The sequence below is a fragment of the Pinus tabuliformis genome, chromosome Q (genome assembly GCF_031772625.1).
Source record: "Pinus tabuliformis cultivar Carrire ecotype Pingquan chromosome Q, CPIR1, whole genome shotgun sequence".
Classification (NCBI taxonomy): domain Eukaryota; kingdom Viridiplantae; phylum Streptophyta; class Pinopsida; order Pinales; family Pinaceae; genus Pinus; species Pinus tabuliformis.
Genome location: NC_142296.1, coordinates 263,688,797 through 263,832,975, shown reverse-complemented (window position 1 = coordinate 263,832,975; position 144,179 = coordinate 263,688,797). Strand labels below are relative to the sequence as shown.

At 37.8% G+C, this 144,179-nt stretch overlaps 1 protein-coding gene and 1 pseudogene across 1 annotated transcript; both read right to left on the bottom strand.

The window, feature by feature from the left end:
* Window positions 1–18,106: 18,106 nt before the first annotated feature.
* LOC149219188 (uncharacterized) lies at window positions 18,107–19,144 on the bottom strand. Its single transcript, XM_089382541.1, has one exon. The coding sequence runs from the start codon at window positions 18,982–18,984 to the stop codon at window positions 18,124–18,126; it is 861 nt and encodes a 286-aa protein (XP_089238667.1). The 5' UTR covers window positions 18,985–19,144; the 3' UTR covers window positions 18,107–18,123.
* Window positions 19,145–27,933: 8,789 nt separating this feature from the next.
* LOC149219187 (uncharacterized) lies at window positions 27,934–129,669 on the bottom strand (annotated as a pseudogene).
* Between the last annotated feature and the right edge of the window lie 14,510 nt (window positions 129,670–144,179).

Below are 144,179 nucleotides of genomic sequence, written 5' to 3'. Positions count from 1 at the left end.
CTTGTACTTCATCATCCATTCTTGCATGTTGTCAACAAAAGCATGTATGTTCTTCAAGATGCATGCTCTTCTCGCACATTGATGCTGCCATCCGTGAATATGAACGACTGCTTGGTGCACGGTACCAAACCTGGAGTACAATGCTCGCATGATTGTGTCCAAGGACAATACTTCATCTAGTATTTCCTTCTTTAGTTCAGCTCGGGTGGACATTGTCACCAAGTCTCCTCCCTGCTTGGCCACCTATAGTTCCTTCACCATTCACTCATTCTCAACTATGAGGAAATGAACACTAGAGCTAGTGGCTTCGACATACACTCTAGTTGCATCAGCCAAAGTAGCTGGGTCCTGGTGCACATCAGTCATGATCACTTATTCTTCAACTTGCACAGGGGATGTTTGGTCCTCCGGAGTCGGCACCCTATGTGACTTCCCAACTCTATGTTGAAATTCGTCAAAGGAGATGTTTCACATCTCTACTTCATTCTGACCACCAAGGATCTTAGTGCCTCCTTGATCATTCAAGACTTGCTCATCGTCTTGATGCATTGAAGCAGGTGAGTCGACCTCTCTGTAGTGAGGCACGAGGTCAATGTCCTGTACCAACTCCTGCTGCTCCATGTCTGCATCTAATTGTTCAAGATCTTGTTCTATCTCATGAGAAAAGTCTTGCCCCTACAAGGGTTCACTCTGTTCACCTAATAGCAGATATTCAGAAGAATCAACTACTTGTATGGGTGTTGCTTTGTCTATCTACACGTGATGCATGCCCTACTGAATCTGCTGCTGTTGTGCTTCCTTCCCCTGTTGGCGCAACTCTTGTTCTTTCTGGAGTTGCTCCCTCAACTCACGGAACTCCTTCTCCACTTCTTCCATTCTCTTCTTATCCCTCTTCCTTCACGCAATTCGCTTGTCATGTTGTTGCCTCTTTTGTTGAATGGCCATAACTGCTTGTTCTATAAGTGGGTCTACTCAAAACTTGCAGCTTTTCTCCTCCTCCATGCGGTCGAAAATCTTCCTCTTCCCTTTGTCGTGCACAAGTATGCTTGGCTCTACTGCCTCTACTGTTGTTGTTACTGTTGGTGTTCTCCGTGGTGCTGCTTCATCCTATTGTGCTAACCACTCTATGGCGAAACCAATCTGTTCATTGGATGTGGAGGAATTGTAGCAATACCTCCATGAGTCCTCCTCGGCCCAATGACATGCCCATGGATCCAATTGAACTGAACTCTCATGCAGTGATCCTTCACAATGTAATGTGGGTCATACGGATTGAAGCTTCGGAGGCTGAACGAGTACTTCTTCATCTGTTTAGCTTCGACATCCACTTTCTTGATGCTCTGGATCTCATATAACCCAATCCGCAATGGAAGAGTGGGCCAAGGTTCCTTCTTCTTCCGCTGTAGTTGAGCTATCAATCCTATTGAGATATGATAAGCTACTTCTTGCATGAGAAGCACATCCAAAGAAAACTTTGGCAGAACATGCGGAGGCTTATCAGCACTGAACACTCAAATGAATGTGCCGGACGGTGAGGCATACCAATCTATAATGCCTAACAATGCCTTCATCACTTCCTCTAACATGCTAGGTGGATCCTGTTCGAATATCAGCCTGTACACTGGGGTGACAAGATGGTTAGACAATTGTATGATCACTCCTCTGAAGCTGCACTTGGACAATAACTTGAAATACGTGTTCACAATAGTCTCTGTCAGTGACCATGGCCACTCTAAGCTCGGGAACTCATGTCGAGCACAAAATACATCTAGAATGTAGGCGGACATGTAAATCTCTGCATGCATGCCTTCGGGTGACTGTCGAGCCTTCATGACTTGCTCCTTCAGCTGATGAGCCAGTATGTCAGACTAGTTGCATGGTCTTCCTTCTCTAGCCAGTTGGTCCAGCGCGACCACCCAACTCTGAGGGAAAGTCTCAATGCTTGCTTGGCCACTCAGTCGACATGAGAATATGACCAAGTATTGGTATGCCTTCCTCAATATCTTCGTCTTATTGATATGATTGGGTGTCATCCTGAAATGAGCTGGCTCCTTTACCCAATCCTTCAGAATGTCTTTGGCATGGCCTCTACTGTTAGGCAAGCTGAAGGGAGGGGTCATGATAGTCATGAGCTCATTCATCTAATACATCTCATCGTAATCTCGTGCCCAGAAAGTTGCAAGCTTCTTCCCACTGACACTGCTCAAGGTCATCGTCTCGAAGTCAATGTGACAGATGATCCAGTGAATCATGTCCATGCATGGGAACGTGGGTTATCTGCATGCAATCCGGTACAAACCGGACGTATTAATTTCACGTACACCTGACGGTATTCAAAGTCATCCCCAAAAGTACCTGCGAATGTTTCATTCACCTCTTGCCACATTAGTTTGATGTGATTTTCTAGATACAGGTTCGTATCTTCATAGATCAGCAAACCAGAGGACACCTGCTCAGCTGCTACTCTAGTTGCCATACCATGAATGTTCTGAGATCCTGTTCTCTTGGAAGCCATTGAGACATATGAACACCTGAAAGATCTGGAAACAAGTAGCATGCATGGCAAGAAACATGTGAGTGAAAACAAAGAAAATCCAGGGAAGGACACAACACATATCTGGGAAAATGATGAGAAAGATTACACAAATTTCACTAGGAGGCTGAGTGACTAGCTGCTAGAACTGCGCAAAAGGAATTCTGGAATATCTAGGAGGCTGGACTGGATACTGGATCTGCGAAATTCACAACCCAGTTGAGCAGCTGACTGTTCATATTGCGCAATGTGCAATCCCAGCTGGGAAGGACTGCTAGCCCAGGGACATATTTGTGCAATTTCTTGGGCCAAGAAGCCATTGTCCTCCAGGAATGCGTAAAACAGTCCAGGAGGCCAGTGCTGGGCCAGAATACACAAATCTGGAGAGGAAGGTAAGCCTTCCTTCCCCATATTATGCAATGCAGCCTTGGTGAAGGCAGAGCCCGGGACAACATTGGCCTGACTCTCCGATGGGCAATTGAAAGCAAGTAAGTCGATGAAATGCATGGTGACACTAAGTGATAGCAGAAGTGATAAACAGTGCATGCAAAACATGAATGGAATATTCAACAAACAGATCAACATGCATGTGGGTGAGGTCATTCGCCGATTGAGCGAACGTCCGTGCAAAACAGTTTCATGCATTTGACAGCAATGAGATAGTGATGAAAACTAAAACAGAGCTAGAACAAGATAGAATACATGTAAAATATAGCAGGTGTTCAAAGAAATCAAGAAAACAACACTCATACAAGCAAACACACAAAAATCAACAGAAATGTTGAAAAAGAAAAGTTGAGGCCACTTACCCGTGAATATCTGAGCCAGATGTGTCGAAGAGTCTTGGATGTGCTGTGGAATGTTAGAGCTCCAAGATCCATGTGAATGAATGAGCTCTAATGCGTCGAATAAATAAGTTTGGTCTTATGACGCGCATGCCACAAATCTAGGAAAAAGCGAGACTTAGAGGGAAACTTCTAAAACAACTTTGCATGTAACCCCCGACTGCTAAAAATAGCTCCCTGAATCATGGGATACCTTTTTCATGTTGTCTCTTGCTATTCTAGGAAGATCAAGTCATGCATGCATGCAAGTCAAGTTTCCTTGGTCTTGAGTGGAACTAATCAACTAGACTGTCCATGCATGCTAGTGCTCAACTGCTTGAGAAAAATGTGCATTCCTGACTGTGAGCTGGGCTGACTACCCAAGGGGATTGCGCAATTTCTGGGCAGGGCAACTGACTACTGCCCACATTTGCACAAATCCTGGGTTGAACAACTTGCTGCTGGGAAAATTTGCGCAAATCCTATTGGGAGGGTTGGCTGGAAGGATTGTGCAATCCTGGAGCCCAGCAGGCTGTTAGAGAGGACTGCGCAATTCTTATAGGGAAGGTTGGTTTCCCTATATGAATGCACAATTTTCAATTGGAAGTTGCTCAACCTACAGTTGGACCAAGTCCAAGTGAGCATCCTGTGAGGGGAATGGATCAACTATGATTGACAGACTGCCTTTGTGCGAGGAAAGCACTGAAGCTTGAGTACTTGACAAAGCAAGGCAAAGTGCTGTGTAAGGTTGGTAAGGAGGTTCCAAAATAGGCTAAGGCAAAATTTTGTAGGGTGGTTGTAGCCGCTACAACAAGTGTATATAGTTAAGTCTGGGTATGTGAAGCTCCAAGTAGATCTTGGTTTGCAAATTTTTCCTCATTGGAAATTTGTCTGGAAAATTGAAATCTTACCAAAAATCAACTACTTTATGTGGACAATTCTCAAAGGCATGATACTTACAACGGACAATCTCAAGAAAAAATAAATTCACGGGCCTTCTAGATGCTCATTGTGCTATAAAAATGAAGAAACAATACATCATATTTTTTTAAATTGCAATTTTAGTGAAGATTGTTGGTTGAAGCTTATTCATCCATTAGAGGTCAACATTAATTTCAATTTACCCCTCTCAGACTTCTATGGTAATTGGAAAGCATTCTATCCTTATTCTGTCAAGAATACAAACCTGATAAAAATATTTTGGAGTTGTCTCCCCTCCTTTCTTTGATGGAAAATATGACTTGCTCGTAATAAGAAAATATTCCGAGATAAAAAGCCTGAAATTAGGAAAATTATTTCCATAGCTTGGGGGCTCACTTCAGAATTTATACATGATAAAGGAGCAAAGGATTTGGATCCAAGCAATCTCCAGCAAGAAGAAAAAGCATGGATCAATTTGATCCTGGATAAACCACAAGTTAGGAACTATCCTCCTCCTATTCTAAGCAAGCCAAAAGATTGGAAAATTAGATTGAAAGAAAAGGACTTTCTATTGTGGATAAATTCTTTGAAGAGTCCATGTCTTTTCTTTGATGGAACTTCAAAATCTAATCTAGGAAAAGAAGGAGCATGTGGCCACATTATTGAACAAAGAAATGCAAGTTCAATCTCTTTTGAATCGGGATTGGGTATAGAATCAAACAATAAAGTTAAAGCATATGAGTTTCCCCTGAGATCCGAAATTATAAATAAAAGAAACTATATGAATTCGGTCATTATATGGGATTCTTCATTATTAATCCAACAAATGGTTTCTAAAACAAATCCAAAAAATATTGAACACAATCAAATTGTTTCTTGCATCTGACATCAACTAAAAATTCTGGGAATGTCTCTTATTTTCATATTTCAAGAGAGCATAACAAGGTCACTGACAAACATGCAAACAACACGTGTTTATGTCCTCAGGGAGAAGTCAAAATAATTGATGAAATACACTACAAAGATATTCCATAAATCTACAAATTCTCTTCCTCGCGGGCACCACTTTCATGTGAGAAGAAATGAAGTGCTTATCTGCCTGAAGATCCATTTTTCGAGTCTACCAGTCCTTATAAATCTTTTGAGAAATATCATCCTTTTTATGAAGTCGAAACCATCACTCCGGTGATCATGTCGTGGGCATGGGAAGTCTCATATATCCTAGCTCATTATCCTCCCTATCAAAAGTGAAATCCCAATGAAATCCTCTACGCCCCCTTGGCTTTGCCCCAAGTCAATTTTTTGGATCTCTGCCTCTCATTCTACTCGTGAAGCTTCCCTCCCTACTCCTTGATTCTCTAAATCTACCTCCCCTCCTCCTTTTATATCTCCTCTCATATCTCAAAGCCTCACATCCCTATTTCGATCTCCTCTTGTTGCGCTTCCTAGTGTACTCTTGTTCATCCTCTCTGCTCTCTCTTCTAGTTGGGACTAGGAATCGACCCAAGTGTTATGTTTTATTGTGTCTTGTAGACTCTCTGCATCTCTATGCGATCCTCAGTCCTATCTATTAGGACTTCACGGACTGATTGTAAGCCTTCCTCCTCTACTATCTGTTGTTTTGCGGTAAATGTTCTTCTCTGGCCCCTAGCAAAAATGGATCCCCTAGAGTGCTCTTCCAACAATGAATCATGTGTTCGCTACAGAGCTCATAAATTTATAATCAATTAGTTAAGGGAGATCGTTAAGCAGTTTCGTTGCCAGGCCAAAATAGAGAATGCATATCTTATGAAATGCCTCACGGATCAGAGTTCTAAAATCGAGGCTCTGAGCAATAGATGTGCACGCCTGGAAAAATCTGTACATTTTCTCAAAGAGATCACCACCAATAAAACTAGAGAAAACACAGTTTCGGTGGATCGAAGTAGTAGAAATAAAGACAAAGAGGAGACTACAGTGAATCAGAAGTAGTTGGTTCCATATTTTTACAGAACATTCTTGTTGCTCGCAGTTTGTTTGAGAACTCCCTTGTTGTTGTTCAGTTGTCTCAGCACCAGCCTAATCTGTCCCTTATCTACGTAGCATTTTTTATTATTAAATGTAAACTGTTATTACAACAGTTCATTAGATTGTATAAGAATGATGTAGTAGGGAGGCTAGGAATCTATCATAATAGGATAGCAATTGATTTTGGTAGAGCAAGTCCCTCGCTCTCTTCCTCTTCCGGGATAGTTCCAGAATTTTGTAACGAGAGCTTGCTCCCTCATTCTATTTTTCAAAAGTAATACCAATATCCGATCTTGTTAAAAAAAAGTACACAACCCCAACACAAAGCCATGAGTAAACTTAGGGGCTTTGAACATGGAACCTCTTAGAACATAATACTTCATTTTCATGCCAATTAGCAATTGAACTACCCAAAAAATTATTACAAATTATTTTTATTATTATAACAACATCTTTTTCTTTTATTAACATTAATATTAATATCTTAACCAAAAATTGTAAAAATACAAACCAATAATGAAATCCTTTCATAATCAACTTTAAAAAAAAATATACACATAATAAACCCTTTCATAATCAAGGTAAAAATAGACGGATAATGAAACTCTTTCATAATCATTGAATATTAATGTAATGCCAAATTAAACACCAAATTAAACCACATAATTAACTTAAATTGACCATTCCATACTTAACCTCAACTCTATACTCAACCTCAACCCTATGTATGTAATTCCTAACCCTAAAAAAATAAAATCCATATGAATTTGCAACCTAAACTAAGAATATATTGCTACCTACGTTGCCTTAAGATTCTCCACACAAATATTTCCATAATCAACTTCAACTCTTTGCATGCAATTCCTAACCTTATGATAATAAATTAATAATAATAAAAAGAAAAACAAAACAAAACTCATCGCCAGATGAATATGCAGCTTAAGAATATATTCTACATACGTTGTCTTAAGATTCTGCAGATAAACATGGCAACTTTTTTTGTTTGCTTAAGTCAAAGTTCTCAGAATTGGTTGAAGGACCATTCTCTTAGCAATTGATGACATAAATTATTCCTCTTATTGATCCCAAGATCGCAAGCTCCTCACTGTTAGGGTAACCATTGCTTCTCCTCGTTTGAATACCACTAGTGTGGGATTTATGTCTAATTAATTATGCCCATGTCTCCGTGATGATGGCATCTATAAATGTTGAATCAAGTTTTTTTACAAAATTGATGAAGAAGGCCAATTGCAAAATTCTGTATGGTACAATCTGAGTTTGAGGGTTTGTGTTTTAACATGGCCTAAAAATTCCCAAAGTTCTTTTAAGTCAACGAGAGATACCACTCCAAAATCATTAAGGTAGTAGAAATTGTCAGGACAAGCAGTAACTCTCCAAGGGCAGAAAAACTGATTGGTGTTTATTCCATAGGTATGTTATTGTTTTATACATTAGGAGTGATTGTTCAGTTCATCTTCCGATGACTGTTCACATTCCTGATTTATTTATTTTACAAATTCCCCAATCATGAAGATTAGGTGTCAACATTCCCCCCCTTAATCTGAAGGGATGTTGGTGAGTCCAAGCATCATTCTGAATCGTTCAAGCTTTTCCTTTCCAAGTGCTTTGGTGAAAATGTCTGCAATTTGCTCATTTGTGGAACAATGATGGAGATGGATTGTTTTGGCCTCAACATGATGTCGAATCAGATGATATTTAGTATTGATATGCTTTGTTCGATCATGGAACTTTGGATTCTTGGCCAACTTTATTGCAGAGGTGTTATCAATCATGAGTGGAGTTGATTGTACTTGTTTTACCTGCAAATCTTCAAGAATTTTCCTGAGCCACACAATTTCTTTCGTTGCTTGAGCTGCTGCCATGTATTCTGCTTCAGTTGTGGAATCTGCTGGAACTGATTGTTTGCGTGATCTCTAGGAGACAGCTCCTGATCCAAGACTCATAGCATATCCTGAAGTAGATACCCTAGTTTCTTTGTCTCCATCGAAGTCTGAATCAGAGTATCCAATCAAGCTGAAGTCGTCCACCTGTGTATACTTGATTCCAAGGTCTTGAGTTCCCTTCAAGTACCTTAGAACTCTTTTTGCAGCAGACCAATGTCCCTCACAAGGCTTTTGCATGAACCTGGAGAGGATTCCAACAGTAAATGAAATGTCTGGTCTAGTAGTAGTGAGGTAGATGAGACTTCCTACAAGCTGTCTATACTTTGTTGCATCCTCAAATTCCTTTCCTTCAATAGATGTGAGTTTTAAGTTTTGTTCCATTGGAGTAGAAAGAGGATTGCACTCTGTCATGCCAAATCTGTTTAACAAATCTCTAATGTATTTCTTTTGAGAAAGAAATATGGATTTTGGATGTTGGGTTACTTCAATGCCAAGATGGTAATGAACATAGCCCAAATCAGTCATTTCAAAACTTTTCCCTAATTCCTTCTTTATGGATGCAATGTAGCTTTCATTGTTCCCTGTCATTAAAAGATCATCTACATATACCACAAGATACACAACTGTTTTGCCAACTTTCTTGACAATTAAAGTTGCATGATCAAGATCAAAATGATTGAAGTTGAGTTTCAGAAGATGCTCAGTTAGTTTTTCATACCAGGCTCGCGGTGCTTGTTTGAGGCCATACAAGGACTTCACAAGTTTGCATACTTTATGTTCATATCCTTTCACAGCAAATCCTTCAGGCTGGGACATAAAAACATTCTCTTTTAGATCTCCATTCAAGAATGCAGTTTTTACATCCATTTGATGGACTTTCCAACCGTTCTGAGCAGCTAGTGCAAAGAGTGTCCGGATGGTGGCCCATTTTGCTGTGGGGGCAAAAGTTTCCTCATAATCGACCCCTTCCTTCTGTGCAAAGCCTTTTTCCACAAGCCTAGCTTTGTGCTTGTCAAGTGAGCCATCAGCTTTGTATTTGTTCTTGTAGACCCACTTGCAGCCAATTGGTTTGATTCCAAATGGAGGATCAACCAGCTTCCAAGTGCCATTCTTTATGAGGGCATCATACTCCTTTTTCATTGCTTCTTTCCATTCATCATGAGAAGTAGCTTCTTTTAAGGAAGTTGGTTCAAAATCTATAGACAAGTTCAATTCACAATCATAAGTAACATCCATATCAATAGGTGAATTAGAGTCATCTACGTCACCTCCATTTTGTCGGTTTGAATTTATGGTTCCTGTTTTTCCAATTTCATCAGGATGAACACTTTCAATTGTTTTTGTCAGCCACTTTGGGGGACCTTTCTGAGATGGTCCAGGCCGCTCTGTTGATTGAGTTGGGACTGAATCAAGATTGAGTCTCCCAATTCTATCAATTACATCACTTAAAGCATCATCCGTTGTTGGAGTTTCATGCAGGGGAGATTGTTCTTCAGAAGAAGATTCCACATGTTGATCTAGTATAGGAATCCCCCCTTCAAGATGTGGAATCTGATTATCAAATTCTTGAAATGATTTCGTTTTTGCGAATCTATCCAAGCGATCAAGTTGCCGCTCAACAACATTGTCAGATTTGGATGATTCAAGAAAAATTACATCTCTAGATACAACAAACTTTTTATTTACTTCATCATAGAGACGGTATGCTTTGGAGGTGTTTGAATACCCCAGGGAGATACACTTACGACTTCTAGCACCAAGTTTGTTTCTATGTACCTTTGGTATCAAATCATAACAGGTGGAACCAAAGATCCTGAGATGTTTTACCGAAGGAACATGTCCATACCACAATTCATAAGGAGTCTTGTTTCTTATAGCATTAGATGGACATCTATTCTTTATATATGCAACACATAGAATAGCATCAGCCCAAAACATTATCTTTACATTTTTGAAGAAAAGCATGGATCGTACCATATTCAAGATTGTTCTATTCATTCTTTCAGCTACACCATTTTGTTGGGGATTATAAGGCACAGTTGTTCGCTGTTTGATCCCATGTTGGCGAAGATAGTTTTCAAATTCATTTGATGTATATTCTTTTCCATTATCAGTGCAAATAGACCCAATATGAGATTGTGCATCATTTTCAATCCATTTATGAAAATTCTTGAATGTTTGAAAAGCATCAGATTTGTTCTTCAATAAATAAACCCAACACATTCTGGTGTAATCATCAATAAATGTCATGATATATTTATTTCCATTTGCAGAAGGAACAGGCATTGGACCACATAAATCTGAATAAATGAGTTCAAGCTTCCTATGTGCTCTTGAATGTGAATAATGAAAACACTATTTGCTATGCTTTCCTAGAATGCAAGCATCACATTGCTTATGTTTCCTAGGAATTGTAGGCAAACCAGCAACACCATTTTTCTTCAATAAGCGGAGACTGTCATAGTTTAAATGTCCAAATCTAGCATGCCATAATAAACTTGATGGAAGTGTACCTTCTTCATGATGAGAAATATATGAGAAATGTTGTGCATGAGCAGAGGTTCCTTGCAGTTTGAGAAGTCTTTCTTCTTCTATTCCCCTCATGACAAGTGAGTGGTCAGATGCTTTTCTTACCTCAAGCTTGCCATCAAACATATGAATGGAGTGACCTTGCTCGCGGATGTGGACCAAGGATAGCAATTTTCTATTGAGCTGTGGGAGATATAGAACATGATTCAGAAGAAAGTCTGGAAGACCAGGCAGTTTAAGCCTGATTGTGCCAAGCCCTGATGGCTTGATTTTTGACTGATCTGCAAAGTATACTGCTCCATCAACATTGTCAGTGAAATCTTCAAAAAAATATTTCCTATGAGTCATATGACAGGTTGCTCCTGAATCAAGCAACCAATCATTTTTCGAAGAAGCAAGTGAAGCATTAAACAAATCTTCATTTACTCCAATGTTACATTGTGCCTCAATATATTGAGCAGATTCAGGTGCTTTACCTTTGTCTGTATCATCAGTTTTACCTTTCTGCTGGTTTCTTTTCTGCTCAATTTTGTCCCATGGTAGCTTGCATGTAGAAGCATCATGTGATCCATTTCGTTTGCAGCAAATGCAATGCAGATCTTCTTTTTCTCCTTGAGAATGTCTGCCCCCCTGCCTCTGAAGTATCTTCCTCTTCCTCTTCGTCCACCTCTTCCTCTTGTAGAATCTTGAGCAGGATGCTTTTCTTTATGAGCAAGGCAAACAGTCTCTTCAAAAGATTCAAGGACTGTCTTCTTTCCAAAGGCTTTCTCTCTTTCAGCAAACTTTTTCACAAGAGAGTCAAAGGTTATATCTTTAAGATTTCTATTTGCTTGTAAAGACTCAAGATAATTGGAGTAGGTAGGATAGAGTGCCTTGAGAAAAACAATAAGAGGGATATCCAGCTCAACCTTAGTGGATTTGATATCATGCATTATGGATTTTACTTCAGATGCAAGAGCAAGAGGATCATTATTTTTCAGTTCAAGAGTGAAGAGTTTAATCATGAGCTGAACAACTTCAAGTGCAGAATGTGAGTCATAGAGTTCTTTGAGCTTTTGTAAAGCTTCAAAGGCAGTTGAATATGATGAAATATGGCGACTTACTTCTTCATTTACAGATGGTGCGATTAATGCATATGCTTTGATGTTCTTGTTATCCCAAATGACGAGCTCTTTGTCTGATGTAGGCTGTACTGGGTCATTGTCTCCTTCTCCGACACACACTCCCTTCCACAACTCATTGAAGATGAAGGTGTGTTTTATCATCCGGGACCATTCAGGATAGTTCTCCTTGCCAGTGAGAACTTTTCCTACCATAGAGATGATTGAATGCATTCTATAAAAAAAAATACTTCTGCTGATATACAGTGAAATTGTACTCAAAAGGGCATTCTCAAAAGATTTCAAATCTCTTCCTCATATACCAATATGTATATCAATACTTCAAGCTACAACTTTATGCAACATATTTTCTTCAAATCCCTCCAATGTTTGATAGAAAAAGCATCCAGCATTTCAAATATTACGTATTACATATCACTTCAACCTTTTAAATGTAATATATGTCCATTACAAAATATTACATATTACTTCAACGCTTTTACATATTACTTCAACCCTTTAAATGTAATATATGCCCATTACATTTCACATGTAATATACGCCCATTACAAAATATTACATATTACATTACCAAACAATGAAGCATGCAGGCGTGATGATTTCTTTGAGGAGCAGCGGTGCGTGATCTCTTAATATTGTGCAGTGGCAGTGCTTCTTCCTTCGGGAGCTCGGCCTCTTTGGATGCGCCTTATCTCGTTTAGCCACACAACAATGGCGTTCCCACAATATGCAGAGGTACAAATCAGTCTCGACCTTTATATTGATGCGATCATGATACGCACTGGTTCCATGAACCTGCTCTGTGAAAAGCACGAGTCTTCAAGGATTTCATACAAAGATTGAGCGTGGACACCAACAGCGACAACCTTCCCTTCGCCTATATCTCAATACTCACTGATTTGGATGAATCAAACCTATTGAATAATCTCTGTCAATTCAGTTCAGCCATTGAAGGCAAAACCACCATCATAAATTCGAAATTGGCATTTTCAATGCTGCTTAGGCTCGTAGCAGGTTTCCCTGTGTCTTCTCATCATAATGTGTCTGAATGGGTGCAAATCTCTGTGGGCATGCTAGCTAAAGCCGACAACATCCGAAAGGGAGGCCGGCTGGCGTGCAACAGGTCTGGCAATGGAGCGCTAATACAACAATGTGGTGACAATTATGGGAAGAGCAGCAACATAGGTTTTTTTTTTTTTGGTTTGGTGATCAGCGTGGAAAGAGCAGCAGTGTATGAAGGGAGGCCAGCTAGCGATATTTACCAAGCATAACGGTTGGAGGGCGGTTTATTGAGAGAAAATGTCAGGCAACTGACACCAACGAATATATGGGCAGCGTACTGTATGGAGCAGGGCGCAGGTAATGGAATATGGAGCAGAGCGCAGGTATTTAGTGAGACAAGGGAGTTACAAGGCACAAGAGCTAAAGAAAGGAGTTGGCTCTGATACCATGTGCAGTAACTCTCCAAGGGCAGAAAAACTGATTGGTGTTTATTCCATAGATATGTTATTGTTTTATACATTAGGACTGATTGTTCAGTTCATCTTCCGATGACTGTTCACATTCCTGATTTATTTATTTTACAAATTCCCCAATCATGAAGATTAGGTGTCAACAGAAATTTCACCAAAAATACTACCAAAATAAACCCAATGTAATCATACAAAACATCCATAGATCCGTCCTTCTCAAGGAGGGAAGGACTCGAACCGAAGCTAGCCATATTATTTGTATCACTGGACCCTGCTGCAAGAACATTCTTGATGGATACGCAGAGGATTATGTTGAGCCCGGAGGTGTTATAGGAGCAACAATAAGAATGCCATTTAGAGTATCAGAAAAAGAGTGGCAGATACACATTCAAAATTAAAAGTAGAAACCTTTTACCGTGCACTCACTGAGGCAGACTGGTGCCCTGGTTAAATGCCTGCTCATTTCGTGCTTGTCTTAAGCAGGCTATTACGGGCCAGCTCAAGCATGAAAAACCAGCAGGAATGCTGATGTCAGGGTATTCATGAAAGCCGGCGCTTTGAAACTTGAAAAATTGAAATGTCTAAGCAGATTGTTAGGGGCTAGGTCAAACATGAGCAAACAGCATGAATGTGGACCGGCGTTGAGCATCGAGTAACCAACATTCATTTTCCTGTGCGAGTCAGCAAGTTGAGTGCAGTTTAGTAGGAGCCTAGAATTGAATTAAGAGTTGTACAAAAGCCATGTTGAAGCGTTATCTGTTAAGTGAGATTATTGAGAAGCGTTATATGTTAAGTAATCCACATTGTTGGAACTGTGAATGAGGAGCCATGTGGGTCTGAATTTAATTTCTCCATGGGTTGTGTTGTGCTACTAAGTGTAATACAAAGGAACTGTGAGTTGTAAGCCCGGTTTGGGGTTGTGCGAGCGGAAGTCAGTCCATATTGAAGCAGGAGCGAGAGGCGTGTGGGTATGAGTTGCAGTGTGTGTGGAAATATTGTAAAGTGTTGTGTGTGAAGGGGTCGTGCACAAATAATTGATCTATGCAAACTTGCAAAGAGAACCCTCAGCTCGTTCAAAGAGATTTTGAGGATAAGTGTTTGAAAAAGCATTGTCAAGCAAGTGTTGTAGCACAACTGTTGAACATTTTTGGCAAGAGTGATATGCTATATGTGGAACTAAGTTGGAATGTTTCCAGGGGTTAGGTTCGGAGTGTGTGCAAGGATAGTAATCAAGATAAATTGCTTTTCTTGCAATGTGAAATTGTGTAGAGTGGGAGCAACCAAGAAAATTTTCAGAAACAACTGCATCAAAATTTTGCTAGCATAGCAGCTGGAGCGCAGAGGTGTATGTAACCTTGCGTGAAACAGATTCCCTGTGGAGCAGTCAACGAGCAGATTTCTTGTGGTGTAAGGATAATGAAGACAAAAAGGGTTCATGAAGGCACCAACAATGTGCAAAAATTATAAAGGAGGAGGTAAAAGTTCACTAGAAAGTAATGCAATGTGATGAAGTTTAAATGAACTTATATATTTGGGCAGATAATTGTCACATATGAATATTATTAACCTTTGTGTTTGGTATATCTAAATTGATATTGTTGTAAGGAGACATTTGTGTTGTAAGGAGTGTATGATCGATTGTATTTTAAAGTTGATTTAGCAGTTTGAGATGTAAGCTTTGTTGAGTCAGAAAAGTAGCACATTTATCCATTTTAGGTAGGAAAAGGTGTGACATCAATTTGTGGAATTAACCATGAGGTAAATATGAGGATGTGACATCAATTTGTGGAATTAACCAGTGGGTAGATATGAGGGTGTACTCCTAGTGTTTATTCCTTTTTGGTATAGAAAAAATGTGGCATCAAGTTGTGGAATTATCCACTAGGTACATATGATGGTCATATACTCATATCTAAGCTTGATATGTAATCGAGGAAGTTGAAATGTAAAATGGATTTGAAATGTAAGAGACCAAGTTGATGAACCATGTAGGTGAAAAAGATTACTAGAGTACTAGCCAGTGCAACAAATGGTACTCATGTACCTGGGTAGATGGAATTATTTTTATATGGACATCAATAGTAATTGTATACAGGTACAAAAGAGAAAATAAAAATACCCATTGTAAAATATATTTACAAAACCATCAATATTTTTTTTGGGGAAATAATTAAAAGAGAATAGATTAGAAATAATTGTTTCATCACGTTTAAAAATTACTAACACAATTAGCACAACCTTAACTTGTTTAGATTCGAACAATCAACATTGCCTCTGCACACTGCCTTAGCTTATTCAAAATTAAAGGGGCAGCACGGCCTAGAAGATTCAATATTTTAATTGATGTAACCATCTCAATTTTTTTTTATAAAATATGGATGCGCAGCTAGAGTCGGACATCCCACTCTCCGTTTTGAGGTTTGTTAGTTTAATGTGGCAGTTGTAGCTGCGTTTTGGTCTGTGTCGTGTTGCTGGGTTACTTTTATATCAATTTTTATGGTTATGAGAAAATTATATATATATATAGATTTTATGTAAAATTTAAAGAAATATTTTAAAATAATAAATGTTAGTTTTGTAATTTCTACAATTCAAGTGTTTGAATTTATTTATACATTCAAAAATATAATTTAAACTTTAAAAATTCACAATTTTCATCAGATAAAACCAATAAATTATTTGAACATATTTATAAAAACACAAAGTTACCAATATTTTCATTGGCTTTTATGTGGTTGACTCCTTGCCCTAGTTCCTCAATTTGTGGGATTTGTTGGTTGAGCGGAATCTGGAAATCGAAATAACTAAAGGCATGTGTCCACCTGTGAAGTACTCCATTCAAATTGTTGGCACGTCTGTTTTGGCATATTCACTTTTCTTAACATTTTATACTTTGGTATTGAAGGTTTAGCTTTCTCTAGTGTGGGATTTGTGTTAGTATAGTTTAAAAAGCTTATAAATTAGTTTCAAAAATAATGGAAATTTTCACAATATTATGAGAAAATTTAGCATTTTTTTTTTGAAAATCTAGGTTTTTTTTTCAGAAGAAAAAATCAAAATAGATTATATTAAGTTTATATAATGATCAGTATTACAGGTGTCTCAGTGGAGACATTTTCCAGATAGACAGGAGAATTTTAAAAAACATTTGTATCCCCATGAGGAGGACCGAGAAAATTGCATATGAAGGACCCCGGAGGCCGCAGCATGAACCTGGGTCATCATTGATCATATCAGAGTGGTGATACTGCCAGATCGATAAACCATATATGAGTCCAGATTAGTGTAAAGAATATACATGAGTTGGACCCTGAAGGCCGCATAAAAACAGGAAAAAAAGATCATCTAGGTTCAAATTTCAGAATTTTAAGTGTGCTGAGAGTCTTGAGAGTTTTTGATAGGGTTGAATTTATTCCACAATACACAAAAGATTCAAACACTCCAGCGGTTCTGATTTTTTTGAAGAAAAGAAATTACAGACAAAAAAAATCGTCTACCCAGGGGAATTTATGGGATTGGTAGACAACATTGTATTTGTTTATTTATGGGATTGGTAGACAACATTGTATTTGTTTTCACTTGTTTAAAAAGTTATATTTTTTAAAATATTCATATAAATTTTTTTAAATTATATTATTTATTTAATAATTTTACCGTAATTTGAATAAATAAAATTCTGTGTTATTTCATTTATTTTAATATACAGGCCATATATAAAAAATTATAAATTATGATAACAAATTTCGAAAATAAATTATATTTAAATAAAATATAAATAAATAAATTCTTTTATGGGGTTCACGAAAAAGCATCAAAAGTAAATTGAGTAGAATATTCTTAACTTTAGATTTATTATTACAGTTCAATATTAATATTAATTTATTTTAAAGTCGAAAACGTAAACGAAATGGACACAGTGAACCGGACTTCCAATGACTTCTGAGTTCAGATTTGAAATCGATTGGGTTTCACTCTCTAGGCAAAAATTTCAGTAAACATGACTTATTCGCATTGACGACTGTTGTGAAAAAACTGCTTTTAATTGCCAAACACACAGAAAACAACCTGCATTCTGGAGGACCGGGCCTGAATCTCAGTTTTGCAGAGAGATAATATTTATTTAATTTATTTTTCTTCATTAGTTTGTTGATTGTTTTTTCATTAGTTGATTAGTTGATATTTCAAATTTTTTTCTAAAGTTTTTATTGCTTAATTAAAAACCAACTCGCATCAATTTTGGTGTGAAATAGAGCGGTGAAAAAGGCTTAGAAAAGCTTGGGAAGAAAGGGTATGTACATTTTGCATATCTAGGCAGTGGAATTGGAAAAGCATTTTATTTTGGAATGTGATGCATTCAAAGACATCAGAGAAAGTTATGAGAATATGTTAGCATAGTGTGTTGACATTGTCTTTTCAGTGAGGGGATTGTCGGAAAGTTAGGCCAACTCATCATCAATTTGAATAATAAAAAGATTGAATTGCAAAAAGTTAAAAATAAGAACTGATGATCTTATAGACTATTTTTAGTAACGTGAACTTCAAAATATCATTTCATATTCTAAAATAAAATATTGTTCTTTATTTTTATAACTAAAGATATCTCTTATTTGGAGCAGTTCTCATAACATACATAATCGTGTATGAGTAAATTTTTTTATTCAACTGAAAATATTGTACCTGGAGTAACCCTCAGGTATATAATCTTGTCCAGAATGATATCCATAATCCGTAAAAACTAAGCCTTCCAATCTAATTATTGGACCACAACCTCAAAACTATTTATTTAAAATACCAATACCATTTCCCTACCAACTACAGCCCGGTCTGTATCACCAAACCCCAAAACATAACCAAGCACAGCAACCCACCAAGGAATGTCGCACGCACCGCCCTCGTCACTATCCACGCGCCCCCGAGACTCTCTAGTTCGGTGGCTGCATACCAAAAAAGTCCAGCGCATTGGCTAGATACGAAGTAAAGCATAAAGAGCGACAAGGCAGTTCTCCGTTTTTCCTTGATGATGCGTCTCCTCTTCCGCAGGGCAGCTGGGCTGTAATATTTCTCCTGCAACACAGATGTAACGCCGCCCAGGTACGCAATCATGTTTATATACACAAGGACAAAGAAGAAGAAGGCGAGTACTGGAAATGAACTGAAAAGAAACTCTCTTGAATTCACATATTTATCGAATCCCACGCTGCACATAACCAGGATGAAGGCCAATATGTAGACCGTGGTATGGGCCAAGACGACTATAAAAAACCAGAGGAGAGTTGCTGCCAGGGGCTTCCAAAACCTGGTAACGACGGTCAAAGTGTCCGCAAAGGAAACTTCGTTGGCCGTGTGGATGGAGGCCGCCGTGTACATGACCGCCGCAGTGGACATCATCCAAAATTCATAAACTCCGTTCGCCATCGGGAGCCGTTGAGAGCCCCTCGATTCCAGGGTTACCGACTCGACCGGTTTAGTGATCATATAGAAGAATTCGTGATTGGATTTATAAAGCACCAGAGGGCCGGGCATCAGGCACAGCACCAGAGTTGCAAAAGCCAGAGGGAGAAGCAGAGTGAAAACGAGAGCGCCCACCAGGTCACGGCGGGAGGAGCAGAAAAGGGTATTGAAGGCCTCTTCCTCGACGGCCAGCAACTGGAGCTCCTCTTCCGCTCTCTCCATGGCTTTTGCTTTGACGGCGGATATCTATCCGAAATCCTGAACCCTCAAAAAATTGTTGCCCTGCCTGCCCCTGATTTTGCTAAATCAACTTCCCTGGTGACCTGATGGATTATTTTATGGGTGATTAAATGATCAAGCAACGGGGTAGGCTTGGTCAACCTTTCGTCCGTGTGGATGGGATGACTGTACATCTTCACTTTTTGGCATTTTTAACTTGTCCCAGCAGCACTAAAGGTAGAACCATTCATTGTTTATGGAAATTCCAATTTTCATTGACCTTACCCACCATTATTTGTCTGCACTTATTTGTCTATGTTAGGGTGTGAATTTTTTACGGAGTAGGTGGGCTTAATCTAATATAGTTTGTGAAATCTCAAATCTACATAACACCTATTTTGTATTATTCTTTCAGTTTTTGGAATTTTTGGGTGGTTTGCATAATTCTAAAATATTCGACATTAAAATATTTGACATTAAAATATTTGACATGAAAAGGTGTTGTGTTTAATTTAAGAGTTGTTTTTAGTAGGATTTTTTTGGAAGTTTTTCTTGTGATTTTTTTTAGTCTAATTTTTCTAAAATTCGACAAGAATTTATTGAAATTACAAGCTTGATGGGTAACCAGCAGAATCGAAGTGCCCTAATCCATATTTATAGTCAAAAAACCAGTTTAAATAACACACTCAGTTACTTTATTTATGTAGATCTCTTGATTCTAGATCTAGAAAATATTTTGGAATCTGATAAAATAGCAAATAATTAACTTCTTTGTTGTTTATTGGATTATATATTATATTTATGGAATTGCAATTAGAAAAAAATAGTAGATAATTTAAATAATTATTAATTTAAATAATTAAATAATTAAGAGGTGTTTATTTTGGAATAGGACTTTTGAAATTTTTAATTTAGTTTAATTTAATTATTAATAATTATTAAGTGAATTTGAATTTCATTCAATATCAATAAGAATTGGATTATATATTATATTTATGGAATTGCAATTAGAAAAAAATAGTAGATAATTTAAATAATTAAATAATAGATAATTAAATAATTAAGAGGTGTTTATTTTGGAATAGGATTTTTGAAATTTTTAATTTAGTTTAATTTAATTATTAATAATTATTAAGTGAATTTGAATTTCATTGAATATCAATAAGAAAGAATTAATAATAGTAAAGATAGAAAAGTAAGATCTACTTTTCTTGTAGCTTTTTAATTTAATTAAAAAATTGTCATATTCAAGTGTGTCAAATTGTATTGACAATTGCTTTTAATATATCTTTGGATAGTAAAATAATAATAAGTTAATAATAAGAATCCAAAGGTATATTAAAAACAAATAGAAATCAAATTTAAATTGTATTGACATTTGCTTTTAATATTTCTTTGGATAGTAAAATAATAATAAGTTAATAATAAGAATCCAAAGTTATATTAAAAACAAATAGAAATCAAATTTAGCACGCTTGTACGTAACAATTTTTTAATTAAATTAAAAAGCAAGAAGGGAGATAAACCTTTATATTGCACAAACCTGTAATTAAATTAAAAAGCAAAAAGGGAAATAAACTTTTATATTGCACAAACCTGTAATTAGCAACAAGTAACAACAATATAAAAAACTTCAAGTTTGATTTTATATAGTTGAATTAACATTAGAACTTATTTTTTTAATATGTATATGTTTAACTCATATATTATCTATTTTTATAATTAATATTATTATTAATAATAATAATAATAAAATTATAAATTAAATATTTTTTAATATAAATTATATCCCGAAATAAATATTTCTATATTTTATCAACTATATAATTTATATAACCTAATTAATTTCCTCCTAAATTCGATCTATTAAATCTATTTTATTATTTTAATTACTCTTTAAAACTCTTTTATAATTATAAATGTACCCCTATCTATAGTCTATATTTATTTCCAATACATTTTATTAATTCTTTAAAAATTACCCTCTCTATAATTCATAGTTTTTATTTTTGTTTCTTATTATTTATAAAAGGTACACTTCTCCGTTACCCACTACAAACCACAAACCGACACTTCTGTCTTTGTCTTCTGCTCATGTAGTCATTGCCAATAGCACAATAGTTGGGTTACGGAATTCAAATTTTTCACTATATTCCCAAAAAGGAACAACCAAACATTATTTTTAATATGATAACTAATAATTAAAGGGTTACATCTTTTTGTTTATTAGTTTATGATTGGAAAACCAAATCAGTGATAATGGGGTATAATTTTTGTCCATATTACTAAAGAGTCAAAAATAATGTTGTAAAATAAGTTATACATTTTTTTTATTAAGAGAATTGTTATTATGCCTATATTTATGTCCAGTTTAATGGGTAGATTTATTAATGGAAATAAAACAAAAGAATTTAAATATGAACATATTAACCTAAGGGGCAATTCATTGAATTTTTTTTTTAATTTTTCATTTTTTTTCAAAATCTTGAAAATACATGTTTGCAATTTTTTAGCTAGTAAAGACATCTTGTTGTTTACTTTTTAATTGTAGTTAGAGGGCATCAATGCAAAGTAGAATTTTTTTTGTTGAATTTTATTTCTCTTCATCAATGCTCTTCCCATAAATGCCTTTACTTGCTAGTAAAGATAAATTATGTGGAGATATTTGTTGTATCGGCTTTGATTGGTACTAGTATCAAGCACCCAGTGTCTCATGTTGTCCTCAAACTCCTCATTTTGAGAGAATTGTTTTTCCACTTTGGCTTTTGTTTCAATGATATTTATTTCATCCTTGCAAGTCTATTCCCAATAGATTTCTGTTAACTTCTTTGCATTCAATTGCGCCTGAATTCATGAATGACTCGATGTGCATGTCAACCACAATGACCCTTACCATTTCTAATACAAGGCATGGGTGGAAGCAGACACATAGCAAGAATCAAGAGGCAGTGCAACCAAGGGGGAAGAACCACCAAGGATTGACAAAGAAACTATACTTTCATAGATATAGGTGCAAGGTGAACACAAGAAGCCAATAAAGACAACTGACCTCTAAATCATCGGGAGGGAAGACACTAGGATGATAAGCTAATGCTCCTAAGGGGAAGGGGTTATAGAAGTACAAGAAATAGACCAACTTTTCATAGACATGGATAGAAAGTAAATTCGAGGAGTCGACCAAGAATATTGACCTGTTAAAGGAGTAGGAAGGAAGAGACTAGGAAGGTAGGATGATTGTCTTAGACTAGAGATAAAGAGACCAAGAAGAAAGCCAAAACAAGAAAATATACCAGAGTGGGTCAATGATTTTTGTTTACCCAAAATACCAAGGGCAATGGAGGGTGAGCCAAGGGATCATGTTCCTTTATGCAAGTGAAACTAGCAACCATGTTGAGCACCATTATGGATGAGTGAGGAAATGAGGGAAGCTTATAATCATAAGACAATTTGGGAGGAAATGATGATCACAAAGGCATTAAAACATGTATATCCCTTGTTAAAACCTATGTGTACTCCATGTAGATTATAGTGTAATTAAATACTACCTACCCAAGCTTCGAGGTGTGTGTATAGGACCAATGTAACTACCATTTTTGCTACACCCCGTAATTATAAATGTCCATGTGTGAATTTTTGGGATGTATGTAAAATTGATTAAAAACCAATATACAATTGATTGAAAGAAGGGACATGAATCCAGAGTTATGGCAAGAAGGTTGTAGAGATTTTTGGTACTATTGGTGGTGTGTCATGAGCATCCCACACCCACCTCATTTAGTTCTATTACATATCATGTTGGCTATGGTGTTGCCTATGCAAACAAACATTGGAGTTTCGTGATGAGCACCATGGGTGCAGGATAATGCCCGTCTATATTCTCTCCTCATGGACCAAGATAGGCAGAAGTCGTCTCAAGAGGAAAAAATTATAAGGGTCAATGGTTGCAATGGAAGATGACAGAATAGACAAGATACAAGAGAGAAGGGAGCACATGGATATGAACAGAAGATGCAAATGAGTTTATGCAATGGACAACAAAAAAGAAAAGTGTGTGGGAGAGGAGAGAGTTCTAGGAGTAGTGAAGAAGACTGGATTGGATTGTCCTTCAGCTAGTGTTTGATGATTTGGGGTGTCATTCTCTATCTTGTGATGAAGAAGACCCTGGACAGTGTGCATGAGCCTGAATGGCTAGTGGGAGGCTCAATGGAGAATTGTACCACATAGTGTTTTTTGAACAAGATGATAAAATATTAAGTGATTGTTAAGCAAGCTAATAAACCACTTAGTTCTTGCTAAATAAGCTAATAAAACCACTCAATTTCTTTCCATATGGTTGATAAACCACTTAAAAGGATAAAATGGGCCATTATGGTGCTTGTTATAAGAGTTGATCAACCACCAAGACAGTGGAATGCAAGCCCCTACAGTGCTTTCCATGAAAACAAGGCTAATAAACCACCTAGATAGCTGATTCAATCTCCTATAACTGAGAAATACTCTAGTTGGTCCTTCGGTGAATCCCTATGATTGATATTAAAGAGAATTAGAGAGACACTATGGTGCTTACTTCTAGAGAGTAGTTGATAAACCACTTAGACAATGGGATTCCATCTCCTGAGTGTTTGACTAAGCCTTCATGTGAAATTTCCCTTGAGCAAGAATCCCCTTAAAATCTGGATCTGGCTTGGTGGTGGTCATCTAAAGAGATATTGCATTGTAGCTTTCCTATTGTTGGGTGGAGAGTTCAAGTCACTCCTTCAATCGCCAATCATTTCAACATATTCAGATGATTATAAAGTTGTACATGTTTGGATTGTTGCTTGTGAGAGCCTTTTTCTATGAATGAATGTTACAATGATTATGCATATTTATGTGTGGGTGTTTGAAATTTGTTATTGCATTCACTGCTAGCTATCTTGGATATTGTGGATTTACTAACTAGTAGCGCCAAGGAGCTGCTACTTGTTCATTATTTATAAGTTATCTGTATGCTTGGGGTGAAGTGTCCACATGGTTGTATTTTTAGGTTCAAATCTTGTGAAATTCATGTAAACTATAGATTTATTCGAGTTACTTGTTACTATTGCTTGGATTGAAATTGCACTTGTTTACTCTAAATTCGCCATAACAAGAATTTCTCTATAAACTCCATAAGAGTTATGTGAAGACTTGTTTCACCTGTCAGAGGCCAATGATCAGGCCTCTGTCGTCTCCTACAAGAAATTTGGCATGTGGACTATTACCCCCATGCTTTAAGAAATCCTTAAAATTTCCATAAATTCCTTATTTCTATTGCACTAGAGTAGTCCATATATTAGGGTTCCAAAGCTAGCCTAGAGTGCTCACTTACACATCAGCGCAAATATCATTGAGGCTTGAATATCCCACCTTAGTCATTTTTTTATCTGGTGATCCAGGTATTTAGGTGGACAAAACATAGTTCCTTTGCATTTGGGCCAAATTTCATCTTGGTTGGATCTTTTCATTGAGTGTATTTTCATATATAGTTATTTTGGGTGGGCCGGCCATGGGGTGGTTCTTTTGCATGAGGATCAAATCTCATTTGGACCAAACTTCTCCATCTAGATGTTGTTGCATCCAAGATCTCGTGGATCCATAGGTGAATGAGGTTAAGGATATACAAGACTACTTGAATGCATCTGAGGTTGGATTACATTATAGAAAAGTTGGAGATCTAAGGATCTACGGATTCGGGTGTGGCAAGGGCACACACCTCTTCGATATCCCAGATACACCATAGCTTGAATACCATGTGGTGGGTCATATTTCGTTCAAGAGTCATGTTACATTCCATTGGATCTAGGGATTCAAAGGTCTTGGAGTGATGAAGATTGAAACAATGTTGGAATGCCAAAATGGGCACAAGATAAACCTAGTGGTGAAGTGTCACAAAATACAATAGAGAAGGACCTGGTGGTTCTTACACCCTATGTTGATGTGGCATTTCCATGTGGACCTAAAAGGGGCCACGTGTTTGCACACTAATTACATGGAAACAAGCCAAGCTGGTGCGGCAGTGCAACGTGGTTGCCACATGGAAACCCAATGTGTATGTGTTTGACTAAGCCTTCATGTGAAATTTCCCTTGAGCAAGAATCCCTTTAAACTCTGGATTTGGCTCAAGGGTGTTTAGCTACAAGAGAGGTTGCAGTATAGATGGCCTATGGTTGGGTGGAGAGTTGAGATCCCTCCTTCAATTGCCAACCATTTCAGTAAATTTAGATAAATATAAAGTCATACATATTTGGATTGCAGGTTGTGAGAGCCTTTTTCTATGAATGAATGTTACAATTATTATGCATATTTATGTGTGGGTGCTTGAAAGTTTTTATTAAATTCACTACTAGCTATCTTGAATATTGTGGATTCACTCACTAATAGCACCATGGAGCTACTACCTTGTTCATGATTTATAAGTTATTTATATGCTTGGGGTTGAGTGTCCACATTGTTGTACTTTTAGGTTCAAATCTTGTGAAATTCATGTAAAGTATAGATTTATTCAAGTTGCTTGTTACTATTGCTTGGATTGTAATTCCACTTATTTACTCAAAATTCACCATAATAGGAATTTCTTGATAAACTCCATAAGATTTATGTGAAGACTTGTTTCACCTATTAGAGGCCAATGATTAGGCCTGTATCATCTCCTACAGGAAATTTGGCATTTGTACTATTACTCCCATGCCTTAAGAAATCCCTGAAATTTCCATAAATTCCTTGTTTTTATCAATGTGCTAGAGTAGTCCAAAAATTTGGAATCTAGAGTTAGCTCGGAGTGCTCACTTTCACATTGGCCCAAATATCATCTAGCATTGAATATCCCATCATAGTCATTTTTGTTTCCAGTGATCTAGCCATTCGAGTGGAAAAAGTGCAATTCCTTTACATATGGGCCATATTTCATCTTGGTTGGATCTCTTGATCGAGTGTATTTTCATATCTAGTGATTCTAAGTGTGCCTGACATGGGATGGTTCTTTTGTATGAGGATCGAATCTCATTTGGACCAGATTTCCCCATCTAAATGTTGTCGCATCCGGGGTCTAGGGGATCCAGAGGTGAATGAGGTTAAGGATATATAGGACTACCCGAATACATATGATATTGGATTACAATGTAGAAAAGTTGGAGATTCGAGGATCTAGGGATTTGGGTGTGGTAAGGGAACACACGTCTTTAGAGGCCCAAATACATCATAGCCTGAATACTATACGATGGGTCAGATTTTGTTCAAGGGTCGTGTTACATTCCAACAAGTATTGGATCTGGTGATTCGAAGGTCTTGGAGTGATGAATATTGAAACAACATTGGAATGCCAAAATGGGAAAATCCAAACATAGTGGCGAAGTTTCACAAAAGATATTAGAGAAGGAATCAATGTTTCTTACACCCTATATTGATGTGACATTTCCACGTGGCCCTAAAAGGGGCAACATGGAGTCCATGTGGCTAAACATTGAAGACATGGACATGAGCCATGTTGGCGTGGTAGTGCGCTAGCTTAACGTGGATGTGACCTAATATGATTGGCTAAACTTCAGAAGGGAATAACTTTGAATCTAGGAGTTTGATTAACATGAAATTTATATTGTTGGAAATCTCTTGATAGGCTAAATGCATTGTTGGAATTTGTTTTGAGGTCTGAAGGCCTTTAAAAATTAGGATTTATGTAACCCCATCTCCATAATAAATCTTGGGGGTCGGGTTATATTAATAAGTAACACTTCCCATAGCCTAAGTCATTAGAGAACTTTTGAGGTCTAAAATGGTCCTCCTAAGAAAAATGTACAACCAAAATAAACTTTATAACAACCAATAAGATTCAAGATAATGATGTCAACCATTGGGGACGATTCACCATTTTTGGGATAAAAAGTAAAAAGATTAAAAAATAATAAAATAATAAAACTATTTTCAACTTATTTCCCTAAGGTTTTACTCAAATATCGAGCAGGAGCACTCATTGGATGAAAAATTTAATTCCTCATCTAAGGAATACCCATGTTGCATACTTTTGATCGACCCTACTACACGAAAAATGAGAAATACATGAAAAACCATTATTTCAATCATGTTTTTCATGTATTTCTTATTTTTCGTGTAGTAGGGTCCACTGAAAGTATGCAACATGGGTACTCCTTGGATGAGGAATCAAATTCTGCAGCCATCAAGTGTTCCCGCTCGAAATTTGAGTAAACTCATAGGGAGATAAGTTGAAAATACGAGTTGAAAAAGTATTTTTTCTTTTTCCCCTCTAAAATTTGATGATATAATCTAATCTTATTTTATTATTTCCACTACTATTTTATAATTTCCTTAGGGGGGCCATTCTAGACCTCAAAATTTCCCTAATGTGGGAGAAGGGGGCGGGAGGGAGTGTTACATAGTGATATCAAAGAAAAATTTCATTGTTGGACCTTTGAGACAAGGTTTATATTTTGTTACAGAAGTGGAAATAAAGCCCAACTTCAACACTCAGACTTAATGTTCCCTAAAGAAGAAAATTAGGGCTTTGTAACAGAGTGATATTTAAAACAAGGAATTCAATATTAGACCCTTGGAAATAAAATTAGGGTTGGATAAATGGATAAAATTGAAATTTTTATTTTAATTAATAAATATGCGTTGAATATGTAGATTTACAACTGATGTGGATACTAACCTTGATGAAATTTTAAAGTGATAATTTTTATCAATTGAAGATATTTGGAGCATCTCTCAAGGTATACATGGTCTTGTATGATTATTTGTTTCCAATTAAAGATATCGTACTTGGAGCAGCTCTCACATATACATAGCCTTGTCCCAGATTAGACCACATAATCTATAGAGACTAAACCTCCCCACCTAACCATTGTTGGACCACATCGTCAAGACTATACTCCGAAAAAATATTTATTCAGAGTGCTAGTACAATTTCCCCACAAATTACAACTCGGTCTACATCACCAGGCCCCAAAACATAAGCAAGCAGAGAAACCCACCAAGGAATGTCCCGCACACCACCCTCGTCACTATCCACGCCCCCCACCCGAGACTCTCTAGCTTGGCCACTGCATACCAAAAATTCCAGTGCTTTGGCTAAATATGAAGTAAATCATAGAGAGCGACAAGACGGTTGTCTTCTTTCACTTGATGATGCACCTCTTCTTCCACATAACATCTTTTGCATAGCAGCTGGGCTATAATAATGCTCTTGCAACACAGATGTAACGTGCAATAGGTACGCAATCATGTTTATATACACAAGGACACAGAAGAAGAAGGTAAGTATTGGAATTGAATTGAAAAGAAACTCTCTTGAATTCACATATTTATCGAATCCCATGCTGCACATAACCAAGATGAAGGCCAATATGCAGATCATGGTATGGGCCGAGACAATTGTAAAAAACCATAGGAGAGTTGTTGCCAGGCGCTTCCAAAACCTGGTAACAGCTGTCAAAGTGTTCGCAAAGGAATCTTTGTTGGTCATGTGGATGAGGTCGTCGTGTACATCACCGCCACAGTGGAAAACATCCAAAATTCATAAACTTCGTTCGCCATATAGAGTCATTGTGAGCCCCTCGATTGCAAGTTTACTGACTCGACTGGTTTAGTGATCTATAGAAGAAGTTGTGATTGGATTTATAAAGCACAAGAGGGTTGGGCATTAGGCATAGCACCAAAGTTTCAAAAGCCAGAGGGAGAAGCAGAGTGAAAGCGAGAGTGCGCACTAGGTCATGGCAGGAGCATAAGAGAAGGGTATCAAAGGCCTCTTCCTCAACGCCAAGTAACTGGAGCTCCTCTTCCCCTCTCTCCATGGCTTTTTCTTTGACAACAAATATCTACTGGAAACCCTAAACCCTCAAAAAATTGTTGCCCTACCTACTGCTAATTTGCTAAATCAACTTCCCTAGTGACCTAATGGATTATTTTATGGATGATTAAATGATCTAGCAATGGGTTAGGCTTGGTCAACCTTTCTTCTATGTGGATGGGATGACTATACGTCTTCAGTGTTTCACATTTTTAACTTGTTGCAAGAGAGCTTAACGTAGAATCATTTATTTTTTATGGAAATTTCACTTTTCATTGACCATTGTTTGTCTGCACTTATTTGTCTGTGTTAGGGTGTCACTTTTTAATGTCGTATATGGGTTTAGTCTAAAATAGTTTGTGAAATCTCAAATCTACATAACACCTATCTTTTATTATTTCAGTTTTTGAACTTTCCGAGTGGTTTGCATAATTCCAAAAATTTTGACATGAAAAGGTGTTTAGTTTATTTATCTATTTATCTTGATCTCTTGATTGTAGATCTAGGAAATATTTTAGAATCTGATAGAACAACAAATACTTCACTTCTTTGTTGTTTATTGGATTATATATGATATTCATGGAATTGCAATTAGAAAAAATTATAGATAATTTAAATAATTAAGAGGCGCTTATTTTGGAATAGGATTTTTGAAAATTTTAATTTAGATAATTTAAATAATTAAGACAGGTTTATTTTGGAATAAGACTTTTGAAAATTTTAATTTAGTTTAATTTAATTATTAATAATTATTAATTGAATTTGAGTTTCACTACATATGAATGAGAAAAAATTAATAATAAAAAAATTAAGGTCTACCTTCTTTGTTGCTTTTTAATTTAATTAAAAATTTGTCTTATTCAAGTGTGTCAACTTTTATTTCCATTTGGTTTTAATATACCTTTGGATAGTAAAATAATAATAAGAGTCAAGTCCAAAGGTATATTAAAACCAAATGGAAATCAAATTTAAAACACTTAGAACATAACAATTTTTTAATTTATTTTTAATTAAATTAAAAAACAAGAAGGAAGGTAAACACACACACACACATATAGTTTGGAATGAAAGCACGGAAACCATGAGTACTTTAGTACTCCTCGTATTTCATGTCCCTGGATAGTAAATCATCAATATTAATTATGGGAAAACCCGTGATTAGCAACAAGTAACAACAACAACAAAGAACTTCAAATTTGATTCTATATAGTTGAACTAACCAGTGAGACTATTTATATATATATGTTTAACTCATATATTATATCTTTTTTATAATTAATAATAATAATAATAATAATAATAATAATTTAAAATAAATTTATGATTTAGATAAAATTTTAATATAAATTTTATCAAATAAATATTTCCATATTTAATATGGATTAATATCTATCAACATTTATCAATCATTTAATTTATATAACTATTTTAATTTTGATCCATTATAATTTAATCAAAACTATTTTATCTTTTTAACTACTCTTTAAAATTCTTTTATAATTATAAATAATATATTTATGTTTATAATTTATATTTATTTCCCATACATTTTATTATTTCCTTAAAAAAATAACCTCTATATAATTCATAGTTTTTATTTTTGTTTCTTATTATTTATAAAAAGTACACTTCTCCGTTAACCAATACAAACCACAAACCAAAACTTCTAGTCTTTGTCTTATGCTCATGTATTTTATGATTGGAAAACCAAATAAGTGATAATGGGGTATAAGTTTTGTCCATATTATTAAATTGTCAAAAATAATGCAGTAAAATAAGTTTATAAATTTTTTTTATTAGGAGGAAAACTATTAATAAGGTTATATTTATATCTAGTTTAATTGGTAAATTTATTATTCAATGGAAATAAAACAAAAGAACTTAAATATGAACCTATTAAGTTAAGGAAAATCTATTGAATTGTTTTTGAATTCTTTGTTTCTTCCTCAAAGTCTTCAAAGTACATGTTTGCATTTTTTGAGCCAGCAAAGACACCTTGTTGTTCGCTCTTTTAATTATAGTTGGAGGGCATCAATGCAAAGTAGAATCTTTAGTTGAGCTTCACTTGTCTTCACCAACACCTTTCTCATAAATGTCTTTACTTGCTAGTAAAGATCAATTATTTGGAGATATTTGTTCTACCGACCTTGATTAGTACTAGTATCAAGCACCCATTGTCCAATGTTTTGCTCGATCTCCTCATCCTTAAAGAATTATTTGCCCAGTTTGGATTTTGTTTCGATGATATTTCTTTCATCCTTGCAAGTCTATTCCCAGTAGATTTCTATTGAATTATTTGCATTCAATTGCGTCGAAATTCATGAATGACTTGATGCACATGTCAACCACAGTTACCCTTACCATTTCTAATACAAGGCATGGTTGGAAGAAAACACATAGCAAGAATCAAGAGGTAGTGCAACCAAAGGGGAATAAGCACCAAGGATTGACGAAGAAACTAGACTTTCATAGATATAGGTGCAAGGTGAACACAAGAATCCAATAAAGACAATTGACCTCTAAATCACCAGGATGGAAGACACTAGGATGACAAGTAAATGCTCTTAAGTGTAAGGGGATATATAAGTACAAGAAATAGGCCATCTTTTCATAGAAATGGATGGAAAGTAAATGTGAGGAGTTGACCAAGACTATCGACCCATTGAAGGAATAGGAAGGAAGAGACTAAGAAGGTAGGATGATTGTCTTAGACTAGAGAAAAAGAGACCAAGAAGAAAGCCAAAACAAGAAAATATACCAGAGTGGGCTGATGATTTTTGTTTACCCATAATACCAAGGGAAGTGGAGGGTGAGTCAAGGGATCATGCTCCTTTATGCAAGTGAACCTACCAACCATGTTGAGCACCATTATGGATGAGTGAGGAAATGAGGGAAGCTTATAATCATAAGACAATTTGGGAGGAAATGGTGATCACAAAGGCATTAAACCATGTATATCTTTTGTTAAAACCTACGTGTACTCCATGTAGATTATAGTGTAATTAAATTCCACCTACCCAAGCTTCAATGTGTGTGTAGAGGGCCAATATAGCTACCATTTTCGCTACACACTGTAAATATAGATTTCCTTATGTGAATTTTTGGGACGTATGTAAAACTGATTAAAAACCAATATACAATCGATGGAAGGAAAGGACATGAATCCAAAATTCTGATAAGAAGGTTATAGAGATTGTTGGCACTATTGGTGGAGTGTTATGAGCAACCCACACCCACCTCATTTATTTCTATTACATATCACCCTTATTACATGGTGTTGCTTGCACAAACAAGCATTGAAGTTTCGTGATGACCATTATGGGTGTAGGACGATTCTTGTTTATATTCACTCCTCATGGACCGAGATAGTGAGAATCTGTCTCAAGAGGAAAAAGTTAGAAGGGTCAATGGTGGTAATGGAAGACGACAAAATAGACAAGAGACAATAGAGAAGGGAGCACATGGATGTGAATAGAAGATGTAGACAAGATCATATAGTGGAAAACAAAAAGGAAAAGTGTGTGGGAGAGGAGAAAGACCTAGAAGCAGCAAAGAAGATTGATTTGAACTATCTTTGAGCTAGTTCTCAATGATTTGGGGTGTCATTCTCTATCTTGTGACGAAGAAGGCCCTAGACAATGTGTGTGAGCCTAAATGTCTAGCGGGAGGATGAATGGAGAATTGTACCACTTAGTGCTTGTTGAACAAGATGATAAAATAGTAAGTTCTTGTTAAGAAAGATAGTAAACCACTTAGTTCTTGCTAAATAAGATAATAAAACCGCTCAATTCCTTGCCATATGGTTGATAAACCACTTGATAGGATAATATGAGCCACTTTGGTGTTTGATATAAGAGTTTAACCGCCTAGATAGTGGAATATAGGCCCCTACAATGTATTCTATGAAAATACGACTAATAAACCACCTAGATAGTTGATTTAGTCTTTTAGAACTGAGCAATACTCTAGTTGGGCCTTGGGTGAATCCCTATGATTGAAATTAAAGAGAATAAGAGAGTCACTATGGTGCTTACTTCCAGAGAGTAGTTGATAAACCACCTGGACAATGGAATCCATCCCTTGAGTGTTTGACTAAGCCTTCACGTGAAATTTCCATTGAGCAAGAATCTCCTTAAACTCTAGATATGGCTTTGGGGTGGTCATCTACAAGAGAGATTGCAATGTAGCTGGACTATTGTTGGGTGGAGAGTTGAAGTCCCTCCTTCAATCACTAGTCATTTCAATATATTCATATAGTTATAATGTTGTACATATTTGGATTGTAAGTTGTGAGAGCCTTGTTCTATGAATGAATGCTACAATGATTATGCATATTTATGTATGGGTGCTTGAAAGTTGTTATTACATTCATTGCTAGTTATCTTGAATATTGTGGATTCACTAACTAGTAGCACCAAGGAGCTACTACCTTGTTCATTATTTATAAGTTATTGGTATGCTTGGGGTTGAGTGTCAACATGGTTGTACTTTTAGGTTCAAATCTTGTGAAAGTCGTGTAAGATACAGATTTCTTCAAGTTACTTTTTCCTATTGCTTGGATTGTAATTCCACTTTTCTACTCTAAATTCACCATAACAGGAATTTCATGTTAAACTCCATAAGAGTTATGTGAATAATTGTTTCACCTGTTAGAGGCCAATGATCATGCATGTGTCATCTCCTACAGGAAATTTGGCATTTGGACTGTTACCCCCATGCCTTAAGAAATCCCTGAAATTTCCAAAAATTCTTTATTTCTATTGCATTATAGTAGCCCATAAAATTAGAGTCTAGAGCTAACCTGGAGTGCTCACTTGCACATCAACCCAAATATCATAGAGGGTTGAATATCCCACCTTAGTCATTTTTTTATTTGGTGTTCCAAGAATTTAGGTGGAGAAAGAGCAATTCCTTTGCATATGGGCCAGATTCCATCTCGGTTGGATCTTTTGATCAAGTGTATTTTCATATCTAGTGATTCTAGGTGGGCCTAACATGGGGTGGTTCTTTTGTATGAGGATCTAATCTCATTTGGACCAAACTTCTCTATCTAGAGGTTGTCGCATCTAGGATCTTGGGGATCCATAGGTGAATGGGGTTATTGATATACAAGACTAATCGAATGCATATGAGGTTGGATTACATTATAGAAAATCTGGAGATCTGAGGATCTAGGGACTCAGGTGTGGCAAGGGCACACACCTCTTCGAAGACCGAGATACACCATAGCTTAAATAGCATGTGGTGGATCAAATTTCATTCAAGTTTTGTGTTACATTCCAACAAGTATTTGATCTATGGATTCGAAGGTCTTCGAGTGATGAAGATTGAAATAACGTTGGAATGCCAAAATGGGCACAAGCCAAACATAGTGGTGAAGTGTCACAAAACATAGTAGAGAAGGATTTGGTGGTCCTTACACCCTATGTTGATGTGGCATTTTCATCTGGCCCTAAAAGGGGCCATGTGGTTGAACACTAATGACATGGACACAAGCCATGCAGGTGTGGAAGTGCCACGTGGTTGCCACATCGAAACTCAATGTAGATGTTTTTAACTGAGCATTCATGTGAAATTTCCCTTGATCGTGAATATCCTCAAAATTTTGGATCTGGCTCAGGGGTGGTCAGCTACAAGAGAGATTGCAGTATAGATGGCCTATGGTTGGGTGGAGAGTTGAAGTCCCTCCTTCAATTTCCAACCATTTCAATATATTTAGATAATTATAAAATCGTACACATTTGGATTTCAGGTTGTGAAAGCCTAGTTCTATGAATGAATGTTACAATAATTATGCATATTTATGTATGGGTGCTTGAAAGTTTTTATTACATTCACTACTAGCTATCTTGAATATTGTGGATTCACTAACTAGTAGCACCATGGGGTTTCTACCTTGTTCATGATTTATAAGTTATTTGTATGCTTGGGGCTGAGTGTCCACATGGCTATATTTTTAGGCTCCAATCTTGTGAAAGTCATGTAAACTATAGATTTCTTCAAGTTACTTGTTACTATTTCTTGGATTGTAATTCCACTTGTTTACTCAAAATTCACCATAATAGGAATTTCTTGATAAAATCCATAAGAGTTATGTGAAGATTTGTTTCACTTGTTAGAGGCCAATGATAAGGCATGTATTGTCTCCTATAGGAAATTTGGCATTTGGACTATTACTCACATGCCTTAAGAAATCCCTAAAATTTCCATAAATTCCTTGTTTTTATTGTGCTAGAGTAATCCATAAATTTGGGATCTAGAGTTAGTTCAAAGTGCTCACTTGCACATCAGCCTAAATATAACCTAGTGTTTAATATCCCATCTTAGTCATTTTTGTATCCAGTGATCTCGGCATTCAGGTGGACAAAATGTAGGTTGTTTCTGTATGGGCCATATTTCATCTCATTTGGATATTTTGATCGAGTTTATTTTCATATCAAGTGATTCTAAGTGGGCATGACATGGGGTGGTTCTTTTGTATGAGGATTGAATCTCATCTAGACCAAATTTTCCCATCTAGATGTTTTCTCATCTGGGATTTGGGGGATCCAGAGGTGAATGAGGTTATGGATATACATGACTACTTGAATACATCTAATATTGGATTACATTGTAGCAAAGTTGGAGATCTGAGGATCTAGGGATTCAGGTGTGGCAAGGGCACACACCTTTTCAGATACCCAGATACATTATAACCCAATCTGGGGATTCGAGGGTATTGGAGTGATGAATATTGAAACAACATTGGAATGCCAGAATGGGAAAAGCCAAACGTAGCGGTGAAGTGTCACAAAACATAATAGAGAAGGAATCGGTGGTCCTTACACCCTACCCTATGTTGATGTGACATTGCCACGTGGCCCTAAAAGATTCCACGTTGCTACACATTGAAGACATGGACATGATCCATGTTATAGTGGCAGTGCCACGTGGTTTCCACATGGCAGCTTAATGTGGATGTGGCCTAATATGATTGGCTAAACTTCAGAAGAGAATAACTTTAAATATGGGAGTCAAATTAACATGAAATTTATATTTTTGGAAAGCTCTTGATAAGATAAATGCATTGGTGGCATTTGTTTTGAAGTCTCAGGGCCTTGAAAAATGAGGACTTTTGTAACTCCATCTCCATAATAGACCTTGGGGGTCGGGTTATATTAATAAGTAACACTTCCCATAGCCCAAGTTGGGACAAGGGGATGGGAGGGAGTGTTACATAGTGATATCAGAGAAAAAGTTCAATGTTGGACCTTTGGGACAAGGTTTATATTTTGTTACAGAAGTGGAAATACAACCTATGTTCAACACTCAAACTGAATGTGCCCTAAAGAAGAAAAGTAGGGCTATGTAAGAGAGTGATAATTAAAACAAGGAATTCAATATTAGACCTTTGGAAATAAAATTGGGGTTGGAGAAATGGATAAATATAAATTTCTATTTTAATTACTAAATGTGTGTTGAATATGTAGATTTACAACTGATGTGGATACTAACCTTGATGAAATGTTAATGTGATAACTTTCTTTTTCAATCGACATACTTACATGGGATTTGATTTTGTGACCAAATTCAAAGTTGCAAGCTTAAGTGCAGATATTCTAGGTTATGAGTGAGTATGTTTATTTAACTATGCTTGATTTAGCTAACAATTGTGTGGGTGTAAAAACACATAAGAAGACACAAAGTTAAAGCCAAGAAATAAAGGAATTAACAAAAGAATGGTACAATACAACACAAATAGATCTCAACATAATTAGGAAGAGGAATGAGTTGGTGTTGTCATTGTGATAAAAACCATCCAAAATTTTTCCTTTGCTTCAATTTTGGAACCTCCTTGTGATCGATTGATCTTATGATCTGTCATTTCATGTTGATCATAATTTATTCATGATTGGTTGATATTTTAAGCCTTCTTCCGAGATTTTAATTGTCAAATCCACTTGCTTACACATGCTTAGCTTTTCATGCATTTGCAAGTGCACTTAGTTCTTGCAAGCTTAGTAGTTAATGTTTCCCTCTGTAGATAAGCTAGTGTGCAATCCTTGAGAACAATGCTTGTGCAGGCTTTGGAAATAGAGTATGTGCAGGTACTAGTAATAATGATTATGCAGTCCTTGGTAATAGGCATTGAGAAACTCCTCGACCCTGCACAACCGCTACTGACAATTCTTGTGCAGTTGATAGGGATAGTGCGCCACGTAATCCATGCCAACAATTAGTGCACAACATTATTTGACAGTCTCTCTCACTCTTAATGGTTTCTTGTATTAGCATTCCAGTCAATTTTCTCAATTGTCACTTTTGCGCACCTTTTGCTTTCACAAATATCACTTTCACTTTCGTGATTGTCATTTTTTTTCTTTCACTTTAACAAATGTCACTTTTTCTTTCTCTTCACTTTAACATGTGTCACTTTCACTTTCTTTGGCTTTTGCAAGTGTCATTTTAACTTTTTCTTATTGTCGCAAGTGTCCTTTTTAACTTCTTTCACTCTTACACGTGTTGCATCTTAGCACACCACTAGAGGTATATCTAGTGCACTTTTCTACATTAGTTGATCATGTATATCCTAAGAATATGTGCTAGAAACATTCTCATAGCTTAGCACACTTTCTGGTTGCAATTGACACTTTTGTCGTAACTTGTATTCCAAGTGTTGCAAAGCTACATTTGAATTGTCGCACTTAGAAACAAGTGTCGCTTTGATGTCATTTCAAAGTATGCATGTTAATCACGAGTCCTATGCATTCCCTAGGTTTTTTTTATGGCATTCATGTGTGAGATACTATTTTGGATCATGTTTGTATGTTGTGTTCTCACTTGTTCCGCTAGTCCAACACTTAGCCAATTTTGGAGTTCATCCCTGTCCTCACATCTTGTGCAAACTCATGAGAATATTTAATATTCCAGATAAGTGATGAGTACTCTACACACTCCTAAGTCTCAATGATGAAATCCTTACCTCTCGAACCTGTGCACTCTACTCATCTTAAGGACAACCTCCTCTACCTGCACATTAAGCAACCTTGGAGTCTAAATCATCCATCCGGTGGCTTATCCATGCCAATTGCGTAGTTCATGGTATCTCATGCCCTAGATTGTTCATTTTATAGTTTTAGTGGATATTGGAGCCTCCTTGTGTCACTTTCATGCCCAACTGTGTAATCCTATAAGCCTCCTCTTTAGTGTATGCACAACTACAGTATTCTAATCGGCCTCCCTCTAAAATTTGATGATGTAATCTAAATTATTTTATCATTTCCACTATTATTTTATAATTTCCTTAGGAAGCCAATTTTAGACCTCAAAATTCCCCTAATGGGGTCCCTATATTCCTCAACTATGCAATTCTCAACTTCTTTCTTTCAAAACCCTTGCCCATTACCTCACCACAATCAACATCTTCCATGAGCAAGCAAAGGTAGAATGGGTGGTTTTCAGACTGATGTTGGCTTGTCATGAGTGGAATTTCTTTGCATGTGTTATCATTTCAACATGGCAAGTTTATCCTCAAGGGAATTCATCAAGGAGATGCTACAAGAGAGCACTTGTGAAGAACGAGTAGAAGAAAGAACCATCATGAAGGACATGAAGGAATCTTGGACCATGACAAAGACATGGAAACTCATGCTTACTTGGAAGGTTCATGAAGATACAAATATGGTAGCAAGGAGAAGAGCCTGGCATTGATGAAATGAAGTTTTGTATCACCGTCATTAAGGCATGGCTTCACAAAGTGCCATTTCAAAGACATATGACTCAATGTACTTTTCCTGTGTCATTTTTGGAATGTAATTATTGTATTTCAAATATGAGGAAATGTAAAATGTGTGGAAGCCCAAGGGTCCTACTTGAAATGTGAAAAGTCACTAGAATGTTCTAAAGGTATGTAGAAGCTCAAAGGTCACATGGGAATTAGAAAAGTCACATGGGAGCTCAAGAGTCATGAGAGAAAGTCAAGAGTCACATGGGAAGTGAAGAGTCACCTCATTTGTTATAAACACACCATCATAGCTCAAGATAGAGGAATTTTGACTTTTCACCTTGGGTTCTATATCTTGGTATAGGAGAGAAGATATTTCTTTGGAGGAGCAAGTGGTGACTTACTGTTCCACTATTAGGGCTAGTGTGGTAACATTGTAATTGTTTATCTTGGGTTTTTCCCTTAATATATGAAGCTATCAGAGTCGACGCACTTTCTTGCATAGGTCGTGAATGATCGTGAGACTATTATTTCATTATTTGCAATGTATGTTTATGTTAACACATACTAATGAAAATGAAATATTTGGTTGGCTTTGGTATGCATCTTATTGAGTGTCCATTGTTACTTGATTTTTATCATCATTGTTATCTTGTGAACTAATTTGCAGGTTAATTAACAATTATTTCATGCTCTTGTGTGTTTTTTTTAGGAGAGTACTATTTATTTTCTTCTAGAAGCCCACTCTTTCTTTTCCCTTACGTGAAAGTAACACATATTCATTGCAATTGTATGCCTCACAGTGTCAACTTACTTTCTTGTTTCAAAGATTGTTTGTATAATATTTTATGTTGATAATTGCAGCCAAGGAAAATTCCTAAGAATAATGGAAACCAGCCTTATTTCTCGGTTGGGGCTCCTACTCCAAGTGGTGTGAGGTCTAGTTCAGACTTCATACTAGGGATACCCCCTTGGTTGACATATTTCCAACACCATCACAGTTGATGCTAGGAGGAGGGCCAGATGACAAGATGTGCCTGTTGAGTCTATTTTGATTCTCTTATCTTGAATGGCTTATTCCCAAATCATACTCCAAGGATTTTTTTCTAATGGATCAAATATTAGAATTTCAATCCCCGTGAAATTTTTTTACAACTTGTCTCAATTAAAGTTTGATGGTGAGGGTGAAATATCCACAACCGGGTATACATTTCATTTTCTCAAACTTTGTGAATCTCATGAAACCAATTGTGAAGGTGTTGTTTGTAAATTGTTCACCCTCACACTTGAAGGTTGAGTTAAACTATGGTGTCATACCTTACCAGTTGCTTCAATTCATTCATTTGAATAACTTTTCAAGGAGCTTCACCAAGCCTTTGAAAATTATGATTATCGAAATGTGTATAAGGGCATTAATCATCTTAGAATGAAACCTAATGAATCAATAGAACATTTTTTCGATAGATTTCTTCACTTATATTATGAATTTCATAAAGAAGATGTGGATTGGGATTTCTTCTATGAAAAGTTTCAATATTTAGTTTTAATTTATTTAGAAACACCTGATTATTAGTATTTTAGGAGTCTCCCAACTTATCTTAGTCCCAGGACACTTAAAATTTCAAAGGAGGAACCTACACTCCCTTTTGTTTCCTCTCATCCTTTGTTTTCATTACTAAATAAAGTGGTCTCGTGTGCTAATGTTGGAGTTGGGAAATCTAAAGATTGAATTGATGATCCATTTACCCACCTACATTTTATCTTCATGGTCAACATTTTATAGGGGAAAACTTGGAATGTTCTAATCCATCAAGAAACCTAAGGTGAAGACTAATGCTTTTATTCCTCAGGATGACATTGATATGCATAATTTAAATCTTGAATCCAATCTGATTGAAAGTGTTTCTTATTTGAGGGATACATCCCATCCTCCATCATCTAAATTTCATGGCCCTTTGTACCTTGATTCACTTAATTAATCTGCTTCACCATCTAGTTCTTCAAATACTCTTGATTTTCAATCTACTGGTCCAAATGGTGATCAGGTGCACAGTGGTCACATTCCACAAATAGGGAGCAAGAGTGTGTAGATTATTTTAATATATCTCTTCTCTTTCAAAATCCTCCATTTCAAGATGATGTTTCTTCATTTTTGGCTGATTTATAATTGTGTGATCTCAACAATTGGCCAAACAAAATCAAGATGTTAATCAATCTAAAGCCTTGGGAAACCATCATCCTTATAACAATGATCTATCTAATGTACATGGTGATGGATGCCTAGGTACAACGACTGATTTATTGATTTCTCAAGAAGGCTCTAATTTGGAAGATTTAAATCTAGAATCCGTTATACTCAAAGAATATTATTTTGTGGACACCTCTTCTTCGACTCACTGTCCCTTGTGTCCTACTGCTTGTAATGAAATTATGCCATGATCTTTGAATTCACAATCTGATGAGTTGAATTTTGAATTGAAACAAGATAGTGAGGTCATCCATGATGAAAAGGAAAAGGCAATCAAATCATCAATCATCCATCCCATGCTTTGCAAATTCCAATCTTGCATCAATATAATTCTTTGGTTCAGGTTGCTCATGAAATTCCTCTGATCTATACATCCTTAGATGTGCAATCAAAATAATCTTATGTCCTAAGTAATCTGTTTTTTTAGGTTCTAAAATATATCAAACTAAAAATTTAGACGGATGTCATCTGGATAATGGTGATATTGTTATAATTGATAGTAGTTATCCATATGCAGTTCATGACCTGGCCAACCTCGCACAATGTAATTACTCAACATTTAAAAGTTTTGAGGCTTCTTATGGAATCAAGGAACTTAAAATTTCATTCATGGTTATGCCAAGTCCTTGCCATCTTAATGAGGTCCCTGCACTAAGTCAAATTTAGATTTTCTCATAGAATTCTTTCCTCTATATTATTTCACTAAATGAAAACTCGTTCTTGAAGTATTTTTGGTATTTCCAAGACATTTTTCCTAACTTTCAAGATTTGGTTTCTGATCGGATAGGTAATTTTTCTTCAGTTAATTCATATTCATATAAATCTCCAGCATAAAACCCAATATTGGAATGTATACCTTTCATGGATGCACAAATCTATCATGACAAACATGTTAATTATTATGAAAAATATTATCATCGATCAAAATAGTCACATCTGTCAAATGCTTGTCAAAATAATCAGCTCATGGTCTTTCTTGTGAACATTATGATGATAATCATTTTCATTATGGCACAAGCTATCCTATTGAGTGTTGATGAATGCTTAAGTTATTTAATGATTCAAACCCCTTTGTTGGCATTATGATACAAGTGTTGCCCTTGATGGCAACTCACTCAGAGGTTGATACAGGTGATGACAACTTAATCAGAGGACAGATCTTAGTACAGAAGGTAAAGAAAGAGATATACGCTGGTTCATTGTGACAAATCAGCGTATACACGCGAGTTGGACGTGCCGAAGACGCGTATGCATATACACGCACTTTCACGCAAGGAGAAGTGCGTACAGGTGGGAAAACTTATGTCTTGGTCCATGGTAGTTAGTCCTCGGTATTTGAACCTATGGTTTTGGACCATGATATCTCGACAAGTGTGTTGAACCCAAGTATTGGGCTCTTGGTATTGATTTATTATGGTTTTGGACCGTGGTATTGAGCAAGGCCTAAGACTATAAAAGGAGGAGAAGATCATTAGGCAATGTAGAGGAGCAAGGAATGGATGTCTGATGAAGTGAGAAGATCTAGTATTGCTGGTTATCTGTTTGTGACGCTTGGCTAAGGTTGGATCTGACAGCGAAGGTATAAGTAATTATATTTAGATCTGTATGCGGGTTGTCTCTGGTGAAAGCGTGTACACACGCGGTTTTGATATAGTCAAGTAGCGTATGCATTATGAGATTTGGTGTTTCAGGTTGATGTTGATTCTAGTGGTTGTTGCAGAGTTATGGGCTCTGGTTTGGGTTCTGTGTTTTTGGTGACAGGGTTTCAGTGATTCAGAATTGGGTGATTTAGAGATTTATGATGCAAGTATAAGTTGATGATTGTATTGCAGCAGTGATTGTTTTGTACTCATGGATCCAGTCTAAAAATTAATGAAACGTGGTCCCTGAAGAAAAGAAGGTTGTAGCCTTCTGTAGGTCAGCACCTACGTACTAGTATATTAGCTAGTACAAGAGCTAAGAGGGTTGTAGCCCTCTGCAGGTTGAAGCCTGTGTGGTGGTAAAGGACTGCACCAGTACATTGTAAAAGAAGTTTCTTATTAAAGGAAGAAAGAGACGAATTGCAGCAGGTGGTTTTCACCCACATTGGGTTTCCACCTTATATCTTGTGTTCACGTGTGCTTCTTATGTGTGATGATCTGTTCTGTTTTACTGCACCTAATTACTGTTATTATGGTTAATAATGTTCTGATGAAATTACTGAAGATAAGCTAACTGATTCATAAGATTACTGCATATACGCTAGTTACATTTAACACAGTCGTGTATATACGCTGATATACTGAACTGAAGCCGCGTATATGAATCTGAGTATGAAATTGAAAAGTATCTGAGTTGATAATACTGATTCACCGCCCCCCTCTCTCAGTATTATTTCCAACATTTGGTATCAGAGCAGGTCCTTCAGAGGTAGCTTGATCGCTTGAAGGAAAAGATCCATCAGAATGTCTAATCCAGAAAGAGAGGCACGCATCAGGCCACCAATATTTGACGGGAACAATTTTACCCACTGGAAGATAAGAACCACTGCATATCTACAATCACTTGGAGCAGAAGTTTGGGGAATCGTAGAAGGAGGATACAAATTCCCATCAGCAACTCCTACAGATGCAGCAGAGAGAAAGCAATATGAGCTCAATGCCAAAGCTGTTACTGTCTTATTGGGAAGTTTGACACAATCAGAATTTATGAAGGTCATGCGTTTCAAATCAGCTAAGGAAATATGGGACAAAATCATTCTGAGCTATGAAGGAGATGATCAGGTAAAAAGAGAAAAGCTTCAAACTCTCAGAATCCGGTATGAAAATCTTAAGATGCATAGTAATGAAAGCATAGCTAATTATTTCCTGCATATGGATGAAATTGTAAATTGTATGAGGGATTTGGGTGAAGAATTTAAGGAAGTTGTCTTAGTTGAAAAGGTTTTGAGATCTCTGTCTGCTAAATTTGATTCCAAAGTGTCTGCCATAGAAGAAAAGGAGAATCTGCAGACAATCACCATGTCACAGCTTCACGGAATCTTAACTGCTTTTGAAATGCGAAAAGAGGGACCATCAGAAGCCGCATTCGAAGCGTTAGGATACATGTCAGAGGAAGAAGATGAGGTAAATTTTGTCAAGAATCTTGAACGGGGAACTGGACGATTCAAAGGTAAGCTACCTTTCAAATGTTTTTCATGTGGTAGAGTTGGTCACTATGCTGCTAGATGCCCTCATAACAAAGGAAAGATGTCTGAAGAAGGTAATAGAAGCTATTATACCTATGTTAAAAGTAATGACTCATTCAATGGTAGTGAAGACATTAGAAGTCTCATGTCATATGAAAAGAAGAATGCAGAAACTGAGGAAGTTACCAAATTAAACGAACAATTGGAGACAGTAACCAGGGTAAGGGAGAAATTGCAGGATATAGTAAATGATCAGAGCATAACAATTCAGAGACTTGAATCAGAGATCCTCTCTCTAAAAGAAGATCTTGGAAAATCAAGAGAGCAGAACAGAGAAGCTCTTGAAGATCAAGGACATGAAGTGATCAATTTAAAGCAACAAGTGGAAGAAGGAAGAAAAGCTGAAGAAGACCTAAGGAATCAGTATCTGGAAAAGGAAGAACAACATCAGGTTGAGGTAAATATCTTAAAAGGTAAATTAGAAGAAAAGGATAAATTGTTGCGATTTCAAGATAGTACTAAGATTTTGGATGACATTCTTGGTAGTCAAAGCTCCCCTATTATCAAAACTGGCCTTGGTTTTTATGAATCCGTTGAAGGTGAATCTAGCTCACAAGGTGAGGCAAGAAACTCTAATGAGAAATCTGAAATGCTCAACAAGGAACAACCAAGGAAAGAAATTCCTAAAGGAAAATCCTTTACTCCTAACTATGGAAGTGATAGACGATTATTTCCTCCACTGAATAATGTTGAATGTTATGTATGTCATAATCTTGGACATGTTGCAGCCAGATGTAGAAGTAGAATGGTTCAAGACCATAACAAAAGATCATCGCATCCTAGGTATTTCAGAGGATATTGCTTTGCCTGCAATGCATATGGACACAAAGCAATAGATTGCAATAGAAGGAACATGAAATATGTAAGATGTTATACATGCAACAAACTTGGACATAAAGCAAGGGAATGCAGGAGCAAATTTCAAAATTCAAATCAAGAGGACCATACATCATCACAGTTCCAGGAATTGAAGAAGACAGAGACAGAAAGGTGTGACATAACTCAGTTAGCTGACATAACAGACACAGGGGAATCTGAAAGTGAAGAAATTCAGTATTCCATCTTGCATACGCTGATATAATGAAGATAAGTCGCGTATATACGTGAGTTACATGCTGCAGAGTCGCGTATATAGAGATCAGAAGAAAGGGCAGCAGAACAGACCCAGGAAATGGTTCGGTCATGGTTGGCTCAGGCTCAGGGGGAGCATATACTTCAAATAATGCATTGTTGGCATTATGGTTAGAATTTGTTGCTAAAGTCTATGAAGCTAAATGATACATCTTGTTGTTTGATCAAAGGAATGGTATTGCAGGCTTGGATGCTGATGCTTATGGTGCAGATCATATATGATGAATGATAGTCATGGTCTTGAATGAATTGTTGGTCTTAGAACTTGCATCTACTCAGGGGGAGCATGGATGGATTGATACAACTTGGCATATACAAAGGGGAGCTCAATCAGAAATTTCATCATGTACTCAGGGGGGAGTATGGATAGCAAAAGGTATACCAAGGAAGAGAATATCTTGGTCCGCCCTTTGCCCTTGATGTCAAAGGGGGAGAGTGACTTGGTGTGGTGGTTGCCATAAAGTCCAAAGGGGGAGATTGTTGGCATTATGATACAAGTGTTGTCCTTGATGGCAACTCACTCAGAGGTTGATACAGGTGATGGCAACTTCATCAGAGGACAGATCTTAGTACAGCAGGTCAAGAAAGAGATATACGCTGGTTCATTGTGACAAATCAGCGTATACACGCGGGTTGGACATGCCGAAGACGCATATGCGTATACACGCACTTTCACCCAAGGAGAAGCGCGTACAGGTGGGAAAACTTATGTCTTGGTCCATGGTAGTTAGTCCTCGGTATTTGAACCTATGGTTCTAGACCATGGTATCTCGACAAGTGTGTTGAACCCAAGTATTGGGCTCTTGGTATTGATTTATTATGGTTTTGGACCGTGGTATTGAGCAAGGCCTAAGACTATAAAAGGAGGAGAAGATCATTAGGCAATGTAGAGGAGCAAGGAATGGATGTCTGACGAAGTGAGAAGATCTAGTATTGCTGGTTATCTGTTTGTGACGCTTGGCTAAGGTTGGATCTGACAGCGAAGGTATAAGTAATTATCTTTAGATCTGTACGTGGGTTGTCTCTGGTGAAAGCGCGTACACACACGGTTTTGATATAGTCAAGTAGCGTATGCATTATGAGATTTGGTGTTTCAGGTTGCTGTTGATTCTAGTGGTTGTTGCAGAGTTCTGGGCTCTGGTTTGGGTTCTGTGTTTTTGATGACAGGGTTTCAGTGATTCAGAATTGGGTGATTTAGAGATTTATGATGCAAGTATAAGTTGATGATTGTATTGCAGCAGTGATTGTTTTGTACTCATGGATCCAGTCTGAAAATTAATGAAACGTGGTCCCTGAAGAAAAGAAGGTTGTAGCCTTCTGTAGGTCAGCACCTATGTACTAGTATATTAGCTAGTACAAGAGCTAAGAGGGTTGTATCCCTCTGCAGGTTGAAGCCTGCGTGCTGGTAAAGGACTGCACCAGTACATTGTAAAAGAAGTTTCTTATTAAAGGAAGAAAGAGACGAATTGCAGCAGGTGGTTTTCACCCACATTGGGTTTCCACCTTATATCTTGTGTTCATGTGTGCTTCTTATGTGTGATGATCTGTTCTGTTTTACTGCACCTGATTACTGTTATTATGGTTAATAATGTTCTGATGAAATTACTGAAGATAAGCTAACTGATTCATAAGATTACTGCATATACGCTAGTTGCATTTAACACAGTCATGTATATACGCTGATATACTGAACTGAAGCCGCGTATATGAATCTGAGTATGAAATTGAAAAGTATCTGAGTTGATAATACTGATTCACCCCCCCCCTCTCTCAGTATTATTTCCAACACCCTTATCTCGATAGATTAATTTCCCAAGATAATATTCATCCATTGTACCCTGATTTCCTTCCTGCTTTTCTATACTAGCATTCATTTTCAATTCTTTTAATTTTTGTGTTGTTGGTCTAGTGTGTAATTAGATACAAAGGGAACCAAACAAGAATCGAGAATCGTATGCTCTAATTGATCCATCTGATCATAACATTGGTTCTAACAACCAATGTTCAATTAATCATTTTTCTACTAGTAGATCTGATGATAGTTGTTCCATATCAATTGATTTGATTGAACCAATAGATATTCAAAGTTTATCATCTCAATGTTTGAATATTTATCAAGCATTTGAGGCACTTCAACATTTTCTAATGTTGGTGTTATGTACTCATGATCTTGAAAATGTTTATGAACATGTTCATATCAATTTTCCCTCACAAGATTCTTTATTTAATCCAATTAGGTTGCTGAAAAGTTCATCTTCTCAGGAATGTCAGGGTTTTCAAGAGGATTGTTTTGGGTACCATGATTGAATCTGTGATTGGCTCGAGACATCCTACTTATTTTTGTCACTAATAATAAGTTTTGATCTTTTTTGATGTTTGTTAATAATGAGAACACATATGAAGGTACATTCACAAGAAGATTTCAAGGTTTGTATCATTCTTAGGGAAAAGGTATTATTGCAAGAGTATTACCTGCACTACAACAAATTTCCTACAAACAATATTGTGCATACAAAACATATGCTATTGAAATCTTGATGGCACATTTCTGATAGACCATTGAAACATAGTTCTACATATACATTGACAGGTTTCTTTATTTACATTGTTAATCAATTATGCAACGACACGGTGATCGCCCATTGCATTAACATGCATCCTAATAGCTCTTTCGTTTTACTAGACATTTGCTATCTAATTTTGCAACAAGACAATTTTTTCTACCAAACCAAATTTACTAAGACATTGTACATAAAAAAAATCCAATGAACTAATTTTTTTGTTCCGGCTCTATGTTTTGTATTATGCTATGTGGCTTTTTGTTTGTTTTTTCCCCATTGTTGTTTTTTGCAGTGTTTTCTTCATTTATCCAATTTTCAAGTTCTATAACTACTCAAGCAATATAAGTTCGTTATGATGCAATTTTTGGTGACATTACTTTACAATAGCGTTTTTTTTACAAATTCATTATTTTTTTACTATTTGAACAACTATCCCATCCAAGATTTAAAAAAATATCTAAATAACTCGTTGTCATACAAAGCTCAAATGAGTTTCTGAACCGATAAGCTTTCTTTATTAATTAACCATTGTTTCTAGAAATTAATGATTATACTGATTATGTTATCGGAATCAAGAATTGATTCATTTATTCATGATTTGCAATAGCTCTTATGATAACATTCTTACGATGTCTAGTTCATCTTCGAGATGGTTAAGCATTTGTTGGTGTTATAGTATTTTATGTATTAGCATTAAAATATCTTTGCTAAGCATTAATATATCTTGGTTGAGCATTAAAATATCTTTGCTCCCTACATGTACGTCTTTCTCTGTGCCCCTGCCATTGTTTCTTTGAACCATTTCTTCGATATTAGTAACAAATGCAAAAAACAATAGACAAATTATAAAGAAATACCTTAAAACACTAAACAATTTTATAACAAATTGAAGACTAATAAATTTCTTTTACAAGAAATAGGCATATATATTATGTGTAAGAGGCAATAAGCCATGTAATTCACAAATTGACATTTAAGTTCTAAAACAACATTTAACTACTATCGATTTCAATGATATCCACTAACCAATAATCATTATCAAGGTGGATAGTACTAATTTGCCTAATCTTTCATCATAAAAGGCTATTGTAAAATTTGTTACATTAAATCATATATGATTTACTTACATTTCAATTTGACATAGTGCAATTGACATGATTATGTTTCATGATTAATCTGCCTTACATGCTTTGGAAATCAGTGTTGACCTACTATTTATTAAAATCGTAAATTTCATTCTATTTTCATTAACTAAAGGTCTTAAATTGCCAATAAATAAGGGTCTTTTCCGTAATTATTCAATGAACTAACACTTATCCAATAGATTTACTATGTAGACTTTCCTCGCTACCATCCAACTTTTACTTTACAAAAGTAATTTTCGAACCTAGATGTTAATTCGCCACTTGAACGTTATTTTTCCTTTATCACATTATGCAAATATTAAATGAGCTATGTTCACTGAAATAAGTAAATTAGATAGCAAGGCATGGGATTCCAACAATTGTGTCTCATTGATGTCTCATTATCACTTCCAACTATTTAGACATAATCTACATTAATCACGTAATAAAATATGTTATAAACACTAATGACATACAACACAAATAATGCTTATAATATATGATATCAAATTTGATAAATGAAAATTAATACTGCACATTAGCGTTGAACATTTTTGCAACCAAACTCAACACTTAAGCATCAATTCCTAGGAAAGAAAGCCTATAAAATCCTTTAATGTGAAATGCAAGTGTTCATAAAATCAAAGCTTGAAAGCTTCCTCTACACAATAGACTACCTTCGTACTTCCACACATCTACTTCATTTGAGAAACATAACCATAAATAAATCTTGTGTTCAATGATTCAATTTTCTTCGAGTTGTGCATAACCTTTACTGAATTAATTGTTGATATTTGACAATATAGAGATACACATTATTTATAATTAAAATATTGCAAAAGAAAATATAGAATATTTAATACTAAAATATTAGCAATAAAAAGCATTATTTATAATTAAAATATTAGCAATAATATTGTATCGGTCCACCACTTGTCTTGGTGTTATTGTGAATAACAAATATCGATTATTTAATACTAAAATATTACCAATAAAAGCCTTCAATGTGAATTTCAGAGATGCACAGATCCACACAATTAAAGCTTGTAAACTTTATCATTACAAATAACCATAAACAAATGTTTTTCTCAATGTTCTTGTTATGCAACCAGCTCACAAATAGATAGATCAACAACTTAAAATTTATCCTCTTCGAGGGGGAAACCTCCTTTACATTACATAAATGAACTATTCTTGGATGATTCAAATGACAAAACCTCCTTTCTATATATAGGAGTCTAAGAGGTCACAATATAATCAGAGCCTACATAACAATAATAATATAAGGGCACAATAATCACAATAGTGGGCTTCTATGGGGCATAATAATAAAAATATCGGGACTACATTGGCACAACAATAACAATAATGGGGCTACACTAAAAATAACAATAAGGGGCTACACTAGTATTATAGGGACCTAACATGCCCATCTCCTTCAAAAAAGTGTTGTCCTCAATGCTTCAGTAGTTATGTATGATTTTGTATGAAATGATCATTCTCCCACGTGGAACCTTTAGTGGGTAAGTTATTCCACTTGATGAGATACTCTTAAATTGATCGATTTCGTAGTTGTCGATTTCTTTCTTCCATGACTACTTCAGGTTGCAATATGATTTTTCATTCCTTGTCAAGTTTTGGAAATATTATTTTAACTGGGAACTTGTCATCTATAACCTTCTTTAAGCATGAAACATGGAAAACTGGGCGCACTCGGGAAGATGCAGGAAGCTCAATTTGTATGTCATAGTACCAATATTTTGCAACACCTTGTAAGGACCGTAGTACTTTGGTGATAATTTATTATCCTTCTTAGCTTTCTTGAGGGGAATTTGTTTGTATGGTTGTAATCGTAAAAATACCCAGTCACTTACATAAAAAATTCTTTCATTGTGATGCTTATATGCCTGTTATTTCATTCAATTCTCTGCCAAAGTGAGGTTATCCTTTAAGAGTTGGAGAACTTGTTGTTGATGCTTAATGTGATCTTCCACTGCTTAAAATTTAGAATTTTCTCTTAAGGATGATGTGATGGATGGTGGATGATATCCATAAAGTGTCATAAATGGGGTTAATTTTTGTCCAGTATAGAAGAAGTGTTATATCACCATTCAACCAGAGGTAACCACTTGACCCATTGTGTTTGTTTCTCAGATACAATGCAACAACAATATCCTTCCAAACATTTGTTCACTATCTCAGTTTTCCCATTAGATTTAGGATGATAAGATGAGCTATGAGCTAATTGAGTACTGAGAAAAGAAAATAATTTCGTCCAAAAATTTCTAGTGAAAATGGAATCTCTTTCGCTTACAATAATCTTTGGGTTTCCATGTAGCTTTTGAATTGTTTCCATATATGTAGTAGAAATTCTATTGGCTTTAAATGGATGAGATAATGCATAAAAGTGTGCATACCTGGTAATTCTATAAAATACTGCCATGATGAAACTCTTTCCTTTGGACATGGGTAAACCTATGATAAAATCCATTGAAACCTCCTCCCAATGTTGACTTGGAATGGATAAAGGTTTTAACAGACCCGGGATCTTAATTTTCTCAGCTTTATTTTGTTGAAAAACCAAACATTCCACCACAAACTTTTGAATATCGTATTTAAGTCCATCCCAAAAAAATTGCTTCTTGACCTTGAAGTAATTTTTTAAAAATCCCGAGTGCCCTCCTAAGGGAGAGGTTTGCAATTCCAAAAGAATCTTTTGTTTGAGTTGGGAATTCTTGCAAAGATATAAGTGATATTTGTACCATAATGAATCATTTTTCCAGCTAAATGTATCATATGTACTGGGATCTTGTTGCAACTTTTGAAAGAGTGTCCACACTTCTTCGTCATTCTTCCATTCATCCCTTGCTCTGGTTATCCAATCTAGTTTGATAATAGAAATGGCACAAAGCAATGCTTCCACATCCTCATACTTTCTTGAGAGTGCATCTGCAACAAAATTTTGCTTCCCTTTTTTGTAGATGATTTCAAAGTCATAACCCAACATCTTTGTGACCCATTTTCGTTGCTCTTCTGAAGATAATCTTTGTTCCAAAAAGTATTTAAGACTATCATTATCTATTTTTACCTTAAGTGTCTTCCCATTAGGTAAGGTTTCCATTGCTTTAGTGCATGTAGTATTTCAAACATTTCCTTCTCATAAATAGGTCTGTGTAAATACTTTCCTTTGATTGGACAACTTTCAAAAGTAATGGGTCTTCCTTCTTGCATTAAAACAACACCAATTCCATTTACTGAGGAATCACATTCCACAATAAAGGTTTTTTTGAATGTTGGCGTAGCTAAGACTGGTGCTTGGCACATTTCCTCTTTAATATGTTCAAAGGCCTTAGTTGCTTCTGGAGTCCAAGAAAATGCATCTTTCTTCAGTAATGTTATTAGAGGTGCTTCTATTCTCCCATAATTCTTAACAAACTTGTGATAATACCCTGTCAACCCAATAAATCCTCGAAGATGCTTTATGGTTATGGGGATTTTCCATTCCTTAATGGATTTAACTTTATTACAGTCTACCTTAATGCCCTCATGAGATGCATTATTGATTAGTGCCAGTATTACAGCAAGGATGTTACAACTCCTAGGCTACCAGCTTTACTTATTAGCCCAAGGTTCGTACAAACTTGGAGGTGAAAGTGCAATATGTACAGGTAAAAGTGATGGTTTTGCCTGTTATCACTGTTCAGCTGGAGAGAGACCACTGGGGTTCCAAGACAGACTTCTATAGAGTCAGAAGAAGCTTGATTCTTTGATGGAATAATGGAAACTATACTTTAAGAGAGCTACTCTACTGTAGTAATGAAAAAAAACAACATGCAATGCTAAATCACACCATACCCTAATTAACCATTTAAGCAACTATGCTAAGCAGAATTTCTAAATCAACAATAAAAAAATGCTACTATCTAAGTTGCAGAAGTAAAAAGCATCAAATATTACTAATGTGTAGGCAAAGAAACTAAACTAAATCTATTTTCACTTTTTTGGGTTTTTTAAGGCAAAATCAAGTATGCAAACTAATTGTTCTTGTGGATGTGACAGGTGGATGGAAGGTGTTTAAGGATGGCTAGAAGGTTTATGAAGTGGTTGGATGGTGTGGAGGGGTCCTAGGAGGATTTTTGTGACTTCCTAGGGGTTTCCCATATATTCGACCTCAAAACAAGCCGTTTCAGGAAAACCTACAGGATGACCCTGTAGGAATTACAAGAGACCTACATGATACAACCGAGATCTAATTGTGAGGTGTTGGAGGTGTTGGGAAGCTTAGAAAAGGTGTGTGATGGGTGGAATGGGGTGTTAGGAGGTCTAGCAGCACTTAGGAATCAATATCCAAGATAAGAGATGGCTAGATTCACTCAATGTATCTAGGCGAATTTCAATGAAAAATGACGAAAAACTAGTTAGGATGATGGTGAAACAATGGATGGCTAAGGTGGATGAAGTGAAAGGTGGATGTTGGTGATGAATTCTTGGTTCCCTCTTGAAGTACCTGCTATGCTTAAAACATGTGTGTCCTCCAAGAACTATGCAACTAGATACGTTATCATAAACTAGAAATGCATGAATCAATACCTATATTATGCATGAAGGAAGTTGTTGAAAGGAATGAAAGCATGAGTGAGATCCTATTGCAGAAATGGAGATGGAAAAAGATGACAATGAAATCTGTCTTGCAACATTAACCAAGTACTAAATCAAGGACAACGAACTCCAAAGCTCATACAAGAACTAGAAATCTATGCTTTTGGGGCTGTTGAAGGGTCCCTTCCTCAAGTCATGGTCCCAGAGGGAGAAAGTGAGGCTGAGACACCTGCTAACAACCTTGTGGTGATCCTTTTTCTCCTTGCTAACCTACTACTTGAAAGAAGGCACAAATGGAAGAAAAATATCACACAACCAATCTCACCTACAATTCTGTAATGGAAATGCAGCTACCAAAAAAATGAACAATTAAGCTATGGATCTACACTAGCATACATGTACAATAAATAGGAGCCTTGGATGCTAGGGTTGGGACCTAACCCAAGAGCTTCAGACCTCTGAGTTAACTCAATGATGGCTCAAAACAAAACTCATTCTTATTACCAAAACAATGGATTACATCAAAAACTGTCACAAGTCTTGCAGCTCGAAAATAGAGTAGAGTTTCACAATCAAAAATCCCCATCCTACTGATGTCCTAGGCCTCTCTACTTATACATCTAAAGTCTCCAACGACTTACTTAAAATTAGGGAGGCTCGGCTGTTTGCACTCCTAGCTGATGGAGGAATATTCGAATGGAGGGGTAGTAAATGAGGAGGATTTACCTCCTATGATCCCTCTCCCTTGTCCCATTCGAGTTTTGACCTTGGTCTTTGCCAAAATTCATTGCTTTTATCCTTTAATCCTACATTAAATGCACATTAGACCACAAAGCAAAATATCCAACTCTAACTCATCTCATAAACAAAATATAATCAAAAGTATGCAATAAGTTATGAGAATAGTTGGTTTGACTAAGCTAGGAGGTGAGTTAAGGCCCATATAATTACTCAATGATGACGCTCATCATCCCCCCCTAATGAAAGCGTTGCTCATCCTCTGAGAAACTTAGTCAATATCCATATCTTTCATGGCTCTGGTAGCCTCTCTGACATCCCATGCCTCTATTGTGGTCTCCTCTTCGTGTTCATAGAAGCTTGCTTTCTTTTCAACCTCTTCCCATTGCCTCTTTTATCCCTCTAGCATCCCTAAGAGTAGTGGTGGACTGAGTTTTAGGCCTATCCAATTGACCTTCAACCTTTGCATAGATTTATTATACATAGGTGTCCTGTTGAGTGCCTCTCTCAACCTTTAAGGGGAGTGATATTCTATTATCTTTAAGCGGTGTGGCATTGTGTTCCATCTCCTTAGGCAAGCATGTATACTATCATCTCCTAGCAGCCTAAACATTTCCTCAAAATATGGAATTGCTTGCTCTTGGGTAGCAAGATATCTAGGTGCTAGCTAAGGATCATTTGCAATCAAATTATGGGTACTGATGAGGGCCATGGGATTTTATTTTTCAGCTCTAATCAAAAGAGGTTCAGTTTTCTCTCTGGCTAATATCCTTTTCATCTCTGCTGCTCTTAACTCCTCATGGTTCATCCATGATGCCAAAGCCATTAATTGTAGATCTCCTAGCTTTGAATTAGGGCTCCAAACATTCATGTCTGTGAGGGCCATGTTGTGCAAATAAAACTTAGCCATTTTGGCCCTATCCTCTAGTGTACTTTGATCACAAAGATAAATAAACTGCCTGTAGTCCTGAAATGGAATGGTTCCCCTCTATGCTAGTGTCTTAATCTAAAACTGTAGCCATTGTTCTTTGAGGTAGAGAGCATAGGATTTAGCTAGAATCCTACACTAGATTGCCTCTAAGGAGAGGCTGGTGATACATGCTAGTTGGTTCTCTCTTTCCTGCAGCTGTCCCCTCAACCATGCATTTTCTTCTCAAGTTGATTTCTCATTATAGCTTCTTTGTCCCTTAAGCCACTTAGCTCTCTGCCCATTTCTTTGAGTTTCTCCTCCATGTGCCCAATGTATTCCACCCCCTTTGATTTGGCGATTTGCATCCATCAATGAGTTCTCGCCCTCTCCTTCTCAAGCTCGAAGAACAGTGGGATGGAAAATTTTTGAGGTATGACCATGCCTCCTTCAATAAACCAGTAATAGGAGTCCATGTTAGGTTGGGAGCTTATTTCCTTTGTTTATGGGTCCTCCTTTTTAGCCTCTTGCTACTCCCCTACCTTTCTTTCCAATTTTTGTTCCTCCTGTAGATTCAGCAGAGTATCCTGTAGGACTATTTTTGCTTCCTATAGATTTTGCTATGGATCCTATAAGATTGCCTTACCCTTTGAGGAAGTTGATCTAGTAGTAGGCCTCCTTACATAGGTGATAGGGGACTTAGGGGAAGGAATTTTGTCTTTTTGTTTAGGGGAATCTTCAATCTCAATAGGAATTTTTGTTGATGTTTGTGGCTTCCCTTGTTTTATTCTTGTGCTCTTTCTTGTCCTGAAATATAGTGGGGTCTGCCTCTACCTTTTTCCTTTTTTCTTGATTGGGGTGCTAAGTGCAGTGACGGCAGTTGTTTCCTCTCTCTCTGTGGCCTCTGGAGACACCCTAGGTGACTCCTCCTTTTTTTCTGTCCCCTCTATTTTATTTCCTTCTTCCTCTCTGTTTTTCCTGTCTTCTTCTTCTTGTAGATCTTCATCATCTCTATCAGTTTCCTCCTTAATTTCCTCCTCTGTTTCTTCATCATCCTCCTTCTCTTCTCCCTCTTCTTCTTCATCTTCATCATGTTCCTCTATGTCAGCTCCTTCTTCATCCATCTCATCCTTATCTTGCTCTGTATCTTCCTCTTCCTGTTTTACCTCCTCTTCACTGACAGTAGGACTAACATCATAAGTGAGGGCTTTGATGTCATCCTCTGTTGGCATGTCTCTGAAAACTAACCATGTTATAGGGGTTCTAAGGTTTTGGAGGGAATCTTCAATGAGGATCCTAATCAACCCATGGTGAGCCAATTGTTGGGAATTCCCCTCCTTCACTTTGATGCTTGAGTCTATGAGTGATTGAAGCAAGAAAAATGGTATGCTGAGTCTTTGGTGAGGTGGTGTTTCTACTCCAAATCTTAATTCCTCAAGGATCCTAAAATGATAGCCATAGACAACACTATATCTACCCTCACATGAGATGTATTTGATGAGTTGGTAGCCTACCTCACTCCATGGGTATGGCAGACTTTCCCTCCTTACTCCATTTTTGTCCTCAGTGGGTTCTTCACCTTCTAAAAAGAATTTTCTTTTTGCCACCTGGTTGTCTCCTTTGTCTTCTTTTCTCCATGGGATTCCTAGGGGAAGTGTGGTGACCCTACTGATGAGCTCTGGGGTGTAGTGAGGCCCCTTACTACAACAGTGGCATGGATTCTTTTGTGTGGAGTGAGGGAGAAAGAAAACTCTTGAACCACCTCATCATCATACCCTCTGAATTTTTCGAAAAACCCCATCCAGTTGTGTTTTGTAAAAATTTCAAGCACACGGGGGTGTTGTTGGATTCTCACAGTGTTTGTGGGCTCTCTCCTATTAAACCCTCCTGTCATCTTGCTGGTGAAGCTTGAGGAGAAAATGATAGGGTTGACACAATTTTTCAAATGCAAGAGCAAAACAGATTTGACTGTGTATTTAATTCACTTCACATTGTTGCTAAATTCACTCAATTTTAGAGTATCCCTGGTTCATTTACTTGCAAAGGAGGATGAAATTTTAGAGTCTACCTCTTTAGACTAGTTGTAGTGGCCAATTCCCGTGATATCCCTTCTGAACTCTTCTCTGCCAATCCTATAGACAGTCTCTGTGTATCCTATAGACTGTATCTTGTAGGAATTCCCCTATAGAATGATGGATATTTGCTTTCGGTGGGTGGCCTGGGTTATGAGAGCAACTTGAGTGAGGGAGTTTCGAGGAGATGAAATGCATGAATGCTTTGGAACGATGTTTTATTTCCTCTTATGGTGATTCGGGGTGAGGTGGTGTGCTGGCAGCAAAGGTACGTTGCCATTTTTGGACCATTGGTCCCCACTACCACCTCATCATTTCCCACTCCTCGTAATCAGCTCCCACCTCATAGATCTGTATTTTAACCGCTTTTTGTCCTACTCCTTCTCTGTCTTTGAGTTGATTGCAGCCACGTGTGAGAGGACACCTGGTTGTGCATGTGCTGACTGAACGAAGGTGGCCAAGTTAACTGGCCACATTTTCACTTATAAACCAACTATCTCATAACCCTTACAATTTTTTACTACATGATGCATATGAGAGAGTGTTGGGTGCAGGAATTGCTCTTGAGAAAACTCCTCAGCACATAATTGTCAACTCGAGGGTTTTGTAAACTTAGAGACAAAGCACAGGAAATTCCAGAAATGGTATGAACTTTTCCTATTTCTAATCCTACTTCTTAAAGGAAATTCTTTGCAAAATCACATAGAAAACAATTGGAAAGGCAATTAACACCAAGGCAACTCTAGTGTTGGAATGTAAAAGACAATTTGCAAGTAAATCAAGTAAAGAAATTTCACACAAAAAAAACAATCTTAAATGCTGGAATGAAATGCTATGTTCATCTTCAGATGGATGGTAAGAAATTTGACAAGTGGGACCTTGCAAAATTCTACCTTCCTTTTGATCTTTCTCCCACACAAACAACCTATCCTTGCACAGTTGCAATCTGCTTGCACTAGTGCAGGTACAGTATTTCTGTGTAAGAGTATATTCAACCTTCCTTACTGATGACTTATGTCTAAGTGAAGGTGCTCTAAGCCTCAGGGCTTGGAGCACTTTGTTCCTATGTCAAGAGACTTACTCTTGCACCCAAGCAGAGTCCCCTTTACTCACTTTTTGAATTACTTTCAAAAGCTGAAAGACGTGCTGAAAAGGAATTGTAGCTGTAAATGAAATTCTAAAGTAAACTAGCTATGAAAAATAAAATGCTTCAACTCATTAAACTTCGTAAGGGAAATGAACTTCATGAGATAAAAACGCTTACAAAAGAATCAATCAATAGCCAATGGTTATGACACACACGATATTCACTGGGCCATAATCTATCTTTGGAGAAAAATCTCTGGATGCATGCCACCTCCTTCAGTTCATCAGCAGTTAGACTCGAAGTCAAAGATTGAGACCCGTCCTCATGGAAGATAGATCTCAGAAATCTCGAACAGTGGCGGTGCAGGAATCTTCCTGCACTAGTCAACTCATACACTATTAACACTACATTCCATGATTACTTCTCGGAAATCAATATGAGTTGCAAGAAATATGTAAATAACGTCAAATCTATATAAAAAGATTAATAAAGAGTTGTAACAAATCTTAATATAAACTATGAGCATGTGTAGGAAAAGGGTAACCATCTTATACTAGTGCAGGAAATAAGGGTCTTATATTAAGGTAAAACAGAGGTTGATATTGATGGAAATGGGGTAAAAAATAGGGCAATTTATGATACCAACATCCTCCCATCCCTAAGTTGTTGTGTGTCCTCACACACATTTTACCTCTGCAAAAAACCTTCAAAAAATGAGTGTCCACTCCTCAATTCTGCACTTCAATGTTTATTCCTGTCTTTACTATCTTTGGCTTCTTGTCTCGGGCTTTTTGTAGCTGCTTAGTTACCTTCTTTAGGCGTCTATAGCATTTGGAAGCCCAGTATTTCCACACCTTTACCTGCTGCTTATGCTTTTTTACTTCTGCCAGTAATTCCACCTCACTCTGTTTCTTCCAACTCTTCTCTTTCATGACCTGGTTTAAAACTTCCAGGTACTCTATTTCTACCAACTCTTCTCTTTCATGACCTGGTTTAAAACTTCTAGGTCATGGACTTGTTGCTCCAAGTCCACTATTCTGCTATTAAGGAAGAGAGTGGACGGTGTTGTACTAAGATCTTCGGGTGTGAACACCTTTTCTACCACGGACTCAACATCAAGGTCAAGACTGTCAAAATTCTGCCTTAAGACATCATCGAGGGTTTCTATGCTCGGGGTTTTGCTATCACTGAGGGTTTGGATACCCTCACCAATCTCTGTGCCAGGGGTTTCAGTACCCTGTGCGCCTAATTCCTCCGGGCTCTTAACAACTTTCTCTCCCAGTTTCTCAGGGAATTCCACACCTTGTCCTTCCAAATCAGTAGGGGTTTCGATTCCCCATTCTTCTACCACCACAGGGACTTCAGTACCCTATCCTTCGAACACCACAGGGTCTTCAATGCCATAATCTTCAAAAATCGCAGGGTCTTTAGTACCTTGATCTTCACAATTTGCAGGGTCTTCAATGCCCTAGCCTTCAAAAACCACAGGGTCTTTAATTCCCTAGTCCTCAAAATCATTAAGGGTCTCCACATCTGGTTCACTAAAATTTTCAAGAGGATCTTCATGTTGTTCCTCTTCGTCCTCCTTTGCTTGTACTTTGGTGCTATTTGGTGTCAACATTGTTTTCCTACTCCTTAGCATACTGATAATCGTTGACAACAACACGTCATCTTCTACATTCTCCTCATCCTCCACAGTGTGTGCCACTGCGTCTGCGAGCACTAAGATATTATGAACTATGGGGGATACTTGGGGCAAGTCATTAATTACAATTGGAGAACCTGACTGGTTTGTCCCTTGGCCGACAACTTTCCTCCTCGTTGAGGTCCTAATTTTCCTTTTCTTTGCTGCAGGTGGAGTGTTTTCAATGACCCTCTTCTCTGCTTGCACTAGTGAGCCTTTACTTCACTACTTGGCAGGAGACAATGTCTCTGCCTTTCTCTTTTTACTTGCACTTGTGCTAGCAGGTTCTTCTGAACCCCTTGCTCAGAATTCTTTCAGAAATGCCTCCCATGCTATTCCCTTTTTCTCTAACTTCTTCTTGACTAGCATCATAATGAGTCCATGATGGCAGAGTTTGGTTGCAACCTGGCTTGCACTTCCGCTTTGCACATTTTTCACCCATCTTTTCGAGGCTCCTGAGCAAGAAGTGAGGGAAATTAATTAGTTTCCCCGCCTCGAAATGTGACAGCAATCGAAGGTGGTATATGAATGCCAAGGTATAGTGTCCTTCACCTGTGACAAACTTCTATAATACAAACAGTAAATCTCGCCATTTCCTGACCATGGCGGTTTGTGGCAGTCCCTTTTTCCAATCGACCTCAATATTCTTATCGACCACGAACTGCTACCAACACTTCTTTGCGAACCACTCTTTCTTAAACCAATGCTCACTTGTAAGTGGTAGGAATGTGGCTTGCGAAATGAACTCTTCAGTGATTTTAAATTTTAAGGACTCAACCCTAACTTGGCCTTCCTTGAATTTTCTTGCAAACTCTAGCACTACGCCCATGTCGAATCCATCAAATTTTTGGAGAAATGGCAGGAACCTAGCTTCTTGCAAAAGTGCAAGACTATTCTTGTATTCTGCGGTTTTTTCAATCTCCTGTAGCGACAGTGGTTCACTCCTCATTGGTGCCATTTTCAACCTCTTCCACTTCACTGATCACACCCTAGAAAGAATTTCACGGTAACTCCAAGATTCACCAATAATTTTATGTCGAAGGTTCCTCGCCTTCTGTTTTTGTAGACCTTCTTACTTGTCTATGATGGAATAGTCCCTTCCACTTCGGGTGTAGATTCCTGTTAGTTCATTATAGGTGAATCGTGATGATTGTATGCAGTGGTGGTATAGGCAGCAATGATGCAATAGATAGAATGATTGGATCACAGGTAGGTTAATGATGGTTGGGTAGTGTAGAATGATTGCAAAGAGGGTGAGTGCAGGTTATTGGATGGAGTACCCTTCCGCAGTCAGCATCATAATTCAATCAGACTTATTTTCAGCATTTATTAAGAAAAATTAGATTTCAGCCTTACACATCTTGCACTTTAAAGATTTGTCCCTAGATTAGTAATTAATGAAACAAAGCATCAATTAAAACATGGAATGAGTTATCATATCAACACATGTACAAAAAATATAGGCCCATAAATCTTTGATAAACCATTTCAGGACTGTGTAAATTGCTTCCACAATCAATTGTATTTCTGTACCAGACCTGCTTGCACTACTGTGCTTGCACTGTGCTATGCTTGCACCAGAGATTTTTACCAAATAGAAATTCTGATAGGACATACTTTTGTAGCTGGACTTTAAAAAATTTGCCTCATTATACAAGAAAAATTTATTCACCATCCTTTGGTGCTTCTCGACATGCCTTCTGAATGACTGCATCAAATTCTGCAATCAACTTATGAGGGAATAAAGAAGTGGGAAAGGGGTAAAAAAAATTTAGAATGGGAAGGAATATTACAGCAAGGATTTTAGATAAATATCACCAAGGGGGGTAAACGAAATGGGATGTGGGGAAAAATTCAAGGGAAAAGAGGGATTTTACAAATCGGATAATGGTAAGTGCTTGGAAGAAAGAGGAAGGTAATTCATTGGGGAATTTAGAAAAGAAATAGTGGGAAATTTCGAAATGGGAAATAGAAGAAGATTTTTACCTTGAAATCTGCCTGCACTGGTGTAGGAAAAATAACTACAGCGGGAAGTAAGCGTTTACTTGGATAAAAATGTCCATGCTAGTTACCCCAAACTTGGGTAAGTGCTCAATTTCGTGAACCTGCTTCTTCTTGGTGGTAGCCAACATATCTAAAAATCAAGTAACATTCCCTTTTTATGAAAATTTTGATCTTCTTGCCAGCATGTTGGTTTTTAGGTTGATCCTTCTATAATTATGTCAGTCAACTGATTTTCACAATTATAGGAAATCTTTTTTCTCTTTATACTTTTATTTTTTTGTCATTTTTTTTCTTTTTATTTTTCTTTGATTTTTTTTTTTTAAATAAGGACAAGAAGGAATCAATTCTTCAACAGGTCGGTGCTATCACCTACCAACTCCTTTTCAAATGGTTGTTGGACTTGCTGCATAAAATCTCCTTTAGTAAGGGGATGAAAATATACCTTCAATCTATGCCCGTTTACTAGGAACACAGAATTTCGTCCATCAATAGTTTTGATTTCTAACGCTCCATTTTCGAACACTTTGACCACCTCATAGGGTCCCATCTAGTGTGTATGGAATTTTCCTTTGACATGTTTGAATCTTGAATCGTAAAGGAGCACCCAATCGCCTGGTTAGAATTGTTTTTTCTGAATAGACTTGTCATGCCACTTCTTGCGCTGTTGTTGAACCAAGATGTTCTGCTGAACAACATCCCTTCGGATTTCATCTAACTCGTTCAATTGTAGAAGGCATTGTTGCTGTGCCTCAGAGAGATCTAGCCCCAATTGGACTGCAGTCCTAAAAGTCTTGATCTGGAATTCTATCAGCAAGAGGACTTGTTTCCCATACACCAGCTCATATGGTGTGTGTCCCGTGTTGTTTCTCCAAGTGGTTCGATAGGCCCACAATGCTTCTGGTAATTTTTCAACCCAATCCTTTATGTTCATATTTACCATCTTTGTGAGGATAGACTCAATCACCTTATTTGTGGATTCTACCTGGCCATTTTCTTGCGGGTGATATGGTGTGGATTTCTTGTGCCAGATTTTGTATTGCTCCATTACACCCTATACCAGATTAGAAATAAACTGTGATCCATTGTCAGAAACAATTTCTCTAGGTACACCAAATCTAGTAAATATTTCAGTAAAAAGAAAATCAACAACAACTCTTTCAATAGCAAAAGAAACAGCTTTAGCTTCTACCCATTTTGTAACAAAATCTGTCCAAACCAAGATATGATTTTTATTTGATGATGAGGGATTTATTGGTCCTACGAAATCAATAGCCCATTTTTCAAAAGGCTCAATCATAACTTGAGGACATAAAGGCATCTCATTGGTTTGGTTAGGCTGGCCAATTCGCTGACAGCTATCACACCACTTGACATATTGTTTGGCATCCTTGAACAAGGAAGGCCAAAAATAGCCAACTTGTAACACTTTGTATGCAGTTCGCTTATTAGCGAAGTGACCTCCACACGGTTCATTGTGGACAGATTTTAAGATATCAAACACCTCTTCCTCTCTTACACATCTACGGATAATGAGATCTACTCTAGTGTAAAAGAGGTCTCCTTGGATCCAGGAATATGCAGCACTTTTCTGAATGATATTCCGCTTTTCACGAGCGGATAAGTGAGGTGGTAATTTTTCAGTGACTAAATAGTTAGCTATGTCAGCAAACCATGGAGATTTTGTTGACACCGAAAAATGATGTTCATCAGGAAAATCATCATTAACAGGAATTTCTTCGCCGGGATTATTTAATCTTGAAAGATAATCTGCTACTACATTCAATTTCCCTGGTCTATCAACACTAGTAATATTAAATTCCTGCAATAATAACAACCACCTAGTTACCCTACCACTATTTAATGGTTTATTCATCAAATATCTTATAGCGGAATGATCAGTATGTACAAAAACTTCATATCCTATAATATAATGTCTGAATTTATTAATAGAAAAAATTACAGCTAAAAACTCTTTCTCAGTAACAGTATAATTGAGTTCAACGGGTGACAATTTTTTACTAATGAAATAAATAGCATAAGGTTATTTGTCTTCTTCTTGTCCTAAAGTTGTGTCAATAGCAATATCTGAGGCATCAGAGGAAATATGGAATGGCAGGGACCAGTTTGGTCCTCTCAAAACTGGTGCCTGAACTAATTTTTCCTTCAATGTCTCAAAGGACTATTGGCAAGCTGTAGACCAAGAAAAATCACTATCTTTAGCCAAAAGTGGGAAAAGGGGGTAGATATCCTTGAGAAATTCCCTTTGAGTTTTGGGTATAAGATGACTCGAAATGACTTCTATCTTTGCAGGGTCAACCTGGATACCTTTGACGAAAATAAGATGGCCAAGAACTATTCCTACCTTGCACATTAATCTGCATTTCTTGTCACTCAAGGCGAGATGAGCTTCTTGGCAGTGAAGAAGAACTTTTTCTACATTCTTGAGGGCTTCCTGAAATGAATCACCAAACACAGATAAATCATCCATATAGATTTCTATGCATTCAAGGTCATCAAAAATAGCCAAGACTTCCCTTTGAAAGGCAGTTGGGGCATTACATAGCCCAAAGGGAAGCACTCGGTAAGAAAATTTACCCCATGGACATGTAAAAGTGGTTTTGTCTTGATCCTCGGGTGCTATCTGTATCTGGTTATATCCGCTAAATCCATCTAGAAAAGAAAATTACTTCTTACCAGCAAGGGTATCGAGTACCTGCTCGATGAAAGGAAGGGGGAAGTAATCTTTGAGAGTGGATTTATTTAATTCTCTGTAATCAGTTTAAATGTTCCATATCCCATATTTCTTCGGGACTAACACTAATGGGGAGACCCACTGGCTAATAGAAATAGGATAGATAAAATCAACATCTAAGAGTTTTTGCAGGTCTTCCTTTACAACATCTCTTAGAGCTAGGTTCATTCGCCTTTGGGGTTGTCAAACAGGTCGAGCTCCATCCTGAATATAGATATGGTGTGTACAAGTTTTAGGAGGGATGCCTTTCATATCTTCATAACCCCATGCAAAGGCATCGAGATGGTTTCGCAACAAATTCACAAGATGCTCTCATTGAGAAGGGTCCAAGTCTGAACTAATATACAAGGATTTACCTGGACTAATCTCAACAAGGGTTGTGTCATGCTCAAGAGTACACAAAGGTGTCACTAGAGATGGTGATGATGGAGGTAGAAAGTCATATCCTTCTTGAAAATCTAGACTAAAAATCTGACTCAATGAGTCAAAATTAGGCATGGTGACTAGATTGTTTAGGAAGTCTTGAATCTCACCCTCCTGTGAGGACTCAACTTCTGATGTATCAAGGAGATAGGTTGGGTCTCCTCATCACTACTGTAGTCTAACCATAAAGTGTCTCAGAGCTCCCGAGTAGATCTAACAGGTGGATATAAGGTGACTTTCTTTCTAGAATCTCCATGGGAAATATACATATCACCAGAATGACATCTAATATAAGCATCAACCGTAGCAAGCCATGGTCATCCCAAGATTAAGGGATGTCCTACCACAGGATTGTTTGGCTGAAACATAATGAAATTTGCGGGATATTCCCAAGAATCCAAGGAAATGACCACATCATCCAATACTCCTTCTGGCTTGATTTTAGATCTATCTGCCAGTTCAAGCACATTGGGAGTAGGACGAATATGGACCAATCTAAGTTGATCCATAGTTTTATTGGTCATAACATTAATTGCTACCCCTAGGTCTATAAGTACATTGGAGACAAGGACATCACCTATCTGAACAGAGACAATAGGGTTTCTGAGGTCGGTATATTTTTCCATGTTCGTACATCTTGTCATCAACTCTGTTGCTCTACCAACAAATTGAATGGTTTTGGGTTCCAATCTTCTCCTTCCTGGCTTCTTGAGGCAGAGTTCCCTAATGATTTTTGTATAAATGGGGATCTCTTTGATAGCTTGGAGCAAGGGTACCTTTATGAAAATGTCTCTAAGCTCAGAAGCCAGGCTAGACTCAGGAATGGGGCCTTTATTCTCCACAACTAACCTCTTTGGATAGGGAGGTCGGTTGGAGGAAGATGATGATGGCTCAGAATGTACAAGGATAGGATGAATGGTTTCATCTTTTTCAGAATGTTCAAGAGTTTCCTCCTCTCCTTTCTCATCGATAATTACCATGGGTTTTTGATTTTCTGAGGTTACTACTTTCCCTGATCTCAATTAAATATCATTAACTCCAACTGGCATGGTCTGAATTCTGGATGAAGAAAGCGGGGTCATAGAATGGATCATTTGTACTACTTTATTATTGGGGTTGGGTAAAGGTTGAGCAGGTAGCTGAGAAGGTCGAAACAATGGAGGTAAAGGTGATTGTGGCATAGGTTGACTTGGCTGAGGTAATGATGGTTGAGGCATTGGGTAAGGTGCATATGTAGGAGGATATGATTGCATCAGTGCATGATAGGAACTATGTGAATGGTTTAGCCCTCTCCATCCTTGTTGCCAATATTGGGAGGGTTGTTCATATTGATATTGATTCACATGTTTCCAATTTTGAGAGTGACCAGTGTTAGGATAGGAATATGAGCGTGCATTATAACCAAAAAAATGTGGTGGAGGTTCAGGAACCATACCTGCATTTACTTGAGGCCAATTTCTTCATGCTCCCATTGCATGCAACGATTCAAATTCATGTTGTCCCCCTTCAAATACAGCTTTCAGCCCAGGTAGGGAGGGACATTTTTCTATAGCATGGTTATCTGCACAAATTGCACATTTACTAGTTTCCTTAATATCTAGAGGACATTCTCTTAGAGGATGTTTTCTTCTACATCTTGAACAGAAAATAGACAATGTTTCTTGCTCTTCTACAAGTTTTTTCTGAAAATTCAAAGAGTCTATTTGTTTACTAACAATATTCATTATTTCAATTTTCATATTGTCCATTTTATTTTCTAATCCAATAATCATAGCATCAGTAGATTCAATTTTCTTGTTTTTATTCCAAATTCCTTTACCGGATCTATATTGGTTCCTCGAGAATTTCTTGTACAAGTCACATATCTTATCAAAAGGTTTTTGAGCAATATCCCCTTGTCCTAACAGATTTAGATTATTCCTAGAATCATCAGTAAGCCCATGTAAGAACAAGGTTCTAATAGTACTTAGATCAAATTTGTGCTTTGACATTTCGAGGATGTACATGAATCTCTGCAAATAGTCCTCTAGCATTCCATCATCATTTTGCACAACAATAAAGATTTCATCTTGGATATCTCTAGTTTTACAATATTCCTGATATTTTGATAAAAATACTTTCTTCATTTGCTACGAAGAAATTATAGTGTTTCCTCCTAGTCCCATGAACCAATGGAGTGCTGCGTCCTTGAGAGTTGCAGGAAACAACTTTAACTTATGGGCATCAAATGAATAATCATAACTTCTACACAAAATATCAAACTCAAATGAGAAGGAGTCTAGATCTTCATGTACCTTACCATAGAAATGAGGAAGAATTGATGGTGAAATATTTTCATTTGTGCTTGTATATTAGGATTCACAATAGGGAATCCGAAAGTAGATTGTTCCTCATTTACCTAATTTTCACCACTTCGTTCTGCGTGGTCTTCCATATTTGCCATTGTTGTTCTTCCACAAGAACTACTCTTAATAGGCTAAGAAGTCTGACTATGGATTCAAACAGTCCCTTTCTTCCCCTTTATGGGATGTGTTACACCTGAACTACTACTACTAGAGCCTAGGTGGAATTTTCATGCATAATGAGTCTGAGTTTGTTTGGACTTTCTGCCTGCAAAAAGAAGGCCCAATATGAGTTTTGGTTTCAGATTTGTTAGTGTTTCTTTGGCCCCTAGTGGGCTTCAAACCCTTACCTCTTTTAGGCATTAATTTCAGAAAAAATGACAAACGAAATTCGAAATAAGAACTGCAAGTTTTAGAAATAAATCGACACCTATAAACTCCTTCAAACAATAGAAACACACTGTGGGAAAAAATAACAGCAGACTTACCACTATTGCAAAGAATTTGGAAAATCATTACCAATTCAAATTGTCTCCTCAACAACGGTACCAAAATGTTGGGTGCAAGAATTGCGCTTGAGCAAACTCCTCAACACTGGATTGTCAACCCGAGGGTTTCGTAAACTTAGAGACGAAGAAAATGCAATGCCAAAAATGGTATGAAATTTTCCTATTTCTAATCCTACTTATTAAAGGAAATGCTTTGTAGAATCAGATAGAAAACAATTGGAAAGGCAATTAACACCAAGGCAACTCTAGTGTTGGAATGTAAAAGACAATTTGCAAGTAAATCAAGTAAAGAAATTTCACACAACAGAACCAATCTTAAATGTTGGAATGAAATGCTATGTTCATCTTCAGATGGATGGTAAGCAATCTGAAAAGTGGGCCCTTACAGAATTCTACCTTCTTTCTGATCTTTCTCCCACACAAAAAACCTATCCTTGCATGGTTGCAATCTGCTTGCACTAGTGTAGGTACAATATTTCTATGTAAGAGTATATTCAATCTTCCTTACTGAAGACTTATGTTTGAGTGAAGGTGCTCTAAGCCTTAGGGCTTGGAGCAATATGTTCCTATGTCAAGAGACTTGCTCTTGCACCGAAGCAGAGTCCCCTTTACTCAGTTTCCAAATTACTTTCAAAAGCTGAAAGATGTGCTGAAAAGGAATTGCAATTGTAAATGAAATTCTGAAGTAAACTAGCTATGAAAAAGAAAATGCTTCAAATCATTAAAATTCATAAGGGAAATAAACTTCATGAGATAAAAACACTTACAAAAGAATCAATCAATAGCCTAAGTACTTTGCATGTGTCAACCAGTTTTGGTACTTCACCCACAATAATGATATTCTTTGCAAGTATAATATGGTAGTTTAATATAACTACTTCCAGATATTTTAGAGATGAACTTTTAATACCAAAAATAGTTACTTGATTAATCGATCCATTCACTTGCAAAATAATGGGAAATAAGATGCAGGTAAGTGATTCACTGTTTGCTGCAACGAATGACTAAGCCAAGGTGCAAGCAACAACATGCACTGGTGCAAGAAAGAGTTCCTTGCACGATCCGCTTCGAAAATGAATTAAGACAGAAAACAAGAGTAAAGTAAATGCGTGAAAGATATCTTATAAAAAAAAGTAAACACAACTACTCTGCAAACCATGGATCTGTTCCACACATAGGCTATAGAAGATAATTTAATCCAGAACTTAAAGATTAGCGATTAAACTATTACATCACACAGTTGCAAAGAAATAACCACACCGTCTTTCCAAATAATGAAAGCGAGAGGGGTCAACAAGCTGGGTTGGCTGGGCCCTGGCCAACTAACTCGTTCCCCTTCTAAGGAATGAAAGCGACCAACACTTCAAATAATACATCAAAGACAAATTAAACATTGCGTGTGAAAACCATAGTGATTCTCTTGTATTACTTGATTCAACAAATTACATTACAGAGCAATCCAGTCTTAGAGCGACGTGATAACCAGATTACATAAACCAAAATAGTAACCAATGGTTCGCTAGCTTCCTATCTATGATCTACATCATATATATCCTTCGGCTCTAGGCTGTTTACACTAATTACAGATAATTCTTGTTTAGGCCTCTCGGCCAAACAGACTTAGAAAACCGAATTACAAACTTGGCCAATGGTTATAACACACACGAGCTTCGCTAGGCCATAATCTATCTTTGGAGAAAAATCACTTGATGCATGCCACCTACTTCAGTTCATCAGCAGTTAGACATGAAGTTGAAGATCGAAACCCATCCTCATGGAAGATAGCTCTCAGAAATCTCAGACAGTGGCAGTGCAGGAATATTCCTGCACTAGTCAACTCATACATTAGTAACACTATGTTCCATGATTACTTCTAGGAAATCAATATGTGTTGCAAGAAATATGTAAATAATGTGAAATCTATATAAAAAGATTAATAAAGTGCTATAACAAATCTTAATATAAACTATGATCATGTGCAGGAAAAGGGTAACTATCTTGTACTAGTGCAGGAAAGAAGGGTATTATACTAAGGTAAAACATAGGTTGATATTGATGGAAACGGGGTAAAAAATAGGGCAATTTAGGATAACAATAGAGAGCGAGCGGGATACTTACCTGTGGTTTCAATGATATGATGCATTTGTCGAAGACCAGAGGTGCTGCGGTGTATATTTTTTGCATGCCATTCTTCTTCCTCCTCTTGCTGTCTGCTAATGGTTTCTTTGCTTTTGCAAGTATCTGTGGCTGAAGATTTGATGTTGCTACTGTGGAGCTCCTAGATCATCCTAGAGAAGACTTGTTGCTGGTGTGATTGGCATTCTATGGGATAGGCTGCTACAAGATGTCATGTAGCTGCTTCTCCCTCAGAATTATTTAATCATTTTGCTTGTTGGAGCTATGAGGATGGTGACATGGATGGAAAGTAGGAGTAGATGTGTGGAGAGAAAAGGATACTCAGGTAATGCTCTTTACTCTTCTCTGTTTCCCTTTTTTTTCCCTTTTTAAGACTGGCAGAAACTGTTGAAACTGATCTTTTTGTTTTGAATGGTGAGTGCAGGGATGATGATGGTGGACGAGGTGAGGTGCTAGATCATGCATAGGGTGAATTTTAGGGACCTAACAAGTCCATCATATGCCTTCGGATTTCTTCCTATAGGATTTCTGGGTCACTATAATTCCTACATGATCATCCTGTAGGTTTTCACGGGATCCTGTAGGAATACAAGGGATCCTACAGAAAACACAGACTTTGCATAAATCGAAGCAATGGGGTGGAAAAATGATAAAAATGATGGAGGGATGCATGGTAAGGAGTGAAGAATATGAATATGTGAGAGGAAGGGGTCTCCTTGGGATCCTCTTTTGCTCCTTAACTATCTTTCTTTCCCACCTGCAAATGGAAATTTCATGACAAATATATATAATTTTTTTTTTAAAAGACAACTAGGCTGCCTCAGAGATGTTTTCACCCTAGTTGTCTGCCCTGGGCGTCTCAAGGAAGGTTTTCATCCAGAGATCTTCTTTTTCTCTCTTTCTTTTTGTTCATTTTTTCTCATTTTTTTTTTTCATCATTGGGCTACCTCAAGAGGTTTTCAACCCAAATATGGGACTCAAGCCCTGATGGAGTTTTTCACTTGAGCCCTTTTTTCTTTTTCTCAGTGATTTGATGAGGGAGGAGCTAGAACTTGCTCCACCATCATCACTGCTTTATTGATATTATCAACGAACTATTGTTTTGATAAAGGTATCTTGTACATTTTCAATCGGTGTCCATTAACAAGCAAAGGAATGGCTTCTTCATCTATGGTTTTGATTTGCACTGAACCATTATCATGGCATCTTTCCACAACATAAGGTCCAAGCCATCTTGTCCTTAACTTGCCCTTGAATTCTTTATACCTAGAATCATATAAAAATGCCCAATCACCTTCCTGAAATTGCTTCTCCTTAATATTTTTATCATGCCAGATCTTCCTCTGAAGTTGGACTACCTCTGTATGTAGGAGGGCCTACATTCTGAATTCATCCAAGCCATTCAATTGGAACAATCTCTCTTTCTGTGCACTACTGAGATCCAAATCTAGTTGGGCTTCCATCCTTAATGTGTTATATTCAAACTCAATGGACAACAAGGTCTTTTTCCCATAGACCAAATCATAGGGTGTGAATCCAGTGGTGGTCTTCCCTGTGGTATTATAGGCCTAGGTGGCCTCAACTAGTCTTTCTGCCCAATCCTGCCTACTACTGCTCACCACCTTGGTTAATATTCCCTCCAGTGCTCTATTGGTCACCTCCACTTTCTCATTAGCTTGTGGATGATAGGGAGTGGAGGTCCTATGCTTGATCTTGTGATGGCTGAGCAGGTCTTCAATCATGTTGGAGGTAAACTAGTTGCCTTGGTCTATGACCAGCTCTCTAGGGTACCCAAATTTGTATAATACATTCTCCCTAAGGAAATGAACCACCTTCTCTTCTGTTTTTGCCTTAATTGCCTTGGTTTCAGCCCACTTAGTCAAATAATCAGTGCACACAATAATGTATTGTTTTTGCTTTGAAGGAGGGTCAATAGGCCTAATGAAGTCCATGCCCCACTTGTCAAATGGCTCGAAAGTCACTTGAGGCTGCAGAGGCATTTCATCTCTTGGAGTAGGCCTTCCCATCCTCTGGCACCGATCACACTGACTAGTGTACTTTTTCACATCCTGATGAAGAGTGGGCCAATAATAGCCTGCTTGTAACACTTTGAATGTTGTCCTCTTTGCTACAAAGTGACCTCCACAAGGCCCATCATGACAGGTCAGAAGGATGTCAAAGACTTCCTCTTCCCTGACACACCTTCTCAAGATTTGATCTAGGCCAAGTTTGAAAAGATTGCCCCCAATCCAAGTGAAGGGGGCGCTTTTCCTGACTATCTTGCTCTTTTATTTGGAGGACAAGTTTGGTGGGAACTGTGTTGATACCAAATAGTTTGCTATATCAACAAACCATGGAGAGAGAACTGAAATAGAAAACAAGTGCTCATCTAGTAACTAGTCATCCACCATTCCTTCTTCACCTGCAGGCACATTTACCCTAGATAAAAAGTCTGCAACAACATTTTCCTTACCAGGCTTATCAACAATGGTTAGATCAAACTGCTGTAATAAAAGTAACCATCTTATAATTCGAGCATTCACATCTGGTTTGTTCATTAAATATTTGATTGCAGCATGGTCAGTATGCACAAATGTTTGATAGCCTGTAATGTAATTCCTGAATTTTTTTAATGAATGCACAACAGCCAAGAGTTCCTTTTTGGTCAATGTATAATTTAGCTTAGCCTTTGACAAGTTCTTACTGATTAAATAGATAGCATAAGGCAATATTTCCTCTACCTGACCTAGGGCTGCTCCTATAGCTTTGTGTAAGGCATCAACATGAATATGAAAGGGGAGGGCCCAGTTTGGGCCTCAAATAATTGGTGCAGTGGTTAACTTATCCTTTAGAATGTCTAAGGCCTCTTGACAGCTTTTTGACCATATAAACTTAGAATCTTTGGCCAACAAACCAAATAAAGGAGAGGCCAACTTGTTGAAGTCCTTTATGAACCTTCAGTAGTATCCAGCTAACCCTAAGAAACTTCTGACATCTCTCTGCTTTTGAGGAGGTGGGACCCTTTGGATGATGGCTATTTTGTTTGGGTCCACCTGCAGTCCTTGCTGAGATATTGAATGACCTAGCACGGTCCCTGCAGTCATTAAGAATTCACATTTTTCAGGACTGAGAGACAGGTTCATTTCAATGCATTTGTGCAGTACTTTTCCTAGGTTAGACAGGGCTTCTTGAAAATCACAGCCATAAGGTGTAAAATCATCCATATAAATTTCCACTGCATCATGGACTAATTCAATGAAAATACTCAAGACTGCTCTCTGGAAAGTGGCAGGAGAATTACATAGGCCAAAAGGAAGGACCCTATAGGAAAAAGTACCCCAAGGACAGGTGAATGTGGTCTTATCCTGGTCTTCTGGGTAGATCTAGATTTGGTTGTACCCATTGAATCCATCTAGGAAAGATAAAAAACTTTTCCCTGCCAGGCCATCTAGCACTTGGTTAATGAAGGGTAGAGGAAAATGATCCTTCTTTTTGGCTTTGTTCAACTCCCTATAATCGACACAAATCCTCCACTTACCATTTTTCTTGGTCATCACATTAATGGCAACCCCAAGATCGATCAGAATGTGTGGGACAATGATTCCATTGATGTGCACATCTACTACAGGGCTTCCAGGGTCCAAATATTTTGGAAATATTACCTGCCCCAGCATTAAGTCGAATAGCTGCTCAATGACATTAATGGTAGGAGCATCCCTTTTTCACCTACCTCTATGTTTGAAGCATTTCTCCTTAATCAACTTATTGTAAATGGGAACATCTTTTATTGCCTAGAGAAGGGGGATCTTTACACATAAATTTTTCAATTCTCCTAGAAGTTCAGTCTCTTATGGGGTAGGTTGGAGTGGTTGGGATAATCTCTCAAGAAAGGGTGGATTTACTTTAAGGTTTCTTTCCTCTCTTTCTTCCTCAACCTCCCTAGGTGGAGGGGGAGGTTGGTTATCTGGGAGAACTCTCCTAGATCTCAGGGTAATCTCTTGGATCTCCACAACATAAGATGGATATGATGTCTCTCCATTGTATACTTGCTAAGCTTGCCTATTGTTCAGGTTTGGATTTGGCTGGGCAAGCATCTGGGGTTTCTTGGGTGGAGTAAAGTGTAGGATTTGTGGTTGGGTAGGTGGTGGAGGAAATATAGCTAGAGCATTGTTGTATTGAGGCCTCCACCCCTGGAGTGGTGTATTCCACTGAGGTTGTGGTAGATCGTAAGGTTTAAATGACTGGCTGGCTGGCTGGGAATGATACTGAGATGCACAGGACCAAGGAGGGGGTGTAGACCAGGAAGGATGAGCATGGGGTCCCCAAGAAGGTATAGTTGTGGTTTGGTTGGGGTTGTAATATGCATGGGATGACCCTTGCATGCCCTGCTAGTATGGTCTTGGCCCAGGAGGTCTCCTTTGGTTACTGTAGCAAAGATGCTCAGTGACCCATTTAGCTCCTTGATATATAGCTTTCAGTTTAGGTAAAGAAGGGAACTTGTCTTTGGAGTGGTTTTCTTCACAGACCGAGCAAATTTCAATATAGTTCAATGGAAATTCGTTCCTAGGATGCCTCTTGGTGCATCTAAGACAAAAGATGGCCAATGCTCTCTCTGGTTCCCCCTGCTTCCTTTTAATGTTCATGGTGTCCATTTGCAAGGCAAGGGTTTGCAGCATCTCACTTTTGAAATCTTCCAGCATGTTTCCAATTTCACCCTTGATGGATGAGTTGGAAGATGATGTACTGGCCATAGGTTGACCACCCCTACCCTTTTTCCTGGCCGCCCTAGAATGGTTTATAAAGATAGTCTTCATATCCTCATAGGATAATTGGTAGATATCTCCTCCTGCTAACAAATGTAAGGTATTCAGAAGGTCTTCTCTTACTCCCCTAAGTAGGACCAGCTTTAGTGACTCATGGTCAAGTGTGCACCTGACCCTTTTTTAACTGAGCTATAATCTTTCTTCATAGTATTTTAAGGATTCATCATGGCCTATGGTCATCTTGAAAATTTCTTCTTTTGTATCCTTTGACAGATAGTAGTCCCGATATTCGTTGTTAAAGGCCTGCTACATCTGAGCCCAAGTTATGATGCTATCTCCAGGTAAGCCCATGAACTAGCGCAATGCTGCATCCTTGAGGGTAGATGGAAATAGTTTTCACTTTTTCTCATCATCTATATAGTCATAGGTTCAGCATATAACAACAAACTCAAATAGGAAAGTGTCGGGGTCCTTTGTGGTCAAGCCATGGAAATGAGGTAGGGAAAAGGGGCTTATATTTATCATCTTAGTGTCCCTGTTGGTTTCCCTGATGGGGAAGGCACCCTCAACACTCTCTATATTCCTTCTGTCATTTCGGTTTTCAGCCATTGGTTTAGTAGGAATGGGTTCCTCTTCTTCTTCTGCCCTCTAGGTTCTTCAAATATGTCAAGTTTTTCATCTAAAGGTTCCTCCAGTTCACATCCACTGAAGAAGAGAGAAGGTTGGTTGTTGGATGCAATGGGGGTATCTGGAAAAAATTTCCCTAAGTTGTCCCTATTCCTATGAGGCATGAAAGGAAATATTTTTGGGTTGGTTTTGTATTCTCTCTTCTTCTTTTTTAAACCTCGAAAGTACTTGCAGAAATGAAATTGTTGATTGAATGAAAATCACTGATAGAATGAAAAAGCTACTTCTTGAATTGAAACCCTACTTGCAGAATGGAAGGGAAAGAAGATAATGAAAAATGAAAGAACAGAAGCAACTAGATTACTTCTGCAGGAATAAACTAACGACAGAATATTGAAGACAAGAAATAGAACAAAAGAAAGTAGTAATCACATTCTACTTAGACACCTCCCTGGAAATGACGCCAAAAATTGATGAGTGCCAGTATTGTAGCAAGGATGCTACAACTCCTGGGCCACCAACTTTGCTTATCAACCCCGGGTTTGTACAAACTTGGAGGTGACAGTGTTGTATGCACAAGTAAAAGTGATGGTTTTGCCTGTTGTCACTATTCAGCAGAAGAGAGACCACTGGGGTTCCAAGCCAGACTTCTATAGAGTCGGAAGAAGCTTGATTCTTTGATGTAAGAAGGGAAAATCTACTCTAACAAAGCTACTCTATTGCAGTAATGGAAAAAAACAACATGTAATGCTAAATCACACCATACCCTAATTAACCATTTAAGCATCTATGCTAAGCAAAATTGCTAAATCAACACTAAAAAATGTTACTATTTAAGTTGCAAAAGTAAAAAGCATCAAACATTATTGATGTGTAGGCAAAGAAACTAAACTAAATCTATTTTCACTTTTTTGGGTTTTTTAGGCAAAATCAAGTATGCAAACTAATTATTCTTGTGGATGTGACAAGTGGATGGAAGGTTTTTAAGGATGGCTAGAAGGTTTATGAAGTGATTTGATGGTGTGGAGGGGTCCTAGGAGGCTTTTTGTGACTTCCTAGAGGTTTCCCATCAATTCAGCCTCAAAACAGGGCGTTTCAGGAAAACCTACAGGATGTACTAGTAACCTACAGAATGATCCTGTAGGAATTATAGGAAACCTACAGGATACAACCGAGAGCTAATTGTGAGGTGTTGGAGGTGATGGGAAGCTTGGGAAAGGTGTGTGATGGGTGGAATGGGGTGTTAGGAGGTCTAGTAGCACTCAGGAGTCAATATCGAAGATAAGAGATGGCAGATTCGCTTAATGTGTCTAGGGGAATTTCAATGAAAAATGATGAAAAACTAGTGAGGTTGATGGTGAAAAAAGGGATGGCTAAGGTGGATGAAGTTAAAGGTGTCTATTGGTGATGAAGTCTTGGTCCCCTCTTTAAGTACCTGCTCTGCTTAAAACATGTGTGTCTTCCAAGAACTATGCAACTAGATACATTTTCATAAACTAGAAAAGCATGAATCAATTACCTATATTATGCATGAAGGAAGTTACTGAAGGGAATTAAAGCATGAGTGAGGTCCTATTGGATAAATGGAGATGGAAAAAGATGAGAATGAAATCTACCTTGCAACATTAACCAAGTACTGAATCAAAGACAACAAACTCCAAAGCTCATACAAGAACTAGAAATATGTGTTTTTGGGGCTGCTAAAGGGTCCCTTCTTCAAGTCATGGTCCCAGAGGGAGGAAGTGAGGTCGAGACACCTGCTGAAAACCTTGTGGTGATCCTTTTTCTCCTTGCTAACTTTCTACTTGAAAGAAGGCACAAATGGAAGCAATCTATCACACAACCAATCTAAACTACACTGTTGTAATGGAAATGCATCTACCAAACAAATGAACAATTAAGCTATGAATCTCCACTAGCATACATGTACAATAAAGAGGAGCCTTGGCTACTAGGGTTGGGCCCTAACCCAGAGCTTCAGCCCTATGAGTTAACTCAGTGTTGGCTCAAAAAAAACTCATTCTTATTACCAAAACAATGGATTGCATAAAAAAATTATCACAAGTCTTATAGCTCGAAAATAGAGTTGAGTTTTACAATAAAAAATCCCCATCCTACTGAGGTCCTAGGCCTATCTAAAATTAGGGAGGCTCAGCTCTCAAACTCAAGATAAACTGGTGCTTTGTCTTTCACTTGCTCGGCTACCTTCTAGTCCTCATGATTTGGCTGTTTGCACTCCGAGCTGATGGAGGAATATTCAAATGGAGGGGTAGTAAATGAGGAGGATTTACCTCCTATAATCGCTCTCCCTTGTCCCATTCGAGTTTTGACCTTTGTCTTTGCCAAAATTCCTTACTTTTATCCTTTAATCCTGCATTAAATGCACATTAGACCACAAATAAAAATATCCAACTCTAACTCGTCTCATAAACAAATATAATCAAAAGTATGCAATAAGTTATCAGAATAGTTGGTTTGACTAAGCTAGGAGGTGAATTAAGGTCCATATAATTAGCCAATAATGAGGCTCATCAATTATGACCTAGATATTCCACCTCTTGTACTCCAAAGAAACATTTGGAGGTTTTTGCATATAATTATTTCTCCTCCAATAGTTTGAACACCCTGTCAGCGTGTTGAACATGATGCTTCCAATACTTTTTGCAGATTAGTATATCAACAAAAAATACTAACACAAATTTTCTAAGGAAGGGTTTGAAAATGGAATTCATCAAACCTTGAAATGTAGAAGTTGCATTGGTAAGGCCAAAAGGCATGACGAAAAATTCATGATGACCCTCATGAGTTCTAAATGTTTTTTTTGGAATGTCTTCATTCTTCATTCTAATTTGATGATATCTTGAACGAATATCCAACTTGGTGAAGTAAATTGCTCCTTTTAATTCATCAATGACAGGATTGGGAAATTTATATTTATAGTGAGCTTGTCAAGCTCCCTATAATCTGGACACATGCTCCATGATCCATCCTTCTTGTGCACCAATACTACTAGAGAAGAGAAAGAACTTTGACTAGGTTGAATCATACCAGCCTCTAGCATTTATGCAACCATACGTTCAATTTCACTCTTTTTGGCATAGGGATATATGTAAGGCCTTATGTTTGGAGGAAAACTTCATGGAATCAAATGAATAGCATGATCATGATCATGAATAAGTGGGAGGCCTTTGGGAGTCTCAAATACCTAGGAATGATTGTCCAAGACATTTTGGAGATATGGAGAAATAGATGATTTCGATGTTTGAACCTCTAGTGAGAATAATTGTGCAATTACGCCCCATTGTTCTTTCTTTAGAATTTTTTTCATACCATTAGAGATGATTATCTTTCCTAGTTTCCCTGCAATACCCCTTAATTCAACTTCATTTCCTTCCCAAAAATATTTCAAGAAAATTACTTGAAAATTAAAAGCTATCGTACCCAAAGATTGTAACTGTTGGACTCCTAGTACAACATCAACACCCCCAATTGGAATGGAAAACATTAGATTATTAAATACATACTCCCCCATGGTTAGCTTGATATCATGGCACTTTCTAGAGAAATTTATAGTTCCTAAATTTGCAACCATCAATTGACACTCTAGTGCTGGATACAGGTAGCAATTCAATTCCTTGGATATCTTATAATGAATCAAATTAGGAGTACTACCCGAATCAATCAACATTATTACATTTTTCTTCTTGATATGTCCTTCTATCTTGAGAGTTTTAGGATTGGTAATTTATGCTAATGCATTACAAGATATGGTCGGATTCATTTCTTCTTTCTCTAGGGTTGCTTCTTGATGTATATCCTCTTCTTTTGAATTTTCTTGTTCCTTTTTCTTATTCCTCTTCACAATCTATGTAAAATAAATTCTTCTCAACGCACTTATGAACTTTAGTGTATTTTCTATCACAACTGTAAAAATCCCTTTTTCTCTTTTTTCTTCCAATTTTTGTGGTGTCAAACATGTAGGTTGTGGAAGGCTAAGAGCGGAAACACTTCCATCTTTATAGTTGTGAGTGGTAGGCTTCCTTGTTGCCATAATTTTGCTTTCAATTTTTCTTTCCAACCTGAATGATTTCTCCAATAAATCAGGTTCCCAAAGGTGAACCCCATGTTGGATATTATCCTTTAAAGTCCCTATGAAGACATCAATCCTATGCTCCTCTTGAATATCGTTTACCCTTATATTCAATTTTTGGAAGTCCTCAATGTGCTTTGCCATTGAACCCTTTTGTTTGAGATTTATCAATTGGCTAAAAAGGTGTTTCTCTTTGTATCCTCATAATGTGCTATCATTTCCTCTATAAAAATTGACCAAGTGACAAGTGGTTTACGAGAACAAAGCCACCAATACCATAGAAACTGGTTGGGTTTTAACAATAAAGTTGCAATGTGTACCTTTTGTGTGTGTTGCACATTATGGAGATCAAAATATTGCTCCATATATAGTATCCATGTTACCGAATCCTTGCCATCAAACTTTGTCATATTGATCTTTGGAATACGGTGGGTCTTAAATCCAACGTTATTTCTATGAAATCATAATTAACATTTTTTTTGTTCTCATCATGAGTTTCATCTAATACCTTTTCGCAATTAGGAAGCATTTCTTGTAGCAACTTTGTCAAACATTCCTTAAAACTTTCGATGTCTACTTTTAAACCATTCTTCAAATCTTCCATTTATAATTTTAAACCATTTTTCAAACCATCCATATTGGCTTCCATTTCGTTGCGGGACCAAAATTTGTTGCACTTGGTCTCGTAATTTGGATATATCATGTTGCATTTCTTCCTCTTCTTCGTGTGCCATAGTAGAGCTTTCTAGTTGCTTATTAGGTATTTCCATTTTCTTTCTTCGAGTCATTTTGGAATTAAACAATGATATTTATGCTTGACTATTCCCCTTGAATCACTTCAAACTGATTTTTCAAACAAAAGTTAGGCAAAATTTAAAAAAAAAAATACACACCTTATTCTTGCTTTTTACGAGCTAGATATTGCAGTTGTTGTATCTCTATAATTGTGAATCTCCAAGATCTGAAATTACATCTTGTACTATCCATCGGAGTCTTGTTTCCAACCCAACAAGTCAGACCAATATTAGATTATTCAATAAATAGTTATGCCAAATCTCCCACAATGGCCTGATTATAGATAGGTTTAGTAGAGCGAACTTGTATGGAGTTCCACGTGTCACTATTTCGACCTTCGGCCCTAAAAATGATATCCAAAAAACTACAGTCCATCCTATTTCCATTAATTTTTAATAATTTCAAATCTAATGCTCAAAGAGAAATTTATGACGATTTTCCATAGGTCGCCTGTTTGAGATGGAATTCTGGAGCCTGCAAAAACCCCAACTTCCTCAGATCATATCTCTAAAAATATAGAAATAAAATATCTGAAATTCATACATGACATTTAGAAATATTTTAGCTTTACGTGATTACAATTTCAACTTCTGAATCTTTGTAGAAAGAAAGGTATAGCAAAAATTCCACAATGACCTATTTGAAGTAATGAAACCCTAGAATCCAAGGCTCGGATACTAAATGTTATGCAACCAGCTCACAAATAGATAGATCAATGACTTAAAATTTATTCTCTTCGAGGGGGAAACCTCCTTTACATTACATAAATGAAAAATTCTTGGATGATTCAAATGACAATACCTCCTTTCTATATATAGGAGTCTAAGGTATCACAATATAATCAAAGCCTACATAACAATAATAATATAAGGGTACAATAGTGGGCTTCTATGGGACACAATAATAACAATATGGTGACTACATGGGCACAACAATAACAATAAGGGGGTTTCACTAACATTAGCAATAAGGGGATACACTAGTATTATAGGGACCTAACAATTCCTATCATTCATGTCGTTACAAGTTCTTTGCATTCCAGAACAATCCAAACTTCACTAGGCCAGAGTCTGTTTCAATGTTGATTAACAAAATAATGTGGATTTAGATATATTGAGCACATTTTTTTGTTTAGAACAGAGCCATCTCCAATAGGGAATGAAAGAACAATCTACTTACTAATAAGGAAAAAGAAATTAAATAATATTTTCCCTCCACAAAAATAAAATTTAGGCATGGTCCCTAATGAAACTTATTTTCTCATGTGTTTTCTTTATGTGTTTGGAAATTAAAAACAGATTCTTCAAAACACTTGTCAATGTGAATAAGTCATGTTTACTGAAATTTGTGCCTAGAGAGTGAAACGTAATCAATTTCAAATCTAAATTTAGAGGTGATTGGTAGCCTGATTCACTGTGTCCATTTTGCTTATGTTTTTGACTTAGAAATAAATTAATATTGAATAGTAATAACAAGGGGAATAGTTGCAATGCAGTACAATCCCTCCTTCTACTGCTATTTAATTGATTCTTTTACATAAAGCTTTTCACATAGTGGAAGCTATCTACATTGGCATTAAAGGCTTCTATTACTAATATTTTAGTAAGAAATTGATGTATATGATATTATTGATGAAATTTGTATTTCTGAATATCTTTTTGTATTTGTATTTCATCAAAATTTGTGTCCTAGTCGATGCTTGTTCCACATTACTTGTTCCGCACAATGCCGATTGCACATCTTCTTCCATACACGCTATATCAGGACACGTAACTCTATTATGCGAAGAGGTCCACATTTCATCCACATTTCGAAGAGTGGAAGTTATTTGTGTTGGCATTAAAGGATTTTATTGATAATATTTTAGTAAGAAATTGATGTATACAATATTATTGGCGATATTCATATTTTTGAATATATTTTTTTTATTTGTGCAGAGAGGTTCGTATTTCATCTTGTTATGAAACCAACTCACAAAAAGATAGAAAAGATAGATCAACGCCTTAGAATTCAGCCTCTTCGAGGGGCAACCTCCTTTACATTACATAAATGAACAATTCTTTGATGATACAAATGACAAGACCTCCTTTCTATATATAGGAGTCTAAGGAGTCATAATATAATCAGAGCTGACATAACAATAATAATGTAAGGGCACAATAATAACAATAGCGGGCTTCTATGGGGCACAATAGTAACAATATGGGGACTACATGGGTACAACAATATAATAAGGGGTTGTACTAATAACCATAAGGGGTTACGCTAGTAGTATAGGGGCCTAACATGCCCCTCTCCTTCAAAAAGTGTAGTCCTCAACGCTTGAGTAGTTCTTGATGCTTCTGTAGAATATTCTTGTCCTCCAATGTGGAATCTTCAGCTGGTAATTTCTTCCACTTGATGAGATACTCTGAAATTGATTGATTTCAAAGCTGTCGGGTTCTTGTTTATGTGACTGCTCCAAGTTCCAATATGACTTTTCCTTCCTCTTCAAGTTCTGGCAATATTGTTTGAATTGGGATCTTTTGCAACTTTTGAATGAGTGGCCACACTTCTTCATCCTTCTTCCATTCATCCCTTGCTTCATTTATCCAATCTGGTTGGATAATAGAAATAGCACAAAACAATGCTTACACATCCTCATCCTTTCTTGAGAGTGTATCTGCAACAAAATTTTTCTTCCCTTTTATATAGATGATGTCAAACTCATAACCCAATATATTTGTGACCCATTTTTTCTGTTCTTCTATAGACAATATTTTTTCTAAAAAGTATTTAAGACTATCATGATCCATTTTTACCTTGAAGTGTCTTCCCATTCGGTAAGGTTGCCATTTCTTAAGTGCATGTAGTATTTCCAACATTTCCTTCTCATAAATAGCTTGCTTGAGATGTAGCAGTAAAAATACCCAATCACCTACATCAAAACATTTTTCACTACAATGTTGATCTACCTGTTGTTTCATTCGATTTTGCACCAAAGTGGCATTATCCTTTAAAAGTTGGAGAACTTGTTGTTGATGCTCGATGTGATCTTTCACTACTTGAACCTTTTTCTTCTTGATATGTCCTTCTATCTTGAAAGTTTGAGGAGTGGTAATTTCTTCCAATGCTTTACAAGATATGGTCGGATTCATTTCTTGATGCTCGATGTGATCTTTCACTTCTTGAACATTTTTCTTCTTGATATGTCCTTCTATCTTGATAATTTGAGGAGTGGTAATTATGGCCAATGCATTACAAGATGTGGTTGGATTCATTTCTTCTTTCTCGATGTGATCTTTCACTTCTTGAACCTTTTTCTTCTTGATATGTCCTTCTATCTTGAGAGTTTGAGTGGTAATTCTCGCCAATGCTTTACAAGATATGGTCGGATTCATTTCTTCTTTTTCTAGGGTTGGTTCCTGGTGTATATACTCTTATTTTGATGTTTCTTGATCCTTTCCTTCCTTCTCTTAATAATCTATGTAAAATAATTTCTTCTTAGAACACTTATGACCTTTAGTGCATTTGCTATCACAATTGTAACAAATCCCTTTTTCTCTTTTCTCTTCCAATTGTTGTGGTGTAACCCTTGTAGGTTGTGGAAGGCTAGGAGAAACAACACTTCCATTATTATAGTTGTGAGGGGTAGACTTCCTTGTTGCCATAATTTTACTTTCCACTATGTAACAAAGCTCTTTTACACTTTCCAATTGTTGTGGTGTTGCTCTAAAGAAGGTGTTTCTCTTTGTATCCTCATAATGTGCTATCATTTCCTCCGTGAAAATTGACCATTTAACAAGTTGTTTACGAGAAAAAAGCCCTTTATACCATAAAAATTGATCCGGTTCTAAATATGAAGATGCAATACATACCTTTCGTAACAGTGGTACACCATGTAGATCAAAATATTGCTCCATCTGAAGTATCCAATTTACCGGATCCTTGCCATCAAAATTCCTCATATCGCCTTTTCTTGATTTTAGGAGCTCGATATTGAAACGAATATAACTCTGTAATTTCAACTCTCCCAATTCTGAAATTGCAACCTATGGTAGCCTCTGTGTCCTCTTTCAAATGCCACTAGTCTGATCCAAATTGGATTCTCCAAGGGAGAGTTATGCCAAATCTCCCACGGTGACCTAATTATAGACTAGTTTAGTATAACGAACTTGTGCGACATGCCACGTGTCACTGTTTCGACCTTTGGCTCTGAAAAATATATACAAGAAACTACAGTCTGTCCTCTCTCTGTACCTTCTTACAAAATTTTAATCTGATGCTCAGAGAGAAAGTTATGACTATTTTCCCCAAGTCAACTGTTTGGAATGTAATTCAAGAGTCTGCAAAAAGACCAACTTCCATAGATCATATCTCCGCAAATATAGCGCGAAAAGCTCTGAAATTCGGACCCGAGGTTCAGTGCGATTTGTCTCAAATAGGTTTTTTTTCGCTTCTGAAATGTCGCAGAAACAAAGTTATAGCGAAAATGCCACGATGACCTATTTGGAGCAGTGAAACCCTAGAATCCAAAGCTCTGACACCAAATGTTATGAAACCATCTCACAAAAAGATAGAAAAGATAGATCAACGCCTTAGAATTCAGCCTCTTCGAGGGGGCAACCTCCTTTACATTACATAAATGAACAATTCTTGGATGATACAAATGACAAGACCTCCTTTCTATATATATGAGTCTAAGGAGTCATAATATAATCAGAGCCGACATAACAATAATAATGTAAGGGCACAATAATAACAATAGTGGGCTTCTATGGGGCACAATAGTAACAATATGGGGACTACATGGGTACAACAATATAATAAGGGGGCTGTACTAATAACCATAAGGGGTTACACTAGTAGTATAGGGGCCTAACACATCCACTTTTGTGTCTCAACCCATGCTTGTTCCACACTACTTACTTTGCACAACGGCGATTGCACAACTTCTTCCGTACAAGTTATATCTAGACATGTAATTGTATTGTGTGGAGAGGTCTGCATTTCATCCACATTTATGTTTCATCACATGCTTGTTTCACACAGCTTGGTATGCATAATGATGTCTACAGATTTTCCTCCATACATGTTATTTTAAGTGTAAAGTATGCTTATTTTTGTATTTCCAAATATATTTTCATATTTGTACGGAAACTTCTATATTTCATCGACATTTTTGTCTCAGCCCATGCTTGTTCTGCACTGCCTTCTTTGCACAAAAACAAATGCACAACTTCTTCTGTACATGCCATATTTGGACACGTAATTATATTGTGCGGAGAGGTCCCCATTTCATCCACATTTCAGAGAGTGGAAGTTATCTATGTTGGCATTAACAACTTTTATTGCTAATATTTTAGTAAGCAATTGATGTATACAATATTATAGGTCATATTCATATTTCCAAGTATCTTTTTGTATTTGTGCGGAGAGGCCTGTATCTCATCCACATTTGTGTCTCATCCCATGCTTGTTCTGCACTTCTTGGTCTACACAACGATGACTACACAACTTCTTTCGTACACGTTATATCTATACACTTAACTCTATTGTGCGAAGAGGTCCGCATTTTCTGCACTGCTTAGCCTGCACAACTTCTTTTGTACACGCTATATGTGGAGACCCCACTAGAGAGAATATTTATTTTAGTAAATGGTTGGTGTATATGAGGTTATTGCTAATATTTTGTATATTTTGAACATTTTCTTGTTTAGTCTCTTGTGTGGAAGTGTTGTTTGTGTAAATGTTCACACTTTACACTAACTGCTAATATTTTAGTTATAAATAATGCATATTAGTAGTCAATTGAGTAAAAAAAATTGGATAATAACATTTTTATGTTTATATTATTGATAATATTTGTATTGTAAATAATGTTTCAAATATCTATTTGTTTATGCTCTTTGGAGAAAACATACCCATCACTAGCTAACTAACCTACACTTTGAATTAAACACTTTTATTCCTAATATTATTGCTAACACTTTATTTATAGATAATGCATATCAATAGTCAAGTGAGTAAAATTTGTACGAAGTGCACACAAAGTTATGTGCAAAACCACATTTGATTGAGAAAAAACTTTGTTTGTAGCAGAAGAAGCTTTTCATTGTGCAGATAATAACATTGTTTATGCACATATTATTGGTAATATTTTAATTGTAAATAATGTATAATACTATAATTTAAGTAAATTTCAATTGTAAACAATGCATATGTTCATAAGTTCGAATATGTTCCAAATTAGCATATGTGCAGAAGTGCGAAGAAAGTCCATTGTGTAGAGGAAGCTTTCAATGTGCGAATCACTGCACTTGATACTAAAAGATTTTATTTCCAATATTTTAGTATTAAATAATGCATATTTTTTGTTCACAATACCACCAAAGCAAGCAGTGGACTTATACAATTGTTGTTAATACTTTAGTCATAAATGATGTGTATCTACCTATCTCTACTGGTAATTAAGTGGGGTTTTCATTTCGCCCACACTTTTGTCTCAGCTCATCCTTGCTCCTCATTTTTTGCTCTGCACAATGACATTTTCACAACTTCCTTTGTACATGCTATGTGTGGACATACTTCTTCCACAAGCATTGTGAACTAGAGTTTGATAGACTAAAACGTTTATGCTCTTACTGTAAGGATCAAAATTTTGATCCTCTTCTGCTTGGTAGCGAGGCTATAATATTGCCCCTGCAACACAAATGTAATGTTGTCCAGGTACCCAATCATGTTTATATACACAAGGACACAGAAGAAGGCGAGTATCAGAATTGAATTGAAAAGAAACTCTCTTGAATTCACATATTTATCGAACCCCACAATGTACATAAGAAGGAAGAAGGCCAATATGTAGACTACGGTATGGGCTAAGATGACTGCAAAAAAATAGATGAGAGTTGTTTCCGAGCACTTCCAAACCCTGGTAACAATGTTCAAAGTGTTCAAAAAGGAAACTTTGTTGCCCGTGTAGATGGATGTCATCGTGTACATCACCACCGCAGTGGGCATCAACCAAAATTTAAAAACTATGTTTTTCATCTCTAGTCGTTCAAAGCTCCTTGATTCTAGGGTTATCGAATCGATCGAACGAGTGATCATATAAAATAAGTCCTGATTGGATTTATATAACACCACAAGGCCTGACATCAAGCATAGCACGAGAGTTGCAAAAGACAGAGGGAAAATCAGGGTGAAGCGAGAGTGTGCACTAGGTCATAGTGAGAGGAGAAAAGAAGGGTATTGAAGGCCTTTTCCTTGATGTTGAGTAACTGGAACTCCTCTTCCCTCTCTCCATGGATTTTTCTTTGATGATGGATATATATCACAAACCCTAAACCCTTCACAAATTGTTGCACTACCAACTCTGATTTTGCTAAATCAAGTTTCCTCGTGACCTAATAGATTATTTTATGGATGATAAATGATTCAGCAATGGGGCAGCCTTAGTCAACCTCGCTTATGTGTGGATGGGATGATTGTAAATATTTAGTTTTTTCATTTTTAACTTGCCGCAGGAGCACTATAAGGTAGAATCTTTTATTGTTTATGTAAATTTCGCTTTTCATTGACCTTACCCAAAAGGATTGCTTGTCAATGCTTATTTATTTGTGTTAGGGTTTGAATTTTTCAAGTCGTATATGGGCTTAAGCTAAAATCATTTGTGAAATCTCAAATCTATATAACACCTATTTTTATTTCTTTCAGTTTTTTTAACTTTCTGGGTGGTTTGCATAATCCAAAAATTACCATAGAGAGGTGTTTAGTTTATTTATCTTGATTATATATTTAGGAAATATTTTGAAATTATGAAAAAAATGATATTTAATAATTAAACTCTCTGTTGTCCATTGGATATTTATGGAATTGCAATCCAAATGAGGATGTTACTTTAATAAAAGCTTATTCATATTTCACTAAACTTGCTAAAAATAGATAATTTAAATAATTAAGATATGTTTATTTTGGAATAGGATTTTTGAAAATTTTAATTTAGTTTAATTTAATTATTAATAATTATTAAGTGAATTTGAGTTTCACCCTAGTAAACATAGTGAATTAAGATTTACCTCCCTTTCGACTTTTGAATTTAATTAAAAAATTGTCATATTCAAACTAGTGATTACCAACAAGTAGCGACAATATCAAACAAATGTTGCATGCAACATAGTTCCTACCACTTAAGTGGATGTCATGCTTTTAGAAAAATTACAATTTGATATATGAAGTACAAAAGTTAATTGTCTGCTAAGGGATATGGACTTTCATAAATTTTAGTGGACATAAAGTAGTAAGTTGACACATTTACACTTTTACTCCTACATGTTAAAGCATGGAAGAAACATAAATAATGGTAGGTAGTAACTCCTATATTTATTTCCATCTTGTTTCTATTCATTTTTTGGCAAATATTTGCTTAAATTATGGTGGGCCATAAATAGGTTATTTACGTGAGTATAATCTATTTTCAAGGATTTTAAGTATAAAGCTTAACAATAAAAAATCGAATTATGGCATAAATATTGCAAATACATCCATAAATTATGGAAAAAAAATCTAAGACAGTTATACACATGACACAAAGGCTGCAATAAGACCTTCAAAGTTATAGTCCAGTGAAATGTTTGAAAAATATTTTTTTCAATAACATTAAACAATAAATATTTATTTTTCAAAATTAAACATTATAACTTAGATTTGTCAATGCTAAACTAATAGTGGTCAACAAGAAAATTGATTGCTATAGTCCTATCATGGCACGGACTAACAACTTCAAATCTGACTCTATATTAAGTTGAACTAACCCTTGAAACTATTTTTTTTTTAAATGGTATATATGTTTAACTCATATATTATTTATTTTTATAATTAATTAATAATAATAATTTAAAAAAAAAGTTATGATTTATATATATATATATATATATATATATATCGATATATATATTTTAATATAAATTGTATCATGAAATAAACATTTCTATATCTAATATGAATTGATGTTTATCAACATTTACCAATTATTTAATTTATATAACTATATTAATTTCCTTCCAAATATAACTTAATCAAATCAATTTTATTTTTTTATACTCTTTAAAACTCCTTTTAATTCTAACTATAATCTATATTTATTTCCTATATATTTTATTATTTCTAAAAAACTACCAAAATTACTTTTGTTTCTCATTATTTATAGAAAAAAAATAAGTGAACTTCTCTGTTACCTAATACAAACCACATACTGAAACTTCGGTCTTTGTCTTCTACTAATGTAGCCATTGTCCAAATTTGCCAATAGGATAATAATTGGGTTAGCGAATTCAAATTTTTCACTATATTCCCAAAAAAATAACTAGAGATTTTTTTTCAATTTTTCAATATTTTTTGGTATATAATAACTAACCATTAAAAAGATTACCAAATTTTGTTTATTGGTTTATGATGGGAAAACCAAATCAGTGATAAGGATATATAAATTTTGTCCATATTATCAGTAACAAGGGTATATTATTAAGGGAGAATTATTATTATGACCATATTTATATCTAGCTTAATTGATAGATTTATTATTTTAGTGGAAATAAAACAAAAGAATTTAAATATGAAGATGTTAACCTAAAGGATAATCTATTGAATTGTCTTTGAATTCTCTATTTCTTTCTCAAAGTCTTGGAAGTACATGTTTGCAATCTTTTTAGTTAGCAAAGACACTTTGTTGTCCACTTTTTGTATTGCAGTTGGAGGGAATCAATGAAAGCATAATCTCTTGATGAGCTTCACTTCTCCTCACCAATACATTTTCCATAATTGTATTTACTTGCAAGTAAATATCAACTATTTGAAGTTATTTTTGTACCTACCAAAATTATTACTAGTATCAAGCACCCATGGCCCCACATTTTCCTCGATCTCCTCATCCTGAATGAATTGTTTGTCCACTTTGGCTTTTGTTTATATGATCATGATTTCATCATTAGGAGTCTGTTCCCAATATATTTCTATTGACTTCTTTGCATTATGATGTGCTTGAATTCATGAATGAATCGATATGGATGTCGACCATTAACAACTTTTACCAATTCTAATACAAGGATGGGTGGAAGAAGAAACATAGAAAGATTGAAGAGGCAGTGCAACCAATGGGGAAGAACCATCAAGGATTGACGAAGAAACTAGACTTTCATAGATATAGGTGCAAGGTGAACACAAGAATCCAATAAAAGGTCATCGTCTAAATCATCAGGAGGGAAGACACTAGGATGGAAATGTTGGTCACAACCCAACTTGGTCCAGTTTTGGGTCAAAGGCTCTGCATTTTTAGGAGCGGAGCGCGCAGAGTCCACGAAGTTATATTTACCATGGGATGTTTAGGGGCTTTGGGGCAGGTCAAATCCCCTCATTTTGTAACGGGTATTGGGTGTTAGTTCATTGTTTTGTCGAATCCATGGTATGTGGACCATGGTCTTGTAGTAATGAAATCTATATAAGGAGATGTAATACTTTGTCGATGATAGTAAGATAGGAGGGAAAGTCAGAGATGGATCATTGATATCTTATGTCTTTAGTCTATATTTTGGGCTTTAGGAGAAGGCTCCGCAGCTGAGTGCATAAAGGCCTTGAAGAGTCTGCAACTGAGTGCAAAGACCATCTGCAGCTGGGTGCAAAGGTCGAAGAAGTTGTATGTGTTGAATATTTATCTTAATAAAAGAAGAAATTTTCGCAAAAGATTATGTATATGTGTTTATACATATTTTTATGCATGCTTTTTACTAAATTATATGAAAGAATACATGTTATACTATTTTCTAATATGTTTATGTGATAAGTGAAAATATGTGAAGTAAATCATCAGCGCGAAGTTATTTATGCATGTGAAGTTGTATATAGGTCTAAGACATAAGTAAACACACGGATGCCACAATGCACATATCCCTCTGGCTGCAGAAACCTAGTTCTGCAACCTCCCATAACCACTTCAGGTGAGACTATGATCTACTTGCAGGTCGTTGCCGAAAGGGCCAGTGGTTGAGGATTTTGTTGGTGCACAATACACTTTGAACCTAGGTCCAAGCCCCTTGAGCCAACAGGCAAGCTAATTCTCCTCAGAGGAGGGAGCTATAAAAGTACATTAAGAAATAAACTAGGTATTTCTTACATAGACAAGCACTGAAGTTTCAGGATGGCCACCATGGGTGTAGGACAATGACCATATGTATTTTCTCCTCTTGGATCGAGATAGGGAGCAACTCTCTGAAGAGGAAAAAATGATAAGGGTCAATGATTGCAAAGGAAGATGACATAACAAACAAGAGACGATAGAAAAGGGGGCACACGGATGTGAATAGAAGATGCAGACAAGATCATGTAGTAGACAACAAAAAAGAAAAAATCATGGTAGAGGAGAAAGAGCCAGGAGCAACAAAGAAGACTAAATTGGATTGTCCTTGAGCTAGTGCTTAGTGATTTGGGGTGTCATTCCCTATATTGTGATGAAGAAGGCCCTAGATGGTGTGCCTGAGCCTAAATGTCTAGCGAGAGGCTTATTGGAGAGTTGCACCAATTAGCACTTGTTAAACAAGTTGATAAAACATTAAGTTATTTTTGAGAAAGTTGACAAACCACATAGTGCTTTGAAAATAATCTAAGAAAACCACTCAAGTGCTTGTTATATGGCTAATAAATCACTTGACATGATAAATTGAGTCACTTTCATGCTTGTTGGAAGAGATGATAAACCGCATAGATAATAGATTATAGGTCCCTACAATGCTTTCCATGAAAACACAGCGAATAAACCACCTAGATAGTTGATTTAGTCTCCTGAAATTGAGTAATACTCTTGTTGGGCTTTGGGTGAATCCCTCTAATTGATATTAGAGAGAGTAAGATATTAATTATGGTGCTTACTTCCAGAGAGTAGTTGATAAACCACTTGGATAACAGATTCCATCTCCTAAGTGTTTGGCTAAGCCTTCGTGTGAAATTTCCCTTGAGCAAGAATCACCTTAGACTCTCGATTTGGCTCAGGGGTGGTCAGATGCAAGAGAGATTGTAGTGTAGCTAGCCTATGGTTGGGTGGAGAGTTGAAGTCCCTCCTTCAATCACCAACCATCTCAATATATTAAGATAACTATAAAGTTGTACATATTTGGATTGTAGGTTGTGAGAGACTTGTTCTATCAATGAATGTTACAATGATTATGCATATTTATGTGTGGGTGCTTGAAAGTTGTTATTACATTCAATGCTAGATATCTTGAATATTGTGGATTCACTAACTAGTAGCACCATGGAGTTTCTACCTTGTTCATGATTTATAACTTATTTGCATGCTTAGGGATGAGTGTTGATCCAGGTTGATATTGGTGGCCACTCGTATATTCCACCTAGACCTCCAGTCTATTTCATATGTTTCCTTATTTATTGTAGCATTTACTATTTTTAGTAGTTTTTTCGGGTCTTAAACTTCCGGAGCAATTTTGAACCCCTAAATGACGTTTTTTTGAGGTCCACATTTTCTATTGCAAAACCTGTAGTACTCGGAGAGATCTTTCCAACAAGGTATCGTACATGCCAAACAAAGATAATATGACCAAGTTATGACCTCGGGAAGTTGGCTTCCCAACTAACCCCAACGGGGCCCACAAACTCTTGGTGTTCCATCTCCTGGGGTTAGGGTTTTAGTTGTTTAGAGTTTTCCCTTGTTGTTCAATAATAAATAGGCCCTTAAGCCTCATTGTAACACAGTTCAGAGGCATGTAGCTACCACAACTCTTCTCATAGATAAGCTACCATCGCCCGAGCTAGTTTATTTTCATTCTATTTGTAACCATATTTCAGTATTTGATATTAATGAAATGAAGTGTTATTTTTGCTGCATATCTATATATATGGCTATATTTATGATCTGTTGCATTCCTATTTAAGTACGAATCAGTGGTATCAAAGCAGTCTACTCTTTCTCTATTTTTCTTTGCATGTCCCCAACGAGGTTAGGATAAAAGGAGTTAGGGCTCGAACTAGTCGAACCTTTGCAAGACCAGCCTCGTAAATCCTAACGACCTCCCATGATGGAAGAGAAGAAAGATGATGGGTAGGAGATCCTTTCAAAATCTTGCTCGAAGAAGCCCTCAAGCGACAGAGGAACATGATGATGGACAAATTTTCCTAGATCCTTTAGCAACTACCCAAAGGCGATGCATCTTCTTCTAGCATCCACTTTGGAAGTGCCACATCCTTTAAGGTACAAGTTAACTTTGACATCCCCATATTTTAAGGTCACATAGATGTGGACTTCTCAAATCCACCCCAAACGTCAAGGACTAGTGGGAAACCTACTGTGAGAAGAAGGATGAAAGTACACCCTCACTATTTTCAATCGCACCCACTTGGAATTCATTATGGGATGCCATCAAGGAGTAGTACTACCCTATCGAGAGTTATGAGGATAAATAAATAAAATACGATGCTATGGTAGGGAAGGGAACTAGATGTGATGGATTTTACCAATGTTTTTCATACCCTTCACATGAAATTGGGTATCAAGGATTTTGAGTGATATTTAGTACTCAAGTACTACAGCTATCTACATATATACATCAAAGATGAGATGGAGTTCCTGGACATCTCGTCACTCGGCATAGTGTACTGATACATTGTCAAGATTGAGAAGAAGTTTAAATAGAATAAGTGATACTTTGAATCTGCAAATCTGAAGCAAGGGAAAGGCACCCCCAAACTGCAAAGAAAAGGACAAAGCCAAGGCGGGGTGACCCAGGACAACCCTATGAAGCCGAAAGAAAATAAAAACACCTGGAAGACAAAGAAGGACATGGGAAAATGGTGGGAGTTCCATAAGAACTCCACTCACAACATAAGAGAGTGTTGGGCCAAGAAGTCACTAGTGGCCAAGATAAAGGCTTCTGAATCAGACACATGTTTTGAATCTAAGTCAGAACCCGACAAGGGGAATGAGAAAGGGAAGAAGATCATTGATGTGGAGCCAAGTGCCACCATAGCCACCACCAACATCCAGAAGAATGATCCTAAAGATCTAGAGGAGGGGTAACGCATCTTCCACTCACATATGTGGGTGAAGGGTTCTCCATTGTAGTTCATTCTCGATTGCGGGAGCCAAAAGAAACTAATTTTAGCATAGGTCATGAAGCAGTTGGGTCTACCAACTAAATCACATCCACAGTCATACACCGCGGGGTAGCTTCACCAAGGACGAGATCTCTACGTCAACCAGCAGTGTTGTCTTTCCTACAACATCAAGCCTTTGACGGATGAGGTATTGTGTCATGTTGCTCCTCTCGAATTTTGTGATGTATTATTAGGAAAAACATACTTGTGGAAGCGACATGTTGTATATGAATCTAGACCTCTCTCTATGATTATTACTTTTGGAAATATGTTGTACAGGATACTGGAGGAAGCCCCACCTACCACTGTCTCTTTGATCTCTACAAAGAAATGCAGTAAGATCATTTCACAAACCAAGAAATTTATTTTCCTTATGATTCACCCTCAGGGCAAGAAGAAGATTATGGTCACGGCTTCCAAACAGGGCTCCTTCATACAACAACAACATATGGACAAGGTCGTGGAGGAATATAGGGACATTTTCGCCTCACCTACGGGGGTACCTCTGCACTATCATGTCAAGCACTCCATTGATCTGACCCAAGCACACCGTTACCCAATGGAACAATCTATCGATTCTCTATTCTGGAGAACGATGAGATCAAGAGGCAAATTTAGGAGTTGTTGCAAAAAGGGCACATCAGACTAATCTCATCACCCTGTAGGAGCCCGATTGTATTGGTACAAAAGAAGGATGGGACATGGAGACTATGTATTGACTATCAAGCGTTGAATAAGATCGTTGTTCGGAATAGGTACCCAATCCCATGGATTGATGACCTTCTGGACCAGCTCAAGGGGGTCAAATATTTCAGCAATATTGACTTGAAGTCTGGTTATCGCTAGGTGCCTATCGAACCCTCCAATGTGCAGAAGACTACCTTCAAATCCAAGGAGGGCCTTTTTGAATGGTTGGGCATGTATTTCGGGTTGACAATGTCGCCGCAACCTTCATTAGATTGATGGAAGATATCTCACAACCCTTAACCAATGCATTCATGGTGGTGTATTTAGATGACATCTTGATATTTAGCCAGAGTTGGGAAGAGAACCTATGCCATATTCGATAGGTCCTCCAAACCCTATGACAACATAAGTTCTGTGCCAATCTGGAGAGATGCACTTTTGGCATGACCCAAGTTCATAATTTGGGGTACATCTTTGATGAGAAGGGTGTGCATTTGGACCTAGCCAAGATACAAGTCATTCAGGATTAGCCATCCCCAACCACTCTAACATAGCTCCACAGCTTTTTGGGCCTTGCTAATTTCTACCGCAGGTTCGTGTTGGGGTTCTCTCATATCACTTGGCCTTTAAGTCAAGTCACCAAGGGTGGAGCGAAAGCAAAGTTATTTTGGTATGAAACCCAAAAGAAGGAGTTTTCCAAGTTGAAGCAGGGATTTTTCTCTACACCAATACTAAAATTACCAAACCTACAACATCCTTATGAGATTGAGACAGATGCCTTCAACTATGTTATTGGTGCAGTTCTTACTCAGCAAGGGAATCCAATGGCTTACCATAGTGAGACACTTTCAAACACAGTTTTAAAGTATCCCACCCATGAAAAATAAATGTATTCCATTATGCAGGCCTGCCATCAATGGAAGCATTACATTACGGGGAAGGAAATGGTCATCCACACAAACCACCCACCCCTATAGTTCATACAGACACAAGGGAAGTTGCAGAACGATTGCAATCCAAAATGGTCCACATGACTGCAACAATTTCATATGAACATTAAGTACAAGAATGGAAACACCAATAATGTTGCAGATTGCCTCAACTGACCACCAGTCATGGCGTTGATCACTATGCTCATATCCTATGGGCCTGAGACTTTGAGGTGGCGACATATTTACAAGAGTGATCTAGAATTCAGCAACACATACCATACACTCATAGAAGGTAAGAAAGTTCCAAATTTTCACCTCCAAGATGCACTATTATGCCACATGGGACACATCTGTGTTCATTCAAGTGAGTGTGCCAAGATGATTTGGGAGGCACACTACAGTTGGTTCGTTGGAAATTTCAGAGTAAAGAAAATAGTGGCAGTATTGTAGAAGTATTTTATTGGTCGAACCTTCGTTAGTATGTTGGGAGGTACATTAAATCCCACACTGCCTATGCCATTTCCAAACCAACCATCAATAAGCAAGGCCTATATACTCCTATGCCTACTCCTAGTCAAACTTAGGAATCCATCTACATGGATTACATGTCGGGCCTTCCTTCTGCTAAACACAGAAACGATTGCATTTTCGTGGTCGTCTACAGATTCTCTAAGATGGCCATTATGGCAACCTGTAAGAAGAATATCACAATAGAGGCCACTGCTAAGCTCTTCTTTGAGCAAGTGTGGGTACACTTTGGTATCCCATAGTCCATTGTCTCAGATTTGGATAGCATATTCTTAAGTGCATTGTGGTCAAGTCTATGGTGGATGTTGGATACCAAACTTACTAAGTCCATGGTTTTCCACCCCCAAACTAATGGCCAAACAGAGGTCGTCAACAAGATGATCGTACACATTCTGCTCATGTATAACTCGAATCATCCACACACATGGGATGAAATCCTCCCCTATGTCTATCACATCTACAATAGAGTGCTCCATATCTTAAAAGGTCATAGTCCCTTTTAGGTAGGGCTAGGATTTCAGCGATTATGTCCCATTGAAGTGGCCATACCATTTGTGGCTACTCAACCAGATTTAGCTCACGTCCTTTCCAAATTCGACAGGGTAATTAACTTCATTGAGTGCATTCAACAAATCTACTAGAAGGTCCATGATATATTGGACAGAGACAATTCCAAGTACAAGCGTGCCATGATTAGCATCGGGTGTCACGCAAGTTCCATGTCGGCGACAAAGTTGGGCTACAATTTCAGAAGGATCTCCTTGCTATACCCCACTGCAAGCTTCGCCCACTCCGATATGGGCCATACACAATAACCAACATTGTAGGCGACAATCCCTTCAAGCTTAGGATTTCACCGCCCCTTGGTATGCACCTAGTGCTCAATGTAGATCTCCTTCGGCCATAATTTCCACCATTATTGGACACATCTGACATTCCAAAACAACTGACACCAACAGAGATAAACTTGATTGCATGGAACTAATTAGATCATGGATAAAAAGATCAAGAACACTCACCAACAGAGGATCCAGCTATATCAAGTTGTCAAAGCAGGCCAACTCCTTCACCGGGGCAAGTGGGTCACCAAGGACCAAGTTCAACAAAAATTTCCTCATCTCGTGGAGGCTCTACACACAATGGGAACCATTTCTTCCTAAGCAGGGAGGACTGATCCAGGTGGATATTTGTGGCCACCCACCTGTTCCACCTAGACCTCCAGTTGGTTTCATCTGTTTCCTTATTTATTGTAGAATTTACTATTTTTAGTAGTTTTTTAGGTCGTGAACTTCCAGAGCAGTTTTGACCCCCTAAACTGCAATTTTTTTTAGTTTTGTAGAAGGATCATTGCCATAGGAAAGGGCCTACTGCAAATCGTATAATATCCAGAGATATATTTCCAACAAGGTATGGTATGCTTCAAACTGAGATAATATTACCAAGTTACGACCTTGGGAAGTTGGTTGCCCAACTAACCCCAACAGGGCCCACAAATTCTTAGTGTTCCATCTCATGGGGTTAGGGTTTTGGTTGTTTAGGGTTTTCCCTTATTTTTCAATAATAAATAGGCCCTTGAGGCTCATTGTAACAAAGTTCAAAGGCATGTAGCTGCCACATCCCTTCTTACAGATAAGCTACCATCGCCCAAGCTAATGTATTTCCATTCTATTTGTAAGCATATTTCAATATTTGATATTAATGAAATGAAGTGTTATTTTTTTCACATCTCTCTATTTATGGTTATATCTGTGATTTTTTGTGCTCTTGTTTAAGTTCGGATCAAGTGTCCACATAGTTGTATTTTTAGGCTCATATATTGTGAAAGTCATGTAAATTATAGATTTCTTCAAGTTACTTGTTATTATTGCTTGGATTGTAATTCGACCTGTTTACTCAAAATTCACCATAATAGGAATATCACAATAAACTCCATAAGAGTTAAGTGCATACTTGTTTCACCTTTTGGAGGTCCAATTATTAGGCGTCATTCATCTCCTACAATAAATTTGGCATTTGGAATATTACCCCCATGCGTTAGGAAATCCCTAAAATTTCCATAAATTCCTTGTTTCTATTGTACTAGAGTAATACAAAAATTTGGAATGTGGAGCTACCCGAGAGTGCTCCCTTGCACATCAACCTAAATATCATATAGGTATGAATATCCCATCTTAGTCATTTTTTTCATTCGTGATTCGAGCATTCAGGTGGACAACGCATAGTTCCTTTGCATATGGGTTGGATTTCATCTCAACTGGATCTTGTGATTGAGTGCATTTTTATATCTAGTGATGCAAGGTGGGCTTGACATGGGGTAATTCTTTTGTATGAGGAATGAACCTCATTTGGAATAGATTTCCTTATCTAGATGTTGTCACATCCAAGATCTGGGGGATCCATAGGTGAGTCAGGTTATGGATATATAGGACTACACAAATGCATCTAAGGTCAGATTACATTTTCACTAAAGTTGGAGATTTGAGGATCTAGGAATTCAGGTGTGGTGAGGGAACACACATCTTCAGAGGCCCAGATTGTAGAAAAATCTTGAAGTTTTGTAGTTGCTACTAAAATCAAAAGACACAAAACTTCATCTACTCAATATATGGAAGGGAAAACATACAATAGAAACACAGTCAGCATTCAATCACATGAACACAATTTTTATTGGGGAACCCAACTACGAAAAAACCCCTCCTCTATTTGTATTATATCAGATGAGAAAAATGATCTATTACAATGACTTATTCAATGCTTGAAGTTCCCTCTACACTACAATATTGATCTCTCTCCTTAGTTTGCTATGTCCAATACTTAGACAAAATAGGCTCCTGCTTCCTCCTATTTCCTTGCGCAATTTTGCTCCTAAATAATAGGGAAAGCTCCTATTTCCTTATGCAATTCCCAAGGAAATTAGCTCACTTGCATTGCAACAAACTATCTACACTCACTAGCATACAATAATAATTACAATTTTCCTTTTCCCTCAAACTTCACTAGGAAATTTCAATTACATGCATGACTAAGTCTATTTTTAGTAAATGAACTAGGTAACTTCGAGTTAGTTGAGTTTACAACAGTTCCACAACTCAATTGAACTCCTAACTGACTCTATTTTAGACTAGATCTCACTCAATTGTCAAACACTAAATATAACACCACTAAACAACTAGAACTTAGCCATCAACTTGTACACAACTCTACTACTTGCCCACAAACTCAAATTGACTAACTTAACTGGGTGATTTTTCCATGTCACTCCTGCTAATTGCCTACCAACTCATCCTACTTCAAGTTGAATTTTAATTTCCTCATTTGACTAAGGCACAAGTCAAATGAATCTTTTTCTTGCTACAATTTAACACTCCCTCTTTGTTATCAGCAAAAAGTGATAACCATTTCTAACTAGGTGGATCGAAATAAACCATGTAGGATTAATTTTACCATAATAAAATCACTTTCACCATAGGAAATAATTTAGTAAACCATTTTTATTAAAAAAATATTTGATTAAAATTAAAAAACCCCATGAGAATAATTGAATAAATAATTATTTATTTAATTTTATCTAGGAATAATTATTAAATCATTGTTTGATAATTATTCCTTGTCACATTTGACTTTATCCCCTAGGAATAATTAAATAAATCACTATTTATTTGTTATTCCGTATTTCTATTATTGGAATAATTGTTAAATCACTATTTAATAATTATTTCATTTTCACGCACATGACGTGCATGATGTAATGGCTGGGGCGGATGACTTTCACACCCCCCAGTCAAGTTCGAATCCTACGGAGGTTGTAAAAATTCGAAAAGTGAGAGGGTCCTACCGAAGCTTACAAAAAAAAAAAAATTATTTCATTTTCACACCATTCTTAATCCTCATGAAATAATTAATAAATCATTTTATTTATAAATTATTTCTAAATAAATATATTTGACCATTTTGAATATATTTTCCCTCTCCAAAAAATACAATAAAGTATTCCCAACGGTTAGGTCTTGATTTGGTCAATATTATTTTATTATTCTCCATTTTCGAGATTAACTCAATACTTTGTTATAAATAGGAGAGTTTTCCATTCATTCTTCACCATGATCATTATCATCATCACCATTATTGTCTCTTTTCACTTGAGCTCCCATTTGAGTTCTCCACATTGTTTTGGGTTTTTCACACATTGAGAGAGAGAATTGATTACTGAAGCATCAAGGACATCAAAGTACCCATCCCATGGAGGGGGATTTGCATACCTTTATTTAAAAGTCTTTCCATTTGGGTTATTACATTGGATGTATTCCATTTGGGTTATTACATTGGATATATACATTGTTATTTCTTTTTTTCAATGATATATGTTGTTTTGTTGCAAGTTTTTCTAGTTTCATTGCAAATCTAAAGCATAGGCAGCCCTAAATTATTGTTAGGGTCGCGTGTCACATAGTGACTTAAGTGAAGTGTTTTTCAAACACCTTCCAAGAAATTTCACACTAACAAATGGTGACTCCCTCAGTCCAATATCTCATCAGTGACTGACAATACGATTGTCTCGTCCCTCGCCAATTTCTCCCCTGGAGTCTACAAAGGTTCTGCCTTTATTTGTGCTTATTATGGTCAACCACCTACTCCTTCTAAGCCTAGCTCATATAGTGTTTGCATGTGTTATAGACATTTTTGGGCACTACAACCCCAAGCATGAAATGTCCATAAACCAAGGGCTCCTAAGTCCCTAAAAGTGTTGTTCTAACCCCTAAAAGAACAAGGTCAACTGATTACAGCTTCTCCCAGAAGTTCTCCATGAAAAACTGCTCAGAATTGGTCAAAACAGGATCATTTCAGCTGCTCCACAGGCCAAGTGCGTTGCATCTCACCTAAATACACTGTGTGGGTGCGTTGCATTTCAAAAAGCCCTTCTATGGGGTGTGATGGGCGAGAAATGACAAATGGCAGTGTCATTCCGCGAGGTGGAGAGGCAATGGAAGCTTCCAGAAACTTCTCCTGTGACACTTGCCTCTCTGAATTCGACCAAGGATGAGTAAGAGATCATCAATCTCCAAGTGGAAGCAAGAACTATTAGAGGGAAGACACTAATCAAATCACAAGCTGACTCATCTCCCTTACAGATATCTATATATGGATCCCTCATCCCAGAGATCCAGAGGCTAGAATTTTGCATATTGTAAGGAATTGCTGTTGGTTTCTTGAGACAAACATCAGATTGTTGGGTGATCTAAGCTTTGTATGAGGTGAAGAGGGGCTTCCTTGCTGAGAGGATGATGTTGGGTCAGAACAACTGGTTGTAACTCCCCTTGGCTCTTTCTTGTTTATCAATAAAAGCTATTCAAGTTTTCCTCCATACTCTTGTGTCATTTATGTTTGTTGCATTTGTATGGTCAATTTACATCTGATCCTAGAATGTTTATGATTATAGATCCATGTTCTTGTATAGTGCTATGCTACTGTGATCTTACAGGTACTCTGTGAAGCTGGGCGTGCAAGGGAACAAGTAGCGAAAGACTATCAAGGAAGAGAGGAATCGAACTAGGAGATTAGCGCAAGACAGAGGTTGGTCTTCTTTGTTCCTCTCTATCTATACTTCATAAAGGAAAAACAAAAGTAGCTTTACTTTGTTTGTTTCTAAGGCAACTATCACACCTTAGTGGGGTAAGCAGTTCTGAGTAGACACTTTTCCCTGTAACAAAATGGCGACTCCGCTGGGGATGAATTAGTTTTTTTGTTTATCTTCCTTGTTGTCTATTTCATAAACTTGCAGATGGAGTCTAAAGTCGTGCCAGGTAGCTTTCGAACTGCATTTGCATAGTAGATAAATGTCGCTTCAGTCAATCTCCGGGATCTATTTATGATTTAAACAACTGATTCACAAACTCTCTGATTGCCCCTTGTGGTAGCTCTTAGATCCTCCTTAGATCTACCCCTGATTGTTGCATTACTAATTACCTTTTGCTCGGCCAAAACCCATGAACTAAACTGCAAACTGTGACCCGAAACCCAAGCAAAGTCTCGTTTCTGGCCCAGCGCAGGTACTATTTCTGAGAATCTGAAATTCAACGCACTTCCCGAGTGTAGTAGGTGCGCTGCATTTCAAATTCCCTGTGTTATAGGTGTGCTGATCAGACTAGGCATTGTTCAGTTTTGGTTTCTGTGATTCATTCTTTCCAGTTCTATTCATGAATTTTGCTGCTAGTGATCAGTATATCTCTGTTTGAAACCCCTTTTCCTTGCTGTTATTTCGCCTCCTTTGTACAAAAGAACTGTAAATGTTTTTGTGTGTTTGTTGAGTCATTTTCAGTTCTCCTTTGCAAAAGTAACATAATCACACTGTCGTCCTTTGATTTGAAAGTGCCGCAAGTGTCGATTTCAATCATAGGAAAGAGTTTGATTGTTGTTGATAGTCGGTTATCCTGTTACTATTGTTTTTGGTCTGAATTTGTAATTTTTCTAGTGTCGAAAACAAGTATTCATTTCCAAATCGTAAGGTGTTGTGATTGCCTCCATTTTTTATTTCAAAAAGAAACTTGTTGATAATTGTCGCTTGAAAATAAATTCAGATTTGTGCATCAACTTTCTTTTTACCATTCATATACTAAGAAAGTCGAAAACAAATACATGCATGTGCATTTGCATTTAGACAGTCTGATTGGTTTGATTTAGGAAAGTGCATTTAGAGTGTGCTCTTTGCTCTTTGTGAAAGGATTCTGTCTTTCTTTCCTTAGTAGCTAGGATTTTCATTGCACAAAAAAGATAAAAAGATTGTTTATCATCTTAGATTGCATTTTAGGAATTACATCTACATCTCGCGGTGAACCTGAAAGGCAAACTTCATAAACAAGATCAACTATAAAATAAATTCAATGAATCTAACAACGCTTTGGAACCTAATGCACAACATTTAGAAGTCTAGGCTAGAGACGTATTCCGACGTCGTAAAGCCTGGTAACTGTTGTTCTCATTGATGGTTGGGTGATTCCTCCACTTTGAGACGATAAGTGCCAGTACGGACTTGTGCTCCCACGTACCGTCGAGTATATTTTGGGAGACCACAATAGGCTTAATCCTTTATCCATAGGAAGCCGTGTCTGCTGCCCTATCGATCCCAATACACAGAACACAGCATTCGGGAAGATTGACTGCCGTACCGTAAAAAGTATTCTGCAGTTTTGCGATTGGTTTGGTAATCCCTCTACCTATATTTCCAGAGTAGTCCCTTTCATTCCTTTTCAGAATCTTTAATAGAAAAGGTCCATCTCAGCACTTGTCACTTCAGGCTCATTAAAAATCGAAGGCGACTAGAGTCATCTTTTATTTTTTCTCGACTCTTTAAAATTGAAAAAACAAGTTGTGTCAAAGCATCTAAAATTCATCTAATTTGGAAACATACTTCCTCTTGATTTTTAGTTGATCGAGTAATCTGCAATCATGGAAGAAAGTCAATCGAAATCGCTAGAAAATCTTTTGGATAGACTAGATATGTCTAAACAACCGTCGACATCCAGGACTGTGTCATCTGACGCAGCAGCAGCAGAGCCTCCTGTTGCTACTCCAACGATGTTCGCTGGTGTACCATCTGTCCCGACAAGTTATCAACAACAAGCTGGAGTCCAATCAGGGACTGTTTCGACGACATGGTCAGTTCCTATTTCTTCATCTGGATTATCATCTGGTATGTCTTATGTTGAAACTCAACAAATTGATCCAATGTGTCTTCAAAGGCCAATCTACCCTTTAAGTACTGGATTGCCACCATATGGAGGGAAGTATGCCTTTTCATGTTCCCTCCCGGAGAACAACCATATGGGAGTTTACAACAAAGTTCAGGAAAACTGGAATTACATCCATCGGTTGGGTACCAATACTGCCGCAGCAACCAAGGGTTGTATATTCAATGCAACCAGTGCACCCTGTGTCGAATATTCCCACTATACCTGCTATGATGACTACGGCGCAAGTACGAGCGCTACCTGTTGTATGTCAACCCCAAGTTTCTCAGGTTGCAATACAACAGCCTCTTGTCTCAACGACTCAATCACAACCTCAGGTTAGTGCCTCCTTATCTGGAGCGACTCAGGCTCAAACAAGTACTATGACTTCTCATCTTGGTCAATCATCCAGTATTGGGCAACAGTAAATGGTCCAACAACCATGGCTGATTCAATCTCAACAACTTCCATTCCAACAATCATATCAAGGACCTGAGCAACAAGTCTTTGTAAGTAATGGGCTACCGCATTTCCAAAGCGGTTATCAACAACCATATTATAATGGTTATGCCCATCAACCTTGTCAAAGTTGCCAGCATCAAATACATTATGCTGGTATGCAAAGACCCACTGCTCAGACGATTCCATCTTATCCTGGGTATGCTTCGCCTAACCTGAATCAACAGTTTCCCTTTGTAGCAACTCTAGAATTACCAGATCTTAACCGGCTGACAAATGATCCAATTTCTTATGCCCCTTGGTGGCCAGCGATTCTGCATAAACTTCCATCAGATATTCCTAAATTTAATGGAAATCTGGGTGAAGACCCGTCGAATCATGTGATGACATTTCATCTGTGGTGTTCATCTAACACTCTAAACGATGATTCGATTAGGCTTCGCCTTTTTTAGCGAATGTTAACTGGTCCGGCAGCAAAATGGTATATCGAATTACCTAGAGCTTCATTCGATAACTTCAGCACCCTAGCCACAACCTTTTTAACCCATTTTCAGTTACCAATAAGGTACGAAATAGGAACAGAGCTTCTTACCAATTTCAAACAGACAACGGCCACTCACATATCTGATCATATTCATGAGTGGCGACATCGTCGTAGAATGGTAAAAACGTACGTTCCTTATCAGCTTTTAGCTGAATGGTTTATTAAGTCATTATTACCTTCCATTATAGAAAATGTGGCAAAGGGAGGAGTCATCACTGAAGAGCAAGTTATTGCTCGTGCGCAATATTTAGACTTGATTTATACTCAGTCTGGCACGCTCTACGATAAAATCCCTGACGCTCCCAAACCAGAATTTTCCGTTCCTCCTCCTCCTAAATCGAACAATGACTCTCATGCCGGAAATGGCACGATTGGTACTACAAACACGAAATCAACAAATGTTACATCTAAAAAGGCCCGTAAGATTTCTAGTCAAAATGCAAATGGGGAACTTCTTGCCTAGGAAGTAAATGTCGTGTCGACCGACAAGGGAAAACAACTGAAGCAGCCAGGGGGCAAGAAGAAAAAGAAAGGGAGAAAAAAGAAGCAGGATGAGTCATCTCCTGAAAAACCTTCTGCAAACCCTTATGGGCAAAGGAACCCCCTGCGGGGTGTCAGATATGCGATGAGGATCATCAAACGAGAGATTGTCCACATAAAGCTGAAGTTAAAAAACTCTTTAAGAGTTAAAAACCTCAGCAGTATTGACTGATCCGTTTCCAAACCCGGGAACCAAACTGGTCACTAATCAAAATGCTTCCCGATCCCAAGTGCTTATGTTGTCTATCTCAAAGCAAAAAAATGATGCTTTGACAAGGAATAAATATTACGGGAATCCACAGCTATCGAATAACAAGGCTAATGAACAACCTAGTAGTTCGACAACAACTTGGACCAAAGTTGTGCCACACATCATTCCTGAACCAATGATAAAGCCGCCAAAGGGAGTAGTACACAAATCGACATTTAATTCTTGTGAAAAAGTAGCACAGAATTATAATATAATAGAGGACCTAGCCCAATCGTCGTCTGTTATGTCGACACTTGAGGTACCGTAAAATTGCCCCTCCCAAAAGCAAGCTTTATTATCAGCAATATGTGGGATTGGCCCAATGGATCCCAATCAGGTATGGGGGATTATGGTGCCATTGATGTGGACATCAACTACAGGATTCCCAGGGTCCAAATATTTTTGACAGATTATTTGTCCCAACATCAGATCGGACAGTTGTCCTATGACATTGATAGTCGGGGCATCTCTCTTGTGCCTACTTGGGTGCCTGAAACACTTCTCCTTGATCAATTTGTTGTAGATTGGCACATCTTTTATGGCCTGGAGAAGTGGGATTTTCACACACAACTATTTAAGTTCTCCCAGAAGTTTAGTCTCCTCTAGGTTTGGTTGCCTGGCTACTGTTAGTCTCTCAGGAAAGGGTGGAATGGCTTTGGGTTCACTTTCCTATTTCTCTTCCTCTTCCTCCGGGGGAGGAGGCTGGCGATCTGGAAGGACCTTTCCAGATCGTAGGTTGATCTCCTAAATCTCCACAGCATAGGTAGGGCATGTTGTCTCTCCAGTGTATACCTGTTGGGCCTGTCTATTGTTGGGGTTCGGGTTTGGTTGATCAGGCATCTGGGGTTGTCTTGGAGGAGCAGGAGGTAATGGTTGTGGTTGAGTAGGAGGTGGAGGCAAAATAGTGGGAGGAGAGTTGTACTAGGGCCTCCACCCCGATTGAGGTGCATTCCACTGAGGTTGTGGCTGGATATGAGAGTGAAACGAGTGAGCAACAAGTTGAGTATGGTACTGAGATGGATAAGACCAAGGAGGAGGTGTGGACGAGGAAGGATGAGCAAGGGGCCCCCAAGAAGGCATGTGAGCAGATTGATTGGGGTTGTAATAAGTTTGGGATGTTCCTTGCATCCCCTACTGGTAAGGTTTGGACCCATGTTGCCTCCTTTAGTTAAGGAAGTGGAGTGGCTGAGTGGCCCCTTCATCCCCTTGGTACATGGCTTTAAGTCCAGGTAAGGTTAGGAACTGGTTCGTGGAGTGGTCTTCCTCACAAACGAAACATACCTCCACTGAGTGCAATGGACACTCATTCTTAGGATGCTTCCTTGTACATCTAGGACAAAAAATGGCCAAAGCCCTCTCAGCTTCCTCTTTCTTCTGTTGGATTCGGAAAGTATCCAGTTGCATGGTAATGGTCTGTCTCATCTCACTTTTGACGTCTTCCATCTTATTAGCAAACTCATGCTTGGAGAAGGTGGTACTAGCTGAGAGTGGATTCCCCCAACCTCGTTTCCGGGCTGCCCTAGAGTGTTTTCTAAACACAGTCTTTATGTCCTCATAAGGTAGTTGGTAGATGTATCCTCCAGCTAGCAGATGGAGGGTATCTAGAAGGTCTTTGGGGACTCCTCGAAGCAGAACCAGCTTCAGAGATTTAGGGTCAAGCATGCACCTGGCCTGTTTATAGCTAAGTTGGAACCTTTCCTCGTAGTATTCTAAAGACTCATCACTTCCCATGGTCATCCGAAAGATCTCTCCCTTTGTTTCCTTTGACCTACAATAGTCCCGGTATTTTTTGTTAAAGGCTTGCTGCATCTGAGCCCAAGTTGTGACACTGTTTCCAGGTAGCCCCATGAACCAGCGTAGTGCTACATCCTTGAGGATAGAGGGAAAGAGTTTCAACTTTTTCTCGTCTTCTGCATAGTCATAAGTTCGACAAAGGACAGCAAACTCAAATAGGAAGGAATCAGGGTCTTCAGTGGTCAATCCATGGAAATAAGGTAAGGCTGAGGGACTTATGTTTTTCATCTTCATGTCCCTGTTGATCTCTCGGATGGGAAAGGCACCTTCTATTCTCTCCTCATCTTCTCTACCATTTCTGTTTTCAGCCATGGTCTCAAAAGGAATGTTTTCTTGCTCTTCTTCTATTATAGGATCTTCGTATATCTCAGGAGGTTCACCTATAGGTTCTTCTGGATCACTGCCACCAAAGAAGAGAGAAGGGTGACTCAGTGATGTGGTGGGGGTGTTGGGTAGGAATTTTCCGGTATTGTCTATGTTCCTACGAGGCATGAAATATTTTTGTTTGCTTTTTTTTTTTTCTTCTGCTTATACCTGCAAAACTGAAATAGATTGAATTGCAACTAACTAGAATCTATCTTGCTGAAATGAAAATGCGGAATTGAAATGAAAGCAGGAAAGGACTAATCTATTTTGCTGAAATGAAATTGTAGGAATGAAATGCTAGGCTACGCTTGCAGAATTGAAATGCTAATCTACGCTTGCAGAATTGAAATGCTAATTTACGCTTTCAGAATTGAAATTACGGAATTGAAATGCTAATCTATGAAAGCAGGAAAGGTCTAATCTACTTTTGCAGAAATGAAATTGCAGAATGGAAATGAAATAAACTACTTAGCAGAAGGTTGTAGTAGAAAATAGAAGAAAAGCAGCAATCACAAATACTCTGACGCTTCCCCGGCAACGGCACCAAAAAGAATGGTGGGCTCCAATATTGTAGCAATAATGTTGCAACTCCTAAGGCTCCCTTCTTTACTTTTATCAACCCGGTAGTTCGTAACAAACTTGGAAGCGACGGTGCTATATGCACAAGTACTAGCTCTTGCCGCAGCTGTCACTGGATCAGCTGGCACAAGTCCACTAGGAGCTTAAGCCAACTTCTATGAGCTCTCAGAAGAAGCTTTTAATGGTGATGGATGAAAGCTAACTCAAAGGAAGCTAGTCTACTTGCAGAAAGAAGCTGAAAGTGAAAAAGGAATGCAAACCCTAGTTCTACAGACTAACCCTACCGGTGCAAGGAAAAAGGATGAAAGCTACAGAAATGGATGCCATTGACTTCGAGAAAGGTAAAATGCATGTGACTAAGCTACTTCTGAAGAGAAATATGAAGAAAACATCTTTTTTCAATTTTGAGTAATTTCGCAGAGTTATTATGCATGTGCTTTGACTATTTTTTCTGTGCAGAGGTTGATTGGCGAAAGGAAATGCTTGCAGGAGGTTGGGAAGGTGAGAAGAGGGCCTAAGGGGTCCCTAGCACCCTTCCAGAGAGTTTCACAGTGATCGAATCTCAAGAAACCACTTTCGTGAGCTTCTACAGGAAGTCTACGGGGGTTCTACAGGATGTTCTTTGGCTTCTACAGGATGTTCCGAAAGGGGATTTTGGAGGGTTGATCATGGAAGAAAGGTGTAGAAGTGGGTACGGAGGTTGGATGATGATGTGGAGGGGTCCAGGACCTGGCAAACGAAGCGGGTGAGTGATAAGGATGGTTGGATTTGTTCAAGTAGGGGTAGAGAAATGTTGCACAAAAATATGGAAATTAGGTCAAAGTGAGGGAACGTAGCAGATGTGAGGCAAGAATCAGAGTTGGAGGATGGAGCAGGTGGTATTGATGGAGTAGGGGTAGGCAAAGAGTTATCACAGGTGCTCTACAAGTTATTTTCCAAACTATTCAAACAAAGACTCGGAAAACCAAACACATAGCTACTTTAACCTAATCTGACCTGAATATCAGCAAAGAAAATGAACAGAAGTTTATTTCAACGAAATAATGTGAAATAGCTATGAAAAATAAGCAATCATGAACCTGAACATGTAACCACAACTAGTATCAACTTCTGCAAATGAGAATTTAACACTAACAATTACATGATGAAGCAAAGACAGTGTTTTTGGTGGCAGCAAGGACACCTTGGTCTCAGCTCATGGTCCCACAGAGGGAGAGGTGAGATCAGGGGTGCTTGATGGCCTTTTTTTGAAAATTTTCTCTATTATTAACCTCTCAAATCAATCTGAACATGCAAAGCATTTTTAATCATCAACAATGACCTAGGTAACCAAGCAAAACTGTAATCTACTTAACAGAAATTATTTTGCAAAGACATTAAAATCATATAACAGTAAACAAAGGATGCCTTGGAACTTGGGTTGGGCCCAACCCCAAGAGCTACAGGCTCCTAAGAAAAAGCTCAGAACTGATGCCAAATGAAACTACTTTCCATTATTCAAAAATAACCATGTCACAAAGAAAGTTGTACAACAGAAGCTACAAAATGAGCTAAAAAACTAACAGCACTATAGTGCAGAATACAATTGTTCAAAAAGTAACCTACGAAGGTTGGAATCCTTTCTATTTATGCACTACGAGGGTCTCCAATAGCCCTCCTTAACTCGAGGGGCTCGGCTGCTCAAACTACCAGTGATTAGTCACTTTACACAAAACTGCTCGGTTTCCCTTGGGAATCCTTTTCGGTGGCCTGCTGAACTCCGAGCTGAGGGTGGAGAATTCAAGGAAGGGTTCATTTAGTGCAGGAGACACCCTTCCTACGAATCCTCACCCTTGTTCCTTCATGCTTGGCTATCATCTGGCTCATAAATGCTTGGCCTTGGTCCCAAAATTTGTCCAAAAATCTGCAATAACCACGTGTTAGCCTTCTTGGTCAAGTGACTATTCTCATTCATTCAACTAACATAAATATACTCAAAGAAACATGCATAAACTATGAAAAATGGTGGATTGATGAAGAACAATAGGCAAAATGAGCCCAATAAGTTACCCATTTTTGGGGCTCATCACTCATAATGCCCATACCTGGTATGGAAAGTTGTCTTGTAGATACCCTCTTCTTTAATGCGTACCTTATGATATATGAATCTCAAATCAATCTTTGAGAACATTTTTTCCCCCTTCAATTGATCAAACAAGTTATCAATCCTCAGCAACAGATACCTATTCTTGATTTTCACCTTTTTCAGCTACTTGTAATCAATTCATATCCTAATAGTACCATTTATATTCTTCACAAACAACATTGGCGTGCCCCATGGTGATAGACTTTGCCTAATATATCCCTTCTCAAGAATTTCCTTCAACTGCAACTTCAACTCTACTAAATCTGGAGTGCTCATCGTGTATGGTGCCTTTGATGCGGGTGCTACCCCTAGTAGCAACTCAATGGAAAATTCCACTTCTCTATGAGGCAAAAACTTTGGAATATCTGTTGGGAACACATATTGAAACTATTGTAGAACTAGGTACTTGTTCAATACCTTTACAACCTCATCCTCCTTACCTTTATCATTAGAAATATGCACTGCAAATAACACACACCCTTTTCTGCGATTGTGCTCTTTTTGCATAGTTGTCACCATTCTGACTGATGTTTCTTTCTTCTTACCCTGCAAGATTTTATGTTCACCATTATCATCCAAACACTCAATCGCCTTAACATAACAATCCACCTTAGTCCTATGAAGATACAACTAGTCCATACCTAACAACATATTGTATGATTCCAACGGTAATACATTCAAATGTGTTCATTTAGGCATACCATTCAACTCAAATCCACAAGCTCTTACCCAATGATGAACTCTCTTCTTCATACATGTAGCCAACTACGATAACTAAGATTCTACATGCACTTCTTTATTCAAACCACACTTATCCACCAAGTCAGGGTTAACATAACTATAATTAGATCCAGGGTCAATCAAAATAGAAAAAACTTGATCACAAAGCTTACCATCCATCTCAATGATAAATGCTTGATTATTTGTCTACCTATTATCCAACATTGCATAGATACGAGGAATTCTCTTCCCCACATCCCCAAAAGTTTGTGCTTCCTATGCACTGTAAATATAAGGCCTACCACCTTGATTTTGCATACAATCCCTCTTAAGATGATCCTTACTGCATGTCCAACACTGAAATTGTCTTGTACTGTCACCCGTATTCTACTACCCTCCATGATGTGACCCATGTCCCTGTATAACTATGTTGAACTTCTTATGAGGTGCAACATTTTATTTCTCTTTTTCTTTCTGAGGTCTTGTTCTTTTCGGCTGCCATTTACCTTTAGATTTTTCTTTCCCTTTCCAAACTTGTTGAGATTTTGTCTCACTTTGACTGCTCATAACAATGCTTCAATTTCCCAATGACTTCCTCAAGTGACCAAGGCTCATCATACTCAATTTGATCTTTAAATTCTAATGGAAATCCATTGACAAATCTCTGAACTTTAGCCTTTCATCTCTAATATATGGTATGTACCACAATAACTCCAAGAACTTGGTCATATACTCTTCATCTGTCATCGTTCCCATCTTTAACTCATATAACTATTTAGCTTTGTTGTCTTAGTACCTTTCTCACAAGTACTTCCTAAAAGGTCTCTTGAATTCATTCCAACTCAATTCTTCTATTCTAATGTCTCTAACCCATTTCACATATTCCCATCAGATGTATGCTTTCCCTTTGAGGTTGAAGATAGCTATTCTAGATTTCATGTTCTCTGTGTACTCATGCAACTCAAATAATTTATTCATCCCAAGTAACCATGCCTCTTCATATTTCAACTTTTTCAAATATCCATCAAAAGTAGGTGGCTTTGCTTTCTTAAACTCATCCAGCAAATATTCCTTGACACTCCTCTTGTAAGGATGATAATGATGACTATCATAGTGCATGTCAGAACCAAAACTAGAATAGAACATGTGTCCATCACCTCTCCTATATGGAGTATCCAAGAGCATGTCGTCTTTGATCCTGTCATCCCTATCCGACCTATGCCCACCATGAAATCTACTGAAATATGCCCCATTAGTCCTATCCTCTTGTCCATAGCTAGTCCAAAGTGGTCCCTGTCTCTACAATTCTGAAAAACTCTAAAGGATTACTTCATTGACTTCTGCTTGTTTCTCTTATGCCTGAATGATTATGTTATTATCTGCCTTACAACTTCTTATTTTTACCTTCAGACTTCTCTATGTGTATGCTATGTCAGAAGAGTGCCCAACACCATGCCACTCATTTGATCCATAAGAAGAGTCTCGTGAACTCTAATCTACCATCTTGCTAGTCATCTTTGATATTCTTCCTACAAGTATATCATATCAGCTAAACCAAAACATAACATAATCAACATACCTCAGTATAGTTTTGGGGCAGATATCTCATCTACAAGATCAACCGGATTAGTATGATACATGTACAAACATAATCATAATAGTTTATAATCATTATTTTGATCATTACCCACTTATCAATGCATGACCATATCGACCACATACCATGACCTCACGCACAAAAACTATCACCACATCAATGTATGCATAGAACATATAAACATTAACACACATAACCAATGCATAACCGACAAATACTCATAATAAATACATACAACAAGAACACCATCAACTTTCACATGGCGACACAACTACAACCATGACCACCACCATGCATATACAACAAACACATAGAACACAAGCATAAGGAACACATATGCAACCGAGATGTATGCATGACCAACACACCACACATCGAATCCAGGGTGAACCATGCTCTGATACCACTCTGTAACACCCTCCTCCCAAAACTACCCAAGTTAACCGGTCCACTGGGGTAAACATGTGATGAGAGGCTACTATGATGTGATTCAACTCCCCATATACAGTTAAGGAAGTGGAACCCATAAAACACAACCAATTTGACCTTCTAAACATGCTACAGAAACTTCAGGAGCCAAACAACCCTTCCAAGTGCTTAACCCCTAAGGAAACCTTTCATTTCACTGATCTAGACCCACATCTACTCCCATTATAATCCATTCATGTGACTGAGGCCTTCTAGTTGCTCCCACAGCAAGGCATGCCAATGACTATGGACTTTTTCAAGTATTTATGTGTCAACAACCCCAAATTCTGAGCCACTTTTTCAAGGCTAGGTCTTAGGCCACTGCCCAAAACTCCATGAAACTTCCAGAAATGAATAATATCACTTAAAAAAGGATACTAATGCAATCACTGATACAAGTGCTTGATCTGACCCCTACTAGACATGACAGGAATTTTGTCAAACATGTCACAAATATGTAATCTACAGGTCATAACAATATATATGAGCATAGGGGTCTCATACTTATCTGAGATTCGTAAGGAAGCATTGATGCCTTATCACAATAGTTGCATTATTATCTATTAGGTCATGTATTCATTGTACATTCATTTACTAATTAAAAAATGATGAGAGCCTATTGACGGTGTTGGACCCGCCAACATGTCAAGGGATCTCCCTAGTAAGAAGTCCCAATTAGACCTCAGACCGTTTGGTGTAGGAGTCCCAGCAGTGGGTCGTACGGTATCGCCTTGACCGCGGTTTTGTATAGAGGCAAGTAAGATGTCCCTATTGGTAGCAAGGGTGTGACATATGCAGTAAGTCAAGGAAGGAGCATGAGCGGTTCTAGCACATGGAGGGTGAGGCGAGTGCGCTGCTTGGAAACCTGTGAAAGCACATAATTAAGAAGGGAACACATGAGCAAAGATGCATCACAACATGGAAGAAAAGTAAGCTAGAAATCCAAATTGATGGTTAAACTAGTAGCACATTTCAGTAAGATTCATACATACATATACAAAAAATAGCTACACATGCATGCGTAAGCAAACAGATACATGTATCATTTAGATTAAACAAGATAGCTGAAATACAATACAACATATGCATGAAATGTGTTGGCTCTATTATATTAAGAACTGTAAGTTCCAGTCATACAATACAACCATGACTAACCACTAGTTCCGACAGCGGAACATTACAGTCACTGCCACCTACTCCTCCAAGGAGATATACTAGCTCTGCACAATGGAGAAGCCAAGGCTCGTTACAATACTGTCCAAGCTCTCTCAAGATACTCCTATCAGAAGCTTCAAAAGCCTCTATAATGAGTTATGAGGGACTATATATAGCAAAGGGTGGGGTGGCCCTTGACATTCCCCTTTGTGATAGTTCAACTACCCTCATGACTCTTCATCTACTCTATGACCGTTACATCCAACTATCGACACTTGAACTTACACTTGACAAGACATTATATACAATCTGCACATGTACCCATGTGAGACCAAATAGGCTTGAGCAAGCCATGCAAGACATCACTATGACTCAGAAAATTGTGGGAAGACCAGCTCTTTGACATCCTCACAGTGGTTGATAGTAGCAAACCGATGCCATGCTTAGTAATATGCGATAGTGTCTGTGTACTCTAAGGTGACATCTTTCTGGAAACAAACTATTGCCTCCATAGCATCCGGGTACACTACTCGAGCTCCTCTGTCCAACTCATCTGATAACATGTGCATCATTGTCTTGAGTGCGTCTAAACTAGCGACATACTAATGCATGGTGTCTACATTGATCACCAAGTCTGAGCTGGTGGATATGCGCATCAATTCGTCAAAGTAAGAGTCAAGCTCCAGTCATACCTATGCCTTTTTCTTTGCCTAGGTGAGTGTCCCAATAGATGGGATCACATGTGCATGCACAACAACATCCATACTCCTGAATACCCGTGCATGGGAAGCCTGTAGACTAGTGATGAGCTGTGGGAGATCTTCATAGTTCTGGATTTGACTCCGGATGCATGCCTTCAGCTCAACCGCTTTGGGCTTCATCATCTTGGGCAAGTGTAACGGGGCTCCCTTGTATCTCATTATCCATGTTTGCATGTAATCAACAGGAGCATGCACGTTCAACATAATACGTGCTCTCCTAGCACATCGTTGTTGCCAACCATTGAGACGTACAACTGCCTTATGCAAGATACCAAACTTGGAATACAACGCCTGCATGACTATGTCAAGGGACAATACTTCATCCAGTATTTCCTTATTCACTCTACTTGGGCAAATGTTGTAACTAATTCTCCTCCCTACTTGGTTGTATGTAACTCCTTAGCCATTCACTCATTCTCAGCTATCAAGAAGCGAACGCTCGAGCTAGTGGCTTCAACATATGCTCTGGTAGCATCGGCAAATGTTGTTGGATGCTTGCACAAGTCACACACGATCACTCATTCCTAAAACTACGCAAGATATGTGTGATCATCCAAAGTTGACACTCTGTGAGATTGCACAACTCTACATTGGGACTCATCGAATAAGATGTTTTGCATCTCTCCCTCTGGATTGTCTCCAAGGATTTCAGTATCTCCTTGGTCACTTGGGACTTGCTCTGCGTCTGGATCTAGTGAAGCCAGTGGGTTGACCTCTTGGTGGTGAGGCATGAGGTCGATTTCTTGCTCTAACTCCTATTGCTCCATGTCCGTATCCATATGCTCAAGTGACTGTTCAATCTCTTGAGAAAATTTCTGCTCCTACGACTGCTCACCTTGTCTGCGTGGTGCTAGTTGTTTTGATGAGTTGACTACTTGTACAGGTGCAGTTTTGTCTGTCTGTACATGTTGCACCACATGTTGTACCTATTCCTATTGCACTTCCTTCTCCTGTCAGCACAACTCCCATTCCTTCCATATTTTCTCCTTCAACTCATGCAACTCCTTCTCTGTTTCCTCCATTCTTCATTTTTCTCTCTTCCTTTACACGTTTCTCCTATTGCATTGTTGCCTCTTCGCCTCTATTGCCAAAGTTGCTTTCTGCACAAGTGGTTCTACTTGGAACTTGTAGCTTTGTTTTGCCTCCACACTATCAACAATCTTCCTCTTTCCTTTGTCATGTGCTTGTATGTTTACCTTTGCTTCTACTGTTGTTGGTGCTCTCCTAGATGTTGCTTCACGTTTCTTCGCTAACCATTCCACAGGGATGACGACCAGTTCATTGGGCATGGAGAAGCTATAACAATATCTCCATGGGTCCTCCTCCGCTTAATGACATGCCCCGTGGATCCACTGAAACTGTACTCTTGTGCAACGATCTTTTATAAAACAATGCAGGTCATAAGGATTGTAGCTTCGGGAGTCAAATGGATATTTCTTGATCTCCTCTCCTTTGAAATCCGCATGCTTGAAATTTCATATCTCGTATAACCTGATCCATAACAAAAGATCAGGCCAAGGTGCCTTCTTCTTCCGGTGTAGCCTAACTGACAGTCCTCCCAAGATGTGGTATGATACTTCTTGCATGACGAGCTTGCCCAAGGCAAACTTCAATAGAACATGCAGAGGCTTCTCTGTGTTGTACATCCGTATGAAGGTATCAGACGGTGACGCATACCAATCTGCTATATCAATCAGTGCCTCCATTGCTACCTTCGACATGCAAGGTGGATCTTGTTCAAATATCATCTTGTACACCGGGGTGAAAAAATGATCTGACAATTGTGTGATAACTGCTTTGAAGTTGCATTCAGACAACACTTTACAATAAGTGTTCACAGAGGTCTTCGCCAATGTCCACGCCCACTTCAAGCCCAGGAACTCCTTATGGGCACAGATTACATCCAAGATGTAAGCGGACATGTAGATTTCTTCTTGCTAACCTTTTGGCGGCTGTCAGGCTCTTGTTACCTGTTCCTTCAACCTCTAAGCCAACATGTCGAACCAATTGCATGCTTTTCCTTCACTGGCCAATTGGTCCAATGCAATCACCCAATTTTGCGGGAAGGTTTCCGTGCTTTCTTGGCCATATAAGCGACATGAAAAGATGACCAAGTATTGATACACCTTCCATAGTATCTTTGTCTTGTAAACCTAGTTGGGTGTCATCTTGAATTTGGTCGGCTCCTTCACCTAGTTCTTCAAGATATCCCTGGAGTTGGCATTGTTGTTGGTATGCTGAAGGGTGTCTCCATGGTGATCATTAGCTTTGTTATGAAACCAGCTCAAGAAAAAGATAGAAAAGATAGATCAACGCCTTAGAATTCAGCCTCTTCGAGGGGGCAACCTCCTTTAAATTACATAAATGAAAAATTCTTGGATGATACAAATGAAAAGACCTCCTTTCTATATATAGGAGTCTAAGGGGTCATAACATAATCAGAGCCGACATAACAATAATAATGTAAGGGCACAATAATAACAATAGTGGGCTTCTATGGGGCACAAAAGTAACAATATGGGCACTACATGGGTACATCAATATAATAAGTGGGTTATACTAATAACAATAAGGGGTTACACTAGTAGTATAGGGGCCTAACATGCCCCTCTCCTTCAAAAAGCATTGTCCTCAACGCTTGAGTAGTTCTTGATGCTTCTGTATAAAATTCTTGTCCTCCCATGGGGAATATTCAGTGGGTAAGTTCTTCCAATTGATGAGATACTCTGAAATTGATCGATTTCGTAGCTGTCGGGTTCTTTTTTCTGTGACTGCTCCAGGTTCCAATATGATTTTTCCTTCCTCTTCAATTTCTGGCAATATTGTTTGAATTGGGATCTTTTGCAACTTTTGAATAAGTGGCCATACTTCTTCGTCCTTCTTCCATTCATCCCTTGCTTTGTTTATCCGATCTGGTTGGATAATATAAATAGCACAAAACAATGCTTCCACATCCTCATCCTTGAAGAGTCTTCCCATTCGGTAAGGTTGCCATTTTTTAAGTGCATGTAGTATTGCTAACATTTCCTTCTCATAAATAGCTTGCTTGAGATGTAGCAATAAAAATACCCAATCACCTACATCAAAATATTTTTCACTGCGATGTTGATCTACTTGTTGTTTCATTTGATTTTGCACCGAAGTGGCGTTATCTTTTAAAAGTTGGAAAACTTGTTTTTGGTGCTCCATGTGATCTTTCACTGCTTGAACCTTTTTCTTCTTGATATGTCCTTCTATCTCTAGAGTTTGAGGAGTGGTAATTTCTTCCAATCCTTTACAAGATATGGTCAGATTCATTTCTTGATGCTCGATGTTATCTTTCACTTCTTGAACATTTTTCTTCTTTATATGTCCTTCTATCTTGATATTTTGAGGAGTGGTAATTTCGAACAATGAATTACAAGATATGGTTGGATTCATTTCTTCTTTCTCGATGTGATCTTTCACTTCTTTCACCTTTTTCTTCTTGATATGTCCTTCTATCTTGAGAGTTTGAGGAGTGGTAATTCCTGCCAATGCTTTACAAGATATGGTCTGATTCATTTCTTCTTTCTCTGGGGTGGGGTCCTGGCGTATATCTTCTTCTTTTGATGTTTCTTGATCCTTTTCTTCCTCTTCTTCATATTCTATGTAAAATAATTTCTTCTCAACACACTTATGACCTTTAGTGCATTTGCTATCACAATTGTAACAAAGCCCTTTTTCTCTTTTTTCTTCCAATTGTTGTGGTGTAACCCTTGTAGGTTGTGGAAGGCTAGGAGAAACAACACTTCCATCTTTATAGTTGTGAGGGGTACGCTTCCTGGTTTCCATAATTTTGCTTTCCACTATGTCACAAAGCCCTTTTACTCTTTCCAATTGTTGTGGTGTTGCTCTAAAGAAGGTGTTGCTCTTTGTATCCTCATAATGTGCTATCATTTCCTCCATGAAAATTGACCACGTAACAAGTTGTTTACGAGAACAAAGCCCTTCGTACCATAAAAATTGATCTGGTTCTAAATATGAAGATGCAATACATACCTTTTGTAACAGTTGTACACCATTTAGATCAAAATATTGCTCCATCTGAAGTATCCAATTTACCGGATCCTTGCCATCAAACTTCCTCATCTTGCTTTTTCTTGATTTTAGGAGCTCGACCTTGAAACAACTGTAACTCTATACTTTTGGATCTTTAAGTTCTGAAATTGTTACCTATAGTAGCCCTCTATGTCCTCTTTCCAATTCCACTAGTCTGATCCAAATTGGATTCTCTAAGAAAGCGTTATGCACAATCTTCCAAGATGACTTGATTATAGAGCTTTCCAGAAGAGCGAAATTGTATGAAGTGCCACGTGTCACTGTTTCAACCTTTGGATCTGAAAAATGCATACAAGAAACTACGGTCCATCCTCTTTCTGTACCTTCTTACGAAATTTCAATCTGATCCCCAGAGAGAAATTTATGACGATTTTCCCCAGGTCACCTGTTTGGAATGTAATTCAAGAGTCTGCAAAAATACCAACTTCCTCAGATCATATCTCCGTAAATATAGCGCAAAAATCTCTAAAATTCAGACCCAAGGTTCAACGCGATTTATTCTCAAATGGGTTTTTTTTTCAACTTTTGAAACGTCACATAAAAAAAGTTATAGCGAAAATGCCACGATGACCTGTTTGGAGCAGCGAAACCCTAGAATCCAAAGCTCTGATACCAAATGTTATGAAACCAGCTCAAGAAAAAGATAGAAAAGATAGATCAACGCCTTAGAATTCAGCCTCTCCGAGGGGGCAACCTCCTTTACATTACATAAATGAACAATTCTTGGATGATACAAATGAAAAGACCTCCTTTCTATATATAGGAGTCTAAGGGGTCATAACATAATCAGAGCCGACATAACAATAATAATGTAAGGGCACAATAATAACAATAGTGGGCTTCTATGGGGCACAATCGTAACAATATGGGCACTACATGGTTACATCAATATAATAAGTGGGTTATACTAATAACAATAAGGGGTTACACTAGTAGTATAGGGGCCTAACAAGCTTCGAAATATGGTACATCTGTTCATAATCCTTTGCCTTGAAGGTAGCAATCTTTATCCTGCTGACACTGCTCATTGTCATCATCTCACAATCAGTGTACGAGACAATTCAATGTATCATGTCCGTGTATGGGAACACAGGATACCTGCATGCAATCTGATATAAGCCAGACTTGTGGATGTTCACATAGACTTGGCGGCCTTCAAGGTCTTCCCCAAATGTGCCTGCAAATGCATCATTGATCTCTTGCCATTTCAGATTGATGTCCTTGTCTACAATCATCTTGGTGTCTTCATAGATTGGCAAACTTATAGACACTTTCTCAACTGTTGCTCTAGTTGCACTTCTGTTAGTGTCCTTTGATCCTGCTCTCTTAGAGGCCATTGATCCTGAACTTCTGAGAAATGGATGAACACATGCTAGATCTAAAGACATGGAGACACGCATGGCAAAAAATCTGTCAGCTAAAACCAAAGAAAACTTGAGGAATGACATGTAACATACCTGGGGATGGACTGGCAAGGATTGCGCAATTTGTCCTAGGAGGCTGGAAGATTTGCTGCCGAAACTATGCAAAAGGTAGTCCAAACTATTGGGAGGTTGGTTGGCTACTGGAATTGCACAATGTGCAATCCAGACTGGCTTGTTGGTTGTTGGGGTTGCGCAATGCACAATTCCAGCTGGCAAGGGTTGTTGGCCCAATGATTGCATTGCGCAATTTTCTAGGCCAGCAGTCACTGCCTCTTGGAATTTCACAATGCAAGAGTGGAGGACAGTCATTGGGAATAAATGCACATTTTCTGGGAGGAAGACAGAACCTTCTCTCTCAGGATTGCACAATTTTGTCTCGGTGAGGCAGAGTCCAGAACAAAGCTGCCCAGACCTGCCAACCGGCAACTGAAAGCAAATGTGAATGTTAATGCATGTTGATACTGAGTGTAAGCAGGGGTGAATGATCGTGCATGCAAACTGTGAATGCAATATTCAGAAAATGAAACAATATGCATGTGTGTGAAGTGAGTCGCCAAATCAGCGACCATTTGTGAAAAACAGTGGCATGCATGCGACAGCAATGAGCTGCTAACGAAAACTGAAATGGTGCTAGTACAAGCTAATATGTATGCAAATGATAGCAAGCATTAACATAAATCAAGAAGACAGTGCTCACACAAGCCAAAAGATAAAAAGTGATAGAAATGTTGCAAAAGACAAGTTAAGCGAACTTACCCAGAAATAGTTGAGCTAGATGTGTCAAAGACTCCTGGATGTGTTGTAGGATGTCAGAGCTCCAAGATCGATGTGAAGAATTGAGCTTTGAAATGTCAAATAAACAAGTGTGAGGCTCATGATGCACATGCCACAAATCTAGGAAAATGTGACACTTAGAGGAAAGATTCTAAAACGATATTTGCATGTAACCTCTAGCTGCTAAAAATAACTCCCTAAAATCTAGGGATGTTTTTTGCATGTTTCTTTTTGTTATTTCAAGAAAAAGTAGCCCATGCATGCAAGTCAAGTTTTCTTGGTCCGAGGTGGAACCAGTTAACCCGATGGCACATGTAACAGCCTGCTTGACTGAGGGTAACTTTGGCACATCTTCTGGGAGGAAGTTGTGCTGGCTGCATAAAGGGATTGCACAATTTCTGGGCTGAGCAGCTGACTGTTGCCCAGGATTGTGAAATTTCTAGGCTGAGTAGTCTTACTGGGTCAAATTGCGCAGTTTTTTTTGGGAAGGTTGACTGGAAAGATTACACAGCTTCTAGGCCTAGCGGGCTGCCAAACAAGATTGAGAAATTTCTGGAGGGAAGACTAGTTCCCCTCTAGAATTACACAATTTCTTGATGGAGCTTCTCAGCCAGCAGCTGGACCAAGTCTAGAGAAACAGCCTGTGAGGGGGATGCAACAAGATATCATGCATAGGTTTTCAAGCTGCTAGAAAACCACTGAAGCTTGTGTACTTGACAGTGCAAGGCATGCTGCTAAGGATGGTTGGTAGGGAGGCTCCAAAAAAAACCTAAGGAAAAATTTTGGAGGGTGGTTGTAGCCACTAGAACACTTGGTGACACGCTAGTATAACTCTAGCTCTCTGAATGGACCTTGTTCGTGAAAATAAAGTCTAACACCTCCGGAAGTATTGTTCAGTTCTTTGTTCGTCTTGGTTTCCACATTTGCTTTATTGTAAGACGTAGCATTTGCCAAGCTCTTGGTCGGTCGACACACATTCCAAGCCAAGCCAACATAGTTGTTTCGATTGGGGATGAGGGGTATATTGGTGCACAATCAATATAATCATCAGAGTCTTAGTTTCATCTCTTGTGTTGCTCTGTTGCCAGCAGGCCTGGATAGTACCCTAGCAGAGTCACGGTGGAACACAAGCATCACTTCGCTACCAGTGAGCCTAGTCAATACCCTAGCGCAGTTACTTGCATCACCTCTTTGCGCATGAAGCATTTCTCTTCTTTCGCCTTATTCATTTTTCATTTTTAAAATTTTTCAATTTTCATTTTTTCTTTTTTCATTTTTCATAACTGTGCATAGCACTTATTCATTTCAGAGGCAGAAGAGGGATCCCGACTTATTGAGAGCAGAAGAGATTGTTCCTTCAGAGAAGTAGTTTATATATACCTCTGATGTGCTTGTTAAGGTTTTCCCCCTCACCTTACTCTACTTGATTGAGTTGTCAAGGGTTAACCAAAAAACAACCAACTAGAGTAGGTGACACTAGTTAGCGCGCAAGCATTGTGTTTTCATCAAGGTTCAATTCAAACAGTACGTATTTTCCATTGGCGTATCATGGACTCAAGATAACAATTTCTCCATACAAAGTTTGGATGACAAATAACCAAGTATTGATAACTGCACAAGTCGTCTTGTACTTTACCCATCTTGTTTCAAGAGTCGCACATGGTTTCATGTGAAAATCACCTACGAGCGTAAATCAAGTGAACAAACAAAAAACAAAGCAAAAGCATAAGTAAATGTGAAAGAAAAGTGGAAAGCAAACAAGCAAGCAGACAAACAAACATGCGAGGTAGGTAAGCAAACAAGCATGCAATCAAACAACCAAAAGTGAACACTACTCCTACACCTAAGCTAACGGTGCATGGGCTCAATCACGTGAAGTGATACTTCAAATGTAGCCATCGGTGCATTGGTTGACCCATGTTGGTGAAGGCATGGTCCGCGAGAAACACGATTGTGCGAACCAGCAAACAAGAAAGATATAACAATGAAGACAAACAAACTCCAAGTTTAAAAGTGTCCACAAAACATGAGTGAGTGCAAGTGCGTGACATGTAATTCGTGGACTTATCGTGGTGTTGTGCGACGCAACATGCAGATGTTAAGCATACGCACACTCTTTACTGTGACATACAAGGAAATGAAAGAAACAAAGACAACTTGTGTCGTGCATGTGTACTTGCAATGTAAGATTCCTCCAATGCATGACCGATGGGATCGTGTAGTTCGATTGGAGGAAGTATGATCTGTGTGTGAGATTGATCTTCAATTCATACAGATGAGTGATGAGGAGCCTTAGGTGTTTTAAAAATTTCCTGATCAAAAGTGAAACCAACCTTAGGACAGTGAGGGCTTGACATAACAATCAGCTCGAGCTAAAGTGCCTCGACAATCTGGAGGGTTTCAACTCATCAACAGATAGCTCATCATAAACAGGTGGCTTCGAGAAATCAACTGCGATAAAATCATCATTGTGATCAAATATGAGAGTAAATAGATCATGAGAACTACGATCAGAAAAATCAATGATTTCATCGACATCCTCATGATATGATGAATCAAACAGAGGTGTAGATGAGAAGCAGAGAAATTCACCCTCTGTATTTTCGGAAAAAGCAGATGAAAATTCAAGTGGATTTTCAATGAATAATTTATCCTCTTTGTTGTCAGATGATGGACTGACATCCGGTGTATCTAGCGAATGATCAACAATGGGTGTATCCATAGATGGAGATACACATGTGAAATCATGGATGACAGGTTCACCAAAGATGTCAAGAAAGAATGAAGGGAGCTCGGACAAAAGGGATTCATCCTTCGTCGAGTGTTGATGCTCAAGCTCCCAATCATACTCTTCATGAATGACAATGCATGTTGGTTGTGCAACACCAACTCCGTCGATGGTTTGATCTTCATTCACAACAAGTGTAGAGTCCGGAGGATCATCTGAGTATGAAGACGGAGGTTGAGGTACAAAATGCATGTGACAACTCAATGGAATCATAACCAAGTCTGTGCGAAAATTAAGCGAAGTGATGTTGGGAGGTTGTGACATTTGAATAGATGTGTGTGCTTATTCTCCCACATCACTCTGCAGTGCTGGAGTTGTTTCATGAGGGCTCACTGGACAGTCACTTGTGACAGTGACCGTATCTGTCTGTGATTTTGCAGCTCCATCACTGAAGTATGTTGAGCGAGGCTTGGGCTCAAAATTCTTCTTGGGATGGACTGATTTTTTAAGATAGTACTCGAATCTATCCCAAATATATGGAAATTTCATCTGGCTTTTCAAAGCTTCAAATTGCAAAACATGGAAGCACTGCCAAAAATCCATAGGCAATTCATGCGGGGCCTTCCGTTGTTGTAACATTTTTTGGTCAAGAGGTTCTGGATCAAAATGATGGAAAGTAGATTCAATGAGATCACAGAACTTCTCGAGTGAGTGCACGCTGTTAGCTAGTAGGCTGCAACACCACCATAGTGGGGATTCACGAAGTGTGTATGCAAGTAGCAGACTGGCCTCTTCATCAGAACATCCATCTTCCTCGTCAAGCATGGCAAGGAAGTCTTGTAAGAACAAAGGCCAGGCCACTTCGCCTTCACCATCATACATGAATTTGGACAAGAGATCAAAAAACTCCCTCGTGATGTTGAGAGGTTCGGCATGCGAAAAACATCATGGAGGGGTGAGTGTAACAGAATCCATGATAGATGTGAAAAGGTTCAAAATAGGATGAGAGGACACATCTTGTCATCTGGCCCTCCTAGCACCAAAAATGTTGACAGTGCTGGACCCGCCAACATGTCAGGGGATCTCCCTAGTAAGAAGTCCCAATTAGACCTCAGACCGTTTGGTGTAGGAGTCCCAGCAATGGGTCATATAGTATTGTCTTGATCGCAGTTTCGCACAGAGGCAAGTAAGATGTCCCTGTTGGTAGCAATGGTGTGACATATGCAGTAAGTCAAGGAAGGTGCATGAGTGGTTCTAACACACACTAGGGTGAGGTGAGTTTTCCCCTTGGAAACCTGTGAAAGAAAGTAGCTAAGAAGGGAACACACGAGCATAGATGCGTCACAACATGGAAGAAAAGTAAGCTAGAAATCCAAAGTGATGGTTAAACCAACAACACATTTCAGTAAGATTAATACATACATATACAAAAAATAGCTACATATGCATGTGTAAGCAAACAGATACATATATCAGTTAGAGTAAACAAGATAGCTGAAATACAATACGAAATATGCATGAAACATGTTGGCTCTGTTACATTAACAAGTGTAAGTTCCAGTCATACAATACAACCATGACTAACCACTAGTTCCGACAGCAAATCGTTACAGTCACTGCCACCTTCTCCTCCAAAGAGATATACTAGCTCTGCATAGTGGAGAAGCCAAGGCTCGTTACAATATTGTCCAAGCTCTCTCTAAGATACTCATATCGGAAGCTTGGTTGACCAAAAACCTCTACAATGAGTTATGAGGGACTATATATAGCAAAGGTTGGAGTGGCCCTTCACATTCCCCTTTGTGATAGTTCAACTACCCTCATGACTCTTCATCTACTCTATGACCGTTACATCCAAAGATCAACACTTGAACTTACACTTAACAAGACATTACATACAATCTGCACATGTAACCATGTGAGACAAAATAGGCTTGAGCAAAACATAATTATGACTCAGAAAACTATGAGAAGACCAGCTCTTAGACATCCTCACGGTGGTCAAAAGTAGCGAACTGATGCCATGCCTGGTAGTCTGAGATAGTGTCCATGTACTCTAAGGGGACATCTTTCTGGAAATGAACTCTTGCCTCCATAAAGTTTGGGTACACTGCTCGAGCTCCCCTGTCCAACTTGTCTGTTAACATGCGCATCATTGCCTTGTGTGCAGTTGGACCAGCAACATACTGATGCATGATGTCTACATTGATCACCAAGTTTGGGCTGGTGGCTATGCACATCAACTTGTCAAACTACGAATCAAGTTCCTGTCAAACCTGTGCCTTTTATTTGCCTGGGTAAGTGTCCCAATAGATGGGATCGCATGTGCATACACAACAACATCCATACTCCTAAATACTCATGCATGGGAAGCCTGTAGACTAGTGATGAGCTGCGAGAGATCTTCATAGTTCTAGATCTAACTCTGGATGCGTGCCTTCAGCTCGACCACTCTGGGCTTCATCATCTTGGGCAAGTGTAACGAGGCTCCCTTGTATCACATTATCCTTGTTTGCATGTAGTCAACAGCAGCATGCACGTTCAATAAGATACGTTCTCTCCTAGCACATCATTGTTGCCAATCATTAAGATGGAAAAATGCCTTATGCACGATACCAAACTTGGAATACAACACCCACATCACTGTGTCAAGGGAAAATACTTCATACAGTATTGCCTTCTTCAACTCTACTCGGGCATATTCTGTAACCAATTCTCCTCCCTACATGGCCGTTTGTAACACCTTAGCCATTCACTCATTCTCAGCTATCAAGAAGCGAACACTTGAGCTAGTGGCTTTGCATATGCTCTAGTAACATCAGCCAATATTGCTGGATGCTTGCATACGTCAGACATGTCACTCGTTCCTGAAACTACGCAGGAGATGTGTGATCATCCGGAGTCAAAAATCTGTGAGATTGCACAACTCTATGTTGGGACTCATCGAATGAGATGTTGTGCATCTCTCCCTTCGGATTGTCTCCAAGGATTTTAGTGTCTCCTTAGTCGCTTAGGACCTTCTCCACTTTTGGATCCGGTGAATCTAGTGGGTTGACCTCTTGGTGGTGAGGCTTGAGGTTGATATCTTGCTCTAACTCCTATTGCTCCATGTCTGTATCCATCTACTCAAGTTCTTTTTTAATCTCTTGAGCAAAGTCCAGCTCTTGTGACTACTCACCCTGTCTGCTTGGTGCCAGTTGTTTGGATGAGTCGACTACTTGTATGGGTGAATTTTCATCTGTCTGTACATGTTGCGCCCCCTGCTATACATGTTCATGTTGCACTTCGTTCTCCTATCTACACAGCTCTTGTTCCTTCCAAAGTTTCTCCTTCAACTCATACAACTCCTTCTATGTTTCGTCCATTCTTTGTTTTTCTCTCTGCCTTTGCGCGTTCCTCCTATCACGTTGTTGCCTCTTCGCCTCTATTGCCAAATATGGTTTATGCACAAATGGGTATGCTCGAAACTTGTAGCTTTGTTCTTCCTCCCGCTATCGACAATCTTCCTCTTGCCTTTGTCACGCGTTGGTATGTTTACCTCTGTTGTTGTTGCTCTCCTGGATGTTGCTTCGCTAACCATTCCACAACGATGTCGACCAGTTCATTTGGCCTGGATAAGCTGTAACAATATCTCCATGGGTGCTCTTCCGCCCAATGACACGCCTTGTGGATCCACTGAAACTGTACTTTCGCGCAGTGATATTTTACAAAATAATGTAGTTCATACGAATTGTAGCTTCGAGCGTCGAATGGATATTTCTTTATCTCCTCTGCTTCGACATCCGCATGCTTAAATTTTTGTATCTCGTATAACCCGATCCATAATGGAAGAGCGGGCTAAGGTGCCTTCTTCTTCCAGTGCAACCTAACTGATAGTCCTGTTGAGATGTGGTATGATACTTATTGCATGACGAGCTTGTCCAAGGAAAACTTCGGTAGAACATGCGGAGGCTTCTCCACTTTGTACATCCGTATGAAGGTTCCAGATGTTGCGGCATACCAATATGCTATATCGATTAGTGCCTCCATTTTTTCCTTCGACATGCAAGGTGGATCCTGTTCAAATATCACCTTGTACACCGAGGTGACAAAATGATATGACAGTTGTGTGATAACTCCTCCGAAGCTACATTCGGACAACATTTTACAATAAGTGCTCACAGAGGTCTCCCCCGATGTCCATGCCCACTTCAAGCCCGTGAACTTTTGACGAGCACAGATTGCATCCAAGATCTAAGATGACATGTAGATTTCTGTTTGCTTACCTTTGGCAGTTGTTGAGCTCTTGTTACCTATTCCTTCAACCTATGAGCCAACATGTCAAACCAGTTGCATACTTTGCCTTCACTAGCTAGTTGGTCCAACGCGATCACCCAACTCTATGGGAAAATTTTCATGCTTTCTTGGCCATACAAGTGACATGCATAGATGACCAAGTATTGATACGCCTTCCACAGTATCTTCGTCTTGTAAACCTGGTTAGGTGTCATCCTGAATATGGTCGGCTCCTTCACCCAATTCTTCAAGATATCCCTAGAGTTGGAATTGTTGTTGGGTATGCTGAAGTGTGTCTCCATGGTGATCACTAGCTTCGACATATGGTACATCTGGTCATAATCCTCTGCCCTGAAGGTAGAAATCTCCGTCCCGGTGACACTGCTCAATTTCATCATCTTAGGATCACTGTGCAAGACGAACCAATGTATTATGTCTGTGCATGGGAACACAAGATACCTGTATGCAATCTGATATAAGCCAGACTTGTGGATGTTCACATAGACTTGGCGGCCTTCGAGGTCTTCCCTAAATGTGCCTGCAAATGCATCATTGATCTCTTGCCATTTCAGCATGATGTCCTTGTCTACAATCAGCTTGGTGTCTTCATAGATCGGAAAACTTGTAGAAACTCGCTCAACTACTACTCCAGTTGAACTTTCGTCATTGTCCTTTGATCCTGCTCTCTTGGAGGCCATTGATCCTGAACTGCTGAGCGATGGAAGAATTCCTGCTAGATATGGAGACATGGCAACATGCATGGCAAGAAATCACTCAACTAAAACCAATGCAAAATTGAGGAATGACATGCAACATACCTGGGGATGGACTGGCAAGGATTGCACAATTTTTCCTAGGAGGTCGGGAGACTGGTTATCGGAACTACACAAAAGGTATTTCGGACTGCTAGCAGGTTGGTTGGCTACTAGAATTGCACAATGCGCAATCCACATTGGCCTGCTAGTTGTTGGGGTTGCACAATGCACAATTGCAGCTGGCAAGGGTTGCATGCCTAGTGACTGCATTACGCAATTTTTTGGGCCAGCAGTCACTGCCTCTCAGAATTGCGCAATGCAATACTGGAGGACAGTCACTGGGTAGAAATGTGCATTTTCTGGGAGGAAGGCAGAGCCTTCCCTCTCAAGATTGCACAATGTTGTCTTAGTGAGGCACAGTCTGGGCCAAGGTTGCCCAGACCCACCGATGGGAAACTAAAAACAAATGTGAATGTGAATGCATGGTGATACTGAGTGTGAGCATGGGTGAATGATTTTTCATGCAAATAGTGAATGAAAGATTCATAAAACGGAACAGCATGCATGTGTGTGAAGCGAGCCATTGAATCGATGATTGTTCATGCAAAACAGTGTCATGCATGCGACAGCATTGAGAAGATAATGAAAACTAAAACCATGCTAGTACAAGCTAGTATGCATGAAAACGACAGCAAGCGTTCACAAAAATCAAGTAGACAACACTCACAAAAACAAAAAGCGACAGAAATGCTGCAAAAGACAAGTTAAGCGGACTTACCCAGAAATAGCTTAGTTGGATGTGTCGAAGAATCCTGGATGTGATGTGGGATGTCAAAGCTCCAAGATTGATGTGAATAAGTGAGATCTGAGGCGTCGAATAAATAATTTTGAGGCTCATGATGCGCATGCCACAAATCTAGGAAAAAGTGACACTTGTAGGAAAGATTCTAAAACGATCTTTGCATGTAACCTCCAGCTTCTAAAAATAGCTCCCTAAAATCTATGGATCCTTTTTGCATGTTGCTTTTTGCTATTTCAGGAAAAATCAGCCCATGCATGCAAATTAAGTTTTCTCGGCCCCGAGTGGAACTGGTCAACCCGATGGCACATGCAACAGCCTACCTGACTGAGGGTAACTTTTACGCAGTTTCTAGGAGGAAGCTAGGCTGGCTGCCCAGAGGGATTGTGCAATTTCTGGGTTGAGCAGTTGATTATTGCCCAGGATTGCGCAATATCTAGGCTAAGCAGTCCTGCTGGGTCAGATTGTGTAGTTTTTTCTGGGAAGGTTCACTGACAGGATTGCGCATTTTCTGGGCCCAGCAAGCTTCCATATAGGATTACACAATTTCTGGAGGGAAGACTAGTTCCTCTCCAGAATTGCGCAATTTCTTGAGGGGGCTACTTAGCCAGCAGTTGGACCAAGTCCAGAGAAACAGCCTATGAGGGGGATGCAACAAGCTATGATGCACAGGTTGTCATACTACTAGAAAACCACTGAAGCTTGTGTACTTGACAGTGCAAGACATGTTCCTGAGGATGGTTGGTAGGGAGGCTCCAAAATGAAGCTAAGGAAAAAATTTGGAGGGTGGTCGTAGCTACTACAACAGATCCATACATCATAATTTTCATAAAACATACGTATAACCAACATATAACCAACATAAATAACAAGGATATGACAGCCATAAAAGACACATATGAACCAGGACATTTGCACATAAAATACCAAGGAGAAGAAGCTCTTATTAATGAATGCAAAATCCAACCAAGTATGGGACTTCCACAAACCACCTTACCATAGATTTTCTTAACCAAATATTTTTTCATCCAATCACCCACGTGCCATATTTCAAGCATGAATGTGGGACTCAAAACAAAACCAAACCAATTTTCTTCAAGCTTTACTGCAATCCACACCAGATCACTAGGCCCAAAATAAGCATGGATGCCACCAGATTTCTCCACCTACATTGTGAGGAATTTTCCTATCTCCTAGTCTCTAGGCTTTACCATATATTCTACCATACAACAGTCGAGGATTCCTAGGCCTAATCAAGACTCCACCCTCTAGGATTTATAGTATATCCCTCCAACCACTAGCCAAGGATTCCCAGGCTTGATCGAGGGAACACACGTCTAGGATTTATCGCATATCCTGCCATTCACTGGTCAAGGATTCCTAGGCCCATCGAGGCACACAAAATTTGACTTTACCGCAATCCACAATTTGGTTAAAGGATTACTAGGCCATGTGTTATTTCTTTCAGAAACCACCTCACTCAGTTTTGAAACCATATGGGAATCCAACTTAACCAAATAAGATAAATCACCGTCACACCATGGTTATCTAAAAATGGAAAGGCTAGGCTGAAAACACTATGACACCTGGAAAAACCCATGCCAATGACAATAAGAGAACAAAATACACATATGCATGTACCATGCATGCTAAATCTAGCAAGGAAATCACACATGCAGATCGATACCTGCAAATAATCTCGTTATAGTTGTTTGATACGGTTATTCCTTGCTTGATCCTTACCTTCTTGGTCCTTATTTTGATCTCCTTGATCAAATGCTAGAGTGCTCCAAGAAAACTCTAACTTCCCAAGAGTGGGAGAGAGAGAGAATAGAGAGAGAGCTTCAAAACTGAACTGACAATATGTACCACTGATCCTCAGAAGCCTCTTTATCAATGAGGCTTCTATTTTCTTCATTTTCCATTATTTTTCCTTCACTTTCCTCCTCACATGCAACCTGTGACCTTTCACCTTCCTTTTCTCCTAATTTCCATTATTTTCATAAACAAAATGTCAAATAATGCCTCTTTTCCTTTCCAAAACCTTTGTCATTTCCTTTGCCAATTTCCTTAGCCATAATAAACGAAATGAAACGCACACTAGGATTTTTTTGCCCAACATTCAGCTTGGAATACATGTCCCCTAACCTTGGTTATTATTTTTCCTTTATTAACTTTTATTACATGGATTTTACGAGGGTTGTTACATGGATACTTGGTTGCATAATTTCCATACTCATGGCAGTGAAATCATTTAATCTTACTAAGGTATTTCTTCTTTCCATGGTTATAATTGGATTCTACCTTGCCTTGGGCCTTCTTTCCTTTGTCTTTATTTCCTTTTCCAACTAAAGAAAAATTTTCTTCCTCATCAATTATGGAAGATACTCCATCTCTAGTTTTTCTTCTAATCTCCTCCTGCACCAAGTCAGACCAAAGTATTTCCAAATCTAGGAGCTTGTCTCTTCCATTAATTGCATCCCAATAGTTGTTCCAAGACTTTGGAAAACCAAGGAGTGCTAAGCTCACAAGTTTAGATGGTTTCACAGTCTCTCCAACTCCTCCAAGTTCATCTCTCACCTGAGTGAATCTGGATAGGTATTGAACAATGGTTTCATTTTTATTCATTCAAATGTTCCTAAGATTATCTTCCAATGCCAGCTCCCTGGCATCATTGTTGCTTTCAAATAGTTTTGTGATAGTTTTCCATATTTCATAAGCAGTCTCCCTTCCTTGCAAATTTAAACCACATGATCTCCAACTCCCTCGAGGATAATCCTCTTGCATTTTGTAGTATCTTCCCTCCACTAATCCAATTGTTGTGCATCTAATGCTGCTAGTTTTGAAATATTTGTTTTTGTGTGTTGTAATACTCTATTTTCATCTAGCACAACTTCCATTAAATCTTTCCAAGCACATAAATTTGAAGTTCCCTCCAATGCATACTCAAGCCTCAATCCATTGAAAGGCATTGTTCCTTCACTGAAGAAATACCTGCAACACAAACTCTATTATTCGAAATTTCTTTGAGAGGTGATCAGGAACCTAGTTTCTACGTAGTTTTTAATGGCACTAATACCATGTCTAAAATTATCAAATTTCTATAGTTGCTAATGTATTCAACTGAAATCAAAAGACACAAAACTTCATCTACTTAATCTGTGGAAGGGAAAACATACAATCAAAACACAATCGACATTCAATCACATTAACACCATTTTTACTAGGAACCCAACTTGGAAAAACCCCTCCTATGTTTGTATTATATCATATGGGAATAATGATCTCTTACAATGACTGCTTCAATTCTTAAAGCTCCCTCTGCAAAACAATATTGATCTCTCTGCTTAGTCTTCTCTGTCCAATACTTAGACAAAATAGGCTTTTGCTTCCTCCTCTTTCCTTGCAAAATTATGCTCCTAAAGAATAGGGAAAGCTCCTATTTCCTTACACAATTCCCAGGGAAAATAGCTCACATGCATGCAACAAACTTTGTACACTCACTAGTATATAATAATAATTGCAATTTTCCTTGTCCTTCCAACTTCACTTGGCAATTCGAGTTGCATGCATGACTAGGGTTATTTTTAGTAAATGAACTAGTTAACAAATATTCGATTTAGTTTACAACATTTATACTACTCAACTGAACTCCTAATTGACTTTATTTTAGACTAGATCACATTCAATTGTCAAACACTAAAGATAACACCACTAGAGAGCTAGAACTTAGCCATCAATTTGTACACAACTCTACTACTTGGACACAAACTCTAATTGATTGACTTAATTGGGTGATTTGGCCATGTCGCTCTTGCTAACTGCCTGATAACTCATCCTGCTTGAAGTTGAATTCAAATTTCCTCATTTGGCTAAGCCACAAGTCAATGAAGCCTTTTCTTGCTACAATTTCACATGGATAAACCATAGCCCAAATACCATGTGGTGGGTTGGATTTTGTTCAAGGGTTAGGTTTCATTCCAACAATTATTGGATCCAAGGATTCAAAGGTCTGGGAGTGACAAAGTGTGAAACAAATTTGCAATGCTAGATTGGGCACAAGCCAACATAGTGGTGAAGTGTCACAAAATACAATAGAGAAGGGATCGATGGTCCTCACACCCTATGTTGATCTAACATTTCCATGTGGACCTAAAAGGGGCTAGGTGGCTACACATTGATGACATGGACCCAAATCATGTTAATGTGGTAGTGCTATGTCATTTCCACATGGAAGCTCAATGTGGATGTGGCCTAATATGATTGGATAAACTTCATAAGGGAATAAATTTCAATCTAAGAGTCGGTTTGAGGTCAAATTTATACTCTCGGAATGCTCTCAATGAGATAATATGAATTGGTGGCATTTTCTTTGAGGTCTGGAGGCCTTGAAAAATGAGGATTTTTTTAACCCCATCTCCATAATAGACTTTGGGGTTCAGGTTAGATCAATAAGTAACACTTCCAACAACCCAAGTTGGGACAAGGGGGTGGGAGGGAGGGTTACATAGTGATATCAGAGAAAAATTTCAATGTTGGACCATTGGGACAAGGTTTATACTTCGTTATAGAAGTGGAAATAGAGCCCAAGTTCAACACTCATACTAAATGTGTCATAAAGAAAAAAATTATAGCTCTGTAACAAAGCAATATTTAAAACAAGGAATTCAATATTAGACCTTTGGAAATAAAACTGAGGTTGGAGAAATGGATAAAATTTAAATTGTTATTTAAATTGATAAATGTGTGATGAATACATATACTTACAACTGATGTGGATGCTAACCTTGATGAAATGTTGATGTGATAATTTGACTTTTCAATCAACATACTTACATGGAATTTGATTTTGTGACCAGATTCAAAGTTGCATGCTTAAGTGTAGATATCCCAAGGTTATGAGTGAGTATGTTCATTTAAATATGTTTGTTTTAGCTAAAAATTATGTGTGTGTAAAAGCACAAAATGAGACACAAATTAAAAGCCAAGAAATAAAGGAATGAACAACAAAATGGTACATTACAACATAGATAGACCTCAACATAATTAGGAAGAGGACTGAGTTGGGAAGAGAACAGATTAAAATTCCCCTAATTGGCTAGACACCCTTAGGAGCTTAAGGGCTGAATTGAGAATTTGTAAGGCTGGCAATGAAAGGATTATTAGAGCTCAAGAAAAACAAGCAGAATTAAATGCGATTATATTGCAGAGTTTATCAAATCTACAAAGGAAAAAGGAACATGAGCTTGGTATCAGCTACATAGGTAGGTACAAATACAAGAAAATTCCATTTGAGATATTTAAACATGGAATGGAGAATCATAGGGAAAAGGGAAACAAGCCAAAGAATATGCATATATAGGCAAGTGAAGACACGGTGAGAGGAGGAACACCACTCAATGCTCTAGAAAGAAGGGTAGACAACCATAACTAGTTATCAAGTGTTGCAACTAGAAGACACCACCAGTTAAGGAGGAGTGAGAAGAGCCTAATGTCATAAGAGTTCAATAAAGAAAAACCTCCTACCTTTAGTGGATAAATTAATATGGTTTAGGAGGAAGAAGCCTAGATGTTGGGAATGAATAAATACTTCAGGGTCCATGACTACTCTGAAAACATGAAGGTCGGAGTAGCCATTTTTATATTGAAGGGAAAATTTGATAGATGGTGATAGGATTTGCGAAACATCAATGGAATTAGAGTAAAAAAAATATCATGGGGAAGGTTTGAGAAATACTTCTATGAGAAGTACCTATCTGAGAGGTAATATGATAAAAAGGTTAAAGAATTCCATAAGCATAAGCTAGGGCATCTTATCGGTGATGAGTACACCAATAAATTATTAGAATTGTTGAGATATGTACTGCAAATCATAGATGGGAAGGTAAATATTCAAAGGTACCTCATCAGGCTACCACAAGCTTACTGAGATAGAATTGAGTTTGATGAGCCAAGAACCTTGGATGAAACCATATGAAAGGCAAAGTACTATTATTATCAATCTAAGCATAAGTTTGAATTTCAAACATATTAGAGGAAGAGAAAAAAAAAAAAAGCCAATTTGAAATGAAAAGGACCAAAATCCTTAGGATATAAGAAAGAAGGGAGGAACGTGAAGTTCACCACTCCTGCTAAGGGTGAGTTTCAAAAAAATTCACTACTGCCAATAGATATTGCCCTATGAAACCAATAAAGGAAGAGGATGAGGGGTTCAAGAATGGGCTTTTGCAGCCTTGGAAATGTGGAGAGAACCACCTACGAAGGGACTATCCTCACCAACCAAAAAAATAGCACAATGTTTTACAAGGTGCAAGAGGCAACAATGATGAACAATGTGGCTCAGAATGTGCCTCGAATCTATGCTGCATTAGATAACAGGAAAACATACCATCAAGCTTCAATAATCAAGATGTATGGTATGGTCGTTAACAAAACTATTTGAATTTTAATTGATCCAAAGTCCAATTTGTGTTATGTCATCCCAAAGGTCACAAAGAGGTATGCTCTATAAAAGAAAACTCATGAGAAATCGTGGCTAGCCTAGCTAGCCATGGGAACTGAAAGATGATTGATAGACATAGTGGAATCATGCCGAATGGAGATAAGCAACATGTCTACTATAGCCTCCCTTAACCTCTTGTCATTGGGCTTGTATGAAATTTTAATCGACATTGATTGGCTATCATCTCATAAAGCTAAAGTGGATTGCTACAACAAATCATTAGAGTGCCACAATGATGAAGAAAATGTTAGAAATACTGAGAAGGGGGGGGGGGGGGGTGAATCAGTATTTCTTTCCCAATCAAATTTTACTTATTTACGCTTTTTATTTTCAAATTTATCTAGTCCATTATTTCATTAGGAGAACAATGTGTTGTAGATGTAGGCATATTTAGTAAACCATGAGCATTATTAAACATAATCGCTTATAAACCATAAGAATGAAACACATCATCAACACATAGGGACAACGAATTTTTAGGTGGAAACCCAATTGGCAGAAAACCACTGCTATTGTTGTCTTTGTCTTTTTCTTATTATCAAGAAAATATTTCATTACATCTTGTACTAGTGTAGACTCTTACCAATTCATAGGCTCCTACCTATTGGACGCTGCCACATTCAAAAAATCCTCCATCTATGACTGGAAGGAAGCTACTACTCCTTGATCAATTTTACCAACTACTACTGGAAGGAAGCTCCTACTCCCTCACTGAAGTCTCCAATTTGCAATGCCTTTGTGGACCATGTTTCAGAATATTTCACACTAGATCCATGTAACAACCCCTGATTGATTTTCCATGTAAATAAAATAAGACTAAGATCATGGGACACATATTCCAAGTTGAATGGTGGGTAAACATTATAGTGGGCGTCACTCGTGATTAATAATGGTTATGGAAATTGCAAAGGAAAAGAGATAATAAATGGCACACACTTATGAAAATAAAGGAAAATAGGAGAAAAGGAAGCTGAAGAGACACAAATTTGCATGTAAGGGAAATTAGAAGGAAAATGAAGAAAATAGAGGCCTCAGTGATAAAAAGGTTTGTGATTTTAGATTTCTACGATTAGTATTTTTTTGAAAACTGGTTTCTGGATTTATCGCATCAATAATATTTATGATTGACATTTCGAACCAGCCACTATGGTTCATCTTCAGGGTGAAAAAGATATATGAAAGACTAATCAAAACCTAAGATCTCAAAAATAGGTAATGAATGGGTAAAAAGGAAGAAAGAACCAACTTAGAACCATAGAAGGAAAATAGTTATAAAATTTCATTATTTAATTTAAGAATGTCTATAATATGGTAATGATATGCTTATCCTAATTGTAATATAACGTATTTATGTTATCCTGAATGTTAATGTTTTATCTATAAATTTTATGGCTAATCATTATAGTATAATCTAGAAAGGATATATATTGATGTGGGATGTTTCATAAAATTAAATATTTATTGATGTGGGATTTTTTATCAAATTAAATATTTATTTTTTATGTTTATAATGTAACACTAATTAATATGATTTATTATTTTATATTATAAATAACATAATATACTATATGAAGATGTGTTATATGTAAAGTATTGAATTTATATATTTAATTAATAATGAATTTAGGAGTTTGAAGAGGGTTAGGAAGAAATTGATTTAGAAGTTAAAGTGGGGATCCAGTTCTTACTAATATTCCATCCTTCATCCCTGTTGAGGTTATTAGGGTGTTTATTAATTTCTATGGCCTCCCTAAATTTCTTGTGGAAATAGTGATCAATTTTGGCAAGGATGTGGGCTTTTTCAATACAAATTTGATGTTTGGTTTTATTGGAATGTTCTGCTAATGCAGAAGTTTTGGAACGATTATGTTTTATGTCTGCAAAGTGTTCTTGGATTCTAGCATTGATTGATCAACCAATTTCACCTACATATGGTTTTCCACAAGAACAAGGAATTAAATAAACTCCTTTTTGGCACTTGGGGTCTATGGGATATTTTACATAATTAAGGTAACTGTGGATGGTGTTTAAAGGTTTGAAGGTGGCCATAATGTTATTTTTTCTAAGGATGTGGGAAATTTTGTCAGAGGTACCTATAATGTATGGGAGGTTCACTTTGCCAACAATATTATCCATATCTTTTCTTTTTTTTAGGCTCTTTACTGGCGCCTGGGATTGTAATGAGCTAATGGATTTACAAAGAAATGGTGTTATGAATTCCATCAAGGTTAGGAGAGGGTGTGGAATGGATAGTGATTGACTTGGGGATGTGAAGATAGTGCAAGGGAGGACAAATTTTGATTTTTAGAAGTGTGTATTGAATCGATGTTGCGTGTTGTCTTTAGTAGATCATTATCGCTTGTGTTTATGAAACATCCTACATAAAGATATATCCTTTCTGGATTATACTATAATGATTAGTCATAATATTTATAAACAACATTATTAACATTCAAGGTACCATAAATAAATTATATTATAATTAATATAAGAATATCATTACCATATTATAGACATTATGAAATTAAATAATAAAATTTTATAACTATTTTCCTTCTATGGTTGTAAGTCGACTCTTTCTTCTTTTTTACCCATCCATTACCTATTTATGAGATCCTAGGTTTTGATCAGTATTTCATATCTCTTTTTCATCCTAAAGATGAACCATAGTGGCTGGTTCGAAACATCGATCATAAACAGTCTTGATGCGATGGATCTGGAAACCAATTTGCAATAAAAAGGTTTCAGAGAAAAAATTCATAGCTTTTGGCTTAGATTTTATTTTTTCAGTTTTGGTTCTCTCCTTTCATCCTCTCATTCTCTCATACACTTGCACACTTGGAGAATTTTTTGAGCATGCTTCGATAACTCTAGTATTCACTTTGATTGGAGAAAGAAAGGAAAGCAAAGCAAAGAAGCACAAGGGAACAATTGGATCAACAGCTACAGCAGGGAAACTTTGCAGATAACAGGTTGCATGTGTGATTTCCTTGCTTAATTTTTGGATGCATGGTATATGCATGTGATTCCTTCAGGTTATGTGTTGTCATTGGCATAGATATTTTCCTATATTGATAGTGATTTTATCCTTGCCTTGAGATTTCCTAGATAGCCATGGTGTTGTGGGTTTTCCACTTATTTTTCTTATTGGTTCTCAGGTTCAATGTGGTTGTGGGTTGGAACAAACACTCTGGAAGCCCTGGCATAGCTTGGGTTGAGTTACTAATTCCTAGAGCCATAGGTTGGGACAAACGCTATAAAGCCCTTGGTGGGTTGAGTTACTAGTTCCTGGAGTCGTGATAGGAACAACCGTTCTGGAGCCCTAGAAGGTTGTGGGTTGAGTTACTAGTTCTTGGAGCCCTAGATAGCTTAAGTAGAGATAGATCTTGTTGGTGTTATTGATTTTTGGACCATATAGGTGAGATAACTTTAGTTTAGGGTTGAGATGGTTTGGCCTCTAGAAGCCCTAGTTTGGTTTTGTTTCAGTTTATCCCATGAGATCCCACTTTCATGCTTGGAATATGGCACGAGGGTGATTGATAGAAAGAGAGATTTGGTTCATCCCAATCTATGGTCAAGTGGTATGTGGAATTCCTTGAATTAGTTGGCACTTTAATATGTTAATATCAGTTATTTTTCCTAATGTGATCTATGAGCATTTACGGTGATTATGATGGTTATTTTATGGTTGATTTGCTATGGTTTCTATTCTAGTTATTGTTGGTTATATGATTTTTATATGATGTTTTTATCTATGGATATTGACATGTTTGATAATTTATTGAATGGTTGATGAATGTATGGGCTAACAAGTGTTATTGCAGCTAGCTAGAGAGGGATCAGAGCCTTCTTGGTTATTCTTAGATGAAATCCAGAAGTTTATGATCAAATATGCATTCATGGCCTATAGATCATACATTTACCATATGTTTAACAAAATGTCTGATGTGTACTAGGAATTATAGGGCAATTTCTTGCTTCAACTTTGAATACTTGGCATTGTTGTCATGTTAATTATGATTATGGAAAGTTACAAGCAATTCTAGGCAATGGACTGGAGACTACCTTGGAAAAATGGTTCAGATCTTGGAACCACTAGCACTGAGCTCATAAATTTAGGTCATAGCCACATGGAATCAGGCTTATGAGTGTGATTATTGCCTCATAATCGCATGCATGTTGTGTTGTGGGTCAGGTTGGGGCTTAATCGTGTGAAAAAACAGTTCTAGCTCAGGATCTAGTCATCAAAAGTTGTGGACTGACCTTTAGGTGATCTAGTTCTCCTAAGGTATGTATGTAAGTTGTCGGTGTGTCAGCCCCACTCCCATAATTGGAGCTTGGAGGTGAGGTCATATCATAGTGACACTCTTCTCATGTTTACCATGGCGAGCTTGTGAATTTGGGTAAATGTGGGAGGAGGCATTACAGGGTGGTATCATAGCAAGGTTACAACACTGGACCTCGAGGTAAAATCATATCGATATAGGTTTATATGTTTGGCATGTGATCATGATGATTAATGGTTTTAATATTCATCACGGTTATATGCATGCTTATCATTATTGTTGTGGTTACATGCAAATAGATGCTAGTTGATCAATGCAGCTATATGCACATGCAACAGTTAGTCATGCATGATAGTTCACTTGTTGTTATATGCATTGTGGTCATATGCATGATGATTATTGTCTTTTCGGTTAATTTCTTGATGTTATTATGTATCAGACAAAACCTAATTGAGTTATGCAGATATGATAGCCTCCCTTTAGATACATTGAGGTATGATTTTGATTATGTCTTCTATTTGGTTTATCTAACATGACATATTTGCAAGAGATAGAAGATCATAGATGAAGAGCATAAAAGTGGAATACAGTTCACATGACTCCCCTTACAGGCCTGATGTGAATTCAATAGAATGGGAAAGGTCAGTTGAGCAGCAAGGAGAAGAATACTCTTATGATATACTGAGAAGTTTGAAGGCAGAAATCAAAAGTTGTAAGGCGGACAATAGTAGGTTGATTGAGGTATAGGAAAAGCTTTCCAGAGCTCAGGAAATAAAGAATAGGTTAATGTAGTCATATTTCAAAGTCTTTTAGATTTAGAGAAGCAGGGACAACCAAGGATAATTCATGGACAGGAAGAAAGACATTTTAACTTTCATGGAAGATGGTTGATCATATGCAGACATAATAGTGGGTTTTCAGTTACAAATAGATTCATCAAGGGAATTGGATTCCCTTGAAAGATCGTATGTGAGTTTTTTTAGTAGCAAGGTAGTGTGATTGGTACAACAAGTAAGATAACTAGTATATTGCTATGTTTATTTATGCACTAACAGTTTTGTGTTTATGGCAGTATGATGCAGGGAATTGCATGACAAAAGAGACTACCATGAAATCTTGAATTAAGCTTGGGTTGAGATTTCCCTTGGAAGAACCATGGGGATTGAGTGTAGAAAATCTGTTATAGATTAACCCGATAATGCAATATAAATCAAAGCAGAATACTATAACCTACTTCTACTATCAATTTGCGGAAGCTTAAAGATCGAGCTGAACAATATAACCAGAAGAAGAAGAATCAATGGCACAATACACATGAAATACTTTGGTGAAAGCCTCAGAAAAAAACCCCACACTATTGTATTATCATACATGGTGGAAATATATAGGAATTACACAAAGCCTTAGCTCTCACAGTTAGCCATCTCTCAGTACAATCCTCACAGATGCTCACATGAAATCTTGGCTTCTCTCCATCCTTCCTCTCTGCCCTCCAAGCTCCTATTTCCTTGCGTTGTTCCTTGTGGATGATTTTCCTTTTACCAAGTGGAAAACCAATCCTCCAAAACTGCGCAATCCTCAAGGATTATCCTTGACTGCATGCATGAGTTTTCTCCATGAGAAAACACATGCAACTGATAGTACACTGCCCTTGAACACTAATCTCAACTGGGTCTTTCTCAGAATAGACATGCATGAGTTTTTGATGAGGGAATCTTCAGTTAACTGGAGTAGCACTAGTTGAGTGCATTAATGCATCAACTGACTTTTAACTCACTATTAGTTCCTCAAACAGTTTGGATCTAATTTAACTAGACTTAACTCAGTAGACTGAGTTAACTAATTACAACTCAAATATAACTCAATCTTATCTCCTTAATTTAAGGGATAACTCTTGCATGACTTCAGAAAGACTTCTAACTTGAATTTCTCCAACTAATTAATTTAAAATAAATTAATTAATTATTTCCAAGTAGTTGTTAAGACTAAATTCGATTTTAATTCACAATTTAATTCAAGGTCAAATTAAATTGGAATATTCTTGTTGCCATATTTCAACACTCCCTCTCAACATGGAAGGGATTATTTTCCACCCCGATCCTGTCTCTATGGAACTTGAATTTACACTTTGACAATGCCTTTGTCAAAATGTCAGCATCTTGCTCCTCTATCGAAATATACTGCAGCAACATGATCCTCCTCGCTACATAGCCTCTGAGATGATGATACTGGATGTCGATGTGCTTGGACGTATCATGAAATACTGGATTCTTGGAGAGTTTGATACAACTCTGATTATCACAATAGATCACAGTTGGATCCATCCTCTAATCAAAAAAACCAACTAGGATTTTTCGCATCCAGATGGCCTCACATGTTGCCTGACTTGCAGCCATGTATTCTTCCTCTACTGAGCTTAGTGCAACCGACCTATGTTTCCTGCTGTACCAAGAAACTGTCGCTGACCCAAGGTTGAAAATCCCTCCTGATGTGCTCTTCTGATTTGATGGACTCCCTACCCAATCTGCATCAGTGAAGCCCTGTAGCTTCACTCCCTCTGTCCATATGTACCATAATACATACTGATATGTGCCTCTGAGTATCTCAATACATGTTTTGCCTCCTTCCAAAACATCTTGGTAGGTTGAACCATCACTTGAATCAGTTGGTTCACCGCATAGAACAAATTTGGTCGTGTGTTCACTAAGTACATCAGTGAACCCATAAGCTGACTGTACACAGTAGCCTCTACCACTTCTCTTGAAGTAGAAACCACCTTCCTCTAGTTACCTGCTAGAGGAGTCTGCATGGGCTTTCACTTCTCCATGTGGAATCTCCTGAGTATCTCGTTGGCATACTTGCCCTA

Coding starts and splice junctions, on each gene's coding strand:
- LOC149219188 (XM_089382541.1), bottom strand. CDS start 18,984: ATGGAGAGAGCGGAAGAGGAGCTCCAGTTGCTGGCCGTCGAGGAAGAG.